This window comes from Pagrus major, chromosome 17 (genome assembly GCF_040436345.1).
Source record: "Pagrus major chromosome 17, Pma_NU_1.0".
Taxonomy (NCBI): domain Eukaryota; kingdom Metazoa; phylum Chordata; class Actinopteri; order Spariformes; family Sparidae; genus Pagrus; species Pagrus major.
The window spans coordinates 7,756,129-7,867,996 of record NC_133231.1 but is presented as its reverse complement, the minus strand read 5'-3'; the positions used below and the strand labels follow the sequence as shown (position 1 = coordinate 7,867,996).

General features: G+C 42.0%; 1 protein-coding gene across 1 annotated transcript; it reads right to left on the bottom strand.

The window, feature by feature from the left end:
• Nucleotides 1-12,627: 12,627 nt before the first annotated feature.
• On the bottom strand, nucleotides 12,628-80,434 carry LOC141012044 (plectin-like). The gene is made up of 34 exons (XM_073485423.1): nucleotides 76,306-80,434; nucleotides 50,248-50,309; nucleotides 46,289-46,378; nucleotides 44,592-44,669; nucleotides 44,384-44,488; nucleotides 42,856-43,022; nucleotides 39,756-39,871; nucleotides 39,501-39,604; nucleotides 38,319-38,438; nucleotides 37,438-37,533; nucleotides 37,216-37,343; nucleotides 36,041-36,134; nucleotides 35,474-35,628; nucleotides 35,038-35,356; nucleotides 34,859-34,936; nucleotides 34,575-34,736; nucleotides 34,363-34,467; nucleotides 34,173-34,268; nucleotides 33,965-34,090; nucleotides 33,613-33,765; nucleotides 33,340-33,494; nucleotides 32,830-32,956; nucleotides 32,120-32,303; nucleotides 31,242-31,399; nucleotides 30,157-30,335; nucleotides 29,916-30,054; nucleotides 29,294-29,650; nucleotides 29,121-29,204; nucleotides 28,915-29,019; nucleotides 28,685-28,783; nucleotides 23,488-26,841; nucleotides 13,942-21,031; nucleotides 13,642-13,758; nucleotides 12,628-13,471 (listed from the first exon to the last, which is right to left on the bottom strand). Exons 1-32 carry the CDS (start codon nucleotides 80,432-80,434, stop codon nucleotides 14,864-14,866), a joined length of 17,592 nt encoding a protein of 5,863 aa, XP_073341524.1. The 3' UTR covers nucleotides 12,628-13,471; nucleotides 13,642-13,758; nucleotides 13,942-14,863.
• Between the last annotated feature and the right edge of the window lie 31,434 nt (nucleotides 80,435-111,868).

Here is a 111,868-nt window from a genome sequence, read left to right as displayed (position 1 = left end):
CGCATGTGTGGTTGTTTGCTAAATTACACGGTTGCCTCTACAGTGAGCTCACAGCAATGTATGTGAGGATATGCTGAGTAGTGTCATTAGAGAGCACATGGTGCACTACCAGGGAGATGCTATTAAACATAAATATGCAAATATATGGTTTTATTATGTCTGCTAGACTGGTCCACTCAGACGCTGATGTACAACACATTTTTTTAAGGCGATCAAATTATTTCATAGGCAGCTTTCAGCCCTCACGTGAGAGATTATAACAACACTATGACCTACATTTTTCTACTATCAAAGCAAACCGGGAAACTCCTCTCAAAATGCTTCAAGCCTGTGCACAACCTCTCACTCTCTAGTATAATGATACTAGAGAGAGAACCAGAGAACCACTCCACCATTTGACTCATACTGCCGATGACCTAACCATCCCATCACTTAACCTATTTTGAAATGGCCCTTAATTCAGCCCAACCCTTTCTCTGCTCTCAACGGTGATTTATGATACATGACCGCAGTCCATTTCCTGATGAATTCGATTACAACCATAGTATGGGGGCTTACCAGTTGTATGGCGAAAGAAATATTAAAAATAAATCCTCATATTACTGTTTGGAAGAAAACAATTTGACATTTTTATATCCAATTCATATTTAAGATCTCAATATGGCAGACACGTGTGTGGGTGTATTCCAGTATTTTGAGCAACACCTCGAATATCAAAACGCGATACAAAAATGTGATGTTACTATTGTGAATTGCATCAATATTAACCCATTTATATGTCTTAAGAAGGAGTGTATGGGTGGGTTTGTAATTAGTAGCAGAACAATAATCATCAATCACAACAGTAGAGAGCCATAATGTTGTGTCACTGCTGCCTGTCTGCCTCTGTTCAGGGAGGTCCTGAAGTAGTAATCATGGTAGTGGTCCCTAATCAAGGATGGCAGCTGTGCATTCACCCATGAGACTCATAACATTTTAGGGTGGATATTGTACAAGGTCATACGTTCAGCTCAAAGACAGTCCTCTAAACATGCAGCGCAAAGCTACTGAATAGAATTAAATGTCAGCAAGGCTTTAGCTAAATGAATAGTTAACTTAAAAAGGCCATGCCTGCTGAGGTTTGTTAAAATTTTGATCAGAATTCATGAAATCCAAGCAGCTAATAAGCTGTTTGAGAGGAAGAAATAAAATATACTCACATCAGAATGATCCATTCACACTGATGGGATATCTCAATGCCTGCTGCACTTGTGTTTTCCATTTAAGTAAAGAAAATCCTCCAGTCACAACTCATTTATTGTCACATGGCTTCCTCAATGACTGACCAGCAAAGTCCAAAACCAAACTCTCCCTGAGCCAATCCTGAGCTAGTGGCAGTTTTGGCGGTTTGAAGCTTACGTGAACCACACTTACCCTGAAGCACAGTTGAGCCAAACAGCATGAGTAAAGGAATCCAGCCGCTCCTCAATCACCATTCAAAAAGGAGAGAAAGAGGGGGGGCAAAAAATCCAGCTTTGTTTGAGCATCCTTTGAACGGCCTCCCAGCTCCAACATCCCAAACTGAAGCCTCCTCACACACACAAACACACATGCTCCCTCCAACGCACACTCAATCACGTCCACTCATTCCCACATGCCCACATACAAACACACTTTCTGAACACACTCGCACATGCCCTGATAACTCATGCTTTTCCGTTGCCCACAGTCACAGGCAAACAATGTCCTCCTCTCCCCTCACAGTGCACCCCTCCCCTCCCCTCCGCTCACTTCACTTCTCCTCCCACCAGCTCTGCTCCTCTCCCTTTCTTCTTTGTTGTGGGAGCTGTGATAGAGGAATTCCTTCCTTGTTAACGCCGCCGATGGGATAGTGCGCCCAGATGGAGACAATGTATTCCAACGGCTCAGTTGAACTCCCACAGTTCCCAGCCAAGAGCAGTTTTCACGTGGAGGTCAGATTGTGCCAGTTCCGTATAACGACGAGGCGGTGGCATTCTCACTGCTGCTGCTGCTGCTGCTGCTGCTGCTCAGGTTGCTCCTGTACCAGGCAGCTAGGCGGCAAAGTGCCCCCTTTACCTTCCCCAGGCTTATTTCTCTCACTCTCTCCCCCTTCTCATCCAACAAAGCCCCTCCTCTGGCTCTGACTGTGGCTCAGAAAACTCCATGCTGCTTCTGCTTGAAAAATGGGATGAGTGGGGGGGCTAGAAAAGGAGAGTTTTCTAAAGACCCCTGGGCCGCCCTCGGAACATTCACATGTTAAGTGACAGCTGCCTCAGCCCATTCCCTCTCTCGATGGTGAGGGAGAGAAGTGCACGCTACAAAAGAAGGGACCCACACCCACCCTGCTACCCACCCACTCACACATTCAACCCCAACCCCCTTGCAGTCCCCTCTTCCCCATTCAGAGTCAGTGCAGCAGTCTCCACAGCAGCAACAAAGATGACTAATTACTGTAAAACATCTCAGATTACTTTTCAACTCACTTCCAGCCATTGCAACCCCGGCTCATAAACAAAGAGGCTGGAAGAAAACACACACACACACAAATAGACAGCAATGGGGAGATAATTCTGGGCAGTCTTTTCTCTGTTTTTGGCATGGGAAAGTAAAGGAAGGACCCCTGTGAGGAAATTCTATCATTCCCCATTTCAATAAGTCACAATATTTGCCTTAGAAATGCAGAACACCAAGCCTACTGTATGCAAACACCATCACAGCAACATTTACTCAGATTTCCTGGTGTTTTCACTCAACAATGAACTTTTTTCTGTTCTCTACATATAAGCTATGGGATTGCTTTTAACACACCAGAAGTGTCTCTGTGGGAATGACGTCATGCGCAGGTGCACTAAAGCCCAACGGAAGCGTGCACACAGGCGCCCGTCAGAGCGTTCACGCCCCAAATCCTGCCTTCTTTATTCCTTTCCGCCTGTCTTTCTCCAGCCAAGCAAATAACCAACCAGTCGACTGATGCACCGAATGTGTGCATGTACGTACAGCGCAACACACCCACACACTCTCTCTCCCACTGTCTCGCCAATAAACACACATACACACACACGTGCGCAAATGCTGATACCCGCCACTCAGCCGCCTCCTTGATCCTCAAGGTCACTGAGTGTTAGGATGAGTTCAAGGAGAATACATCTGAAGGAGGTTAAACTATTGACTCTTTCCAATAGAATTTTAATGTCATAGTCATTTACCTAAAATATATAATTTGCCTGCATTTTATCAATCAGCCAGTGCAGCCAGGAATGATCATATCATCTATGAGAAGGAATGAATGTTCATGTGCTTCTCTGCTCGCATTGCCACAGTGCAAGTACATACATCACCTCATGATATCATATTATCAATACCACTCGCTCCAGTGTAAAGTGCCTTCTGTGTTACATGTAAGTGGGAATAACTTGAACCTGTCAATGCAAACGTGGTTTATTCTGCATGAGATGTGTGCAGAGTCCTGATTTATTCCGTTTAGGCCACAGGATCATGATGTAACGCCATTAACAAAGAGTCACATATATTATGTGGCAGCTTCATGCAGGGTTTCCCTTCAAAATTAAAGCTGCTGTAAGTGTTGTTGTCATTCATATCCTTCCAGTCCCCTCCCTCCTCTCTACACCACCACACTTGCACGGCACCTTTCTTTTTTCGATGCAGCTCTCTTTGCCTCTTTCTTTTGCCGGCGTAGGTACCAGAAGAGGAGGATCCTGCTCTTTGCGTGTTCCCCAAGCAGACAGGACCGCCTCTTTATTGAGTTCTGTGTCCTGATTGGATAAAGTGGGCAGGGGCACCAGAAAATGTCTTTTCGGGGGGGGTAGAGTAATGGGTTACTGACCAAACACTCTAACAGTGATTACTGTTGGAATACTATGGAGCTATTTAACACTCATTTAAAAATTTCTGTTGTAGCGTTACTTTAAGACAGCACATATTCATGAAAATATTTCCTAGTGTACTTCTCGTCTTGTAAAACAGTCTATAATGTTGTCATATTGTCCACATTGCTATTCATTTAATAGCATTATAAACCTCAGTGAATGAAGACTAAAGCTGCCGCTGGTGGTAAAAATAGGCTGTTAATTCAGCTTTAAAGCTGCTTCAGGTTTTCACTACGTTACTGCCCCATTTATGACCCCCCCACCCATCCTCCTTCAGCCTTAATTTATGCAAATGATGCTAAAAAACAAAGGCAGCGGAAAAAAGAAAACTGAAAATGCCTGTCACAGTGGCCGATGAGAGGGAGAGTGAACTGAATAGAATGACCCCTGTAGGGTCAAGTTATTTAACCCCTGAGTACTCCAGTGCTGGAAGCAACAGCTCCCAGTTCCTACCACAAGGCATGCCCTGTATCTCATTATCTTGTAATGTACAGTAATGCAAATCATGCACTAGAAACACCTTTTGCTGAAAAAGCTGTAAAATAAAAGCACTAACTCACTGATAGCTGTTTTCTTTGGGTCACTCGAAAGCTAATGTCTTTAGCTGTTTAATGAGCAAGTAAGGCCCACATTCCCCGTCCCCCCCTTTCTCTATTTGAAAGGAGCTGGCAGTGATGAGGCACCACTTTGCCAGGAAGACATTGTTGTAAAACCATGACACCTGATCCCAGCTTTCAGCATCTCGCAGCCCCCTCTGTACTAATTAAAGGATTTTGCCAAAATTCTCTCCTCTCCATTTCACAGTAGGTGCACACAGAGACCTGCACAGTTGTTCATAAAAAGACGGGAGCTGATGTGGTTGAAGAGCAGCTATGCAGATGCAATAAGCTGCAGCTGAAAGAGGAAAAGAAACACTCGTCCTTCCATCATCAGAAGTCCCCATTATCCGTCCAAAATGCACCCGATAATGGAGTGGACACAGGTTGGGGGACAGAATGAAGTGAGTTTCCAAATTAATGCGATACCAAACGGGAGCCTAAATTTGATTACAGGTCACATGTGCCAAAGGACCTGAGCAAAAACATCAATTTTACGGGCTTGTTCTCCCCCTCCTCTCCTATCTCGAACTCTCTGCTGCCTTCAAATTAAATAAGACCTCAATGGCTCCTCTACAGAACATGGTAATTAGCCCTCTTCATGAGACATGAAAAAAAGAGGGGGTCTTTTTTTCAGGGTCAGACCAGAAGCACCATTCAGCATGCACACTGTCATTTATCACCAACAGAGGTTGCTTCCAAGAAAAGTGGATGAAAGACCGATGCGCTTCCCCACTGGGATGGATGCTGGAAATCACATTCACGGGTGAGAGGAGGATTTAGCAACTCGGGGGACAGGGGAGTTCAACTCCATCATCGGCTCCGTGTTTGATTCAACCGCTCCCAGAAAGAGAGGATTTACAGCCATAAGTCCACATCTTCCATTGAGCACAGGAAGGAACGGGCACTAAAGGAAGAGGCCCCTCATTGCCATTAACCCTGATGAAGTGTGTGAATTAAAAAATCTCTTATGGGAGAGATTAAGTAAAGTGCTATAAGATGAAAATCAATTTGACACACCAAGCAACAGAAAAACAGCTCGGATGTAACATTCAGTCCCAACTTGAGAAAAAACAAGTTTACTTTACCGCCATCCAAGCATCCGTCGTCATTCGTTTGTCTTGTAGGTGGTTCGCTGCAATGAAAACAAGCCCCCTTTTCTCCCCACTAAAGGTTATGACAGCGTCAGAGAGCAGAGATGCTGTTTGCTGGCTGTCAGAAACAGAGAGGAGAGGATAATAAGCCGTGATCTCTCACCCCTCTTCCTGGCCTGTTTGTAAGTTGTGTGTACAAGGCTTATTTGCGAGGCAGCATCTGCCACCGGCCCAGAAAAACCAGAGACCCCGAAGACACAGAGAGCCTTTATCCAGAAGAGCCTCATCAGCAGGGGGGGGAGCAGAGAGGAGAACTTCTGACCTCAACATCACTGTCAAAGTGAAGAGATGTCATGTTGACTTGTCAGTGACATGGTGTTAAGACACAGTGTTAAAAGAATTAGATTAGATTTATCTGGAGCTTATATCGATGCCCCAAAAAGTCAGAGTTCCTAAAGTTTTTTGCCCTCTCGGCTACGGGCCAGTGTCGGGGCGTTTGGTGAGCTTATGTAGTTTTTGTGGTAAGTCCCAAACAGTTGGCACCAGTCGACCCTTGTTGGCCCTTGTTGATGGGTTTTCGGCCAGTTGAATCGGCAGCAGAGCCCATTGGTGAGAGAAATAACTCTGACTGTTCAGCTAAGTGAATCAGTGCACAAGAGGATGAACAGAAAAGAGAAAGGAAAAGCCCCTTGAGTCTGTCGCTGTAGTCTCCAGGATTTCACCCACAGTTTCCATCTCTTTGCCTGTTTCATTTGCAAATGTTTTTATCAGACATGTACTACTTTAGAAATGGCTATATTAGCGAGAGTGGTGTGAAAATTATAGGCAAAAGCTGCTTTATCATAATAACGGTTTGTTTATTAGCGGTTTCCCTTTTAGAATTACGGATACAGACTACTGCTACTACTTGGTGGTATGAAGAGGTGTTTTATTGTACGCTCTCGTACAATGTACAACCTAGTTGGCCCTCGGTGTGTTCAAGTGCAGCTCTATGAAAGTGACACAGGCGATGTGAGGCAACAGTGTCAGCCTTTGTTGCCACCAAATTACAGTTTGTCAGCCATTAAGTATTTAAGTATCTGGTTATTTTATCTGTACATGCTGAGGTTTAAAGTTCTTGTTCGGCCACGAAAACAGCAGTAGACAAAATATTACCACTATTTACATGGTCCATTCAGTAGCATGTGGAGCTTCTGATTGTATGACACGAAACAAATCCTTAAAGTGCTGAGAGGATTTGACAGGAAATATGTACAATTCCATGACATCTGGGCGACTCCATCTGCTGAGGAGGATCATGTGATACGATCGAAAAGCTCCAGAGCAGCTACTTAATGGACTTTGTGGAATCCCTACTGTGATATCAAATCAAATATCATTTCATATTCATGCTTTTCCTTGTCCATAAGGTATGAATTCACAAATTGAATGCTATTTACATCCGAGATGCTAATTATAGGCCTATTCGTGCTTGACAGTGTCCAATTTGAGGCTCGTGTGCATGTTGGTGTTCATGGGAAAAACAGTTTAAGATGTGCCGGTGCATGCCTTGTGTTAAGGAGCAGGTGTGTGGCTCTCTCCTGTGTATTGTAGAAGGGTCTGCACATGGGGGGCTGCTGAGGGATGCCCCTCATTCATGCTGCTAACTAACGAGTCCCTCAGGCCCAGACTGAAACCAGCAGTGCAGCAGACTAACAGCATTACCATGACAAAGGTCTGTGGTCGGATGCAGTATGATAAAGGCACGGTAGAGATAAAAAGACACCCCCTTATTTCACACACTCTGACTGGGGGTCAGACTAAAGCTCTCCAAAGCGTTGACGCGACAAGACATGCCTGTGCACCTTACATGTCAGTCCCCAGGGAGACGGAGACAAAATGCAGAACATGTTGAAAGAATTTTTGAACTGAGACGACGTCTTCTGTTGAAGGGTGTTTTTGTAAAAACTCTCCCTGAGATGGTAATCAATGAGTTTCGCCTAAAGGTCAAACGGGTTCAAGCACAGATCGTATTTTGTCCCTCGGCCCTTTTTATCCATAAAATCAATTAATGGCTTAAACATTCAGTCAGGACAATGGAACACATTTAATTCAATGGGCCATGTAAGTAAATCAACCAAAACCATTTTTTCTATCACAATAAAAACATCAAACACACTGGAACCTTTTGTTCAACTGATTCACAGCTCATTGAAGAAGCTGCAGTCACCCTTCACTGAGGATAATCAAATAAATTATAACCTCCCCATCTTGCTGCACCACAGAGCTGCTTCATGTTAATGTTTTGTGCTGGAGCAGCTTTCAATCGGTGCTGCACAAATGATTAAGCTCAGTGGAAACGTTCCTTATCTAAGAGCTGAATTCATTCAGTCAGTGTCAATGCACAATCCCAACACGAGATAAGACATAATGTTACCGTCTTGTTGTTCCATTGTATGAATTAGCTATATTAGCTATATAATTGCTTTGATCTGAATGGTTGAGTCAGACCTGATGGGAGGAACCTAAGCAGAACAGGTTTAGACTAATAGGGAACAGAGAAAAGGTAGTTAATGTAAGCAATACTAGTGCTAAAGTTAGCTTCTCAGCAAACCAGCTGACAAGCCGTGACCACACATGCATAAATATTTGATCAAAGTTCTTTCTTTGCCATTCATGCTTGTCATTTAATAATAATGGCTGCAGTCTTGACTGACAAGCCTTTGTGCAAATATTGGTAAAATGAAGTTGTATGACAAAATCTACAGTTGGTGTTCAATAAATGCCTCAATAGTCAGATCAGAGCGCTCTTACCGTAAAGATCCTGCCTTTCTCTTTTTCCTGCCCCCTTGCCTCTTCCTCCCATCTGAGTCTAATGTCTTTTCAGTGTGTGCGCTCATGTGTGCAGAGGGCCTCCAATGCCAAGCACTTCTCTAGCCTGGCTGTCCACACCAGGCACAATGGGGCCTGATTCCCCAGCCCCTCTGTCCCCCTGTGGACTAAAGAAGTCTCCCTGCAGGAGTGGAGGAGGACCACCTCAGAATCTGTCTGAGTATGTGGGGCTGTGAAAAACCTCAACAACCCCTTTCCTTTTTCTCGTAATGCTCAATTAGCTACCCTGACCAGCAGCATGACTCACGGGTTCATTTTACTTCTCTTTCTTGTTTTTCTTTGCTCTTTTACCAACGTTTTCTCAAGTATTCTGTACAGGTACACAAGTGTTGCAATAGGTAATGCAATATACTCCCCCATGGGGAAAAAATTGAATGGAATCAGACAATACTCTCTTGACATATAAGGGGCCATTGAAACTCTTCTGGCAATGTTACTCTAGGGATGGTGATGTAGGGGAGATGTTCATGGTCCCCAGAGGATGAATTAAGTAAACACCTGGCTTTTCAAAAAGCCACCATATGCCATCTTCAAATAAAAATCCAATATGTTTGCTTAATGATAAAATGCATATTAAACTAATGACACTCCCATTAGCTTCAGGTGTACTTGTGTTTGATGCTAATCAGCAAATGTTTAGCTTGCTGATATGCTCAGCTAAGATAGTGAATATAGTAAATGTAACACCTGCTTAGCATGTTAGCATTGTCATTGTCATATTACAACAAGGAAGGCTTCAGGCGGTGAGACAGACATTGCTAAAAAAGCAGGAAGTGAAATCCTTCTGTACAAATCTATGATCAGTGTGATAGGTACCGCAAAAATAACCGTTCCAAAGTGCAACAGACTGAGCTGAACTGAACCAAACCAGACTGCTCGGTGGAAACGAGGCTACTGTGAACATGTGAGCATGTTAGCATTAGCATTCGGCTTAGCTGTCTACAGAGCCACTTGCTCTTCTGTAGAGTCCTGTTAATTGATGATAATGCGACGTTGTTGCAATGTTTCCCAGTGTGATGAGAACGCAGGGCCCCACAAGAATCTTTGTAGCCTTCAGAACGACTGCAGTTGTTGGACACAGACAATGAGGGAGAGACAGAAAGAGCAGCGACATGACGGATGGACTTTTTGCATATAGACTATCTCGGCAAGAGGCACAGCGTGTAAAACCCCCTTTGTATGAGAAGTTTAACTTTTATGTACCAATAAAGACAATACATTTAAATTAAGCCTATATAATAAAACACAGCTTTTTATATCAAACTCTGTTGTTTTTGGATTGAAGTACAAAATGCGTGATAACATTCGGTTACTTGAAATTTGACCAAGTAGGAAAAAAAACAAAAACAGATTTATGCCACCACATATAATGGTGCTTTTCTGATGACTTTAACATGGGATATGGTGAAACAGATTCAGAAGAATGGAAGATAGAAAGACAGCATAATTCAGACGGACAGTAAACCCCACTGACCCTGGGGTCCAGAGGAGGCAGCCTCATTTCCATGCTCGTCAGCCACTGTCTCAGTGCTCTGATCTGACCCCTAAACTCACACTGCCATTGACTCAAGTCCTCCTCGTCTCTCCTACAAACACAAAGGAACAACACAAAGTGTAAGAAGTTATATTGATTATATTTTACAATCAAATATCTTATAAGACATATAATCAGGGAAATGGGGCACATGCACTAAAGAGGATCATCTTAATCAAGTCAAACAAATGTTAATAATCACCTTATCATTCATTTAAATAGAGATATTTTTGCACGGTCTCAAGCTCTTGGTTTCTTTTGTCATATCATGACCAGCATAAAGCAATGAGTATTGTGGAATAGCTGTAGTACTTTGAATGAAAATGTTTACTTTGGTGTTATTTTGTATTTCAATCTAATTGAATTTGAATGCTCTCTGACTGTATTGACAGGAAGTAGAAAATTGGGAGAGCAGACACAAGTCATGACCTGACAGACAACAGGAAGAGGTAAGACAAAGCCTTCAGGAATTATTATTCTTATCAAAGGATAATATAACCAGTGCTCCGAAAAATATCTCATTAGGGAGGCATCTGCTCTCTCTGCTGGGCTGGAACCTCAGGCTTCTTGTTTCAGTATGTTTCAATTAGATCCTTTACACTGTGTGCTCACTACACAGTGCACAGTGTCTTTGTGTGGTTGTAAATACAGACTCACCGGTCTAGAAAGCGGATACAATTGAGCAACTGTCGTCACGGGCTGAGAGTTGTTTTTTTTTAATCAGACTGTTGGTGGCCACTTTCAATCAAGCCGCTCTCACTTGGACTACTGTATTTGCTTCAAATATAAAATGAGTTAAATTCTAAACTATCTACACATGTGATGAAACATTAGTGCTTATACTGGACATGATCTGAAACACCTCATTTGGTATATTTTATAGGCTGAATATTTATAGTTATAATTTGCTTATCAAGGGTGCTAGTTACCCTACCACAATACCAGAATAGCTACAAAGATACCCAAAGAATAAATGTCTTTTATATATAAGCATACCCATATCTCTGATCCTGTGATGTGGGTGTTGGAGATCCAAACAAAGCACTTCCTTTATCCTGCAAGAGACAATTGGGGAAGAATATATACAACATGATCCTCGCACCTGCTATTGTATTTTGCATTTTGCATTTTCAGCTTCATTTCTGCGTACAGGATATGCTGACGTGAGTGTTTTACACTCTCCTCTGTGATCTTACCTCCCTACCTCCAGCATCTGGGAGGGAAAGGGTCAGATCAGAGTAGTCAAGGGAGCTGAGTGAAGAATTCTGGGAGGTGAAAGCCCCGTTTCTCCTGTTGGCAGGCTCCTCCATCAAACTCAGTGGCTGATGTTGGCACATACAGTAGAGCAAAATATGTTTACATCTGGTATGAAGGAACTGGGTCTAAATCCACATGCACACCAGTAATATCCAGTGATGACCTAAATGCTGTTTCAGGGTCTTAAACACCCTGATCAGAACACATTTGGTGGGGAGCTTAAACAGGTATTATGTAGGTATTGTATAATCATCAGCTTTTAAAAACCTCATCAGACCCTCTTGACAAACACCTTGTCATGACAGTAAACATGGACCTCAGTGGGTTCATAACATGATCGAAGTAGCTGTGTTTCACCTTATTGGGGATGAGTGTAGGTCAGTATAACACTGCCCTCATGTGGTCAACTATTGCGCTTTCCAGAGGGAAGATTCAGATCACTGGGAAGCTAATACAGTAGGTGTATTACAATTAAAAGAGACCTTGCAGATAATTTTAATGAAAATTATTCTCCTCGTATACTGTAACTACTGGTTATCAAGTTAATAAGAGCAAATCCACTTTCAGGGCAGTGGTCAAGAAGGTAAACATTGGGAAATCATGGTAATACCAATGGGTAGTACCTTGTCACTGCAACATGTTTACAATATTCACATTCTCTTCATATATATTATGTGCATGACATAAAGTTATTACTTTTCTATATATATTTCCCAAATATTAAAGGAGACATATTTCACTCAATTTCAGGTTGCATCAATGCATCAGTTGTCTCATACTGTCCGGTGCTGCAGCACTGTATCCCCCCCTCTGTCTGAATGCTGTTTTAGCTCCTGTCTCGCCCTTCCTCCTGAATACCCAGTCACCTGTGATTGGTCATCTTACACACGCCTGATCCAGCACTGCTACCAACAACAGAGCAACTTCACTAAGTTACTTCTTATGTGCCAAACTAGCTGCTGGGCATAAATTATGCAAATGTGTGACACAGTGATGGAGTATGATTTCACAAAGGCGCGGAACTAAAGGTAGGGCAACTGACGAGGTGTTCAAGAAGCAGTTTTTTCTGTGGGAGAGAGGAGCTTCAGTTGGTGCAGACTTTGACCTTTTTAACTTTCAAGATCATTTTATGTGCACAGGAACCTTTATAAAACACTGAATGAAGAGGATAAATGAAAAATCATAATAGGTCTCCTTAACTTTTAGAACTAGCTGCTCTACAACTATACATTCCTGTTGTGCTTTATAGATCGATGGAGCCATTATGTTTGATTTTCTATCGTGCCATTAGCCTTCCAATGTAACTTAAGGCTGCAGCACTGAAAAACATGCTCTACTTAAAAAATAACCTCAGATGCTTTTGTAATGATGTATGAATGACAAGAGGGTGCCTCTTCAGAGCATATTTATTTACAACATAGTGTTATGTTCAGCACATACAACAGAATCCACTCACCATATCATTCTAAGCAAAATCTGCCCCATAAGCAAAAATGAACCAGTTAGTTTGTGGATTTATATAATGCTATAATTATCAGCAGGTACATCTGCAGTTGTCTTTATTTTACACTAACATTTTTCCCAAATATCCTTTGTAAAGTTAGTAAAACATGCAAGGCAAATCCATAATATATCAAAAAAACTTGATGAAAACAAAATAAAAGGATTTACAGAGGTAAAACACTTGAGATACATAACAAAAACGCTTGCTGTGGAAAAATAACTATAAGCAAAATAAAGCTTCAAGCTGTTTGTTTGTCTGTTTGTTTTTCAGTTTGCATATGAAATCTGTGGCAAAACATCAACTGAGAGTTAATTTGATATAATACATACATTCATGCAATGTGTTGCTGTATCAAATATGTCAATTCTCCAAATGTATCTTATTAGCACTTTGGTGGGACTGAATTTACACAGAGGTACAGTAATACGAAAATACACTCTTAAGAACAGCTAAATGAAGATGTGCCGTTCTGTGACTACAGTGAATCCCAATTTAAATGAAAAAATGAAGACGCAGATGTGTCTTTACTTTGGGATTGTTCTCTAAAAAAAATTCAGGATATGACAAGATAAATAGCACTATTAGCATTTAAGTAATAAATATATGAAAAACATCATGAATGAAGAGTGTTCCTAGAAATGCATCCCAAGATGGTGTCAGGTTGACTCAGCCTCAGCTTTCTTCAAATGCGATGTGCAATGGAAGAAAGGACATACTCAATGGCAGATCTAGAAACAAAAGAAAATAACTATGAATTGAAATCAAAATGAACCATGCAGTGAGAAAAGGTAGAAAATAAATAAAAATTGCAAAACAAATCTCGATGAAATGATAGCTTCATCTTTTGCAAATGAAATGAAAATGATATCATGTTTTCAAAACCATTTATTTCCTTTACCTGTGTAACTGCGTGAGGATGACAGGGACTCACAAACCCATCCAAGTGGAGGGGATCGCATCCTCTGGCCAACTGAGTATCTGTGCTCTTATGTTGCATTCTGGGAGACTGAGGCACCTGTCAAAAACAACAGGACAAAAAAAGCAGTAATGAGAATTTTGAATAGAAACAGTTCACTAATATGGGATAGGGGAAAAATGAAAGAAATAGATGGCATAATAATTTGTGATGTGATCAAAATCAACTGTAAAACAGAAAACAAAACAAACAAAAGGAAAACAAAAAAAACTTTCAACTTACAAGAACCAAAATAACAGGAGGCAGGTCTGTATGGGAGAGCAGGATGAAGTCTGACATCATCTTGGGATTTACCAGGAACACTTGAATGATGGTGAATATAAAGAATCCAAAACTTGGAGTGTATAAAACAATGGTGTAATGTAGTTAAAGGATGCAAAAGTACACTGACTAAAAGTTGGCCTAAGTACAAGGTAATGTCATGTGAAAATGGTTTCGGAGCAGTCTGCATAATTTTAATTCTGGCACTTCTTATCAGTCTTGTATTCCTACTGTGTCTCATTTGGTAGTGTCTCACAGGTGTATTCTTACTGGGTATACGTTTAAGTTAGGCAACATTTAACATTAAAACATTAACACAAATCTCTATACAAACATTCAGAGATTTGAAGGCATCTATGTATTTTAGAGTCTGTTTGAAACATTCAAACTAAATTGACATACAGTATTGCATTAAGTAGTACTGTCAAAAAGATAAAAAATAGACAAATATTCTTGAATTTTTAAGGAAACAAGGAATACTGGAAAAATATTTCTGTTTGACATACTTACAGTATATATTAGTTTCAGAAAGCACAAGTATACATTTTTTTTTAACAAATGAAAACTATAGTCACTTAAAAAAGCAGTAATTCTATTTTTTGCTTTAAAAAATATAAAGTGACTTTAAAAAGAAAATGAATATCTTATATATCTAGCAATGCTTGGTTATGTCTCTATATATGAGGCACAGGTTTAGACATCTGTTCTATTTGAAAAAATGTATTGCCAAGGCAATTCTTGATGTGATCATATTCAGGGCAGAATAAATAAATTATATTTTCTTTGTTACTGTAACTCTTTTTTTCCTGTGTGAAATGCAACTATAAAGTGCATTAGTATTGTTGGTTCTAAGTCAAAAGTTGTTAGGAACAGAACTAGCTAATCAGAATCTGCGGCTGTAGCCAGTTGAAGAGGATGTGAAGGAGGACGATGAGAAGTTCATGCTGAAGCCAGATCCAGCATCAATGCTGCCTCTCCTGGAGCCTGTTCGGGATCCGGTCCTTGAGCCAGTCCGAGAGCCATAGGCAGATCCGGGATTACTGGCATTGTAAGGACTGTAGAGGCCTTTGCTGGACTGTGAGGAGGCCTCCAGAAGCCTTAGGCTAGAGCCTTCCTCGACCATGCTTTTGTCCATGGCATCTTTGAAGGAGATTTTCAGTTTGGTTTTGGGGTCAGTCAGATATTTAGAATAAGCATTGACATCTCTCAGTTTCTGGGCAGTGCGGGCATCGATCGTGCCCTTCCTGATTGATTCGTCCAGAGACACTCTGCCTTCAACATCAGGCTCAATAAGTCCTCCAGTCAGGTATTGGATCTCAAGGAAACGCTGCCCAGCCTCGTAATACAACCAGCCCTTCTTTAGAGCCTGAGAAGCAGACATCTTAACTTTAGTTCTGGGGTCTTCAAATCCATTGAATGCTTTTTGAGCCAGATTGAGGCGATCAACCATGACTTTATCTACAAGGCCTTTTTCTGTAGCATCAGTGACTGTGAATCTCTCCCCGGTTGTGGGGTCAATTATTCCTCCTGTGCAGGCTTGGGCCTCCAACAATCTTTGGCCTGAGATGTTGTCTACCAGGTTTCTGTGTATGGCCTCCGTGATTGACACCTTCTCCAGTGTGTCTACGTCTAAGATTCCAGCAATGGGGCCTGTCTCCTCTGCTGGATCATTCCATATGACTGCAGGTGCTTTAATTGAGGGTATGGGGCTCATGGGAGAGGAGTAGGTGGAACCAGTGGTGGAACCGAAGGAGGATGAGCGAGAGCGGAAGCCTCCCATGTTTCCAGAAAGCATGTCAGCAAATTCTGTGATGGCCAGGTTTCCAGATCGGTACGTATCAAGAGCATTCTGGTCAATGAGGCCACGTGCAAGAGCATCATCAACATCATACTGTCTCCCTGACCTCCTGTCAATGATAATGGACTTGACAGTACCATCAGAGGAGGTCATTGTGATCTCTTCCCATTCACACTCCTGCTCAGCAAGCTCTAGGTAGGTTTGGTGGTCAATGAGTCCCTTCCTGTAGGCCTCATACACAGTCATTTCTTTGCCTGTCTCTGGGTCTACGATGACAACTCTGCGTTTACGAACAGAGGATTTGGAGGAGGTCTTCCTTTCTCGCTTCTTTTCTTTCAGTAGCAGAAGCACCAGGCCAGTGTCGGGATCAGTGATGCACCTTTCCATGAGCCCGAGGTAGGTAAGGTTTTCCTCAGTGTTGGGATCAAAGAAGCCTTTGGTGTCATCAGATGGATCTGTCAGGATCTCATTCATTTCCTCATCAAAGAAGCCACGTTTGTAGGCCACCTCAACTGGCACACGGTGACTTTCCTCTGGGTCAATGATTCCACCAGTGGCAATCTGGGCTTCTAGGAGACGGATACCGTGATCTTTCAGGATTAGACCCTTTTTCATGGCCTGAAACAGGGAGATAGTTTTGCCTGAATAAGGATCTCTGTATCCTGTCACTGCACGCTCAGCAGAGAGGAGCTTGTCTTTGAATTCGGGTCCTACAATTCCCATTCTCACTGCTTCACTGACTGTCAGTTTGAGGTTTTTGATTGGATCAATGACATAGCCTGTGGCTGCCTGGGCCTCAAGGAGTTCAAATGCAGTGCCTGGCCTAATCATGTTCTTCTTCATGGCCTGGTAAATTGATAGACGCTCCTTTGAAGTCTCCAAAAATACACCAGCAATGCAGCTTGTGCCCTCGAGGTACCTTGATAGTTTACTGCTGACCTCCTCCACTGAAATGAGACCCTCATTCAGTTCAGTGACTGTCTGCTGGTCAATAATTTTTGAGCGGATCAGCTCCTCCATTGTGATCTGTTTCCTCAGACCCTTGAACATCAGCCTCTTGTCTCCCAGGGAGAGTAGGCGTAACCCACCATCTAACTTGCATCTCTTGAGCAGCTCTGCATATGACAGGTTCTCTTCAGTGACAGGGTCAACAAATCCTTTAACATTGTCAGTCAGCTTTTCATTGGTTTCCTTATTGATATAACCTCTTTGCATGGCAACGTCTGCTGGCAAGTGGAACTGGAATTCAGGATCAATAATGCCACCAGTGGCAGTTTGTGCCTCCAACATTTTCAGAGCATAATCTTCTGGGACAAGGTCCTTCTTCATGGCCTGGAAAAGAGAGATAATTTTCCCACTGTATGGATCTTTGTATCCTGTGACTGCTCTCTCAGCTGAAAGAAGTTTATCATGGATCTCAGGGCCAACAACACCCTTACGGACAGCTTCATCAACTGTGAGTGTTTCATTTTTAACTGGATCGACAATGAAACCTGTTGCAGCCTGTGCTTCTAGGAGACTGAGGGCTACTTCTGGTTTAATGAAACCTCTCTTCATTCCTTGGTATATGCTCATCTTGGAGCTTGAGTCAGTTGCGACCCCAGCCACACAGCCTGTGCCATAGAGATACTGTTTCACACTGGTCATCTCCATTATGTCACGGATGTCTCTCTTGCCCTGTTTAAGGAGGTTGTATGTCTCCAAGTCAATGATCCGGGCATTGTAGAGCTCCTCAATAGTTATCCTTCTCCTTATAGTCTGATATGACAGTGGACTATCATTTCTGATGATCTCTCTCTGCTCCATGATCTCAATGATAATGATGATCATACGCTCTTTAGTGAGTTTACCAGAGCGATATTCATCCATGAGCCTCTGCCTCTCCGAATCTGGAAGCAAATTTGAGTTCATGATATCCCAGAGGTTCATTGGTTTATCAGCAAGGCCCTCAATTGGAATGTCAATTTGGGTGCTGGTCAGATCACTCTGTGTTTGTTCCTCTGTGTAGAGGTACGTCTTTTCCACAACAGTAGGAGACTGAGGTTTGGAGAGTGGGAGGATGTATAGGCCTGTCTCTGGATCTTTCTGGCACTTGTCTTTAAGCTGCCTGTAGGTGACATTCTCATCGGTTTCTGGATCTGAGAAAACCTTGTTCTCATCAGATGGTTCGGACAGGTTCTTGGCAGTTTTTTGGTTGAAAATGTTCTTCTGATATGCAACATCAATTGGGACACGGTGGCTGTTTACAGGGTCGATGATTCCTCCACTAACCATCTGTGCTTCTAACATTGGCATTGCATGTTCTTTCAAGATGAGATCTTTTTGCATTGCTTCAAAGAGGGAGACTTTGTTGCCTGTGAATGGATCTTTATAGCCAGTGACAGCTTTTTCTGCAGAGAGGAGTTTTTCATGTAGCTCTGGACCAACAAGGCCTGACTTCACTGCCTCATCTACTGACAGACACTGGTTTTTCACTGGATCCACCATGAACCCAGTGGCAGCCTGGGCCTCAAGAAGTGAAAGACCTGTGTTGTGTCTGAGGAGCTTTTTCTTCATTGCCTCATAAATGCTTATTGTGTCTTTTGTCGGGCCCAGGTAAATGCCAGCAATGCTATCAGAGCCCTGGAGGTACTTATTGACATCAGGATTCTTGCTGACCTCTTTGGGTGTTGTTTTTTCTTGTTTAAGGAGGTCAAAGGTTGGCTTGTCAATAATTTTGGAATCATACAGAGAGTCTGCTGGGACAGGGGCTCTGAGTCCCTTGAAGCTGGACTTTTCTTGTTTCTGGACCTCTTTCTCATTTACAACTGTGATCATAATCTTGATAATCTTTTCAATTGTAATCTTTCCTGACCTAAACTGTCTGAGCAAGTCAAGCCTTTGTTCCTCAGTGAGATATTCAGAGTTGAGAATTTCCCAGATGGTCATCTTCCTGCCCTTGAATGGTCCATAGTCAAGCTCCACAGTTGCCTGTGTCATAGCCTCTTTTGTCTGGGCTTCAGTGTATGCTAGCTCCTCCTTTGCATTGATGGCTTCGTCAGAAAGAGGCAGAAGCTGGAGGCCAGTTTTCTTGTCAGTGACACATCTCTTGAAGAGCTCTGGGTATGTGACGTTTTCTTTTGTGTTGGGGTCAAAGAAGCATTTAGTTTCATCAGTGGGGCTGCTGAGGTTTTGTTTCATTTCATCATCGAAATAATTTCTCTTGCAGGCCACATCGTGAGGAATGTGATGGCTATTTACTGGATCAATAATGCCACCGGTGGCCATTTGGGCATCAAGCAGTCGGATTCCTTGTTCTTTGGGTATGAGGTCTTTTTTCATTGCCTGGAACAGAGATACAGTCTTCCCAGTGTAAGGATCTTTGTAGCCGGTCACAGCTCGCTCTGCAGACAGGAGTTTTTCATGCAGCTCAGGACCAACAACACCTGCTTTTACAGCTTCATCAACAGTGTACTTCTTATTATCAACAGGGTCAACCACATAACCGGTTCCTGCTTGGGCTTCAAGCATTTTCAAGGCAGGCCCTGGCCTCATCATGTCTTTCTTCATAGCTTGATAAAAGGACATTGTCTCCTTGGATGGTTCAATAAATACACCTGCGATGCAGTCTGTACCCTTCAGTGCTTTGTGGACAGGCTCCATTTCAGACACCTCTTTGACTGTCTTCTTGCCCTTGTGCAATTTGTTGTACAGGTCTTTATCAATGATTTTGGATTCCAGGAGCTCAGTGGCAGGGACAGGTGCTCTCAGGCCATCAAAGGTAATTTCATTCTTCTTCTCTTTCTCCTCTGCCACAGTGATCACAATCTTGATGATTTTTTCAATTGTGATTTTGCCTGTTTTGTATTGACGGAGAAGGTCCTTCTTCTGATCTTCTGTGAAGTACTCAGAATTGATTATTTCCCAAATGGTAACAGTCTTTCCCTTGAATCTTCCAAATGGCACTGACACAGTTGTTTTGCTGAACACATCCTTGGTCTCCTCCTCTGTGTAGATACTTGAGCACTGAGCAGCTTTATCTGTGATTGGCAGGAGTAGCATGCCTGTGTCTGGGTCAGTGGTGCATCTTTCCATCAGCTCAGAATATGTCAAAGGTTCCTGAGTGCTGGGGTCAAAGTACCCCTTTGTGTCATCTGAAGGGTTTTCCATAATCTTGTTCATTTCTTGATCATATTGTCCCTGTTTATAGGCTATTTCATTGGGTACACGGTGACTGTTGATGGGGTCAATGATGCCACCAGTTGCACGTTGAGCTTCAAGGACTCTGATGGCATGATCATGTTCTAGCAGACCCTTCTTCATTGCTTCAAAGACAGAGATCTTCCCACCAGTGTATGGATCTTTGTAGCCAACAACTGCCCTCTCAGCTGAAAGCATTTTGTTGTGCAGTTCAGGGCCAATGACGCCTTCCTTGACAGCTTCATTAACAGAAAGTTTCTGGTTCTTAATTGGGTCTAAAATGGAACCAGTAGCTGCCTGGGCTTCAAGAAGGATTATGCCTGTGCCTGGAGTGATCTTCTTCTCTTGTGATGCTTGATAGATTGACATTTTTTGATTAGATGGTGTCAACACACCAGCAATGCCATTCTTTCCTTTAAGAATCCTTTTTAGATTTTCCTTCTGGCCGAGCTCTTGCACAGTGGTTTTGCCATTTTTCAGCTTGTCAAACTCCTTCTTGGGTAAAAGACCGAGGTCATGAAGTCTGCTTGCAGGTACCTTTTCACGGATGCCATCGAAAGCCAAGGGATCTGGTTTCTTCTCTGCACTGTCTACCACATCAACGACATTTTGGCCATTGTAAACGTTCTTTGTTGTCTCAACCATTGTTACATGGATGACCTCTTTGTCTGTGGGTTGGTCTTTCTGTGCATCCTCAAGCTGCTGCAGCTTCTCGCGCAGTTTCTGGTTCTCTTCTGCAAGAATCCTTTCCTGCTCTAGTCTTTTCCTCTCCAGTTCCTTCATTTCATTTTGCTTGTTATGCATCTCTTTCTCAGCCTCTTTTTGTTTGTTGAGGGCAGCATCCATGGTAGCCTGGAGTTTCTTCTTCTCATCCTCCATCTGCTGTCTCTGGCGTTCCTGTTCGTCTTTGAGAGCTTTGGCCTTTTTGACTTCTTCTTCAAACTGACTCTCCAGCCTCTTTTTCTCTTCTTCAATGAGCTTCTCCTTCTTCAACAGCATCTCCTTTTCTGACAGGAATGTCTGCTGGAGAACTGTCTTCTCATGTTCGATTTGTTTCTGCTGTGCATCAGCCATCTGATAGAGGACAAAATAGAAAATATAAGTCACAACATGTATATAGGTAATGCACATGTATTCTTTGAATATTTTGTTTATGAAACAATATTATGTTTTATATTGACAATTTTTACTTTGTATATTTAATCTGCAATTGATATAATTTTACAATGCACTCTGCTTATGCATACTGTATAGAGATAACAATCCTCTAGTGAAACTGGCCAACTCTTGGCATCTTTGTTTGAAGATTCAGGTAAAAATACATTAATATATAAATATATATATATAAACATACATATATATATATTGTTTTAGTGTAATTTTTTAGTATTTACGCCAATATTATAAAGTCCAGAACAACTATGAAAATCTGCAATTTCCATAATACTATTTTGCTAGCTCAGACTACTTTAGGATAGCACAGTTTTTGTGTTATTTCATGTGTTGTAACTTTGTTGCATAAGAAATTAGTGCTCACTATTGGATGCCAGTAATTGCATTGCTACACCTAATATATTTCCTATTATAAATGTCAAGCATGGAATATACACACAATGTACAATACTTTGTTGCAGAGGGATAATACCCTCAGAACTGTATGATAAACACTTTGCATGGACTCACTCAACTTCACTTCTGTGTATTCTAATGGTAAGAATAATGTTTTTACCAACAATGCTGCACAATCAGTGCATGGGATATACTATAGCAAACCTAGGGGTGGGGGTTGTGGATGAAGTCAACATATAAACATAACACAAAAAGTAGGGAAATTTGTGTTTGGTAGATTATTTCTTTGTTGTAACAATGCTTTTTGGCAATAAATCTTATACTGTCAGAAAGCCTGTTTATTTCCCTTTTAAATGGTGCCACATTTGTAAGGAACATGCGCCCCTGAAAAAAATGCCAAATCTTCTCTGCCAGCTTATTCTGCTATTGACTCTTTATTTTTTACTCTTATTGAAGTCTGAAGAAATAAGACATACTGGCAATTTAACAATTTATTAATTTAACAAGCAGGAGCCTCAGTAGCGTGTGGAAGAACCATACACCAGCCTGGTCACACACTGCTGTGGGATGGCATCCCATTTTTCAACCAGCATTTGTCGCAAGTCAGCCAACATGGTTGTGTTGGTCACTCTGGCATGAACAGCACGCCCAAGCTGATCCCACAAGTGTTCAATGAGGTCGAGGTCAGGACTTCTGGCGGCCATTCCATCCTCTCCACTTCCAAATTCTGGAGGTAGTCTCTGAGAAACCCTGCTCTGTGTGTGACCAGGCTGGTGATGCATGGTGGCATGAGGAGGAGGTGCCAGGCTGTTGTGGCTGTGTATGGTTCCTACACACACTACTGAGGCTCCTGTTTGTTAAATTAATAAATTGTTAAATTGCCAATATGTCTTGTTTCTTCAGACTTCAATCATCCAATCCACCAAACAACACCAAACAAGAGTCAATAGCAGAATAAGCTGTTTGGCAGGGAAGATTTGGCAAATTTTTCATGGGCGAAACCCACATACTCAGCTCTGCTGCTCATCCCACAAATGCATGTTCCTTACAAATGTGGCACCATTTAAAAGGGAAATAAACAGGCTTTCCAACGGTATAAGATTTATTGCCAAGAAGCATTGTTACAACAAAGAAATAATCTACCAAACACAAATTTCCTTACTTTTTGTGCTATGTTTATTTGTCAGCAAGGCAGTGTGAATGCCTTTTGTGTAAACTGACTCAGAAGGATAGCGGACAGCTCCATAGGTATGGTGATATCTCTGCTAAGTTGCTCTGCTATGTTTTAGCATGTAAACATTGGTGGCAAAGTCTCTTAATACAGCATTCACAGTGAATACTGGGCATTGTAAAAAATGGGAGCTTGACTATAGATGACAAATATCATTTTCTTGGCAGCTAATAGTTGTGTTTGAATGTTCTTTTCATCCTGCAAATACAGGCAGCAAACAATATTTGGCGACCATCCATAATAAATGCAATGGTGCATTCTTTTAAAACTCACTGAGCATTGTTATAAAGGTTATAGGTTCCAGTAAATCTGCCGGTGAATGAACTTTAATACTAGTCTATCTCTCTAATTGTTGATCCACACTGATCTTTTTTTTTTACTTAATTGCTGATGTTTTATTATATTTCATGAAATGTAATCAGACTTCAAATGATGCAGTCAATTTTGGAGCTGAGGTAGGACTGAGTTTCAAAGCTGAAAGAAATATGAAGCATGTTTTCAAAATGAAGAGACATTCCAGGATGTGGGGGGACATTCAAGAAATGATCTGCATGAGCAAAGTGCACTGTAAAAAAATCAAAATGAAAATCATATTTGAAATTAAAGATATGGTTTCATGATTAGTGATCAAAGAAAGGGATAGAGGAAATTTAAGAAAGAAGTGTGTTAGTGTTCAGATATAGTTAACAATGACATAAGCTGCTATGTTATGCCATTTTTGACACAATACCTCTTTAGACTTATTGTGAAGGTCTTCAGCCTCTTTTTTCAGACTAGACTTCTCCTTTTCTAGGTCTGCAATAGCTTTGCGTAAATCCTCAGCCTCTTTGCTGGAACTTAGTCTCGCAACTTCCAGTTTTTCCACTACAGTCATTTTTTCTTTGGTGGCTATTTCAGTCTCATGAAGGCGGGATGCAATCGTATCAGCTTGTTTCTTGAATTTTTTAGCCTCCTCCTGGGCTTTAGCCTGGGCTTCGCTGAGCTGAGAAACCTGAAGTTTGAGTTTTTCGGATTCAGCTATGATCTCCAGCTGCCTTCTCCTTTCTGCTTCAAGTGACTTCTGGTACTCTTCTGTTTCCTCGTCCAGACGCTGTTGCATTAGTTGTTTGTCCTCCAGCAGCTTTTGTGCCTGCTCCTGAGCCAAGTCCTTCTGCTTTTGGAGCATCTCTGCCTCAGCTCTAAGTCTAGATGCCTCTTGTATGGCCTGCATTTTCTCTTTGAGCATTTTCTCTGCAAGAGCTCGTTGTTGACTGAGGTCATCTTCTGCAATCAGTCTCAAGCGTGCAGCCTCCTGGGCCTCTACACTCAGTCTAGCAGCATCCTCTGCCAGTTTTTTCATATTGTCAGCCTCCTTGGCAAGGAATTTTTGTGTGTTATCTTTGTCTTTCTTGATGAGGCGTTGATTTTCCTCCTCAATCCTGAGTTTCAATTTGAGTAGTTCCTCCATCTGCACCTTGACTTTGAACAGCTCCTCCTCCACCTGGGCCCTTTGTTTGACAGCATCATCAACCTCATCCTTCAAGCGCTGCAGCTCTTCATCGAGGACGGATTTCTGCTTATCAGTGTCATCCAGCTTAAGTTTAACCTTTGTGAGCTCTTGCTCCACTTGGAACTTCTGTTTTAATGTTTGCTCTGCCAGTTTTTTGTGCTTCGCCATTTCAGCATCAGCTTGTTGCTTCTGCTTGAGTGCTGCGTTTTCTGCTTGTGCTCGTTTAGCAGCTTCGAATTCAGCCTCCTTCCTCAACCTCTCAGCATCCTCCTGAGCTTTGGCTTGGTTTGCAGCTTCTTGTTCAGCTGCTGCCTTTTGTCGCTCTGCTTCCTCTGCTTGTTGACGAAGGAGAGCTGCCTCCCTTTCGGCCTTCTCCTTGGCAGCCTCTGCCTGTTTGGCAAGCTTCTTGGCTTTCTCGTACTCTTCTTTAAGCTTCTTCTGTGTGATGGTATCTTCCTTCTGTTGAGCAAGGACACTTTGGACTTGTTGCTCAGCTGCATTGCATTTCTGGGCTGCTTGTTGGGCCATTAAGATCTGTTTCTCTGCTTCTTTGTCAGCATCGTCTTTCTGCTTTCTGGCTTCCTCTGCTTTCTTCTTCAGACGATCGAGCTCATCTTGGGCTGCCTTGCGTTGTCTGGCTGCCTCCTCCTCTGCAGCAGCAATCTTCTTAACCTTTTCCTCTGCTTCCCTCCTCCTGTTCTCCTCCTCAAGGGCAAGCTTCCTTAGTTTTTCTGCCTCCTCCTCTGCTCGGAGTTTGCTTTGCTGAGTTTCCTCTGCAATGTTTTTCAGTTTGTTCAGCTCTAGCTCCAGATCGAGTTTTCCAGATGAAGCCTTTTCAAAGTTGAGTTTAAGAATTCGGATCTCTTCTTCGACGACCCGCCTCTGTTTGAGCGTGTCATCCACAATTGCCTTTTGTCTTTCCATTTCAGCCTCAGATGATTTTTTGAGTAGTATTATCTTTTCTTCAATATCTTGCTTGTGCTGGTTGGCCTGGTCCTCGAGAGCTTTCCTCTGGTAAGCCTCATCCTCAGCTTGCCGTCGGAGTCTGTCGTTTTCTGCCTCCTTCTCTTTCAGGGCGATTTCAGCCTCTGTTTTTAAACGAGTTGCATCGCCGATTGCAGCCAGTTTCTCTTTGAGAATCCTTTCAGCCTCTGCTCTCTGGCGAGCTGCCTCTTCCTCAGCAACTTGACGCTGATGCTTGGCCTCCTCTGCAATGGCTCTAAGCTTGCTCGCTTCCTCAGCCAGGTCCCTCATCTTGGCGGCTTCAGCCTCAAGAAGCTGTTTGCTCTTCTCTGAGTTGGACATGGTCTCCTTTTCTGCCTTGGACTTAAGCTCACTGAGTACATCCATTTCACTCCTCACTTTGGCCAGTTCATCCTCCAGCTGTTTCCTTTGTTGCTCAGCAGCAATGACTTCATTCTTCAGGCGGTAAAGTTCATCTTCAAGGAGGGATCTCTGCTGTTCTGCATTGTCAAAGTCTGCCCTAAGTCGAATCAGCTCCTGTTCTGCAGTGAGTTTCTGCTGGGCTGTGCTCTCAGCTACCTTCCTCTGCCTCTCGAGTTCTTTCTCAGCCATTTCTTTCTGCTTCAGGGCTGAATCTTCAGCTTTGGATCTCTTTTTAGCCTCACGCTCAGCCTCCTCCTTTTGTTTTTCAGCATCTTCTTGAGCGAGGCTCTTTTTGTGGGCTTCTTCCTCAGCCTGGAGTCTTAGACGGAGCGCCTCGTTGGCTTTTTGCCTCCATTTCTCAAGCTCTTTTTCTGCTTCTCCTCTGGCCCTTTCTGCATCCTCCTGTTGTTTCTTGAGAGCTGCTGCTTCATGTTGCAGCTGAAGGACAGCACCATGCTCTTGTTTGAGTGATTCTTCCAACTTTGAGGTCTTCTCCACGAAGGACATGTGTTTGCTCTGGAGCTCAGCCGCAGCACTTTTTTGGGCTGCCACGTGAGCAACCTGGATTTGTCTCTCCTTTTCAACCTCTGCTTGCTTCACTTGCCTTTCTGCCTCCTCGGCCTGCCTCTTGAGGTTTTCTAGGTCTTCCAGAGCTTTCTGCTTTTGCTTAGCAGCTTCCTTCTCTGCCTCGGCTTTGCGTTTGAGTTCCTCTTCTGCCATGCGCTTTTTCTGGGTCTCTTCATTGACTTGTTTGCGGAGCTTCTCAGCTTCTTCCTGGGCGGCCTTTCGGAGTTTCTCAGCCTCAGCTGCTCGGTCACGAAGTTGCTTGAGCTCAGATTCTGCAGTGGATTTTTGTTTTACGGTTGTCTCAAGTTGGAGTCTGATGATGCGGATTTCCTCCTCGATCTTGACTCTGCTTTGAAGAGCGTCATCCACCAGTTTACTTTTGTCCATGATTTGCTGCTCCGAGAGGTTTTTGAGCTCATGCAGTTCCAGCTGGATGTTGTGCTTTTGCTTTTCTGCATCTACAGCAGCAACTTCTCTCCTGCTTACTTCTTCCTGCATTCTGAGCTTCAGCTCTTGAGCCTCTTTCTCAGCTTTGGCAATGGCCTTTGCGTGAACTTCAGCTAACTGCTTCTGTTTGTCTAACTCGGCCTGCATCTTGGCCATTTTTTTCTGCTCTTCCGCTTTGAGTTTCTCTGCAGCTTTCTGCATTAGTGGAAGCAAATGGTAAAGAAAGGATTATAATCAAGCATGACATGTTAAAGGGTAACACTTTACATTAACCAGCTCATTACAGTGTGGAGTTAAATTGTAATTACTGTCGTAATCACAGCCTAATCCAACTGGAATAAGAGCAACGTAATGTAATGTATTAGCCAGGGATTGTTAATGTTAAAGTTAGCTTAAAGATCAAGTCAAACAACAATCACTAGATGCAAATTAGATGCACATTCATTAAGGTGATGTTAAATTCACGATGCAATTAACATAATTCACGACAAGACAATTCAGGAAAAAACATGGATGATGGGAATGTATGAATTAATGTATGGAAACAAAATGTCACTTCACAACACAGCAAGAAAATCATATGGCATGCGACTGTAGCTGTAACTCAAAAACTGCAATATAAATAAATATTTAATTCATTAATTAAAAAGTCTAATTCGGTGGCAGAAATATTCTTATTTTCGTGCAATTAATAGTGTCTCCCACACATCTTTGTTTTATAATCACTATTCAAATATTGATATGTTTAATTAAATAAGTTCAATAGTTAGTTGTTTAAGGTAGTTTTCTGTTGAACTGTTAAAAATGTTTTCAGTCTATTTTAATGTGGATAGTGTGGGAACATTTGTAGACATAATTCTTTTTTTTTCTAAATACAAAATACTTCTTGTTAGAGTATTATTCACACCATTCACTTTTGGTTTTTATCTCATCCCATGCGTTGGGGGTTCTTTGAATCACTATTTGCCACAAAATGGAATGGAAAAGAAAGGCAAAGTCAAGATAAGAGGTTCAGATGTGTAAGTTAGAAAACAAGTTCATGACTCCAGGAAATGTAAGAAGCACAAAAAAAAAGTGCAAGTAAGGACGACAGTGACTCTTAAGACAGTGGGGATAGTTACTGTAATACTACAAAAGGCTGCAGTGAAAGCAAGAAAAAAAAAACATGGAAAAGCCAAAATGCAGTTTGACAGAGACACAGATGTTAGGACGACAGAGGGAATATAGATTACACAGCACAGTAGGTACTTGAAACACTGTGAATAATTTACCTCTTTATGCTCAAACAAGTTACAGCATTCATCATGGCAAAGCACTGGCAAGCAGTTAAGAGAGGCAAAGAAACAAACAAAACATTAGGGTTAGAAAGTAACGTAAAACTTTAAACTTGTGTTAATTTGAAAAAAGGAGAGCTGAAGACCGAGGCTGAACCATTAAGTCTTAACCTCAGGGGTGAGGGGGTTGGGTGAGGGGAGGAGTGGCCAGAGGGAAAAGAAAGGAAAGGAAAATTGTAGTGAAAGAAAGAACCCCTCAGTCTAAACCTACAGTGGCACAATACACACAATGGATGGAGATGGAGTAGCTAATACAAACACACAGTGTCCTGTATTAATCCAGTCTGGTTTTGAACCAACACTGACAAATAATCTATTTAAAGACTGTATTCACTTGAATGCAAACACAATCACACCCCATGCATCAAACGTTTGCAAATATTATATTATTACTTTGTCACTACGTAGAGCATACACAGCAATATGCTGCAACAAATCTGCGTTTTTCTAGCTAATACTGTAGATCAGCTACAGCATGCCAATGTTTCATGCGTAACCAGTGCAAAGTAACAATTTGTCACCCGTACATTAATGTAATGTGTGTGTGCAGGTGTGTGTGTCTGTATGTGTGTATGCGGCACACAGTGAAAAGTGGGTGCATGCATTCGGCGGGTTGTGTCGTTTGTTGGTTGGTTGATTATTTGGTTGGTTAGGTTAATGTTAGAATTTAGTTTGTTTGGGATCCTCAGCCAGTTGTCACGCACCTCCTCGTCCTCCAAGCGGCGTTGCGAGTCAGTGATGAACTTGATGTACTGACTCGTCAGAGTCATCAGCTCACTGTACTTGGTCCTCAGTGTTACATACTAATACAGGGAGAAACAAACAGCACTTACAAATGCATCATTTTCAGCGTCATGCATGTGTTTCACTGTGAAACGGTTAAGTTGTCCTTTAACAAAATATTCTCTTTTTTCCCAAAACTGTAGAGCCAGACCTCCTGAATGATGTTGTCAGAAGCAGAATCCAGTTTGGTTTTCTTCAAGGGAGAAGTAAGAGGCTCCACCTGAGCTTTGTAGGCCACCAGCTGGAGTTCGTAGTCCTATTTGAAAAAAACAGAAATCAGTTACTCAACAAATACTTTCTCTACATTCTTAAAATATTAACAATAATCAATGAAGACGCGTGTTATTTAATGCTTACCTTAATGGTATCAATGTATGCTTTGGCATATTTTTGACACTCATCAACTTTGTCTTTGTTGCCCTCAACCTCCTCCAGCAGTTTCTGAGAAAGAGAAAAAAGAGTTGAGCACACTCGTTTTATGTTAAGTACATAAAAAGAATGGTGGTCATATAAAATGGCACACAGCATACCTTCTCCTGAGCCAGCTGTTCTTTCAGAGTCTTGCTGTCAGTGATGGGCACAGCCTGGATCTTCTCCTGCCTTTCCTTGGCGTCGTTGATCCAGCGGATCAGCCAGTCGTAGCTCTCGCGATAGTAGCCCAGCTGGCGGCCGAGCTGCTCTAGCTCTCTCTGGCGAAGGTCTACCTGTGAGAACACGGCCTTCCAGCGGTCCTGGAGGCTGGACAGGAGCTGGCGGTAGTGGTCCAGCTCGGCATCACGCTCGCTGTGCACGCGGGACATCTTGTCGCTCACTGCATTGGCCTTCTTCAGCTCTTCTTCCAGAGAATCAAACACCGGCTGTTCACCCTCGGCCTCGGCCCGCATTTTCTGCAGATTTCATAGAGAAATAAAGGCTATTCAGCAGAGAGCACCCAAGGTAAAAATCAGTATAAACTAGGCTGAACTATTTAACTGTAGCTGTTCTCAACCAGCAGAGGATGATTTGTTTCTTTGTGTATGCATGTATTTTCCTCTAACAGATGTCGTATTTCTCAACCCACACACCTACTAAATTCTTCATCTATTGTGAACCCCAGCGTAAAATGCAGTAAAATAATCAGCAGTAAAAGTAAAAGAATCATCTGCTGTGTACCTTGAGCTTTGCTCTGTAAGCCTCTACTTCCTTTACATCACTGGGGACGGTGTGAACCTCACGCAGGCAGTCCTCATACTGCTTGAGAACTCCCTCAGCGCCCTGTGTGTTACGGATGACCATTTCCACAGTCTTCAGCCTGGAGCAAGAAAAGAGGAGTTAATAAATTAGCATGGCAAAGGTTCAGCACAATACAGTTCATTTTCTCTTTACTCTCAAGAGTAAGTGACACGGGACTCACTTCTCAAGATAAACAGAGGAGAGCATGTGGGCGTGATCCATCTTCTGCACGGTGAGGTCGAGCTCTGAGCGCAGGACAGGAGCGGAGGCAGTCTGCTGGGGGGAGGCCAAGACCTCTTTTGTCTTTACTGACACCTTGTTAAGGTCCTTCTTCAGACCTTCAAGCTGCACCTGGACTTTCTACACAACAGAAGAAGACAACAACATGCAATGAATTTAAAACTTGACTAAGGACACTGAATCATTGTTTCCTCTTTGCAAGGATTGGCCAGAGGAACAGCACAAATTCTGAGGTCACGAGGGACCCGAGCAGCTGTAGTAGGAAGTTAAACAGCAGGCCTGAGAAACCCTGCAACTCCCTCAGAACTGCATACAAACTCGCAATTCTCTGCTGTATTTTCACACTTCAAAGCAACACTGATTGCAGCCCTCACTCCACACTCCCTTTAGGAGAGGGAGCATGAAGTTTCATTCCTCTTTCTTCATTACACCAATTTACCAGATTTTTGAAGTTTTGCCTATATTGCCTTGGCGTATCTGAGAACAAGGCGAGGTCATGATATGTTCAAAATGGCATCAGGGTAATTAAATGCAAATGCTCCAGACACATAGACAAAGAACACATTACATAATGGCTATAAGGCCAGCATTTTGTATCTCTAAATAAAAGGTGGAGTCAGCGATTCTGGAGAAAGGTATTTCATTGTGAAATTTACTTCCCAGGTCATCAAGTACTGACACTTGCTCGGACCGAGCCACCAACCCAAATGGCCGATATTTGACGATCTGCGAATTAAACTCAACAATGCTATCTTTCCTCAGAATTGTCAATGCATAGGATTTTTATTACTCATATTTTCTTCATCCTAATCAGTACGCTAACAGCAAAACACGAAGAGCTGAACTAGCCCCTGTGATAATCCTTCAGGCAGTTCGACTGATTCAACACAGAGGCCGGTAGTTGCCGTCTCCTAATGGTCTGTCAATGTATAATTAATATGGTAATTTGATGTAACTGATGTGATGATGATCTATTGACGTCATATGCTATTTCAACACGTTACAGACTTCATTTGAGTACAATACCTTCTGCTCTGTTGTCTTCTGAACACACTCTTTCAGAGGTTCCTTCTCCACAGGTCTGCGTATGCGGGCCACAGTCCCGGCCTCGCAGTCCTCGATACGCAGACGCAGGTCCTTGATCTCAGAGAGGTAGCTCTTACACAGAGTCTCATCCTGTTGACCTGTGGAGCAGGATTTGCATTAGTTTAGTACAGCAGGATCAAATAAACAATTTAAGAAGCCAAATAACTAGGTTGGGGGAAAATTGATTTTTGATCCATTGAGAATGTAGAAATACTGAATAGATTATTCCATGTTTATGTTTCATGTCCACATCTTTCTAAACATTTTTCACATTCTCAGATCACCCTTTTCCCACCGTCTACAACATATTTACAGTGCATTTAAGCACGATCACATGCAGCTCTTCACGTGTTGTGGCCGAACACACACAGTTCTACATCTATTAAAATCACAGCATCCGGTTTATACAGTCGCAAGTATTGTCTACCTAGTAGTAGTGATCACTCTATTAGGTGATGTGCAAAAAGCGCAACATTCTGTAGATTAACCTACAAAATTTGGCTTCTACTTTGTGCAGAGCTGCAAAAAAAAAAGCAACTTATGGTAGGAACCAAACCAACATGCAGTCAGAACTCTAAACTAACAGTGCTGGTTATTTTTGAACATCTCATCCAAGGCTTATAAGCGTGTCCACACACTAGCTTGGTGGGCTGCAGCTTTGCCTGTCTCGACATGACTCACCTTTGAGCCTAACAACCATTACTCCTGAAAGGTGAATGACAATTACATACTGTAAAGTATCTATACACTTATATCCCAGTCATATATAACCATAGATAATCAAAAGCTAATTTGTCGTTTAGAGAAACGAATGGTACCTTTCTCCATGGAGCGAATGAGGCTGTCGAAATGCTGGGTGGACTTGGTGTAGTCCTCCTCGATCTGCATGCGGTCATCGGGGCCAAAGAGCTGCGAGTCCTGGCTGTCTCGCATGTAGTCCTGGTAGTGGAGCTCCAGGTTCCTCATCACCAGCCGATATTCCTCTGATTTCATGGTCTTTAACTGAGCAGGATGGAAAAGAGAGGGAAGAGGGATTAGGAGGCAGGACTTCAGTGGAATTCAACTTTATAATCCAGAATTGATGCTGTCTGATGTTGTAATTTGATTTTAATGATGGATTTTAGGAGTCATGTTGATTTCATGGACTGAAATGTACATAATGATTAGAGAACAGAGAAATCCTCAATGGTTTCCCTGTTAGCTTTATCAAGGCTGATGCAGTCTTTCCACCGCCTGCACTAATTTAATTTGATTCCAAATTGCATTCCCCTGCATAGTCTGCTCTTAAAATAACAGAATTTAGGGGAATCTTTTATTCCTCTCAAACTTACTATTCAATTATTTAGCTTCTATTAGCTGTAAATAGCTAATAGAAGCTAAATAAGTTAATTATTATCTGTTGGCTTGATCTTATTTTCTACAGTCAGCTGAGGTAAAGATGGTATGTAGTTTAATACAAATAAGTTTTGCTTGTGATCAAAAGTTTACACCAGTCCCGATACAACGTCTCTTAAAGGCTCACGCTCACCATGGTGATGTTCCAGGAGCGTATCTGTGTGTAGTCTCTCATCAGGTACTGCCATGACAGCAAGCTCTTCATGTCTACATGGAGCCTCTGCCACATAGAGACCATCTGCTGATGACCTGAATCCAGACTGGAGTAAGACAGGGACACACATAGTGCAAGAATTAGGAAACAGACACTAATTAAGAGATTCTACTTTGCCAATTACAGAGTACTAAACGCATTATATACCAGTCGAGAGACGCGGAACAAAAAATAATGATGCATGTGAGGATCTCAGAGAGCAGCAGGGGCAATAAAAAAATGGTTAAATAAATTAAAGCAAGGCCTCTCTGGGCTTTCTAAGTAATCAATAAAATCTCAAAATCAATTCTAAAAGCAGCAGGTATCCAGTGTTAAGAAGCCAGATATGGTGTGAGTTTTGGATGAGTTGCAGGCAGGAGAGGGATGTTGTACTGAAGCCAGAGAGCAAGGAATTACATGAAACCTCGTTCTGTTTTACTGTGCTCTCACCTGGCCACGCCGTCCATTGCCTCCTTGTTGACTGGAGGCACCATGAAGCAGACGGAGGGCACCACCGCCTCGTGTCCAGAGCGGTTCAGGACCTTCCACTTGAAGGGCTGAGAGTTGTTGAGGAGCGCACACTCATCGCCTTTGTGAACAGTGATCTGAAACACAATCCATGATGGATAAATATACACATTAGAGAGGGCGTGCTGAGATTCTGCGACAACCACTCTGGGAATTATAACACATCACTATGGACTGTAAGCAGGCAGCTCTAACCTCCTGCTGCTTGAAGTCGCAGACAGCCTGGATGGGCAGTTTGCCTTTGACGGAGACGGTGGGGTTTCGTGGTTTCAGCTGGATGATGGACTTGGCTCTCTTGTTCAGGCCGGTTGCAAGGGTCTTGAATTCATTCAGCTGTTCTCTCTCCTCCTGGTAGACACGATTAATAAAAACAAACAAAATTAGAATAAAATCATCCCTAGCTTTCTAATATAACACATTTGCTTTTGCTTTTGAATCAAAATCATCGTATATTTTCTTATTCCGTCAACATTTTCTTAGGAAGTTAATTTGGTATGATCCTGTGCATGTCCATCTAGATATAACTGTGTAAGGAGCCATCACTCACCACAGCGTCCTGCAGCAGGTCCTCCAGCCGTGTGGCGGTGGTGGAGCGATCACAACTGTATTTCTTTTTCATGTTCTCCTGCATTTTCTTCATCTTGTCCTGAGCCTCTTTAACATCGGCGAAGAACTGCAAAGAGAGGGCATCATGACTCTTTGCTCTATGAATAGAGCTGGATGTTTATAGTAGAGTTATTGGGATTAGTAGGTACCTGGTAGTAGGCTGTGTTTTCTTTGAGATGAGCCTCGATACAGCAGCACAGCTGCAGGATCCAGCTCCACTGAGTCTGCAGGGCAGCTGTGAAGGACTGCAGGAGAGAGAGAAGAGCGTAGGTTTCACTCAATAGCTCCTATATTGCATGTGGATTTTTATTGTTCAGCTGGGTTAAGCTGAATAATTACCTCAACTGTCTTCTTGCCAGGATGTCCATCCCTGACTAGTTTATCTCCCGTGGCCTGGATGTCATTGACCTTCTTCTCCCTCAGCTCCAGCTCTCGCATCAGACCCTAAACAATCCAAATGAAACAGTTAATGACAATCCTAGGGGTAAAATCATGACTTTTTATGAAAACACAAGGATGTGTTGAGGTCTTGTTCTATTTCTAAAACGCACCGAGTAGTTGTCTTTCTTGGCCGTCATGTTGGAGTTCCTGTCACTCCAGTCGAAGTTGACCTCCTCCTCTTCTTTGTCATTTAACCACATCAGTTCCTTGGTGGCAGCGCTGACGAAGCCGTGGAGGGAATCCAAGTTCCTCAGGCGGGACTTGGAAGAGTTCTGAAAGAATAAAAATAATCACTTAAATACCTTCAATCTAGATCGTTTACATTCTTTACAGAGAATGTAAAATTATACAAATATTAGCCACAGAAAAATGTTTGAAATATGAAAATATTTACCAGTAGTTTGCCATACTGAAGGTCCAGTTTACCCAGGTATTCTCTGTACGCGCCCTTGCTGACAGGAGATAGCTGGGTCTGGAGAATACAACAAAATACAACAGAGATTACTTTTAAAATCAACAGCACAACGTCAGACAGTATGTAATATTTTCTAGTGGTTCTGATTAAAGTCCTACCTCATCAGCCCGGGCACGTTCGATCTTGGATCGGAAGTCCTCCACAGTCTGGTGCAGGCCTCTGTGGCTGCCCAGCTGGGACTCCACAGAGGGAAGATCAGAGCCCCACTGGGCTTCATCAATGCGATGCTGGTTTTCCTCCACCCAGGCCAAGAGGTCTTTGATGTAGCGAAGGGTCACATCGTCCAGCTCAGGCCGCACCTTCATGGTCTGCTGGGAGCTCTGCTGCATGGGAGCCTTGATGGTGGTCACAGTAGTCTTCAGACGGAGGTTGTAATCGCTGCGCAAGTTCACCAGGCGCTCATGGAGGCGGTAAACCCTGAGGAGATGAGAAACACAGTCCTTTATACTTTATACTCGAGCTTTTTTTTATTCAGTTCTGTGCCTTTGAACAGTTTTGTTTCAGGGTGTATTATGTCACAGTGTGAGCACCCACCTGCGGTACATCTGTTCAGCCTGAGGGTGGCGCCCATCCTTGAGTACCTGCACGTCATTGAAGAGCAGGCGGATCATGTTGTCTGCCTTGTCCAGCTCCCTCTCCACTTCTGCTGTGTGCTGAGCTGGCTTCCCTGCGCTCAGCAGACGAATGTCCTGAAGGGATGAAAGCAATATTAATTTTCTTCTTTTCAAATGTCACACAAATTATAAAGAAAAATAAAGGCTTAAGACAGTGATTGACAGCTTTACATATTTAGCAGATAGATAACATTCGGAGAGATTAAGAGGCTGTATTTTAGATTGAATGAAATTAAATGACTGTTATGTATGTTGATGCCAGCAGCAAGACTGCTGCCACTGAACAGCTGGATTCTTTTTAAAGGTTAATTTAGCATTTAAAAAGTGGTTCTGAAAAACTTAAAATCCAAACCTTGTGATCCTCGGTCACAATGAAATTAAAAGAAGCCACATGGCCTAACAAGTGATGTATGATCACCTTCATGATTCTTTGGATTCTTTGTTCTTTGTGAACACAGATCAAAGCATTTCTAAAGTTAGGCCTCACCGTCTGCAGCAGGGTCTCCAGGTGACTGAGTTGGTCATCACACACCCCCGACTCCATCTGGACTTTACTGACAATCCTCTGGAGCCTCTCGAGTCTGGATAATTAATGAAAAAATTAAGATCAATAAAACAGACACAAGTGATAATCCTTGTCTCACAGAATCATCTCTCTCCTTGACATTACTAGGACTAAAAACCTGTGTTAGACAACCAAATAGCAGTAATACCACCAGAAGCTAAAGCTCACTACTTACGGCCACCTGCGTCGCAGCAAATACTCCAATTTATGAGGGTCACTCACAAATGCCATCCCTCAGCACTTTCATAAAGATTACAGTCCCAGCTAGTCAGTTCCTCTCACAGTCGCATTTTGTCCTAGGAAAACACTCTGCTGCCATGTAGCAGCGCAGAGTGAGACACAAATGTCGCCGTTTTCTGACAAAGGCATCCAGTCTGCTTATTCAGTCATTCCACTTCTAAGAAACAAACAAGGCTAACAGGCTGCAAGCTGACCGGGCAATCTCATGACATGAAGACATCCATTTTCCAGACATGACGCAGCACTACTCTAAATACATAAACCCCATTGGTCAAAACTTAATTATATCTATTTATGTGGTCAGATAGGGACACAAATGTATGGCATTGTGATACATGCTAACACACAAAATGACAAGAAATACACCTTTCACCAGAATGTTTAGGCTGTATCTGGCTAGATTCTGCCAAAACAGGACAATTATACATCTATGATAGTAAAATACCAAGTTGTTTTATAAAGAACCAACTGTGGTCGGAGACAGAAACAAACGTAACTGACATTTTTTATTATACCTTCATGAGTATAGCTTTAGTGATGTTGGAGCGTTAGCAGGCCATCTAACTCAACAACTTTGAGGCTAAAGCTAGGCTACTAGCTCGTTTTGGCTACTTTAGGCTACTAGCCTAAAGCTAGATGGCATGTTTCAGGAAGCAAGAGCAATTAATAATAGTGATATCAATAAAAAAAAAAAATATATATATATATATATATATATATATAATTATATATTATATAAACATTTTATATGTGTATGTATGTATATATATAATTATATTATATTAAAAATGTATATTATATTATTATGTATTATATAAAAATTATATATGTATGTATATAACTGCCAGTGTCCTAACCTCTCAAACTCTATCCTGAGCAGACGTTCTCTTTCCAGAATGGCAACATGAAGTCGACCCCATTCTTTCTCCACATCAATGGGATGGTAGCCTGGAGGGACCTTCACCTGACCAGCGTGCACAGCACTCTGTGGGCAGGAGGGAGCAGAATACATAAATACTTCACTCAATAGAACAGAGTACAATAAAATACAAAGGAATAGAAAATTAGCGTTAGCTTGCCTCAAAGGACTGGTAGATGTGTTTGGACCGGTTCTTGTCCGTCTCCTTCACTGGCAGCTCGGTCTCTTTGAACTTCAAGAACTGGCGCCAAAGAAGCTAACGAAAAAAAACAGATACATATAAGTTAACTTTTATTTTTGTCCAAGACATCTGTAAAAAAACAGCATCAGCCTTCACGGAACACACGGTGACAACCTTGGCTTTACTAAGGGAAATGTTTTGCACTTGGATAAGTTAAATGAATTTAAAACCCTAATTTCCTGAATAGGATAAGTACATTAAGGTAACACATCACACTACAGTCCTAATAGTGCATATACAGTAGGGTGCTCAACTGTGTTATTCCCTCATTCCTGTAACTAGTTGCAAACTGAGTTGAAATTACAATGAGTTAGATAACTTCACTGCCTATATTACTGATGAAAATGTTCTTCGCTCTCTAGCCGGACTGTTTCAAAGAAGCATGTCCGAACCTCTGCTTTTGACTTGCCTTCAAAGTGAATAAAGAAGAATACCAAAGTCACGCTATGCTTTTGTTCTGCAGCGCTGACAGGGAGTGGCACAGTGGAGATTCTCCTGAGGATTAAGTTTAGCATGATTTGCCTTTTGGCTGCGTTTTCTCAGCGCTGCCCCACCTACAGTGCAACAATGGCTGGCAGTACAGTCGCCTCTGTCTAGCTAGACACTATGTAAGCACCTTCTTTGATCTAACAGTAGTCGGCTGCCAGAACCTCTTTTTCTCAATACTTATGTTATTAAGATACACACAGTGTTTTAAGTAATTTTATTTTAATTACATAAAGAGAACTTTTTCTTGAAGAGCAACTGCAAAAATACCCATAACATAAAAAAAGAGGCATAAGATCAGGATATCATCTCACCTCTATCTCCTCATAGCTGGCGGGGAACTTCCTCTCTTCGAAGATGGTGACATGGTGGCGGATCCACTGGAGCAGAAGTGTCACCAGCTCGTAGTACTCCTGCCAGCGCAGCTCCAGCTCCTGCAGCCAACACAGCAGAAAAGATAACTGGAGGTTTAACAACAGCAGACAGGAGGGCTCTTTTTCTCCTGCGTCTCCATGTTCGATAACACACACCACACTAAACTCAATTTGGTACCAACAATCCAGGTCTTGTGTGAGCTGAGTCGGGCTTGTTGAAGGGGGGAGAAGACGGTGGGAGAAGGAAGACAATGGTGGGACACAGACAGAAGCTTATTTCTGTCATTCTTTCAGATTGAGTGTGTGTGGTTTTACTTGCGTTCATATGGACGAAGATGTGAGATCAGTATTCACCTTTATGTTAATTGTTAACTGTTTCAGCATAGCATTAGTCCAAAGATTAGGTTGGTATAAACTATTATACAGTATGTTTTATGTGACGCAGATGATGTGTGACTATACATTTGAGCCCAATCCCTTCAGCTTGTGCATTGTAAACAACATAGGCTGCTAATTTCCTGCAACTTGGTTTCACAAGACTCCTATTTCTCTTTTAACTTGTGGAAGCTTTAGAAAACACTGGTAACAAAAGCTCACTTATAAGCAGTCACAAGCCTGTTCACTTATGATTAAATCTGATCAAGCATTAAACCAGATCCAATTAGAGCTAACATTTGTGTTACCCTCAAGCACATGTATTTATAGAATTTACAAAAATCCCCTCCAGTTATGTATTAAGGCCAGACATTTCTCCTAATGTGTTTCTTCCAGAAAAAAAAGTATAATTACACATTAAAATCCTTAAAATGGCACCTACTCCTTCTCCCTCATTAAGAAATACAGAATATATGAATATATTTATATTTATTATATATTTTTCAGTTCACAAGTTTGACTGTATTGAACCAGGATTGGCTTCCGAACTATTTGTGATGTCACATGCCGTTCTCTTAGGCCTGCCTCTTGAAATCAGATTTTCAGTGAGCACACAGCAAATTTACAATACATACAATACATAATACATGCTCAAAAGTTCAACTGTAGGAACAAGAAGAAAAAACACATTTTTAAGAGGAAGGCGACTTCAACTAAGATTCATGATAGAAAACAAGTTCTGCTCACGCTTGATCTGACGCCATCATGAGCGTCAACCCGTGGCATGGCATCGTACAGGGATGATACGTAAGTGATGATGGACTTCTCGTCAGGGTGTTGGACATCGACGTCTGAAACCATGAGGGAAAATCACATTATATGCAATCTCATTATTTCATGTTGCAAATTAATATTTACAGCCAGTAACTTGTGCAGACTTATTGAATAAAACTATCATCAGTGTCAATAAACAGGTCCTTTGTTTCTTCAGGACTGTCTTACCCTCGGGGTCCAGGAGGCGTGTCACTCCCAGGTCTCTCTCCGCCACACCGAAGGCATGTTCCAGGTTCTCCAGGTTGGTCTGGCGGTACACTTTGCCCATGTCGATGAGTCTGGGACTGGGGGAACACAGAAATGGACAATTAATCACTAACAGGGTCCAGATGAGAGGGGTCAGTTATCTTCAGTGGTGGTATGTATACTATATACATACTCCAACCCAGCTGCGAAGAACTGTAGCTGCCGTTAGCTCGTATGCTCAATTAACCATGTAGCAAGCAGCCATCTTAGTTGACTCTCTCTGACTGGAAGCTCAGAGCACAGGGGGAGTGTTGGTGTTGTTTACAAACAGACTATCCCCTCGTAGTGGCTAGAGAGGCTAGCTGGTTAGCATGCTAACTTCAATAGATTTTTTTGTTGATACTTTAAGTAATTTTTCAAATGCTACTTTGGTGGCTAAGTGGCTACTTTCTGCATATGTTGCGTTATATTCCTTGTATTTTGAGCCTCAGAAATCAAAATCAAAACTTCGGAAAAGGGAACAAAAATGGCATTTACTTTAAAAAATGTGTTTGCTTTTCAAAGATCTTCTGCCAATGGCTCTAGGCTCTTCACTTTCTGCCAACCCTGTACAAGCACCTGCCTTTCTGCCCTCTGGACGTTTGACTCTCTCTGGCAAATGTCAGAGCATCTATAGGTGGAATGTAATTTATCGAGCGGCTTATGTCAACAAAGCTGACAGATTTTGAGTTGGCAGCCGCTTGCACCTTGACACCCAGAACAGGCAAAAGTTCATGTCTTCAGAGTGCAGAACATGAGTGAATGCATCACTGAAGCTCATCTATCAAGTAATCATACTCGACTATTAGGCTACAAAACTCAATAGTGTCAAAATATTGTTCATTAATGTAATTCAATAAACTAAGTTAGCTCAAAGCATGGAAAGTTTTTGTTTTGGTTCCCTTGAAAAGTTGGTCAATGTCACTTACGCCCCTCTGGTTCTCACTTCTCAATGTCATAACTGAAGCTGTTTCAAATGCATTACAAAATCCAGAAATTCAAAATGTGCAACGCATATCCCTGCAGCACTGACTATGATACTAAACAAATGAAGTATGTGCACAAAGCAACAGTAGAGGCAGATTCATACAGATCTCTGACACGTAGAGTTGAATGGCCCGCACTCTGTCCATAAACAGGAGAAGACTCCACATGGCGGACTTCCCGAACAGAGTACTGCTTCGTTGGCCTAGAGGGGCTCGTCACGCGCCTTCCCTCTGTTCCATGAAAGCTCTGGGTCCTCCATCCTTTGCCCAGTTCGTCACTGCTCGAGCGGGCCCCTGAGCTATTGGAACCTCTGCCTGAGTCCCAGGAGGATCCCTCTGATGGGATATCCTCGCACAACATCACCACCCGGTCGTCCAGATCACTGGCAGATCCTGACGTGCGTCCAATGAAGCCTAGGCTTCGTTTCTTCTGCTTGAACTTCTTCTTGACACCGAGCATCTTAAAATGTGCCAGAAGCTCCTTGTCCAGTGGCAAAAAAAGTTTACACTTAAGCGGATGGCTTTAAAGCTTCAGTCATTCATGCTGACATATCCTTCGATGGTTGAATGTAAATCCACCCTGCAGATTGTCTCAGGTGTCCATCATGTGAAGATCCTTTTAATCCTTCTAGCTGTGATGATAATGCCTCCTAGCAGTACAGCCGAGTCACTGCTCCTTCATCAAGCTTTTCAACATGAAACCTAAATTCAACTGCAGCTCATAAAATACAATTTCTTAACTCTGAACAATCATAAATTCTCCGGATGAACACATCTTCTGAAGTAGGATGCCCTGAATTATGCCGAGGCAAGAAATAACGCCACAGTTTAGTGCTACAGTTACGCCCATACACCACACCCCTCATCTTTGTGAAAGGCAGAACAAATCTAGCCTCAGGTGACTCAAAAAAAGAAAAAGAAAAAAAAAAGTTGCAGGTATTTGCAAAGTTTAAGGTAACTTGTCCCTGCAGGCACCTGTTTTTTCAGCACCTAATGGTTGTAAGGAGCTGCGTCTCGCTCAGCATTCGACTTTCTCTCATCTAATACCAGTTTTTCTTCTGTTTGCTCTCTGGACTCCGCATGAATCCTTTTGTTCAAACATCTAAAAGGGAAAGCAACCAATGGCAAACTCCTTTGACAAATCTTCCTGAGAAATAAATGCACATTCATTTCCCAGGATGCGACTACACAAAGCGATCGTTTACTGCTAATTCTACCCTAAAGACACACAACAACATCGGGGGAGTTTTGCATATTTAGTGTTCAACAGCAAGGAGTTCAGATTTTACTCTGAAACACTAGGTTTCCCAAAAAGTTAATCATATTTAATTGAGGAATTATCATCTTAAGGTAATAAAGTATTACTCATGGCCAACGCCTGCCTGCTGTATTCCTAGCCCAGAGGCGTGAAGTGTTCATGTTCAGATTTTATTAGAGCACTGTGACACCAGGTAGAGTCAATACAAAATGGGTCAACAGAGGACATTTTTATGGGCAAAGTAAAGCAGAAATATCAGGTTTCAAAACCTGATGAAACAGCCTAAATTCATTTGAAACCATATGAAGCTCTGCACTATTACGTCCATGTCACACAGCTAATTATCTTTCAGACAAAATAAATCAGATGTAATCCCATAAAAAGGTCATGCCACGGCTATCATGTCTAAAATGATTTCAGGAATGGATCTATCTTCTCAGTACTGGAGGTAAGATTTAATTACACAGCGGGTTTAAACTAGCATTATGAAGTGTAATTTGACATTTGAATGCGTGCCAAGGCCCCGCTGCTGCTCTGATGCACTCCATATTGAATGAAAGTCATGGATGGTGATGTGTCACGACAAGATCCAGCATCTCAGGTCGTATCAGAAGCAAATATAAACCCCTGTGTTTTTCACTACTGTTTACATCTGAGCTGATATATTTAGTAGTCTTGATATTTTGAGATAGCAGGCACATAAAACAGTGTGATATTTGTCTTTATGCACTCTGCTCGCCGTATGATTCTATATGAGAGGTTTGGGCGCAAGTAATCGGGGAAAAAGTTCACTACTCACTAGTGTTTGTGTATGACAGCGTTGAAAAGCTTGCCGTCCCTCCAGCTGGTGGTGAAGTTGTCGCAGCGGATGCCCTGGTAGCCGTCCGTCATCCTCTGGGACCAGAGCAGCAGCTTCTCCTTGGCCGTCATGTCTTCTGACTGGCCATTGATCTGAATGTCTGAGATCTGATACAATATAAAACATATAGAAAATGTTAAGAAGGCGGCTGATGTGTAGAATATGTTAATAATCCATACTGAGGAAACATGAAGGGAATTAGACATTAGTGGAAACCAAAAGATGATAATTATACAGAATTACTGGACACCCATGATGAGTTTTCAAGTAAACGTTCATATCGTCACACCCAAGATCGATCAACACCTTTATCATTCCTTGATTTTTTCATTTCTGGTTAAGTGGTCTCTCAGTATATTAATTGTATCAGTAGAGTGACGTGTTGATGCTTCTGACTTGGATCACAGCAGGTTTTCTGTCTGCTCTGGTCTGTTAAACACCACTGTGGCTGCGGCATCTAGATAAGTTTTCATTTGGGGAATTTGGAGATGGGAGAGATGAGTCATAGGGATCGGGTTTTTCATTAGTGTGTGTACTCGTGTCTGTGCACCGTTCCAATCCTCATGTAGCTCTGCCGCAAACATTTTAAACGAGGAACCATATTTTAAAAAATCTTTCAGTGAACAAAGATGAGAGTCATTTCTTTCCTTTTTGCAGACGTTACACATACATTATGGATGTTTTGATTATATGAGTGCTAGAGTCACTATTTAAAAATCCAGATGGACTTTAGAGCTTACAACATCTAATCTTCTCTGTCATTGTGATTAACTGTTTTTTAGCACGAACACTACGTTACATGAAAAAAGGGGATTTTACTCTCACCTTTCATCTCTGTGACTCACCAGCAACCACAACCCAGCTATTTTCCCTCTCTATTCTATAAAGTATAAAGACTAATTGTATCCACGGGGCACAATGGCACCTTCACTAGATCACCTCAACAAAAAAAGACTCTCGGCACCAGTGTCTCCTTTATTTCCCGTGCTGAGCTTCAGCCTTTTACGACCCGAACCTGGATCATCGGCTATTAAAGGGTGTGGCCCTGTCTATTACTGAGGGATTTCATGCCAGGCAGCTCTTGGCATACACAAGAATAGTAGGGAAAGTTCTGGATGGATGGGTTGTGGTTGGGAGTGTCGCATGACAACAAGTTGTACACTCTGCCTGGCACACCCTCCCCTTGGGAGTCAGGGAGAGAGTGACTCATACTTACACACCCTGATGGAGTTTTAATCCTTTATACTGTTCAGAAATCAGCTACTGCACACTAAATACTTGACGGCAGCGTTAGTGTGTTATAACAGCTGTGATTGCTCCCAGAAATCTTGTTTTGATTAGAAAATGTCTTTTGTGAAGAGCAGAATCCCCTCTGATTGGTCCCAGGGAGATGGGAAACAGCAGCTGATAAGTGCAGATCCCAGAGACAGAGGTAGAGAGCGATAATATAATGAAACACAACACTGACAGAGGAGGAGACCTGGAAGTGAAGGATGATGGTCCATATTAACCCCAGGGTCAGCTTGGGGTTCCCATCTGCTATGTCATCGTTTCTGATGTTGACCAGCTTGACCTGAGAAAACAAAGCAAAAGTAGTATTAGATCATGAAAACACAAACACAACGAGGTATCCTGTGACAGGGCAATGCCATTTCTTTTGTTTTCAGAGGTCATACCTGTCGGTGTTTGAGGAAGTCCAGTGCTATCTGTACATTCTGCAGTTTGTGGAATCGCATGCGGCCTTTCTCTCTGGGCTGAGGAGGAGGGAAAAGAGATAAAGATGCTGTTAAGTACCACGACCAACACCTAACTGTCATAGATCCTTTTGGTATGCTCATGGTGAAGGAGAACGAAAACAAATCAGTCAAAACGAAGATGTGAATGGGAAGGAATACTGAAAATCAGATGGAGAGGCATTTAACCAAAAGAATAAATGGAAATAACTTGAATTTTTTGACTAGAAACTAATTCTGATTGGTAAAAATGTATTTACAGTGTGTGTGTAGAGATACCGTGTTAAATTTTTGATCCAAAGTGTTATTGCTTTCTTTGGCTCGGTCCTGTTATTCACCACTGCCCCACACATAGTGAAAAAAGGGAATATGGTGGAAGCAAATAAGCCTTTAGAAAACTAATTACAGTGGGATTGTGCATTGGCTGAGCCACTAACAGGGTTTTGTACAGTGTAACTGAAGTCATCAGACAGCAAGCTGAGATAAGCTCATGTTGCATCATGATTCATTTTGAATGTAAAATGTGCAGTACTTAAACAAATGAAGCTGAATCAGGGAAAAATGATGAATCAAAAGCTCATCCTGCAAAACAAAGCATGGCTTGTGCCAAAAACGTGCCGAGGTAATCAACGGGTCCTGCAAGCGTCAGCAGCACCTATTGATAACTCAAAGCTTAAAGCAAGCCTGTCAATGAGAGAAACGGGAAAAAAAGCAACAAAAGAACTTGAATCGCTGTGTAGGTATGAATTCCATGCACAGCCAAATCACTGGGAAAGCGCACATGAATAATATTTTTAAATAAAAACGTAAAAAAAAAAAGGATGTCTACTGTAATTTATCAACCCACTCACCAACCGAACGCTCCTGACCACGTCTCTCTCCCTCGGCTAGCAAGAGCAGTGCAAAGAGAGGAGGCAAAGGCCAGACGGCAAAGATCAGCACGCACAGAGGAAAGTTAAAGGAAGGCAAACAGGAGACGACGGAGAGGAGGAGGAGAAGGAGGAGGAAGAGGAGGAGGAGGAGGAGGAGGAGGAGGAGGTGGAGGAGGAGGAGAGGAGAACCATAGATCAGATAGGAGAATAGTTCACACACACAGGCCAAAGTCAATGTGTTAATGCTATGGAGGCATTCAGAAGATGAGCAGAGCTGGAGCTGGTGGAGTTAGCAATGAGCTACAGCAGCCGAGAAGCTTCGGTACAGATCTGAACACCAGGGTATGAACATACAGTACCCTGCTGCTAGCTTTGAAATGAGTCTGGTGTGTAACATTTTAGTTAAAGACATAGAAAGACTGAAGGGCAAATGAAAAGTCACATTGGAATAAAATAAGATCTAACAAAAAAAAAGATAGCTAGTCAGATAATTGAGATATACTCAAGAGCTGCCAAAGTCAGTGACTGAGTCTTTGTTAATCAAAGTTCAGCTCAGGTTAAGCCTCTGACTGACATCTTGGCTGCGATTGGTTACAATTTGTTCCTGAAGGGATGATAGAGCAGGTTGACTAAAGATAAACACAATTAGTCTAGATATGGGTTCGGTTTGGAGGATGGATAAGGTAAAAGATGCGGAGCTTAGCCATATTTATTGCTCGACGCCAAGGTTAATATTAAAAAAAAATCAGACATCATGGCCGTACTCACCAGTGTTTCCCCAGAGAGGACCTCCAACAGCGAGATCAGGTTATGTCCATCTCGGAGGTCTTCGTACAGGTCTGTCACGTGACGCTGTGACTGCAAGGACGAAGGAAAGAATATGTTACAACTATGATTCAAGATGCAGTAAGAAGGAATTACACCGACAACCCAGCTTTGATGGGGAGAAATGGAAACGTTTAACCATTATACAGGGTTTTAGTTTTGACTGAAGAGGAAGAGAACAACAATCATCAGTATTTGACTCGCTTCCATCTAATCACCAAACCGGTTCTTTTACTGTACGAAAATTGTTGCTGATGGCCACAATTAGTCAAAATGTCTCAGAGGTATATTGCTAAAAATAAATGGCACAGCACAAAGTTCAGTTTTTGCGATTTTGCACTAAAATTACAAACTCTGGTGACTCTTTAAATGTTAAATATGATAGGAGAGATTATGAGTTAAAAGATTCTCAGCTGCACTTTATACTCGTTCTTAAGCCGTGTTATATGAGTTCTCTACAGCTCTACAATTCTACACAGGTCAGGAATGCATAGCCGTGAGCAGCCAAGCCCGACTCTGAATGCCAAATGGCAGCTGTCATCCCTTAGTAGTGATAGATGGAGGTAAAAATCAGATCAGTGAGGTAAAAAGGTGCACTGGTGACCATAAAACCAACTAAAACGCAAAATAGACAAGGCTGTTTCATTCATCTTTTGGAATTTGAATCAATCAACAGTCAAAACTGACATGTGGTTTAACTGCAACCAGACAGTGAAGCAGGTGAGATGTTGTGACGGTGCCAGAAAACAGGAGGAGGTTGGATAGGAGGAGAAAACTGGAAAAACCAATTAAGGAAGGGGACCGTCTCCATGCCCAGACACACATTTAGTACAGTCGGGGCTTCAACGTGCTGGTACCTACCTCTGCCGCCCTCCGATGCTGGTTTAAAGGGATATAAGATGGAGGAATGCGATCAGATGGATGAGAAATGGACAAACAGAAAGGATGGAAACAAGGGAGAGAGAGGAGGGTAGGAGAAGAAATCAGTGCACATGAAATGAAGAGCATGAAATGGATGATTTGACAATGAACATGAGGGTCAGAGATATGAAACAAAGTAGATTAAACGAGTCATTTCTTTAGTTCTATCACAGATTCAGTTCATGCATTTGTCATCTGTTTGATGGGTGAAGGAGGTTCAGGAGGCCTCGGCCCTGAAATGGAATGAAAGCAAATTTCCTTTGCAAGTTACAACAGTGGCTGATTTATGTTGGCAAGAATTTCAACACAGCTTTCCAACCTTAGATATGCTCCTCCCTGCCTGTGGAGATGAGAATACAGTGTGGATCTGAGTGTGGCGGAGGTAACCAACACTTCCACCACTAGGGCTCACTGTCTACACACAGATAAACTTCTTAAGATGGGATATATAGCGGAGTGTCTTGCACAGTGTGCAGTATTTGAGGAGTATCTGTGCCCTTGAGTTGCACAAAATCATAAAACTTAAAACATCCTAATCACAGATATGACATCTGATCATTCATTTCCTTTCTCCAAACGATCAGTTTGTGATTATCTAAACACTCCTCAATGTCCTTAGTGTGAACTGAAGAGCCATCTGTCACCACCCCTCAATTACTTTGTTCTGAAGAGGCTGTGGTCTGCTCAGCCACGGCGTGTCTGCTGAAAGGTGGGTGTGACGCTACAAATTGCCCCCTCGCAGTCAGAAAGAGTCGCTCCATAAACTTTTCAAGGTGAAAACCATTAGCACACATGTCTGACAGCCCCTCGCCCCAGTTTCGCTCTCTGCATGACTGCGATACACTGTTTGGAGACAAAACACTTATCATGCCTCTGCTTTTTACACAATGTTTGCATCATCTTGTGCAATTCCTCAGAGCTCTCAAGGCTAAACAGCAAGGCGTAATCAGAACCCAATCTGCAACAATTGTAGCTTTTAAGCTAATCAAGTGTAGCTTGTAGGAATCAGCTAGAAAACAGATTTGGGTTTTGCAGCCGCTCTGACGTACCACTCTGTCTTACACAGTAGAAAAAAAGATTTACTGAGCACAGGAAACCACTCGACGGCCCTTTACAGCTTTTCATGGCTGCACCCAACCTATAGTCTGCTCCTGTCAAGCCAACCATTAAGCCATTAAATCAGTTTAGCATCACTTTAACCTTAGAGGAACACACTGAGCCACAGAGTTAACACTTTCCCGACCAAACATGTCCTTTTCTTGTTCCTTGATGCTGTATATATAAATTTTACATGGTTCCTAATCAAATGGAAACTGGATTACAGCTATTAAAAAAAGATATCAATCAAGCTTAATCTAAAAATTGGGGGACTTTAAAGCCTTTTATTTTGATATGACAGCTTAGAGAGTATCAGAAAATGAGAGTGGGGAAAGACAGGCAGCAAAGAGGCATGGGTCGGATTCAAAACCTGGACCGCTGCCGTGGACTCCAGCTCTACCAGGTGAGCTATCAGGTTGCCCAAATTTCAATCTTTTGAGAAAAAAATATCCTTATATAATGTAATGATAACAACATCGTTGTGTGTGCAACTTCACTCACATCAGTTTAGGTCGGGCATGAACGAAGGTAGCCACCCAGACCCAGGAGTCTGCGCGGCATATGTGCTACCGTCGGGCCTTAACCACCGCGGGCTCCGGGCCGAGACCAGAACTCGCCTTTTCAGAAGGAGCTAAGTGAGTCCAGATGTGTGTGACTCACCCTCCGAAACTCACAGTGAACACTTAAGAGAAACAAGAGGGAGTAACTGTGTTACTCTGCACTTTGGTAGCAGAATGCGTTAGCACTGCACACTCATGGAAAGGAAAACACTCTCTTTGTGCTTATTTTTTCCCTCTTGTTCCATTTATAAAAAAAAATAAAAAATGAATGGGCCTGTGTGTGTGGAGTGAATATACAAATAATGTGGAAGCGCGTAATGTCAGAAGGCTGTAAATGTATCGTAGCCAACGGGAGTTTCCTGGAAGAAAAGCGGCACAAGCAGGAGTATTTTTACTGCTCTGTGGGAGGGGGATTGTGTTACGGGGGGCTAATTTGTCACTCCTGATGAGGAACTTCAGAGTGAGGAGTGCGGCCCCGTCCTGACCTGTTTACCTCCCTGAATGTGTGATGCATTGGAGGGCTTTACGGGCTGTTGTTTGAGGATGGAGAGTGAGGTAGGTGAGAGTGGATGAGCGCTGATGGAAGGTTTACACAGTCTCCCAGCTGATGACAGACTGGACTTCTGGTGAGCCTCCGCATTACGGCGCGTTGTTAGAGAGTACGAGACAATAATTGACCCACTAATGTGTGTTCATTGCCGCGGCTTGCATGCTTTGAAACAGTACTGTTGTGTTTGAGGCCTCTAATATTTACACTGACAATATCTCATACAACCTCCTGCCAACCAAAACATTATCCTCCTTTTGTAGACTTTATCCCCCATGATTATTGTTTTGACTTCATTATGCAGTGTCAGACATTAACACTACAAAAATTCTTGCCAACACAAACATAAACCAACTTTTTTCCCCCCCTTAATTCTACAAATGGAGGTCGATAACCTCTTAACATCTGAGTTGCAACATTTATTAAACATCCAAAACAGCATCCTGTGGCTGTAGACCAGTAGGTATGATGATTTGCTGAGAGAACATCCACTGGTATTAATTAGTCCTGGACCACAGGCATAGAGATTAACCCTTTAATAGCCACCGTGGTTGTTATGTAAGATAGCAGTGAACCACAGGTTCAGAGAGAGTATAATTTGCAATTATTTTTTGGTGTCGTTCCATTTTTTTTTTTTTTTTTTGCACAACTACACCTTGTTTGTGTGAAAATTAATATGGAACATGACGTGTTAGGCGTGTGTGGGCAGGAATGTGAGCATTTATGTGCCTTCACAAGGCCGACATGATAAGAATGAAAGTGGAGGACGCTCTTACCTTTATCAAGTGCTTGTTCACCCATTTTGTGAAGGTCTTTTTCTGTACTCGATCTCGTTCATCTGCGAGACAGAAAAAAAACCTGTTAGACATCAAAATCTGGAAACGTTAAACGTTTAACAACATGTGCTACACACTCAAAATAATTAGCCTTGAGTGGTATTTTAATTACATGTACATATTACATAAGTTTAATGTAAAGGGTCGTTTTTTTCTATAATGTTTAGTCAATGTGAATAAATTACATAGTTAGATGTGTAATTTATTACAGGAGACAGAATAACCAATTTGAGTTGCATAAGTTTTATGTCTAATACTTTAGAAAAACAGATTAGGTTTTATGTGTAATAACTGAATAAAAACATTAGGTTTGTATCCCAACTTTGACACTTTAGATTTAACTTTTGTAATTAAATGAAAGGGAAGATTGACAAAAAATTTAAATACTTATAATAACTGTTTTAGGCTAATTATTTCTTTTAATGTGTAGCTTAGCTGCAAGTTGAAAATTACAGCATGGACACAGAAGTTGGAAGTTTCATGCTTTTGTTCATGAAAGCAGTAAACAAAAGAGGGAATCCCAGAGGTTTCAGACTTGTTTGAATTGTGTAGGACAAACAGATTCATCACTGGGTGGAAAAACGCCACCTGGTTGTGCCGGCCTGCATCTGAGTCAGACCGCCATCAGAGCACAGTCATAGTCGGCAGATGCACCCCTATTGTGTAAGAAACATTGTATATGCAAGGTCATGCCTCACACCACTGCCAGCTGTGCTCTTGGGCAGAAACATCCATAAAAAATAATTCCATCACAAAGCCCCAGATGTTCTTGAAGTGTGAAGATTCTCTGCATGATTACCAGGAAACATGGTTTTACTATTAGAGTGCAATCTTCCAACAAGAAACAACAAGAAGCTGGCAAGGAACACACCCCACTAAGACAACAAACCAGCACACACCCTCCCAGTGTTATGTTTCTACTGGAGATCAGGCAAAAAACCACAAGGTGTGTCGCTGCAACATTTATTATGGACACAGAGGAGGGATCGGCGTGTTTCCAGCGCTCTGGTGTGAGCCCATTTGCTCAAAAGGCTGTGGTTCACTGAACGGTTTGGATTTCACCTGAAGACGTGTTGATAAGGGAAGGCACAAATCAGCCAGCTCGGGGAGTTTCTTCACTCCATGCCACTTCATGTCTTCTCACTGAGGAACCCACCTTCAGTGACTCACACAGCAACCATTTCCATTCACGTTATGCCAGAATGAACTCTGGACATCACACAATGTCCTCTGTGTTATCAGCTTTAATGGAGCGATCTGACTGTCTGCTGTGCGGTGACACACCCAGCAACGAAAAGCAAGGGGCTGTGATTCAGTGCTGAAACAAAATAGACGCCCAGAGGCTACGATCAGCGGCGACTTCTGCAAATGTGCTGTGGAAGTACGTTTCCATGGAAACCTCATATAGACACCATGGCCCTTTAACCTCCTCATTTATCATTCAAACCAACAAGGGACTAAGCTTTACTATGTGACCTCTGTGGTTCTACTTGCTGCCAAGAAGGCCAAATGTCACCCAGAGTGGAAGTTTGATGATTGGTGACACACACGAGAGGAAAGAGGTTTCCCAGAGGAGTTGCACCTTGACCTGTTAGGTCTCTGTTCACACCGCGTTACTTAATCCTGTTTCAAGCACAACAACTCTTTGTGGACTCATTGCTCTTCATAAGTGACACGTACATGAGTGGATGCGGGCTGAGTGAACTTCAGGTATCAAATGTCAGCAGACACAAACAGTATTCAGTGAAGTTTATCACCCAAAACAGCATGGAAGTCAACAGTACTGTAACTAAGTACAGTTACATCAGTACTGTGCTCAAGTAGGGCTTAAGGTACTTGAGTATTTCTTAATTCTACATTATAGTTTTTTTGCCTCAATTTCAAGGAGAAATAATGTCTTTTTACTCCACCACATTATCGTGACCACTATAGTTACTGGTTACTTTGAAGATTAAGATTTTATACAAAAACCTATGATAACCTTATATAATATGGCCCAGTCTTATAGATGAAATGATGACCGGTCTATTTAAAATTAGCCCCCCCTCAGCCAGATACTTAACACATTAATACGTTACTAATAATGATCTAATAGTATAATTTAATAATATAACATGATTATGGTCATTTGTCCTGCCTGATGAGGACTTCTACTTTGTCTGATACTACAAGTTCAGAGCTAATAGGGAGATTTTGAGTGCAGGACTTTTGCTTTTTAGTTATTTTTTACATAGTAAAAAAAAAAAACACAATCACAATGGATGATTCAAAGTGTGCTGATAAAATCGACCCCTGTAAATCACTGCATGGTGAAACCAGAATCAATTTGTGTAATAGGCATATTAGACCTTTAGAAATGTCCTAAAACGCCCTAAATGTCCGAAAACAGGAACAAGCTGATCGGGAGAAAAAGGAAGGAGATGTCACACATCATTCATCCTGTCTACAGCACAACTTCAGCCAAACAGACTGTAGCTACAGTGACTCATTCACCCGCAAACACATGCATGCTGCACAATAAAAATAGTGAATGGGCCTTGCTGACCAATACAAAGTGAGGAAGCTGCTGATGCATTAGAAAAGGGGAGTTCCCTCCTTAGAGTCAGAGTGTGGAGAAACACTGGACGCTACAGTCCAATCAGAAAAACTGAATGTCACACATTTAAATACAATGTTACAGTAGAGTGCTGGAGATCAGACACCACCATCTTCCTTTGGAGGATCTTACTGCTGTCCAAAATCATGGATTACACAACAAGCTACCCAATCAAGCCTCAACACATAAAGCTCTGAGAGAAAGAAAAAACTACAACTTGAACACCGTCCAGTTCCATTAAATACTTCTTTTACTTCTCCATGCCCAGCGGCGTCTCACACATATGGGAACAAATAAATCAAGATCAAGGCTTGCAATTAAGCTATTTTCCATTAACTGCCACCATGCTGGTACCTTTCCTGCCGTCCATCGCCTTCAGCATCCCCTGGTAATAGCCTTCATCTGAGGGCACCCTCTCTCTGCCCATGCTGTCAGAGGAGAAATTCCTGTACTTCTGCTGCGGAGAGGTCATTGTCACCGTTTGTCAGCTCACAGAATAATAATCCTAAGTATGAAATATCCTTGGCGATTTTCCCCTTGATGGCAACTTCTGCTTCCCTCGCTTCTATCTGTCCCTCTGGCCCTCGGTTGGTCCCAGAGTATGCAGTCCCGTGGCCACAATCCACTCAGCACTTCACAAACCTATGATTTCTCTTCCCTTCTTTCCTCTCAAACTCCTCACTCCCTTATTGAGTTCGGCTCTGCCCTTCTCCTGTTTTTTTTTTTGTTTTTTTCTCCTCCTTTTCCCTTTTCCTCCGCTCACTTTCTTCCTTTCATAGCAAGTGGTGCCTGTGGGCTATGAAGTCTGGGCCTGTCCTTGTGAGTGATGTGCGAGTGTGTGTTTAGTGGAGGACATAGTGGGCAGGGCTCTGAACACACCCCTTCCTCCTGCAGGGTGCCGTGTTTCGCCAAAGCAAGGAAGGGAGGAGGAGAGGTGGGGAAGGACGAGGTGTGGTAACCTGCATGTGCTATCAGCTAATCGCATCGTTTGCGCAAGCCAACGCACACACAGGCTGAGTCACTAGGGATAATAAAAAGTCATAAAAGTCCGTGTGCTGATCATTTCTTTTACCTCATATTGCACTAAACTTTAATGAACATTTTACAATGTACACCCACATGTCAAACAGATAGATATCCAACAAGAGCCTAAAATGGTAAAGAGTCTCAGACATACACACACACACACACACGCACGCGCACACGCACGGTTAATCATTACTTACTCACAGCATTCCTCCGAAATTTCACACTATGAGTAACTCACTGTGACCCAAACGGAGAAGAGATGGGGGATAAGATAGTTTTGGGAAGGGCTGTTACAGATTCCAGACTGTAATGATTGACCACACCCTGAACATCACTGACTTACTGAGAAAAAAAGCAGCTCTTAACTTTACAGAAATGAACACATGTGGAAAACACAGTTGTTTGTTTTGATTTCTGCAAAGATCCTCGCTTTATTTCTCATTGTTGCAATGTAATTTCTCCCTCCTTAATTCAATTAAAGATCCAGATCTGTAAGATCTTTTGCTTATTACTTGATGAAGTTGGTGAATTTGAGTCACTCTCGCTGGACTAAGGTTGTCAAAAGCATTGATACTGCAATACTTTTTCCGCTTCCGCGTGTTTAAAACGATACGATATCTGCATTCTACATATCGAAAGACCTGATGCTGTACTGAAAGTATTCTACAATCAGATTTTCGACACAAGGCTGCACAGATTTTAACATAATTACAAATGTGTTGGTATGTGTTCAGTGACATTTTATGTATCAACGTTGTCTGTATATTGTTAATTAAAAAAGGAAAAACAATATTCTTTTTAGTATCTTTTTTTTATATATACTAGTGTCATACTTTTTTGGTATCATGATAGCCTTGTGCCAGAGTTCCTTTCTTTGTCACATGATGTATTCCACCATTGTTTTTCAGCCTAACTACTCATTTCCTGCTCAGCGGCATTTAGTCCAAACAAATTAAAGAACATCAAATGCATCACTTCCTGTTAACCAGAGGATTTTGCCAGGGAGGTGCAGTGTAATGACAAAAGCATGACTGGAACAATGTTTATGGGTTCTCCTAATGGAAGATTCTGAGCAACACACCTTGGATATAAAGTATTATTCCATGACAGGTTCATTTTCAGAAAGAGTAAAACAAGAATGCACCTTGGACCATTCAGACAATCATCAAATCCAAATGACTGGGGATGAGGAATTTTTGGCAGTTTCATCGGCCAAATTTCTGTTCAAGCGATCCCATGTACCTTTTGCTTAACAGTGGCACCTGCGGCAACAAGTTACAATGACTGGATAATGATTAATGCTAAACCTGCAGTAGCACAAGTAAAAAGGAGTCATTCAGTCAGTAAAGTGACTCAGTACTTTCAAGATACACAACAATATCTTAGCTGAAATCAGCCACCATGCGCAGCAAAACCACCAAGTGTATTAAACTGAGCAACTGTGCATTTTATTGCTTATTAATTTGACTTTTCCTTGTAAAGGGATGATTGTGTTATATCTTAAGTTGCATATTCTTGCTTGCAAGTTTTTCTCCATCTGATTTGTCCTCATGTCAAAAGAGACCGGGTCTTATTTCCATAGATTTCCTCCATACTGGTCCCCTATATGGCTACAGCATGTGCTGACAGATAAACTGGAGGATAGGGTGTGTCCTACCTCTGCTAAATCCTGCCTCTCAGGCCCTAAGTTGGGTATATATCTCATTTCCCCCACCCTGACTGACATCACTTCACCAGCCACCTAGAACCACTCTTTCTTGCAGAGAGCAGGATATTGAACACGACCTGCATGAACATGAAGGTACTTAATGTGTCAGTGTAAGTTTGTCTCTGCGGGCGTGTGTGAGTGTGTGGATCCTTGCGTTGACTCATTTGGAGCCACGTTAGCAAATTTGGAGACACACCTTTGTAGCTCCATACAATGTCTAGGCAAGCAGAGGAATTAAGGAGTGGTATGTGGGCAGGTAATTAAATGAGGGAAAGGGAAGGAATCATAGCAAATACTGTGAAGGACAGAGTGGATTTCTTTTAAAAAATGCTTTTGTGTCCACAGCCAAATTCAAATAGTTGTAACATATCAGGCTTGAATGAATGACAAGAGCAAAATGTCTATAAAGATACTTCATTAATGACATACAGTGTTGAATAGAGCCTAATTGAATGAAACACAATACAAATGGTTTTCCAGGTTATCTGAGATGCAGAAGCAACAGTAGATGGTAGCTGAGAGCTTGGTGACATTCTGGCAGTGGAGCACGCACTCACACCCAAACAGTATAAGCTGGAGGTCTAAACCTCACGGGAAACACCAGCAGGGGACCCAGATGGGAGCGGGCAGGCGAGGGTGCAGAAAGTGTGGAACATCTTAGTCATGAGATCTTTCCACCAAAAGGGAGACATATCATTAAGGTCTCAACATGCCTATTACACTGCTCCCTCATCTGGCCTCATCAAAACCAGATGGAACACTTGAGCTTTTTATACGAGCAGAGAGAGCGCCTGGTGAAAATAGGAGGAGAAAGTATTTTCTCTCTAAATGCCAAGTTTGAGGTTTGATCCTTTCTGTGATAGAAGTGACAGGGAAGTTGGTCTTCCTCTTTCCACGCTGATTTTGCATTGCAGAGCAGGCGTTCTGAGAGCTGACTGCTAGCTGGGAGAGGAAAGTCGAGTTCTGGTGATCTTAATTTGTCTGATACTTTGGTTTTTATGCCTCTAAAGCTGAAGACACTCCTATCAGCTGCAGTTGTACTTTGTGTTTACTGTTTACTAGCAAATATTAGCATGCTATGATGGTGTAGCATAGACTGTTTAAAGAAGTGGAGGTAGCTTTCAGGTCTTAAAAGTAAAGCCAATGCGTAAGAACTTTAAACCTGCATGCTTTCCAATAGCCAGCGGGGGCAGCTAAATTGGTTGCAAAAAGTTTAAAATGTATGGCAGTCTATGAGAAAATGACCCAACTTTTCACTTGTTTTTTTTACCTGAGTAAACTGTTGCCTAATAAGTTTATGGTCTCAATTGCTAGTTCTATTCCTACTCAATACAGCATGATGTCCTATTGAGAGTGCAATAGGTGATAAAGCATGGTATGCTTGAGGGCATGGTTACCTTGTGACTGTTTCTATCACATTGACCTGCATGGTGTCCTGGGGTTTCTCAGCTAGATCCACCTATTACCTCTCTCCTTCTCCAGCTTCTCATCTAAATATGGTCACTTCTGGCTTCAAAAACCAAGATGGCGACCCCCATAATGCCATAATGCGAGACTTCAAAAAGGTATTCCACAAATGAGTCGGTGATGGCACAGTGGCTACATCCATTTCTGTATACAGTCTATGTGATGAACATGGTTTACATAAAACCTGCTTAACATCAGCATGTCGGCATTGCCTTTGTGAGTATGTTAACTTGCTGACTGATGATAGCATTTAGCTAAGCACAGCCTTACTGAGCTGCTATCATGGCCACAGACTCTGAGCCTAGTTACCGAAGAATAAACTGTATCATTGTGAAAACTGTTTGCTATAATTACCATAAACAGATCTGACCACTGACATCATGGCTTGGTTCTATCCCACACCAGTGCTTATGGTTCCGAAAAGCCACATTTCCCACAAACCCTTCTGCAGTCCCCATTTTTTTCGGTTTCATGCCAAAAAGAAATCAATGTCATAAAAGTCTCAAATCTGTTTATAAAGTACATGCCCTGATGAATACTGACAAACACATGGTTGAGCTTGCAACCATTTGGGGCTAGAACAACCTGCATTTATGCACTTGGGACTCAAACAAAAGCCAACACATTAGATGACAAAGGAATCCGAAGAATGTGTCATTATGGTTTCTGAAAGAGCTGAACGGCCGAGCAGATTCAAAGGTTTAGACAGAGAGAGGCGGAACAACACCTTCCATTGTAGAGGATGAAAAAGCCGCAGAAATGATTTACTCCCCCTGGCGAGTTCAACCCCTCTCCCTAACTGCCTCCCTTTAACCCTCTTGTCCTCCTATGGTCAATTCAGGTGAAAGTGTAAGCATTTACGGCAATATCTGCCCACCACACCCCACATGAAAAGGAATGCTGATAAAACTAGGAGCAGCCTTAACACACCCAGGATTATCACCTCATTTGTTCTGTAAAGAGGAGAAGGAGGAGTAAGGAGAGGAGGGAGAGGGAGAGGAGGCATTGCCGGGTAGCTGCCACCTACAGCAGATCGTATTTCTGCTGTTCTTATTATACAAAACAAAAAACCAACAACCCCATGCCATGTAGAGAGAGAGCTTTGGCACCATGACTGTCCTTTTGAAGATGAAGATGATGAAGATCAAAAGCAGTATAAACCACACTGTGATCATCATGCACTCTGACATGTGTCCCACCAAATATGAAACATTTCACTGATTCCATTGAAAATCCACTTAAATACTAAAACAGAAGAAAACCCGAAGAAACAAAACACAGACTCGGTGGAAAACTGCTGTCAGGGGCAGCTTGTGTTTCAGACAGGCAAAGCTAATGAGAGCACTGAGGCTATGTTATTAAATATAATTGTGTTAAATTAGCCGTTAACTGTGTTTAATAAATCAGGTAAGATTTATTTATATCTAATCCTGTTCTGTAATAAGAAAACGGAAAAAAAACCCAAAAACTAAGACTTCTAGTGACTTTATATTTGACATTTTGACACTTTTAGGATCTTTAAATGTGTAAATTTATACAGATACACACTCAAGACATTCAATCCAACTGCAGGGGCGGGTCATAACTGTGCCATGATGCACTGTCCGGTTATTACCCGCACGTATCTCCGACCTGTCAGCAGACTTCAGATAATGTTGTCAGAATTAGATCCAACGATGAGGCTGCAAACCCAATTTAACTCAGACTGAACAAGCCTCTGGATTAGCCACGGCAGCTGAGTTTTAAAATAGCTCACTGCTGAGCCTCAGAAGCCTTAAAGGACTCTGTGGAAAGCCCCACATCTGGGATTGTGTCAGTTGCTAATGCTTAAAAATTGATGCATTCCAGTGAAACAGGGCAGTTGGGAAAGATTGCTGAGGTAGCTGCAGTTTGACTGGAACAGAGGAGAACACTTAAAACAGCATGTGCCTCCCTCTGCAGGTGAGAGCAACGAAATGTTAAGGTGCTGCTGTGGCCGGAAACGTAGACAGAGGGGTCAGTTTAAGCTTCATTCTATGCAGGATTTGCTGTTTGCTGTTTGTAAATGCTTGATTCAAAGGTGCAGCAAGTGATTCAGGAGAAAAGTAGTTGATTGTAACCCACAGTTTCAGTTGGTGGCTTGTCAGTATTTACAGTTACAACCTAGGAATGAGATCCAGCAATCAAGTAGCTTCCTCGAGAAAAATGCTGGCGCACAGAAATGCTCCGGGGGTCTGTTTGAGAGAGAGGGTTTGACGAACTCTGAATTTAAACCTGAACTCTGGGCTGACTAATCCCCAAGATGGGAAACCCGCTTTCTAAATCAGGGCCAGAACACAGCAAGATCATCACGAAATACAAGTAGAGGGCAGAGCACACTTCTTCTGGGTCCTAAGAGATGATTGAGAGAGATTACTTATGTATGAGTCAATAAACTCCTGCAAATTATAACATTAATTTGCCAAATGTAAGTTAAATCAGTGTCATATTAAAAGAGTATATTGAGTTTATTTTGTCTTTGTGTTCAGGGGGAAGTTGCAACTTTTTTTTTCCTCAGCTGTTTACAGATTTGGTGCCTAAATAAAGTGCAAGTTAGCACATATTTAGAGCTGTGTCGGTGGTGTTTCTGACCACTTCACTGTGTCTTTAATTATCATACTCAAAGGGCACTTGCGGGGTCATAAATCTGAAAAAGGCTGTGACTGTGGGCTGGGATGAGATAATGACCACCAACTGTTCCTTGCCATGTTTCCTTCGCTGCATGGTGAAATACTGTGGACTTTGCCGAGGTCCCACAGCTGTTTGCTGTGCTGTTTGCATACTGCTGCTCAACCATCACAGCTCTTCTTCTCCTGTTCCAAACAAACTCGGGGTACAAAACATATCAATTTCTTCCTGGAAAAGCCTTATCAGGGGTTATCAGAAGTTAAATAGAAAAGCTTCACTGAACTGAATTAGCAACAAACAATTTTTAATTAGTGATTGTTGATCAATGCCTTGATTAGCCAATTTATTATTCACTCTATGGAATGGCAGTCAATGGCCATCCTAAATGTTTCATCTGACAGTTCAAAAGAAAGAGATATTCACTTCATTGTTATATAAATCAAAGCACATCCTGACAATTGACAAGCTGCACCAATAATGTTTTTGCTTGAAAAATGACGATTATTCTCTAAACAAAATAGCTGCCGATTAGTTTTTGGTGTTTGTCTTTTTTTGTAATTTGACTTATTCAATAATCAACTAAACGTTTCAGCTCTAAGTGCAGCGAAATGGATTTTCTCAATGGGAATATTGTGGATTATTATTTCATTAAATCTAATTGAATTAATTTTAAAATCAAATTGTTTTTCTTTTGTGCTACTCAATTTCTGGCAAATGATTTGTTGCTTCTAATCTTTATAGCTGCACAGAGATAACTCGTACTCGTATAAGAAGGTAGAAGAAATATCAGCCGTTATTACTAAACTGAACGTAAATATTGCGGGTTCCTTTGTCTCTTGTGTTCTATTAATCCATTATTACTACATGTGGTATTTCCATACGCTATGGTCCCCTTGGCAGTTTCCAAACGCCAAAATAAACGTGGAAAAGGGGGAACTTGAGCGACGTTTCTATGCCAACAGCTATAAACATACAGAACCATGTGCATTGGGAGCTATGACTGACGTTTACTCACGGCTGTATTTTTAGGCACAGACACGAAGGAGTCTCCGATTGAATGACTGATCTGACGTGGAAAGGAAAACACCACCCTCCACCCACACAGCACTGCTCTCTCACACTGGAGCTGCTCTCTCTCACCACCAGATAGCACCAGAGCACAACCACACCCAACTTCTTCTGGGTGTGGATCCTGCAACTATGAAGCTGTGAACTATGAAAGAAGAACTCCAGAAAGGAATATGACAAGCTTTCTGTTTTTTAATGTTTAACAAAAGATTTGAAGATTGAATAGGAGATTAATAGTTTTCTCTCAATCAAAATACAGTACTTTTCTGAAGAGATTTAATGGGAATACTACAATGAAAATAAGCCCAATATGTATGAAAATAGGAATGTTAGAATAAAATGAAATACCTAAGTAAGAAGTACCTAAACAAAACCCTGGTACATGGAAAACCTTTGAAGCGATCAGATACTGACACTATTACACTGTAAAAAAAAGTCGTAGTCGTAGTAGTTATTAACACATTGATGTGATGTCACTCACAATAGTAACATGCTGGTAAAAAATATAGATTATGCAATGTAAGTTATCAATCATACTTGACTGTAGATAAAGCCTGACAGTATCAGTGTGAGCATGCTACTTTGAAACTAATTAGTAGAGATAATGCTGCCCTGAACAGACCCTAACGACCACTTCATTATCTGTTGTAGTTACTCATTTACAACAACACTATTCTATGAGGATTTGCTCTAAGCTACAACAAACCATTACCACAACCTCTAGTCAATCAAAAGGCCTGAGCTTCCTTCATCTGACACCATGCTGACTTTTTAATGTCGTCAGACACATGTTACCACACCTCAGTGCTCGACTTTTCAGACAGACAGTTCCCATACTGTAGGTGTGGTGCCTTATCCCATCATGACACAGGCATGCCAAAGGGCTTGTCTGTGATCGTAATGTATGTATTGCGTGAGATTCTTCTTCACTCATGTTCGAATTTACTGTGAGATTTATTGCAGCTGCGGACGCCGGAGGCAAAACTCTGTGAGTCTCATTATAAGAACATCATCCAAGGAGAGAGGTTTCCCCTTCAGACAAGAGTATTCTTCTCTATTCACTGAACCATTTTCATAACTGTGTATGTTCAGAAAACTGATTTCAACCACTGCTATAACTTTGTGCACTGAGAAGCCAGTCTCACCTCTTCATGGCTCACCCTGTGCTGTGTAATGCAGTGGGAGAGCTCCCCCCTCAGGACTGAAATAACGTATGCAGACGCTGCTCTTAGAGTTGAAGTCCTGCCCTCACATCCAGGTTATCTTTTGTCCTGGAACAGGAGGTTTAACTGCATGTGGGGCAGGACTTCAGTTCTCAGAGCCAACCCAGCACTCTGTCTTTCTTCCCACTTGTTCAATGTGGATTGACTGAAGTTCTCAATTTAAACTTCTGTTCTTAACTGTGTGTTTTCTTACCATTGGCAGTAAATTGTTTAATTCTGTTGTCTGAATTTCACTCAGGTCATGAATGAATTCACCGCAGTAGAGATGAAATACAAATGAATCACAAGATATACCAGATCATAATAATACTTGATTATTAATATGAGCTCACATCAGTGTGCTTTATGAGCAGCATCATCTGCATCGTGGATTTGTTTTGGGTTTGGGTTTCACACCTCAGGCTACATACAAGCTGCTCTAACCTTTTAAGTGTGTGTCTAAAACCGACGACACACTAACTCTGGGCAGGTTAAGAGTCTGTGTCATGCACTAGATAAACAACAGAAATAGCACACTCACAACAGTGAGCCAGCTGTCTCACACCCATGTTTGACTGTAATGTTGATATACAGTATTCTCGAAATCTAAAATTAAAGGGACCATGTGGAGTTTTTTGTAAACAAACAAGTTGTGTTTGAATTCAGTGCTTCTGATCCAAACGCTATAATTACATTGCTGAAGTGCATGTGTAAATACCAGCTAAAATATTTATGATTCTACCATCAAAAGCTTGCAGTTTTCTTCTTCACTGCCGTTTTTGACCTATTACTGCCACCGACTGTCGATTAGTGGAATAGCGCCCATGTGATTCCTTTTTTTCTCACTGATTTGTAGTGTTAATAATAAAAATTATAATACTACTACTACTACTACTACTACTACTAATAATAATAATAATAATAATAATACATGTACAGAAATCTGTGGAGCATTTATAATTCTTTTGTAAAACAACAAATATGAAAAAATAATCTCCATGTTGTTCTCAATAATAGTAATATAAATGCAGTTACTCACTTTATAATCCATTTACTGAAACTACATTAAAATAAAGTACATTTAACTGAAAACTTTTACCTTCTGTCCAGCCTATCTGTGAATGGCTCTACAGTAACAACCATGTGGTTTCACCATGCTGACAACAATGCGGTACAATAAAGTAACTCCTCCCCACACAGTCACAGGTCTCTCCACTCACCTGTACAACACATCTTACTGTACAAATATCTGCTGCTTTCTTCATATGAGCTCATCGCTAGATGACTCCCTCGATTCAGATTCCATAATGAAGCCATTATAAACCTGAGACAAGATCCCCCGGTAGCCCTCTGTGTCCCGAGCACACTGTGCCAGCTGGTGTGAAGAGACTTAAAGAAGAAACAGGAACAGCTTTCTAAGAGATGAAAGCCGGTAGTTGGCCCTGCCCCCCTGATTCATGAGCTGAGCAGGTAAGTCAACATTATTTTATGTCATCTTTTCTTACGTTGATCAATACATTTACTGTAAAATGTATTGTGTACGATTGCTTATTCATTCTTAATTATCCAATTAATTAATGTCAATCCAGTGATGCATACTTGGTTAAGATTAACTATCACACAATCTAAACTGAACTCTTTTGTTGAACTTTTTTGTGTAATAGCTTCAACAGAAAAATATTTTTCCCTTATATAATCTATTTATCAATCTACTGCACCTGTGTCTGACATTTGTCCAGGATCAATGTTACTTTTTCAGTTTTTGCCCACACAAGCAGTATAAATGGGAGGTGTTTGAGAGCCTCGGGGTGTGTTGGTGTACGTGACTACTCATGTCATTTTTCTTGGCAGTTTTAATGCAAAAAACATGACATGTTTCTAGGCAGTTCTTAATGCAGCCCTGAAGCCAAACGACTCTGAGTACACTAGTGCAGGAGACACTAGAAGTTCTTTTTCTTTAGGATTTTCCAGGCCCAGCTCTTATGATAATATAATAACTAATTTTTAAATCTCTGGGCTTTCTAGAACCAAGCGGAAAATCTACAAGCATGATGTAATCAGCTCCACAAATTGATATGTTTGAAAACCAGCATTACTAAACCCTGACTGTCTTAAGATCGCCAAGTCATGATTTTATGTCTTGTCAAAGGAGCAGTCTGTTCCAGCTGACACACGCACCTACTGTCGCCAGTCAACTGCAGGATGTGACAATTTATGACAGGGCACAGCTGAGCTGCTCCTAGGTCAGATTTAAAAGGGAAAGTGACGTAAATATGCCGTGCTCTCTTCTTCTAGGACTTCTGCGGCCTTTAACCCAGGACCTACAGGATGCTCTTTGATCTTCTCACATGTTGCACTGACTACAATCACTCACAGAGCAGCATTTTTCAGTGACGTGCTAAGAGGGACTCTTTTTTTGACCTGCTCAGTTAACATGAGCTTGTTGTTGAAAACAAGTTGTTTGTCCAATATCTAATGTAATTTGATTCAAGAATGCCAAATTTACTGCCAGACTGTATTAATAGTACCTGGAATTTAATTGAATTTAATTGGCAGCATATGCTCACAAATTCAAAGTGGACAGAGTGTAATACATGAAAGTGAAGGCGAATACTGTGCCATAACTGTGTAAATGTTTTTGGAAAATCAACTGAAAAGCTGAGGAAAAAGAATGACAACAGGACAGCACTTCTAGTATGTTCTGAGAGGCAGAAAGACTGATTATAAAATGAGAGAAATGCCCTCATCCTTGATAAAAATCAAGTACAATCATAAACAACCAATTTATAGCAAACCGCCCAAACTAACGTTGTACAACTCAAAGAGATAGCTACATTAAAACCCTACAAAAATCTGTGATAGTTAACAAATATATAATATCTGAAGGTACAGCATGAATCATCATACTGCCCACCATCTGTAAAGCTCAATATCTTAGCATGTTATATCTGGTTTGTTTAATCCATTGTCTAAAACTGACAATTCATTTTTTTCTACAGTGGGTAACATACAGGGCTACATCTCCCTTCACAGAGTCTTTTCGATGGATGCAACCTCATGGTGACAACAGCACTAAAGAAAATCCCTGTGTCCAGCCAAGATTTTCTTCCCACCGGACAAAACCAGGCTAGTGTTACCATGTGTCCAGGCTTTGTGCTTAGCTAAGCTAACTGGCTGTAGCATCATACTGAACAGAAAGATCTCAAACTCTCATCGAAAGAGGGAATAAACACATTTGCCAAAATGTAGATGCCAAAATGTTTTGTACTTTGACTTTTTTTTACTTTTAAAGTCAGACTTCTGGTTTTGTGACGCCACTAACGGATCAGAACTGACGGTCTACAAGAGAAAGACAACTGGATTGGCGGAAAGCCTGAAAAAAGCCTCGAGAAACTTTTAACATGTCACTAAAATCACATTTTGTTTATTTGACTAAGGTCTGAGGTTTTCTGCAGTACATTAATAACTATAGCTGCATACAATGACCACCGCAAGATACATTAGCATCCTTAGGTAAACTACTGATGTCACTGTTTACTATATGGACCATGGAGTGCAGAGAAATTCCTAATGGAGGTCACGAGGGGTTTAAATAAACTCCCAGTACATTACCGGATGTGTTTCCACAGTCCCAGTGCTGCTCATAAATAAAATCAGCTCTAAATGTATGTGTCCCATGTGTCTCTCTGTCTCATCAGGGTTCCTTTACTGTTCCCAGAGGGCATAAGAACTGTATCCAAAGCCCGTTTGGGTTTTCCCTGAGACACAAGTTCACTGTTTATGTTATGACTCATGCCTACTGGTTCACCAGCACCAGTCACAGTGGCGTGGGCCATCTAGCCTGTTTTATATACACTCATGAGCCCTGGAAAAACTGCACATGCACACACACACACACACACTGGTGCACAGTAAGTGGTAGCTGGATTGCTCCAGAGTGGGAGTTGTGGCTGTTTCCAGGAAGAATGCTGGCTTTTCCACAAACCAGGCCAAAGCCAGATCCAGAGCTCAGCCACCACGGCCCACACAGCTCGGCGTGTGTCTGACATTCATCTCTAACAGAGCGTTTGTTTGGCAGTGCGTGTGATTAAATGGCATTCGGGCTCTTAGCGTGTCAAGCAGGACGTTATACTTTACCAGTGTTGTAAAAAATGACTTGACACATTCTCAACTCTCAGCTCCTGTATAAGAGAGATGGAGTGTGGGCTTAATTTAGCTCAGAGCCACCTGTTCAACCTGTTGTGCCTGAGAAAATTCTTTACCGGCCTCTTGTGTTAAGCGATATAATGTCCGATTAACAGCCTGGGGAAAACCCAGTGTTATAAAACTTCCCTCACACAATATGAATGTTAAGTGACACATGATGTCGCCATAACACCTGAATTGACAAGTTTGGGTTTGTATTTAAGAAAAATCTGCTTCGGTACATCCTCCTGGGCCCCTGGGGAGACATGCCACTTTTGGCAGTGTAAGAAAGGGAAAACAAACACGGATGAGAAGTCAAAGTTCAGCGAGAAAATGTCGACTGATGCACCTTGTGTCTGACACGGATTATTTACAGTCTTACTCAGCCACGCCCCCTTCCTCGCGACCTTTCAGCTGACCTCATTCCAACATGGTCGCAGGAGCATGTTAATATCCATGTTCCCACCTCCGCACACGCAGAGCTGTTGTAGTGCATCTGACTGGAAGCTGAACAACTCAGGGCGGGGGTAAGCGATAGCTCAAGCTGAGGGGCTAGTGAGTGGATAGAGGACGGAGCTGTCATCGTGCAGAACGGACGCCAGCGAAAAGTGGACAGCTAAGACCTGAAAGCCCCTGGACTGAAGAGCACAGATCAGCAGGGGCAGCAGCTGCATTTAACTCTTCAGCATCTCAGAAGCATAAGATAGAACATTATAATGTTGGAGTCAGATAAACAACGGTAAATTAGCTAATGTCACCACAGATTAGAGTGATGTATCGTTGTGTATCAAGGCAATACTATTTCCTTTTCATGTGACTGAAAATATATCCGTCTACTCCAGTAGATATCACGCGCCAAAGGGTATAGTCTTCCTGTTTGACCGACATTTAGATCACATGCCTATATTAAGCTTAAATCCGAAGATACTTAATATTGGTGTCATTTAAAAACTATTCAAGTGTAAAAAATATCATAGATGCGCTCCCAGTCATAGACAAAAATGTGAAGAAGAATGTTTTTACCGGTCTGGTTTTCTCAGAGTAAGAGGATTGAACAGTTATTTCAAGGGTATAGGGTTTATCTCCTCATTCCTCTGCCATTTTGTCTCATAGTGCCATATCTTACAATGACGGAGAGATACAAGGACAGTAATTATATTGGATTTTGAACAAAGCATTGATGGTCCGCCAACTGGTGGTTGGGAGATGGTAATCATCCACAGTCATTAATGATCAAATTATTGCCTTTACTATTAGCCAGCCAAATTATACTATTTACTCATCACAAAAGGGCTTGTTGGGAGCTGTTAGCCCTCAGCTAAGTAAGGTTTCTGACAATCCCCACTTAAGTTTTGGGCTTGATGGCTCCGCTTCCATGCAGGTTTAGCTGTGCGTTTGCGGGGTTATCCCTAGCAAATTAAGTAAACACAAGCCTAAAAGGTGAAAGTGTGAAATGGGACTAAAGTAAACAGAGTAGAATGTAAACAGTAGCCATGTGTTCCATCGGACATTTACCCCGGGGCTAGCAGAAATGCAGTGTGAACCGTCACCAATTTGTGTGTGCGAATGGGCTAAGTTAACTTAACAGGTTGAAGAATGTGCAGTTTGAAAAGCCCTGAATAACATTTGCTTTTGTTACCACCACATCTCAAAACAGCATGGAAGCCAAGTTACACATTAACTTGCCCATATCTCAGCCCAGTTTCCTCATAGCCCCTTATCACTGTTGCCTTCCTTTCAATTACAGCCATCTTAGATCAGATAAGACTATACCAACACTTTCTCTGGGGGGATGTTCCTGCACTTTTGATTTGTGAGACTGTACTCAGGCCCAAGCGAAACATTTTGCATTGCGATTTTTTGCATGTATGATGCTAAGCACATCCGGCATGTTCAGTTTAATGTTTTAGCCTGCTATCATTTATAAATTAGCACTAAACAAACAGCTGTGGCTAAGTCAGTTTAGCAATTTTGATCATGCTAGAGATGAAGTCAAGGCATCGACAAAGTCAGTTGGCTTCAATGTGTGAGAGATGAATGTCTGTAAAAGATTTCATGGAAATCTATCTAATATTTGTTGAGGTGTTTCAGTCAAGACCGAGGCAGTGGACTGACCGACAGATAAAACCCTTTCCTGGTCTTGCCACGAGCATGGCTCAAAACGAGTGATTGTGTATGCCACTGAGTAATATACCAAACTAATGTGCAGTCATTGGATCAAACAGCTTATTATTTATCTGCTGTGTTAGAGGGAACTATCTGGTGGGAGCATACAAATCTTGTTTCTCCGGGGGAAATCCAAGATAAAGCCATCAAAGCAGTTGCCACTGAAGAGACAGAAGGGTTTCACGTCTTTTGTAAGACTGTCTGTTGGTTCAAAGGCTGGCAGCTGGTTTGGGGACTGGCAGTAGCTCCAACCTGGCAGGTGGATTAAACCAGGGCTAAGAAAGAGCGATTCATCTGATTGAAGCATCACTAGAACACACATACACACACAACTAAGCCTTTGATACATAGCCAAACTTGACTAGACAGGTTTGAGAGGGACCTGGAAGCATTGTTACAACAGCACTCATTAGTTGTTGTGCAGTAGAAAATATGCTCAGTTCAGCTCGGTTCAGCCTGGACTGGTTTGAGTATATGCACTGTGACATTATGGACTGTCAGTCTTGGGGACACTGCAACGTGAGCCAAATTGAAGGCCTCCCACGTTGTCTGAGCGTAATGAGGGCTAATCCCTTTGCAGCTGCATCTAAGAACAGACACTTTGTGAAAGTGGCACAGAAAGTCCCGGCGGCACCTTCGCCAGGGCACAGTTGACAACGGCTGACAGGTTTCAAGGTTACACATGAACATGACTAATGCACAGGGTAAACATACCACACGTGAAGCTTGTTTTGGAGCTCTTAGGGTTAGTTACATGACCTGCATTGATCAAAGTATCAAGGCTAATGAACATCATCATCAGTAAAGTGATAAATATGCAAAAAATATCCTGCATAATTAGAACTGCCAACGTAGTATTAGCACCAAAATCAACATTTTAGCGAGTCAGTTTTAGAGAGAGGAAGCAATAAAGCACACAATCCTCTAGCATCCAGCTACTTTGAGACTTTGACGCTCCTCCCATTCCTTTTTTTTAACCTTTACAAACACCACTATTTCAGCATCCTGCAACATTCATCTCTCTTACCGTGCCTCTTGTGTTTTCTCAGGTGCCAAAATACAATGAGGGTGACTAAGTGCCCCAAAACCACCAGGGCGGGGAGAGTGGGTCCTGGGGGGCTTGGAGGCATTTGTTGGGAAAGATAGAGATAAGACAGAGGGGATGAGGGGACAAGCCTGGGCTGGGGTGACAGGTGGGGCCTTCAGTGGGAGAGGGGGGAGAGAGGGGAGTGTGGGTGTGGCAGGGACATTTAAAAAAGGAGTCCGGAGAAGGAATTCCTGCTGTTTTACCCACCCTGAGGCTATTACTGACAGTCTTCTTCTGGTCTGCCTCTTAGTGATTGTTCAGCTGTTTTCATACACCGGCCTATTCTGGACAAAGTTTTACTGTATGTTCTAAGTTAAAATGTGTTTGCCTTAACTAAATATTTTCTTCATCCATGTTAATCTGTGTTACGGATATCTTTATTATTTTTGGCATCTTTCTGTATCAGCTGCCGCAGGATGAAAAATAACACGATATTGTGTGTATTAGTTCCTTATCTGATGCACCTCTGCCACACATTCCATCTAACTACGACAACCACTTCATGTTATCTTGCAGGATGACCTTGCTATCTGCATTCTTGTCTAATAACTCATTTCTGGAGAACAGGGTCAGACTCAATGAAGCAATAACAGGCAGTAATATCCTTAAGGGAGTCCAGCTCTCTGAAAGGGCAATGTGATTATTAGAAACTACCTTACCGTAGTACACAAGCATAATAAACACAACCAGATAGTTGGCATGGTGATAAAAATGAATGAAAATGACAAATTTTAAAAGCCCCCTCTATATTTTTGACACGGCAACAATAACAAACACACTTCAGCAGATGCACTGGGATTGTACGGTGCCATGGCAGGTGGTCGTGTTTTACGGCAATCTGAAATAGCCCAGACAGCAGGCACACGCAGCCGTCTCTCGCACACGCCGACAAACAAAGGTTTTGAATTAAAAAAAATCTCTTTATATCAGCCCTGTTTGTTTACAGATGTCAGATTGAGGGGAAAAACACCTCCTAAAGGGGGGCGGGGGAGGGTGTAGGGGGGGTGACATGTCCCACCTCAACACCTGCCCACTCACCCACTTGTATCTACGTACCACAAAATAAAGGAAAATATAGAAGGCAGCCAACCTCACTCATAACTCACGTCGGTCACATTGTGGACAGGTTTAAATATGGAACACAATCTGCGTGGCGGTAGCTGAAGGCTGTGCTGTTCAATGTGAATGTGCGTGTCTCTGTTGTGTGAGTATGAGCACCGATCGGGAACACAACAAGGTTTCACACAGTGCCTTTGCCAAAAAACTCAACAGCAGGCAGCAGCCAGACAGACGGACGCAGTTAGACACACACAGACACGCCACAGCAACCCCACTCTGTGGACCTACCAGGTATGATCTTCATCTAACAGACGGTACAGAGAGGAAGAGGATGACGAGGAAGAAGAAGAGAAGAGCTGGACAGAGGGGGAATGAAGAGGACAGGAGAGGCTCCCGTTTGTTTGCTCTGAACGGGCTTGTTGTGTTGAATTTTGACAGGCTGTGCCTTCTGCTAGGATCCGTCAGCCTGCTCTCCCGTGGACAGGGGAGGAGGGACGACACAACAAGCTCGGGGAAGGGGGCAGGCGAGGGGTGAGGGGGCGAGGGGCTCTGAGGGATGAGGGGGGTGGGTGGGCAGGGGGAGAGGGCAGGAGCTGACTGAGGGTTATAAATATCCACCAGAGCCAGATGATCACTGTGTCACAGTTAGAAACTGATGGAAGAGCTCTGGCGGGACACTTGGCTATACTCGCCCCCTAGAGACACCCCCCACAAACACAAGCACCCCACACTCTCTTCCTACTTCGCTCTTTGATCACGATGGTGGCAGGTTTATTCTGTGATATTAAGTCACAGCACTCAGCAAGAAAAACAGATCTCATGTTTGAGCCCCCTGGTGTCTTATGTGCTAGAGTCATCATTTGGACGTAATATTGTCAGCACGTACAAAATGGACTCATCACTACCATACCACAAGGACTTGGGCAATGGTTTACTCAATGATGATAAAACAAAATGCAGTAAAACTTCTGATGTCGAGATTTTAGCTTATTCTTCTGTTTCCCTCATGATGCATGAGGTCAGTTAAACTGGATATGTTCAGTGTCGAAATGGGGAAAAGCCCTGGCAGTAACGTAAGTGCACAGAAATAGCAACAAAGCCAATAAGAATGAAACTGGGAGCTCCAGTAAGACTGCTGGTATATTTACTAAACCTGCCTCACGCAGAGTTTAGTGATGGACAGACTTTAGCGTGGCCGGAGCTCTCAATGTTCATCCCCTATTGCTTTTGGGATCACAGCTATGCACAACATTCTCTAAATATAGTCATTTCTAATATATGCATATGGCTTTGTCAGTTGTGCTGCTGACAACTGGCTCCATTTCTACATAATGCTGAAAGCAATTCCAACCAGTGTCTGGAGAGCAGAGCCGGGGTTGTCTTCCCTCATGAAACATGGACACTATAGATGGAAGTCCTGTGTGAAATGAAGGCAGCTATACTGAGAATCCATGCGGGGGATTTACAGAGGATCGCAGGGAATTCCTCATGATGAACATCTTCATGTGCCTTCACGAACTCCTGAACTCCTGAACAGCCTCATGCACATATCATTCATGTTAAGGCGCATAGCCGTGAGGTATTCTAAGCTTTTGTCCTGGGGGGAATGCCTCCTGCCTCGGTCTACAACCATATAGCCCCATTTTGTAAACATTGCTCTCCTCTACTTAACAGTTAATGACTGAGCAGCTGGTGAGGTCTCTCTTGAGAAAAATAATGCTTAAAGTAAAAGTCAAAACTTAAAGGTCAAATTTAAAATAAGACCTAGTCCTACAGAATACTAAACATGTGCACACTTTACAGAGAGACTCACAAACTATCGTCACAAAACTGAAGTTGAGTCAGTCAGCCCAACGTGTACCCTGGGAAATGACTAATGTCATAACCATCTTGGCCAAGCTCTCAGTAAATCCCACATGTTATTGATCTCTCTGTTTCCGGGGTTTGGTCGACAGTGAATTAACTGCTTTACTGCTCCAACAGATTTCTGATTCAGTGTTACTGTCTAGCCTCTAGTCATTATATTGCAACAGACTGCGATTAAATTTGATATCAAACGCTGTGCCCGCCAAACATTCTCAAACTGGCAACTAAAACTCCTGTATTGGACGATCACTCAACTGGGACCTGGGGGAGAAGGTTGCCCATTACACCGTGTACTTAGCGTAGCTTCGCAAATGCGTATTAGTCTGATATTAGAAACCTCTAAGTTCATTCTCGATTTCCAAGGGCTCTTAACAACGGACGAAGACCAGAACTTCTGTGGATGCTAATGGATAGACCGACAACCAATGAGAACAACAAAACCTGTGACATAGCCCTGAGCAACACATGCAAGTTGGGGCGAATGCTTGGTCGTTTTCAAGGAGGTAAAAAATGTATGGCCTGGTCAAATTACAGCCGAACAATACACGTAAATGTGTTTCTGAAAACATAGACAGGTAAAAGGCGAAAGAGTAAGAGTACTCCTTTGATTTTTTTTTTTATTGGCCTGTCAGAAGCCAAGTGGCAGGGAAACTTGTCTGAATGGGAGGGTGGCCAGATGTATCGGCCAGAGAAAATGAAAGATAAGCTTTCACTTTCATCTAGTTTCAAGGCCACTGAGTAGTCATTTGCACGCACATTATTTGCGTGCCCCTGCCTACTGAACATTTCACAGTTGAAATTATATCACAGAGGTATTGGTTTCTGATTCTTGCTTTTTATTTAGATCATGATTTTATTTTTATTTATTTTTTTAAGAAATAATGCAGCAGCTTTGGAGCACTTAAGTCATCTTCTCCAGTTTCATTCGGACTCTGTATTTCCAGCCCTGGCACACACTGTTCATCATCTATTCATTGTTAAAATGTTTGCTTGGCGTGCTTATGTCTCAATTAAAGAAAGGTAGGCAATATGTTCCGACACTTATGATGAGTCCAATAAAGAAGTGTTTTCACAGGAGGAGTCAGCAGTAAAAGATAGGTCACAGCAGCTAAGGTCATATACTTTGTTTTGAGGAAAACATCACTGGTGGCCAACAGCAGAAACAGAAGCAGCTAGTTAAACTGCCAGCTCACAGCACAGGCTATTGATAGATAGCATGAGATTAAACATTCATTATATCCTCCATTCTATTCTTTTTTTCCTCGAAAAGGTCACGCTCATAACTCAAGCTCTCAGATTTGAGAATGTTGCGGGTGAGTCACGACATCAAAATGAAGTGCCACCATAATGAAAGGCACAGAGCTGCAGCATGCTGAAGCTCCTCATTTAACCAATCACACAAGTATGCACCGGGCATGATTTCAGAGATGGAGGACCTCGGTGACATGTCTGGGATACGATTTAGCCTAATTGCCCCTGGTGCCACGAGTGGGACTTTAAACTGCCTCTCAGGCATGTTCATTTCACACAAAAGTGCTCACTGCACAGCTTTTGTTCAAGCACACACACAGCACCCTCCATTCAACACAAATCAAAAGTGCATCACGCAATGTGCTCCCTTGAAATCAAAACCAAGCTAGAGGAGCTCTTGTTTTGAAAGCAACATTTTTGTGGCATAAGTCAGTTTTTTTCAAATATTTTCCCTCTTCCTGGTTTTCACATCACTGACGCAATGAGAGGGAAACAGACATTGCAGCAGGACAAACGTCGACATACCTAACTGCAGCTAAATCCCAGGATGTAACAGAGTCTGCTGCTGACAGCTATTTAATTAGTTGGCATACCAAGAATGCCACACTCAGAGGGATCACGGCACTAAAAAAAAATGCATCTCTGCAAAACCACTGCCTTATCTAACACTATTCATTATATCTGAGGTAAACTCTAGGTAAGCTGCTTTGGCAACAGTACACAATCTGGGTAATGCTAAGCTTGATAAAATGAAAACAAGGTGTGTCCACTGCTTGCTAAAATGTGTTGCTAAAGCTTTTATCAAAACACCTCTGACTACAGTTGAAGCATGTGGTCTGTGTGGCAGATGACAATGGTTGTTTACGGACAGCAGATGTCAGCAGTGGGTCACCAAACACAGTGGTCATCTGATGACCATATCTGATTCTGTCACACATCAGAAAAACCTCCACGATTAAAAGTAGCACTGGAACCTTTTTTTAACGTTCACAATTCCAGTTATCGGTGCCAAGCAGAGTTCAAGATATTTCCATATGTTGAAGTGCACTGCAGCTAATTAAGTTCCGTTTATGATGAATTGCATATGGTGTTTGCTGTAGATGTGAGTCATAAATCCAGTTTTATCAAACTGCAAAGGGGACTTTTATTTTCCTGATGAGTACCACAGATTGAATAAAACAACCAGCCTGCTAATTGAATCCAGACCTGCTGTCACGTGTGGAACCAAACAAACACACCCATGGAGCTGTGAGCAAGCTATTCCAACTTCCTGACTCTTTGTCCGTTGCTCACACCCACAACAGACAACGCCCATGTGAAGCCACTGCTATACATCCTCACAGGGCCACTAAAATACACACATTAGTCACACTAAAATATTATTTAACTTCAGAAAGTTGTGAAATATTAGACATCATGCCAAATCTGGAGTCATGTGAATATGCCTCACCATCATGAGTTAAGACTGCTAGTTTCACTTCAGCAGCACCAACCACAGCATGAGATGGCACCTTTTTTTCTGGACTTTCTAGAGCTGTTATTTTCCAGATCTGGCAAAAGAGGCCCCCTGTACCCCCTGTTATCACACTGTCTACATAACTCCCTTGTCCTACGCATACCATTTCATAATGGCATGCAAGGGGCACGCTTATCTTCTTTAAAAGACAGGCGGAAAGAGAACTGAGAAAACAACCACAGACACAGAACAGTGCCAAGAACATCGTCTTACTGGAGTAAGGAGGAGAAATCCTCCCAAGTGCACCACACCTCCCTCTCTTAGTCAGCCTGGCTGTAACTCACAACTATCTCTTCAGGGAACAGGCGAGGCTGGATCTCAGCAAACTGCCCCACCTTGTTGGAATGAGTGCAGGTCTGCATAATCTCATTTGGCAAACACTCAGAGATGGCTCCAGAGATTATTGTTTCCACCGACACATGTGCAGAACGCAAAGTATGACAAAACAGCACTGGAATTCCCCACCCAAAAAATGTGTGATTTTTGGGTTGAATTTATTATATAATAAAATAGACTGATAACTGCCACTGCCACATGCTCTACATGTAAACACTGGGGTAATTTACAGATACAAATGTACTTGATACTGAATGCAAAAGTTTTATATAAAGTTTTTATGTATAACTTTCACCTGTGATTATGTGTGAAGGAGGAGCCTGTGTCATGATGCCTGTGTGAAATCTGACAGTGCTTTGAACACACTCCAGAATGCCATGACAGTGTTACTGATACTTCATCTATTTTAACACACACATAATTAAATCACAGCCACATCTCACTTGACTCTTCTCACCAGCTCACTGAAGCTTTTCCTAAAGAGAGACTGTCTCAAGTCCACATCATAAAGAACAGTCTGGGCTCTGTAATATGTAACTTAAAGCCATAAACTGTAATCAAACCAGCCAAAACAATACTTTGGAAGAGACGGCACCGACAGACAATTGCAGTATGAGGATATTCCTCAGAATATGAAATACTTTTAAGCACATGACACTGTGCAAGAGCAACAATAGAGCTGTCATCAAATACCCTACCTAAGACCTCCCACATTTCAGAGAAAGGTGGAAACATTGATGCAAGAGTAAGTACACCACATGCACAGAGTGTAGGATAAGATAGGGAGTAGGCCAGTTGGCACATATTCAAACAAACCTTCAACGAAGTTTGGCCACGTCTTCTCCTCTGGCTCCTCCAGTGAGTGGTCCCAGTCTTCATCAGGTGAGGCTCCTTGCACCTTGACCCCCGCTGCCCCTGACAAAAGTGCCCGCTCTATGGCAATTGCTTCCAGAACATCCAGGTCCAGTTCCTCTCCTTCCGCCTCATGTTGCACAGGTGGAGGAGGTGACTGCTCCCCAGTTGCCTGAGGACTAATAACTTGTTTCACCTCAACTATTTCTTCCACTACTACAATCTTCCTCTTCATAGCGGCCTCGTCTGTGTCAGGGTTTACAGAGTCACAGGTGTCCCCCAGGTGAGGCTGGTCAGGCTGGGCAGCTGCGGGTGTGGCAGTGGCAGAGGGTGTGTCCTTCTCCAAGTCCCTCTTCTTCTCTTCCTCCTGCTCTGAGGCCTTGGAAACAGAGAGCCTTTTCTCTGTGCTGCGCTCTGCTGCCTGACTGGCCGAATGTTGTGCAACTTTGGGAGGCTCCTCTTGCTTGGCGAGGGGGCTGGCCTGTGCCTGAGCTACAGCTGCCTCTGCTGTTACCACTGGTGCTGCTGACGCTAATTCTCCGGCTGCGTGTGCTTCCCTCACAGTGGAGGATGTTTTTGGTTTCGGAACCTCCCGCTTGATTTTTTTTGCACAGAGCGGTGCTGGCTCCACCTCCCCTTTGTCTGCTGGGGCCTCAGAGAGCACAGCTGCTGCCTGCCCAGTTTCCTCAATGCACATTCTTTCAGGAGTCATCTTTGGAGAAACACTCAGTTCAGAGGCCGTGACAGGGCTGTCCCTGGGTAATGATGTAATGTTAGTGGACGGCAATGTTTCTGCCTCAGGCATAAAGACAGGCTTTGTGTTTATAGTGTCTGAGGCTGGTGTCTGAACCTGCTTTTTCCCTTTCCCTTTCTTCCGACCCTTTGAAGGTTCCTCTGCAGTTTTCTCTGTGATTATTGGGGATTTAGTCTCGACAGTGAGTTTCTCAGATTCTGTCAAAGGTGCAGGGATTTTCTCTTCAGGTCTAGGGCTTGCTTGTTTAAGTTCCACTTGAGTTATTTTCTGCACCATTACTGTTTCCACTTTAGTGACAGTGATTTCCTCAGATTTCAATGGCTCCACGTGGGGCAATTTAGCCTGTAACTGGTCCTTTGAGCCTAATGGTCCCTGTGTTTTTTTGCTGACTGTGCTATCCTCAACCTTCTCTTTTACTTGTGCATTGTTCGGAAGCTCCACCGGGGGCAGTGGTGGGATTTGATCCAAAGGTAGTGATGCTACTTCAGTAATACTCTGTTTGACAGTTTGGTCAAGGACTTCCATTACTGGCTTCCCATCCATTTGTTGAGGGACTTCCTTTATTTTCCCCCCATCAACATCTTTTTCAACTCGAGTCTTACTTTCCACCACAGGTGACGCCCCATTACTGTCTTTGCTGGTGCAGACGGTCAACAGCTCTGAGGTAATCACTGGTGCAGGTTGGAGGGTATTTTCAGCCTCCTCCTTAGGGAGCTTGTCCGTTGAGATTTTTTCCTCCTCCAACTTTGAGTCAGGTTGTTCCTCAGCTTTGATACTCTTGGACATCTCACTTGGAGATTTCTTTTTCTTCCTCTTTGATTTAGATCTTCCCTCAACCAATTCTTTGGTTTCAGTAATCACCTCTGTGGCCCCATTTTGACTCAGCTGAGGTGTCTCACCTGGCACTAGTTTTTCATCTTTCTCCACAGGAGGGAGCACCTTCACATCCGTCTTATCTTGTTTTGTAATCATCTCCATCTCAGGAGCTTTCCCCTGGGCGGGTTTTGTGTATTCAGCACTGGCAATAGGTGCTGAGAGAGTTGTTGTACTAAGAGAAGTTTTAACTTCAAGTACTGAGGACTCAGCCAGCATAGCAGTTTTCTGGGGTGCTACATCATTTTTGGGCTTTGCTGAGAGATTCACTGAGGTCACTTTAGCATCCATGGCCTCCTCAGTCACTATAACTTTAGAGATCTCCTTTACTGCAGCAGTGGGCAACACAGGCTCGCTGGTGGTACTGTCAGGTGGGGGTTTGGTGGTGTCCTGAGTGGCAGCTACTTTGGCAGTTTTCTTGGCTGGGCCAGGATCTATTTTAGATTCAACTGGGGTCTTAACTTCTGCAGGTTTAACTGATTCTTCATTAACCTTTGTTTTCTTCAGCTTCTCTTCCTTGACATCTTTTTTGACGGGTGTTGTGATGACAGGGGTGGCGGTGACAGTGTCAGTATGGGGTTTGGAGGAATCCAGAGCAGCCATTGTGATAACCGCCTGGGCCTTCACTTTTTCAGCTGCTGCTTCTGGTTTAGCATTGACCTCTGCAGATTCAACTGGAACCTTGATCACCTTTTCTGTCTTCTCTTTCTTGACATCTTTTTTGACAGGTGTTGTGATGACAGGGGTGGCAGTGACAGTGTCAGTATGGGGTTTGGAGGTTTCCTGAGCAGCCATTGTGATAACCGCCTGGGCCTTCACTTTTTCAGCTGCTGCTTCTGGTTTAGCCTTGACCTCTGCAGATTTAACTGGATCCTTGATCACCCTTTCTGTCTTCTCTTCCTTGACATCTTTATTGACAGGTGTTGTGATGACAGGGGCAGTAGTGACAGTGTCAGTAAGGAGTTTAGCGGTTTCCTGAGCAGCAGCCACTGCAATAACTGCTTGGGGCTTTACTTTATCAAGTGCTGCTTCCGGTTTAGCCTTGACCACTGCATGTTTAACTGGATCCATGATCACCTTTTCTGCTTTCCCTCCCTTGACATCTTTATTGACAGGTGTTGTGTTGACAGGGGAAGCAGTAACAGTGCCAGTGAGGGGTTTGGAGATTTCCTGAGCAGCAGCCATTGTAATTACTGCTTGGGGCTTTACTTCATCAGTTGTTGTTTCAGATGCAGCCTTGATCTCTGCAGGTTTAACCGGATCCACAGTCACTTTTTTTGTCTTCCCTTCCTTGACATCTTTATTTAAAGATGTTGTGAGGACAGCGGCCTCAGTGACAGTGTCACTCAGGGGTTTGGAGGTTACCTGAGCAGCAGTAGTTGTAATAAGTGTTTGGGTTACCATTTCAGATGTGGCTTTGACCTTTGCAGATTTAATTGGATCCACGATTGCTTTTGTTGCCTTCTCCTCTTTGACCTTTTTCTCAGGAAGTGTTGTGATTTCTAAATGGCTTGATACCATTCTACCAGACTTAATGGAAGTTGTTTCATCGGTGATAAGCTTCTCTTTATTTGTTTTGGAAGTAAAGGGTTCAGCTGGAACCTTTGATCTTGCAGCACCTGCAGCTTCAGCAGCCACAGTTAATGGTAGGGCTTTTTCGGATGACAATGATATCAGAGTGGTCTGCGAGACATCCTGTTTCAAAGTTGCTCTCTGAACCTGGACAGATGGGGCCTTTTCCTTTTGGACTTCGTACACTTTTCTCTCCTGTGATGTTGTTACTGGCCTCTCACTTCTCACATCACGCTGCTGAGGAGAGATTGTTTTCACCCTGCCCTCCTCCATCACAGCTGCTTCACTTCTGAAGCTGTTCCCCTTTCTAAACAGAGGCTGAGGCTGGTCCTCCACTTCCCATGATGCTTTTGGCCTGACTGGTTCTGCAGCCAGTGGACGACCCCTAAACCTGGGGGTCCTATCAGAGTAGGTTTCCCTTTCTCTTTCTCGGGTACCCATCATCTTATGGCGGTAACCTTGACGCTCGGCCACAGCCTCTTGGCTTTCTGCTTCACCCCTGCGTCCTGGCTTAGGAACATATGATGTAGGACCTTCCACAGATTGGACCCGTGCAGCCCGATGGGCAATGGCCAGGGTGGCAGTTGGCTTCCTAACCCTCTGAAGGGAGGCAGGAACAATTTCAGCAGGAAGGTGGAGGTAGTCACGCAGGTAAACAATGCCCTCGTTGGTCAGGTACCAGTAGAAATGTCTCCAGGCAAATGTCTCCTTAACAAAGCCCCTGGATTTAAGAGACCCCATGGCACGGATTACTTGAAGGTTGCTCACACTTTCTACCTCAGGGTGCTTGGTCTGAGGCCTCTTGTCCTTCTTGGCCACTATGACACCATCTCGAAACAGGACCTCATAGATGGCCCTTAGGTCCCGCAAGGGCATCAGCATTCCAGCAACCATTGTGCTTTTTGTCAGTAAACTTTCTCAAAGCAAAACTGAAAATAACAACATGAAAGGAAGATAAATAAGATAACCTCACGCCTCGTTGTGTGAGAATCCAGTGGCACAGAACCAGCTGTCACGTGCTTCTTAATTCAATCAGAAAGAGTACAAGAAGAAATCCATGTAATCTTTTTTTCTTACTTTTCTTTCCTCTTGTTCTTGCCGATCCGTTGGGTATCGTGAAGAAAAAGAATACTCCTCTGTGAAATCGGACTTAAACAAAGTTAAAAGTGTGCTGTCCCCCTGCATTCAGCGTGTCTGGGAATGAACAGTCTCCGTTCTGCCGAAATGGCAATGACAGAATGGAAGAGAGGGAGTGTGTGTGTGAGAGAGTGTGTGAGAGAGAGGGAGTGAGGCACACGTCTCAGCCGGGCTCCTCCTACCTTGTCTCTCTATTGCTTAGAAAAAAAATGGCATGGAAAAAAGTTCTCACTAAAGTAAATAGTACAGCAGGAAGAGGGAAGAAAAGTGTCTGCAATAAACTGATTGAAATAGTAACGAGGGAAGTCTAATCAATGGAGCAACAGAGCTCTGTAGTGTGTTTGAGCACATGTTCTGGAGCACTGTGACTTTTACGGAGACACCCACCCACACACGAAATCACACACCTCCTATATAATACACACACACACACCTCTAAACACACACTACGACTGGCTGACACACACCCTGTGGCATGTCACACACACCGGCAGAGATTAGTTTAGAAGAACGAGAGTCGACCAGTTGGCATCCATCTATCCTGCCTGGGAGCAACTCGCTGGGCATCAATGTAGGTTACCGAGTGTAAGGTGTCTAGTTTTACACATTTCCCTGATCAGGTATCACTGAGGAGCTTTTACACCATACACAAGGTGTGGTTCTCAGTTCTCTTGTCACAGTCTTCGAATGTGTAAACTACAGGCTGGTGACATTTTATAAAGATTTTATTGACTGGTAGTTTGATATGACTCGTGGTCTGGCAGAGTTATTATTAAATTCAATTCTATTCATATCTGTGTTTGTTTGGCAGGTCACTAAGTCGCCAAGTGAAGGAAACTACATAGACTAATCAGTATTTCCCATAGTGGCTCATTAGAGTGATGCAACATACTGTAAAGCAGCATGAAACTGTGCTGCTACTTTAGACGGCTAACATTAGTGCTCCATGCCTTGAATTAGCCGAGAACCAAGGATCTGTCTTGCAAGACTATATAAAGAACTGCGCATTATAGCTAACCTTTTCAGCACTCCCAGGAACATGATATCGGGTTTCTTTGCCTAGATCACTGCTCTCTTCTGTACATCTGTCTCCCGTCCGTCTCTCTGTGTCAGTGAGAGTGTCCTGTCATTGCAAGTGTCCAGTGAAAACTGAACTGGAAGAGCAGGAGAACATGTTCACTCATCCCACTGAGTAGTAAAGGACTCACTGAGGAGTAGAGTAAGCAGACGGTACCGCGCTGGAACAGAGTGATCTAGTTGCGAAATTATAGCAGCGGTGAAATGATGCATTTTCCCCCGCTGCTTGAAACCACACACGCATTACACATCCAAACACTGGCGGGAAAACTGTTTTCATTTGCTTTGCCATGGCAACAGGCAAATGAAGTGAGCCAGTTCTGAGTAAGCCAAATATCCGCTTTCAGGGCCACAGAGGAGCAGCAGGCCATAAATCTGTTGTCCTGGACAGCTGGACTACAGTGTCATTTGTCAGACCACTGTGAGCAAAGACACTGATGGGATCTGAGGCAAACTGTTAGCACATTGTCAAGCTCTCGTTAGCAATCAAGAAAATTGTCTGAGGGCAAATTTACAGTCTTGCATACAGCACGTGCTAAAAGCCACAGACAAACATTAAATGTGAACACATTAAGAACAATGCATAAATATTCAATTAAATAAGTCAGTGTCAGTGACAGCAGACATAGTCTGTGGCAATAGTGTAATGAGGAAGCTAATGAAAATAAGTCCTGGCACACAACAGTTCTTAGAGATCTATCTAGTCAGACTACTCTACAGATGTTGATGCCTCAGGCCATGACCGTACTCCACCTGCAGCAGATAAGCTCTCAATCATCCCTTATGATTTTACTTTGTCTTTTGTGGTGCATGTAAAGTTAATGATTCATTCTGAAGGCTGGGTGGGGTTTTCACTGGAGTGTCAAATGAATTCTCAGGTTCATTGTACAAGAAAGGCATTCCTTTGTCTTACGAAACAAATGTTTTATCACTGACATGCCGCGGTTTGCCCGACATGTAAGGAGAGGGGGTGGTGGCGGCAGCAAGCTTGTATGTGTGTAAATCTGCAAGCTTTGGCTTAAGTGTGTTAAAGTCACATGAAGTTGTTTCTGAAGCTTTTTATTACTTAGCCCATGTTTTATGGTGCACTGGCTGGCAGTTCAGAGGTCATGCATAACAACACATAAGGAACAAACTCAAGCAGAAAATAACATTAATTTCCAAACCATACGAATCAACTGCAAAGACACGCCAGGCAACTATGTGTTAAACATCAAGCCTAGAGCTCTCTCATTTGGGGTAATCTGCATCACCATGCATGGTGCCATGCTCTCTTGGCCGCATATCAGTGTGATTTCATGCACTGTTTATGCACAAAGTGTTCAGTGAACTTCAAACTTCCCACACTGACCCTTTATATGGCTTGAGGCCCAGTCCCCTCAGCCATCCAAATATCAAATATGCCAGCTTCAGCAGAAATAATGTATCACCAGGCATGATAAACCCTGTCAGTGGTGTGCTGCTGCTGCTGCTGCTGCTGCTGCTGCTGGTTTTCGTAGTGACTTGGTGTTACAATAGCTGTGTGAATGTTTGAGGTGGTATTAGCACTTAATAAATGATCACAAATAGACTCTCTAAAGGGAACGGGGCTTAATTTCACTCTTGTATTAATGGCATCTAATTTTATTCAGTCTATAAACAGATATCGCAGCAGCAGACAGACGCAAATGGAGGCATGATGTGATTGATTGAAGCAGATAAAGGAATAATAAGACTCTGAGGTAGAGTGCCTGAATAGTTTCCTGGTTAGGAGTCAATGTTTCAGACCTCCACAAGTTCTCAGAATAGACTTGTCACCACCAATTCATGGTGGCTGGCGATTGGCCCACTGTCAAGGCCTGCTGCTCCGCGCTGTTGGGCCTGCACACGTGCCCTCCATTCTGATATAAGATCCCAGCCACTTCAACCACTTCCTGGGAAGGCAAAGGTCAGCAGAGCCTCCTTACCCGCTAATGCAAGTTCTTACATTTCAAGAAGTTAGGGTGATGTTGAAACATAAAGGCAAATGTCTGAACATGTTAGAAGGATGGGTCCTCTTTGTATCAAGGAGCTTACTGCATGATTATCAAGCTATTAGATTAATAGTGAGGTTGAATTTAGCAGGAGGGGCAAATACAATAAGTCTCTTCCATCTGTCAGCTGCATAATCGTTTTAAGCACTGACTGTGAAAGACAATGAGGTGAATAAAACAGACACAAAATGGGATTTTAAAAGGTTTGGCCATCAGTCTACACTAAATTTGACTTGCAGTTTTACAGTTATGACAAATCATGCTGCAATGTCAGAGGGCTCCCTTCTTATCTGGACAATAAGCCTATTTTCATTTAAGGAGTCTGACTCCTGGCAGGGTACAGTAAGGCTAGTGACCCCTCTGTCAGGGACAGCTGTGGGCCCCTACAGAGCTGACGCATGTTAGAGCACAAACACCTCCGACCCAGGAATCTGCTAAAGTTAGAGATCGTTGTGAGAAGCTCTATATGGGGGCAGGGGTTGTCACCGCAGTAATTATAGGCTTTCCTGGTAGTCAGTTTGAATTGGTTAATGAGTTGATGCTTTAACAATTCATAAAATGATTAATTAAACTCATGCAGACAACATGAATACAAATATTTATTTAAAGAAAGGCTTCAAAGAGGATTCACATTTTGTGTTGTTGCTTTTCAATTACAAAAATCATAATCATACAAATTGTTAGTGATACTACAAATTTGCAGGTATCGGTCCAGAGGAGTAAAGACAACAGTAAAGGCACACACTGTGACACCTTTGTGGAGATGATAAGTGATAAGTCAAGAAAACATACTTGTCATACTTGAACCAAAGTCCCTGTTGACAGTTCATCTTAACTGCAGTGGGAAAACACATCTATGCTTTTTCAGCCATGCTAGCAACATGCTAGGTTGACACTCTGTTTGGTCGACAACTGGTCGACAAGGCAGATCACTTTATCTGGCCTATTAGGTCCGACAAAGTCAGACGGGATCTGTTTTTCCTGAAACCTCCATTTCTCCTCAACCATATCGCATTTTTTTCATGGCGACTTCTGCGGTAAACTGCCGAGTTGGTAACTTTAGCCAGCAGCACTAGCGTTGATGATAGAACAAGCAGTCGGTAGCTTCCTACAAGTTGTCATTCCTAACATCATGGACCGCACAAATGTGGGTGCAGTTTTAAAGGGTCAGATACAAAAGATCTTTCACATTCCTCTCATATTTGAACATTATTTTCACATGTTATCAAACTTAAAGTTGTCCAGGGCCTAAAGATATACAATCGTCCAGTGAAAAGCCTCTGGAACAGGTTTGTGATTTGTGGCTATATATAAACTTGACTTGTTGACTTGACAATTGTAACATGCTGGCAGACTGCATGTGAGGCCTTAATCCTGCCCTCAATCCTACCCTCACCTCATCCTACCCCTTCGGCAACCTTGTGTGATATTTGCGTGTGACAGCATGAACAACAGTGTCAGTTAGCGCTTCCACAGCTGGAGAAAGTAGACTTTGAAATGCAAGAAGGATGAAGCTGCAAGGATTAACCCCTGGCACTGGTCACTCTGGGTGTAAATAGGTTTGAAGGGAAGTGTGTGTCGCATGTGTAGCCACATGCACAAGAGAGAGTTTAGGGGACTGGCCAATAGAAAAGTACTCTACTGTATATACAGTCTAACCAAACATAAACCCCCAGAAGTATGTTGAACCACAGATTGGCTTCAGACAAAGAGGCACTGTGTGTTAGGAGCTGGTGAGCATGGAAGCAGACTGAGAGGTGTCTTTGGCATTCCTCACACTGCTGCAAAAATAAATAATCAACTGTTCTTGGACAGCTGAGGTAAAAACAAGACGCAAATTACGGTTCAAGGAGAGAAATTCTTTGTTCTGTTCAGAGCCGAGGGGGAAGAACAATAGACAAAGTAATGTTCTGAAATCAATCAGGACACTATAGAAACTGTTCTTGTTGCTTTGCCAAACCAAACTTTTCTTGCCCCATAAATATCTTTGGAGTTACACAAGGCTTGTTAAAAGCAACTGGGGAGTAGGACCACTTTGTTTCACAAATTAAAGTGTGTGTAACTGTGTGAAAGTGAAAGAAAATTTCAGCAAGGAGTACATTTTCTGGGAAAGCTTAAGCTGAGCAATATAAAACTGCACTGACATCGCAAGTAGAATAGCCTACTGTGTGAGCAAAGGAAAAAATGCTCTTGGCTTTTGTTTCTCCAATATACACATAAATGCACATGGAAAGTCCATAAACTGATGTGTGATTGAGGTAAAAACTGACGGGCCCTGCTTATGTTCTCCGCTCCACGAGTCACAGATCACACTGACTTCTCCTTTTCCAGAGTGGAAAGAAATGAAGTCACAGATTATGCCTCCCTTCACCCTCCTAACTGTCCAAAAATAAGCAGGAGCACCCAAAAAGACTGCCAAGTCCCTTTCATTCTGACTAACTCTCTCTCCAACAAGCTGTCTGTCATGTCTCAGTGGCGGGGGTCTCCATGTGTCCAACCTTACGACGCCCCCTGCAGCCTCTCCGACTTGGACAGGAGCCCACCCACAAGGGGGTAAACGAGGGCTGACTGAAAGCAGGAGCGATAATGTGACAGATTTACCATGTCATGGATAATGGTGGACAATTTTCCCTTTGAGTGATGCAGAGAACGCCAAAGTATACCTCACTCCCACGTTTTACATCTATTATCCAGCACTTTAGGAAAGGGGTACATATCATATATATTCCTCCTGCAGTCAAAAAAGCCGAATATGTTTCCTGCCTCTCTGACTAGAGTAATATAAATCAGGCCTTGGTGGTAAGTTCTGAAAACATCCAGAGACTACAAAAACGCTTTGTGTTGTAAACAAGTTCCAGCAGTGAGATCCGGACAGAAAATTTGAACCAGCCCTCGACTCTCTTGCTCTCTCTCTCCTGTGGGAGCTGTATGCCAGCTCAACTAAACAGCAGCCAGGGATCAGAATCAGCATGCAAGTGTTACACCATTTGGTTGCAAGAAAAGGCTTAACTATTGCTGCGTGAGACGGATCCATGATGCGCTCAACTGCCAAGTCAACTCTGCAGATTCCATAATGTGAAAATTGAGTTGTTGACTGTATGTGGCCACACCTCTTCATGACACAAAATTTCATCCGACCAATGCTGACAACCATTCCCTCACTGTGTTCTGCCTCCTTTTCGGGTTTTGCTCTATAATCAATCACTTACCTTTCTTCGGGCTGAGCCAGAACCGATCACCAAGAGGATCTCCTCCGTCCATGCTGCTCTGAACTGACATATCATACAAAAGGCCTTGGTGGCTCCAACAAAACCCAAAACCTTCTTACTGCCTTCACCACCCAGTCAAAACCACACTGCTACTCCTTCTTTTTACCCCAGTGAGACCCACTGCCCATCCAGCAGAACAACATGGCAAGCAAAATGGGTCTAAAAGAGAGAAGGAACGGGAGGGGAGGGTGTTTGTGAGAAAAGAACAAGGGAATCTTTTCATCTCTGGCCCATAAACGCAGAGGAACATCTACACCATAAATCTGAGGGCCTTGCCAGGCTGGACACATCCTCTCTGCTGCCCTGGATACCCTGTCCCATGTCGCATACATCTGACAGCGCCCACGCTTTATTTCAGTAACGACTAGCTCTGAATGACACACTGGGTGCCTTGTTCGAGAAACCCTGCAAATTTCAACCCCAGAGATTAAGAAGAGTGGACACAGAAACACAAAATACAGTAGAGAAAGACAGAAAAGGAACTATGAGCCAATCTGCAAAAGGAACCACCAAGGCATCCAAAGAAAACCAAAACGACTCTGGCTTTTTCTCTTGCATACTTATTCCTTGGTTTATGGGGAGCAATTAAGCTTTTCGTAAGTCGTTAAAGAATAGCAAGTTAATCTTAGAACTGGAGGCATGTATCAGCGAGCCAAAACTGTCCCACAAAGTAGAGCTCCAATGCAAATTTCTTTTCAATGTGCAACCTGTGTGACCATATTTCGAAAGCTGTGAGATCTCAGGTAACAGCTAAGACTGTTGAGTTTCTTATCAGTTCTGGCTTATCTCCAGTGCAGTTGACCCTGAAGGGTAAAACAAAGAGATCAAGTTAGAACTCAGCTGAAGCACGTTGTTCAGACTAATATCTGGGGTGTTGAACCTGTCAAAATATAATCCTCCTTTCAATCAGTGTTGATGGTTATGTCAAAATTACAGTGTGGCCCCTCCCTTGATCCTGGGCTAAAGGAGTGTTGACATACATGACAAGATAATCAGGTAAGGATTTTCACCATACAATCCTTAGTTCACACACGCCAGTGTCTTAAAGGATAGGTTTGCATTTTTTAGCTGTGACTGGCAGCTCTATAGGTCACTGTGTCGGTTAGTCGGTCAATGAAAGTTTCCCCTCCATTTGGCTGTCAGTATCCACCCTGCGGAGCTGAAATTTGGCAGGCCAGGTTTGTGTGTGAAGGTGTGTTTTTCTGTTCATGTCAACTGGCTAAAAGAGGAGGATGGCATCAGGAAGGGCCCATCGCAAGAACGTGCATAACTGGCAAATGGATTTACAGACTTGATTGTGAAAGGTTGATCATGAGTCATGGGACAGCTGATTAACCGTTTATGCAAATTGACTAAAAGGGGTTGTGGCAACGGGAGTGACATGTAACAAAAAGGTTCTTAACTCCTAAACAAATTCATAAACATGAACTAACTTTGTAGAAAGACATACACACACACACACCATTTTGCCAAGTCCTCTTTTATTACTCATGAACCGGTTTCATGGACATTTGTGGGAGCCGTCATTAGACTAAGCTCATCATTAAACTAACCACAACTTTCTGTCTTTGAGGCTGAAATTTGCCATGAGCTCAAGTGTGGTTTTGTGCATCTGAGTGCACAACCGCATGGATTCCTGCACATACCTGGTTGCAGCTATTGCAAATTTGTCCTTGTTTCTAACTCTTTCCTTGTAAAAGAAAACTTGCATTACCACATGTCTGTGTTCTAAATTCCCTCTTTGTGTCTCTCCACCAAGGCACATAAAAAAAGTCTGTCCAGGAAATATTAATCAACATTTTGTACTAAAAGACTGTAACTTTGGATCTCAACTTAAGGTAGCCAACTCAGACACATATAAGCCTCAGTTTAGAGATAAGAGGATATAACAACTTACTGTATGTCCAATGTCCAATATTGGGAATAATGATGAATTGGGACAATCGTGTATATCTTCACATGAATGACTTGAAAAAGCTGTTTAGCTCGACTATGTAAAGTCCTATATTGATTTCCTCATTTATATTTACTTGCATAAAGGGGGAGCCTGCATCTTTCCAGTCATTCCAAAATCCCAAGCCTGTCACCTTAGCTCATCTTGCCTTTTGTATCCCCTCCAAAAATAAAAGTTGAATCTGATGTGTCGAACTATGGATTTCAAACTAAAGAATGATAGGAACAAGCCCACTATTTCTTCATACAGTACTTTATTTATGCGCGGGGACCTTAAGATTTATGATAATTTTAATCATTATTTAGGATAGTTTGATTGTTTTTCACTATAAAAGATGCTCACTTAAAAAAATATGTGTCCTATCTGTGATGCAATAAAATGTGTTTCTTAACAAAATGTAAGGCAAAGGGTTAACAGTATGTTTTAGTGCCATGTGTAACGTTTTAAGCATATGTAAATGATTGTTGGGATGATATCATAAATCCCAATCATTTTAGTCAGGACAATCGTGACATGAGATTTTTATATCGTCCCATGCACACTTCGCTTGGAGGGCGTCTTATTTTCATGTCCAGGAATAATTACAGAGACAAAAAAAAACTCTTTCACTGTACATACAGGGAGTGTGTATCATATTAAAAAATTGTGAGCCCTTTAAGTGCGAGTGAAATTAAATCATGCTTAAATATAAGTTGACCCTCACAAAATGGAGCTGCAGTCTGGTTGGTGAGGAGGGTATAAAATGGCTGTAGGGAGCACCAGGCCAGGCAGTGCCAACAGAGACCAGCCTGTTTGCACCACACAGAGACACTGACTAATGCTATGAGTGGGCAAGCTCATTCATTCCCTCTTTTAAACTAAGTTTGTATGAAAAAAACAGCTGAGTGAACAAGAAACAATGCCCCAAACAAAATTACAAAGTCACATTTAAGGAATAAAAGAAAAAAAAAGAGAAACGTTGAATATTTGCATGATGAGTCAGCGTCTGCAAACCACACATGGGTGTGGCCATGCTGGGCTTTGTTGCTGTAGCAACACAACCCACAGGTTAGGCAAATACCATGTGCCGTCCACAGTTGAGGTCCGGGGAACGTGGGATCGCCGCTGCTGCTTCTGCTGCCATGGGCAACCAGCTATCAAACAGCAAAACCTGACACAGGATCCGGACTCCTTCCTGCCTTCCTGACTGGCTGCCACAATGTGCGGATTTGCATTGTAACCTGAAGAGGCTCAGCTTTATTTTTAGATAGGCATCCTGACAATCAACCTTTAATAAAATGCAAAACACATAAAGGTGTGTCCTCACGCAAGCACACAAACTGGTACAAACGCACACAGACACACAGAAAGGTGATTTATTGTCCTCACTCCCATAAAACCCCTCCATCTGGAGGGAATGAATCAGTTGCATTCTTTCTTTCCTCAGAACAGAGAGAAAAAATGACTGCAGGAGCAGCTTGGTTCACAAAAGAAAGACTTGCAGTAAACGTACTCAGTGTGTTAGTAGAGTAAAAAGGCCTATTCTCCCACAGATTTGGAGTCCTGTTTCAGACAGCGGTGACTCATCATCATTATCATCTCTGTAACTTTCATAGACCGACTTTCACTGAGCCGAACCACCCACAAGAGGGCTCTTGTAACTCTATCATGTAGGAAAGAATGACAACAGCCACGGCAGTAAGGAACAATGTGACATTTTGAAGTTGCTCTTTTGAATGTAATCCTGAAACATAATATATTGTCTTTGCAAGAGAGTATCGAGATTCTGCCTCAAAAACTCCCATGTGGAGTCAAAAGGGTGTTCAGATGCGGGAGAGCAAGGTTGTATTTCACTTCCTGAAATCCTGTCATTCCATTGCCAAGGGGCAAGGACAGAGAACAACGCCCCAGCAGCATAAACGACAGGTACGTTGACAATCAGATCTAAAGAGCCTCCATGCAAACTGTCTGCAGAAGTAACACTTGATATCTGAAGTTTTTTTCCCCTGCTCTCTCTTGCAGTTGTGCCCCTCATGAACTTCAGGAATGCTCTGGTAGTTTGAATCACAGCCTCTGCAGTAGAGTATAATTATTGGGGGGGGGGGGGGGAATGCTACAAAATATACCAAACATGTTCTTTCATGCAGTGTAGTGACAGAGATATGCAACTCAGAGCCTGGCAGCCATGTCACAGAAATAAATTATAGGCTGTGTTTCTGACTAAACCATAAAACAACAAGATATAATTTATTGTGCAGGTACAGAGCTTCACCCAACAGGTGGAGTGAGACAGGGAAAGTGATAACTTGTTATCTTATTGAGCTCTAATTATGCCAGTAGGGTTGTTTATTGTTCTAACGAAGCATTGTCTGTGAGGCTACGACTCGAATGTTGAAAAATAATAGCCTCCACCACACCCAGAGCTACACAGCTGCCCAATTAATAAAATATCAGGTGTTAACTGTCAAGGTGCACGCTCAAAGTACAATACACTGGAAGCTATAATAAACACCTACACCAAGCCACACGATAAGTTTCCCTGTAACTTACCTTGTCTTATACTACTCAGCTAATCTCATTTAACAAGTGCTATTCACAGGGCCAAGTCACAACCCCACCCATGATTTAAGTGTCCTCACTGCTGCAGGAGATGACATTTTGCTTTCCTCTTTGCTTGTTCTGATCAACATGGCTGCATTGGCTCCACATCCTGTTTTCCATTGTGACACCTACAACTAAAAGTCCTGCCTCAAAGAGAGAATAACAGTACAAACAATGGGCAGCTTCCCTTTCCAAGCTGTAATAAAAACCAGCGAGCAGGAGCAGCTCCAACACTGAACAATACAGCGGAGTCATTTACCACCGACTGCCACAGAAACAGCCTGAAAGGACTCTTAAATGAAAGCCCACAGAAGTAACAGTCAGTAGTAACAGTTTGTCCTTGAGGGCGTGTGGCCCCTGTGGGGACAAAACAGCAGAGTGACTCCAGCCAACAGCCTATCAGGTTACTTTCCTGACAGCTCGGAGAATTGCTTTGTTGTTTTGGCAACATATGTAAATCACATGCAAAACTTATGTGGTCATTTTCATTCACAAATTAAGAAGCCAATCACTTGTGAAAATATCCAACTGCATGTGAAAATGTGTGATCATCTGACATTCAAATGTGAAGAAGCAAATACCACGGGATTTCTTGCACAAATTTAACATGTGGAAAATTTTTTGTGATAAAAAACAACTACTTATTGTTATATTTTCCCTTTATATACTTACATTTTAGACCACATATGAAAATAGCCAGTGTGAAAATATGGAATTCACATTTGAAGAAGCAAATTTCACATCATTGCATGTGTCACGTTTCTATATGTGCAAATTCTAATCAACATGTGAAGACGAGCCAATTACTTGTGAAAATATCCAGTTCACGAAACACATTATATTCTTGTGAAAGTCGCCAATATGTGACTTCATGGACCATATTTCATTTCCAAATGTAACAAAATGCAAATCCCATATGAACATATGTAATTCACATGTGAAAATGTAGATTTCACATGTGAAAAAAGCCACTCATGAAAATGTCCAGTTCACATTTGACATAATTTTCTTCCAGATGTTAAAATATTAGTTTACATCTGAAAATAGCCCATCAAATGCAAAAAATATTCAATTCATGTGTGAATATTGTGATTTTAAAATGTAAATAGGCAGATTTCATGTGACATTTTCATAAGGGAATCCACCCGTGAATGCACTGATAAAAAGGTGTGGTGCCAGTTGTGCTGCTGGCACACATAGACCATTGCACAGCAGAAAAGTGTATGAACAGTACACTCTTGTGGCAAACCTGAACCTTGCCAGTGAATACTGCCTCCCTGAAACCCATGCACTGCTGGGGGATTAGATATAATAGAGTATCAAATGGATTTAATAGCGGCGTGTCCTTTGAAGGGAAAGGCACACCAGTTGGATCACCTTTAATGACCTCGCTTTGTAGAGCTGCCAGAGCGACCGTGTGAGGTGTGTCCAGGTCGTAGCAAGAGTAATTACTCACCCCAAGGTGACGAAATGTGAACCAGTGTTCACTGGAGCTCACACAAGAGATAGTGCAGAGAGATAGCTGTACCCTCACACGACACCCCTTATTCAAACACCTCCAGGAAGAAGCTCTGATGTGTGGAAACACAATTTTTTGGCCGACTACACACACGCGTTCTTGGCATTTTTGTTTTATGAGTAAAGTTCAGAGTAACTGAACTAGCATTGTTTGCCCCCACCCCACCCTTTTTAATCACACACCCATACACTCACTTGAGCAACACTCCTCTTATCAACCAGTTTTGCAATTACTGAACAGCAGATATCAACATTAGCAGACCACCAACAGTGTCTCGATGACTCCCAAAGCATTGCAAGAGAACATAGTGATACTTTCATATGTTCACTACATGAGCCAGCCACTGGCCATCCTCTCCGACACACCTTGAGTGGGTGAAGCAAAGCAGTGAAGTGACCTGCTCTGTTATGGGGGTCAGGCTAGACCCAGGTGTTACAGCCCCTCCTCTGGTTTATCATACTGGGAGTAAAACATTCCAGATGTACTTTAGAGGAGAGTTACGGCCTGTGAGGGCAGGTCTCGACCCCACCCCTTCTGAATGTTTGACTCTTTGAAGAATGACTTGAAGCATGTTGAGTCGGACTTCTCATGTGTAATATCTATATCTATCTCTCAATCTATCTATCTATCTATCTATCTATCTATCTATCTATCTATCTATCTATCTATCTATCTATCTATCTATCTATCTATTTAGAAGCATGTGGCAGTGTCTGTGTCTGCAGAGACCCTCCCCTCTGCCTGGACTTTCTTATTTTCTCAGTGTTTTTGGTGTGTTCAGGATGAGTCAGCAATTCTAGAGAAAGATTCCAGGTTGTCAAATACCCACACTGTGGTTTAGCGGCTCTCCAGCAGAAAGTGTTGCAAACCCAGTGGGTTGGTAGCTCGCCAACCAAAAGTGAGACTTAACAATCAACTAATGTCCTCCAGAATCACTTACTCGATTTCAAGCTCAAACACTGACTGCATGTTAATCAGCACAGTTGCAGGTCCGTTCATTGACTCTCTACTGACCCCATAAGAAATAAATGCTTTCATTAAAACATTAGGCAAACTGCATCATTGAGTCAGCCAAGGCACAAACATAACAAGTATCTTCCTACTGGTCTTCCACAACATATCCATTAATCAGAGTACTTATTGGTTCAGATGCTCTGGATCATCCTCAGACAGCAGTGACATGACAGAAGAAGGGGCACTCACCTGAAACACAAAGACAGAGAGACAAAGTGTTAGTATAATCAGAGCGTCAGTGTGCGTAAGTGTATTGCATTAGAGCTCAGGATGAATATGGCCTCTGACACTTCAGCCAAAAGACTTCAGCCAAATTGGCGCATTTTTTCTCCACATGCTGAAACACTCTGGTTTTAATAGCTCGCTGACAAAGAGTCGAGCTACAAATTCATTATTTACTTTGAACCTTCAGGTTAAGTTTATATACGCTTGAGTGACTTTTGCAGAAAAGAAAGAGAAGATCCTGATCTTGTAAATCCTGTTGCACGGAGGATTAAGCAGAAAAATCCCTGCACATGAATCACACTTCCAGAGAGCAAACTCAAGTTAACTGGCTAGTGTTGCCATCTACTGGACAAGAAGGATGATAGCAGTTTAGCTTCCACAGTAATATAAGGTATGTACTATGATTTATGTGGACATAAGGACATCATAGTTATTAGGTTAGTGTGATAATTCATCATGCACAGGACAGCTACATGTGTAAAGAGAGCATCGGTCCTGAATATTCACATCTGTTCTGACATGTCTTTGCTTCTTTTTAGCAAAATATCGATGGGATACACATTTTAAACGATACTCAATAAGAAATTAACAAAAAATATAACAAGAAATTTTAACAACAAAAAACAAAAAAATAATATAAGAAGACTTGAAGCTATAGAAAAGTAGGCTATTGGCTTGGAAATGTTCCAAATCCTCATCAGTGAGACGACCTTTCTCAGTCAACTTTACAGCTGTCCTTTACACCGGGGTCATTCCACTCTGCCCCTGACATTTACCACCCACATCGCCCCGCTACTGTGTAGGACATACCCCACACGAGCACCAGTACAGTCTCTGTGCATTTAACTTACATATAAATACCAGCTACCAACCATCAGCTCTGCTAGTGTTTCTTAGGTGTAACCAACCCTGTGTTAAATCATCACCTCATGACATTGACGATCCGGTAAATATCCCGCTCTAAAAAAGGACCGGTCCAACATTTGGTATCATTTTCAACAGCTGACTGTCTCTGCTAAAGTGTTTATTGTAAATGTTTCACATAACATGAATTATTAGGTTATGGTGAGGATGATAACCTTTAGAGGGCAGGTTTTAAAATGTTATGCATTTACGTTATTTTTGTCCCAGACTGACAAATGTTTCACATTCTGCGTCTGATTTTAAATGGTTATGTCTTCTCTCCAGGGCTTTACACCACAATAAACACTAATACAACTACCTTACTGCTTTATTACATGCGTACTGCATCACCAATAAGAGAAAAAAAGAAATACTACTACATTTTTCTGTTGAAATCACAACAGATGATGAAGTCTTGGGCTGTAACTAACAATAATTTTATTTTCTTGATTTATCAATCAAATTGGTCTAAAATGTGTCAAAAGATTGTAAAAATTTCCATCACAGATCCCAAGGTGACATCTTCAGATTGTTTGTTGACCAACACTAACAACTTGGATGCTTTCCTGCCATTTGATGCGTCGCTTTAATGAAAACTGACGTGTGACAACAACTGCTGACAGAATCAAATCAGTCATGTTTTCATCAAATACATTTAAAAGACAGAACAACAGGATGTGAGAGGGACATCCAATGGTCACATTTCCAGGATGGACAGTCTGCTGCTGGAAAGTGACGTATTAAAAATATGTTATTCAGGGACAACATCATGGGCCAACGGAGCATTATTTTTTTTCACAAAAAGACTGTTTGCTCACCTTATATTTGTCATGGAATGGCATCTAGCCAGTGTCAAAGGGAAAATGGCGAAATCATTCATAGAAGTAAAAAAAAAAATTATTTTCAGGCCACCTTTCACTTTTCAGACAAGAGTAAATCTGAACCTGCTGTAGGAAATCAAAGATTTACTACTGCTCCCCAAACCAGTCTATATCTACCCAAACAATTCAGTTCCAGTGATGAAAACACACGTGATTTGTTGTTGCTGAATATATAAAATCATTATTATAATAACATGATTTGGCTGTAGTTTCTATCCATTATGGGGGGATCGCTACTTCTTGTTCCTTAAACAGGAAAAAACCTAGAGTACACAAAACTATGGTAAGTACACAAAACTATGGTCAGTACACAAAACTATGGTCAGTACAGTCGGTCAAAGTTTAAACAGGTCTTGTGATGGATGTTTACAACTTGCAGTTTGGATAATAACTGTAATGTCTGTCTTTGTTTGGTTTGTCTAACCTGGGGGATTGACTTAATCCTGTATGATATGATTGTCTGACTGCTTGTATATATTACCCTCTTGGACCTTTGTTTAGAGATGTGATCCTGTTCCCACATCTCAATGATTAACTTGATGAGTACAATGTAATCACACTCAGAATAATGACCTGCAATTGTACAAAACCAAGACCTGAGTTGAGCATAAAAATTCCTCTTGACCTTGCACCGAGGTCCACTTACTTATTCACAGTCCTTCTGAGCAGAGAGAGTTTGATCAGTGTGTTTGTTCAGCGAGCATGCTCAATCTGCTAATAACGGTGACATGTGGTTAAAAGCTGAGGAGAAAAGCTTGGGAGTGGACCTGCTCCTGCAATTTAGTGCTGCACTGCACAAGTATCGGAAGACTAGCAGGAGCTGGATTTAAAAAGAGGGAGAGAGAATTATTCAAGTCAAACACGCAGAGGCAGATATCCTTGACTTTTAGTCCCTAGAGTCAAGCTTTAAAAACGGTGGATCCTACGAGTCCCATAATGCAACTCAAGAGAGTCTGTCAATAGATATTCCCTCGTGGTACCCCAAATTTAACACTCAGGGTTTATGATAAATGTTTTGTTGAAGTTTCATGCCTGAATCAAGATAACCCCGATGACATCAACAGGAAAAATAGACTTGATGAGGTAATTTTAGGTACATTTTCAAAAGCTTCTCAGCTTCTCAATTATGCACTGTTTTCACAGACTGAAAAAAACTATGACAAGTACAAAGACCTGTATGTGTAAAATCTTTGAAGTGCCACTTTAAAATTATTTTTGAATCAAGTGTTGACACTGACATTCATGACCAGCGTGAAATCAATGAACAGATTAGTCAGTTTGTCATTTTTAGTCATTATAGTGAGATTACCCAGTGATGGGGACCGTTGGGGGTCCATGGCTCATGTTTTGGTAACACTGCAGTATAGTCTTTGGTAGCCCACTAGGGGGTGGGGACTGTAGTCTACCCCTGTCCAACAACAACAACAACCACAACCTAAACCACATTTCCACCAGTGAGCCTCAGAAATCTGCTTTCAGCTTTTCCTTTCTGTTCTGCCGAAGCTACGGGAACACTGGTCACTGCCAGACAGACGGACCTCCACCAGCCAAACACTCAGAGAAACAGACAGTGCACCACTTCTTCTCACTCCGTGGGAGGTCTCTGAATCGTGCTGCGGCCTGATGGAAAGCTCAGTGGGAACTTTTCCTCGGTAATCCCAGCGAGCGTGACAGCAAAAAGGCCTTTGAGTGAGAGAAAAACCTCCTCTCTGTGGGCTCTGGAGAGTCAGCAGCACGGACCCATCACACTCAGCAGAGGGTGATAAACGGCTCGGACTGCTGAAACAGCAGCATAAACTGGCAAATTAGGGAGCCGCAAGTGAGGAGCAGACAGTAAATCTCTGTAGGACTACAGTATGGCCACAGTCAGCATTCATTCACCTCGAAAAGGTTTAATCTGTCTTTGATGCAGCATTATGAGAGCAGAGGTTAGTGCTGGACCTCTGCCAGTATAACGCTGAAACGAAAACTGGCAGTGCATCATTTACAAGTGGTTATGTCTGTGATGTTTTAGCGCTGTGCTTAAACGGTCCCTTATCAGTAAGACAGTAAATTCAGGTAATTTTGGTCGTGATTTTTGATTTTCTCTCCTCATACAGTCACAATGTAATCATAATATTTGTTTAACAAAGCTGTACGGCTGGCAAACATGTCAACAGGTAACTGTATATGACTCGGTGTGAAAATAACAACGCATTCATGAGTGAAAACATGTGTTCATACACTTTACAACGGGCCTTTGTTGACAACTGATATATATAATATTCATAAGAAAACATAAAGCAGATTATTCCTTCCTGCAAAAGTTCCCGCAAGATGTCGCTTCTCCTCCAGAAGAATACAAACAAACAAACCCCTGTCTGTTCTAGGAAAATAACATGCTTTGTGGATCGGTATGAGAACAATAAACCTGTAGTCCTCTATACTATGGTACAAACAATCATTACCAGCTTTAAAACATGTTGTCCTGTGTTCACTGCAAGCACAGACAAGAAAAGCAAATAGGCTGCTAAATATGGATGACACACTGATCCAGGGACAAACAGAGAACACAGAGAAGAAAATGTTTTTCAGGCACAATGGAGAAAAGCCGTATTGTTTCAGAAGGCCCGCTGGTTTCAGCCTCAGAAGACCCTTCCTCATTATAGAGGATACTTAGAAGGATTACTCCTGTTCCGTTGTTAGATTTTTTTTATATGCCTGCATCATGTACTCCCTCAAACCTATTACCTAGAAACCCCGAGACATTCTACTCAACGGTACTTTAAACTCAGTGTGTCATTTCTAGGGATCACTCAGTCAAAATAATAAAAACAAAAGAAATAGTTTGATGTTGTTGTAAAGAAGCGCAGGATCATGGGAGCTGTTGTCTTCACTGTTAAACCACCATTTCCAATAAACATCTATCTGACATGACTGAGGCAGAAATGTTCAGGGACGAGGTAACGCAATGTAAACTTTAATCCAAGTCATGTCTCGTCTTGTTCTCCGACTTCCTTCCTCACTCTCTGTCGTGTCATCCGATCTTTCCTCTGAAGTTACAGCGACAGGCTACCAAATGAGACGCACCATCACCTTGAGTAAAATGATGGATTTCTTTTTGAACATTGGATATAATGTGAGTTCACATCTCAACAGAATATACAGAAGAGGTCCAGTGATTTCTACACATTTTAATGTGGGAATATCAACATATCTTTTAATAAACTCTGACATCTCAGAGTAGTTTAGCATAACTGCATTAGCTGCTTCTAATGTAATTTTTTAGTAACCAACTTTATTTTTATTCAGTAGATTATTATTTGATCAACTGATATTTAATTATTAATTGTGTCTCCAAAATATGTAGTTATCAGAGGACAGCATAATGTTATCACATTTGAGAAGCTTGAACCAGGAAATACTTTGAATTGTTTTTCTATATAAATGATTTAAACAATGACAATAATGACAATATCGATATATTTGACGATAACCAATAAATTGCTACAGGTCAGATTATACTCAAATGTAACAATTCTCTTTTTGTCACTGTATTACCAGACAGAGCAGCCGAACACTCGTTTCCATCCCCTCAGGCTGTGCACACACTCAGCTGTACTAATGCAGTCACTGTTGCATAGCTGCATAATGTCAGAGCTGCTGGATGATCTACTGTAACTCCTGATTTCCATCATACTCTCAACTACTGATCATATAATGTATGCTTACTTATCATACTCCTCGTGTTCTGACAAAGTTACATTTGCAAAATGAAAAATCGTCATTCCCACACACACACTATTTACTATTTTTAATTGGAATTGATTTTTTTGGGAGGTGGGGGTTTGATTCCTTGCAGCACACAAAAGCAAGTGGTGTGCGTGTTCACTCAAAATTACATTTGCAACCATGTGAATCCCCATCTGACAGAACAAATATCAACGATGACGGGGTCATGTTATAGTGTAAACGAAGATTTTGTACATTTTCTGCAAATTCAATTAAGAAACAATGCACGCATAAAGTACTTGGGATAGGTCTTTTTCAGGCTTATTAAGTACTACAGTATAAACGCCTGAGAAATCAAGTTACGGTAGCACATTAATGCTTAAAATTCTATAAATGAACTGCTGACGTGAAACAGTCTACCTCATTGATTTACAACATTACCTGGTTCAATACAACCAGAGGCACTTGAGAGAGAGCTACCCTTCAGTGGTATGCAAAATCTGACAATTGATAAAAGTCTATGTTCTCACGGTGTACTGCACATGGCAATAATAAATACAGACAGACACATGTTATGCGTTTGCTGCTGCTTTATAGTCCGACCCATGTGCGGTCCCACCCACAGCCCAGAAATTCTCTCTCTCCGTCTGCTCTCCACCTGTATCACTTTACCTCCTGGCTTCGTTACCTGTCTCCTTTCTCTCCTTTCAGCCGCACTCACAGTACACACAACAGCGTGGCTTACCTTTGCTCGAGTAGAAAGCCTCCATGCTCAACATTTTCAGTTAAGTCCAAAGAACTTTGGAACCCCAAGAGTTACTGCAGCGACTTTCCCCCGACAGCCCTTCAACACAGCTGACTCCCTCTCTCCGTTTTTGATCTCAGTGTGTCACGCCGGATCTTTGACTTTCTCTCACTATCTCTGCTCTCGCCTTCAAACACGTCACGCTGTGTAGATCAACAGAATGGGAGTCCCCCCCACCACCACCACACCCTCCCTCCTCCTTTACAGGTCAGAGCCGCCCTTCATAATAATACCTCTGTTTGTGTGTGAGAGAGAGTGTGTGTACAGCCCTGAAGTGTTTGAAAAAGAGCTAAAATTTCAGAGCAGCGACAAAGGCAAACAAGGGCGTAAAGCTGACAGGGAACAAAGAACATGAGCGAGAGGATCAGATTAAGTCTGTTATTAAGCACCCAAGTGTTCCTGCTAGACAGATGACATATTTAATTCAATAATTAGTGTCACATTAGGTTATTCATGAGGCTAAATGTAGGGTTTCCATGCCGCTTTGTGTGGGACAAAAGTCGTTTTCACCATCTATTGCATCGTGATAGCATGTCAGAAGACTCTGTGTGACAACCAGACGGAGACAGAAGTCTTTTCTGAGAAAGGAGACAACAGCATTACAGATTGCACAGAAACAGTGGGCTGCAGCATCTAAATGCACTTGGACCAGTGCCACATAGTCCAAGTGACATGGCTTCAAGCCAACACTTGTGTATGCGCATTGTGTAATATACTGTAAAGAGAGGGTGTGTGTGTCAGTGGGGTGAAAGAGTGTCAAAGTTATATATAGTATATGTGTCCAATCAGGCCATTTAACTAGGTCTGCTAAAATTAATCTGGCCTCCGATGTTAGAACTGGTGCTTTTGGGTGCAACACAGCCACTAAATGTCCGTCATACACAATGAATTATATCCTGCATTTAGTGCTAACAGCAGCTGGAGCCGTAGTTAAGTCGAGCAGGTGTTTACTGAATGTGCTCTGTGCAAAGGGTTAATGATTAACACTTATTCTTGAATTGCAGCATAGCACCACACACATTAACCCAACCTGGGGATATCAAGTGGACCCAGAGGAGAGACGTGTGAATCAAAGCCAAGGATAAGGCTTCAGTTACTGACAAATGACTTCTGTATCCATTATTCTATTATAGATGATGAATGGATGGATGGATGTTTGTTTTGGATATCAATGAGGCAAGTATTCCCTCACTATTCAGACAGAAGCTTTTTCAGCAGTAGCTCTATGTCAGCTGGACATGAAAGTTTAGTTGTAAGATGATTAAGCCTATCCTTGTTCTGCGAGTTCTCTCTGAGTCTGATCAGTCCACTAATCCTCCCTTGAGAGCCAGAAGCTCATTTGCTCAACTTTGAGTTCTGTTCCTGGAGGAAAATCCACAGTGCAGCACACCTGAAGCATTAAAAGGCCAATATTTTCTAATGCAGTCCCTTTAAAAGCCAGTCATGTATGTTTCTTTTGACTTTTTCTTTGTATCTGTATCTTGTATGTGTTTATATCCCTAGGCCTGTCAGCTGCTCTGCAAAGATAGAACTAGAGATTCACCATCCTAGAGTCTATGCCATCATCAACCAACAAATAGTCATCTTTATCCAAGTATATACATATTTTTCAGAGGGTCTTGAGGTATAAAGAGCTCTGATGGTGCTCAGATAATATCAACAATATAGATATTACAGATAATATCACATAAAACTACTGACTAAAACAAGTGCCACAATTGTATGTCTTATGTTTCTTCAGGTATTACAAGGTTACAAGGTTCATTTATTAATCATTTAACAACACCAGGGTTGTGCTCTCATTTGCATTGGCATACTTGTGTGAACCATAATTCGGGTTAACTGTGATCATGTGCTGACACAGACAGCTAACACATTTCATTGATACCTTTTTTCTGATTTATCATTAACACTACATCATTAAGCCTCTGTGTTATCTCAAGGATTGCTCCAACTTAAATCTGGAAAACAAGTGGAAATACATTTTGGAATATCATTTTTGAACAGTTTTCTCTGCAGCCAGTAAGTCATTGAACGGTTCCTGTGCTGACTGTAATATTGTTGCCTCACATAAAGATTACATGTTCATATCAAGTGGCAGAACTCTGCTCCTTTAATCATTAAAAAAGCTTTTATCAGAAATGCACAGAAAATTAGATAATACAAATAAATGCAACTAATACTACTTACACCATATACATGTGGCAGTTATACATTATATAAATAATATAATACGTTATATACACGGTTTGCTACTAATGTCGGTGATGTGCTGCACCCAAGTGGCCAAATAAATCAATTATTACAGATTTTAGAAATGTCTTTTATATGAAACTCTATAGCATTACACCTCCTCAGCAAGCTCTTCAGTAAGATTCTGTGCTTTAAACCGTAATTCACATAAACAATTACCCAAAACACCCACTCTAATAGCATCACCCACTTAGGAACCAGGAACCAAATCTATAAGCTCCCACACAGACAGCTTTTACCTCTACAGAGAAAGTCATTAACACGAGAAAGTGAGCGGTGCATTCAGACTGTTAATGATGATGAGGGAAACACTAAGTGAAATTACAGCAGTGGAGATGCATACAGTATCAGCCTAACTTTACTATGAGGTCTTTCCCCTGGGTCTCACTATCACCAAAAATAGCTCAATAACAGAGAGGGGAAACCACCCATGATGCATTTCCTGACAGGGATGCAGGGATAACCATGTCAGAGGAATGTCCTGAATTGTGTGTAAATTGCTTCAGGGAAACCAGATGCATAGAGAGCCTGCAACAAACAGCACTGATGTTTCAGGTTACATAAGTGAGAATAGCAATGTGTATGTACAGATATGTACTGTGTACTGCTTTGTAGGAGAGATCAAGGATACAACGCTGTTGTAGCACAGCTGTAACATGCTGGAGAAAACCTGACACACAATAAGCAGCTGAGGAATTTGATGTTAATTCCCATGAGGCATATCAGAAAGGATAAATAGGAGGAAAGGATGGAAGAGTTATTCCACAAGTCAACAATAACAAGAGTCACACAATCCATTGTCCTGTCCTGTCTTCTAAAATAGACCACACAGTACAGACCACACAGAAGCTGACCTCCACAGTTTGATAATAATAATTAGGCTCTCCTCCCCTGCCTGCTCTGAATGTTGTATTTTCACTAAAGACTTGTAAATATCTACGAGGTCTGACCTTTTGTTCAGCTCAGAGTGGACAAGATGAATTGCTTTTTTTATCAAAGGCAACAGGACGGAGGAGTTAATCCCTCAGTCCGTCAGCTCATCTTCATTACTGTGACTTGGATTGAGTATTGGGTGGGGTTGGAGATGATGAAGAGGTTCATTTGTTGATGATGATGATGATGACTGATGAATCCTACTTTATCTTACTCTAATCCCCAACTTCGAACAATCACTTTTTGGGTACTAATTGGATTTCCGTTAAAATATCTGATTTAGGAGTCTGGATGTCACAATTGATTAGAAGACGCTCTACTTTCAGATGTTAATGTACAAGTTTTCATTTATTTTTGTCAATATGACTAAAATAAATATATTTCTAGAATTATAATGGATAACAAATGTGACTGGAGTAGCAAAACCATAGATCAGTTCCTCTCAGGTCTTACCGTATAGCGTCTTTCAGCTCATTGTTTTGGTTTCCCAGACCACAACTTCACTGTTTGTTTGATTCTAGCTCAGTGAATAAGCTTTAAAACATGTACCCTAGCTGAACACCAAATTACAGACAGGTAAAGTTAGCAACTAGCAGCTAAAGAGCCAGGATATTTCCATCAGGAGTCGGTAGAGACCAAAAACAGAGCAAAAAGAGGAGTGACTATTAGCCGCAAACATGGCTTTACATAAATGCTAATGTTGATCTGTGTCTGTTGGACGTGTAAACATGTAGACGACTGTTTGCTTGCTTAAATCAACTAAAAACATTATAACACTTCTTTGGAACAGTTGCTCTCCACTTAAGAGCCAGAGCAAGCTAAATTATGTAGGAATGTGTCCTGCCCAAACAAATGTTTTGCTTCTCGGCCGGACTGCTGTCAATCATTTAATACAAGGAAAATGTGAGAGCAAAATGAATGACTGCCAATATATACATTCTATGCATCATTGCAACGTATCCGCACCAGCGTTTTCAGCTGGGTCTGACATGCTACATCACACAATTCAATACTAGCTGTAAATCCACCAAGGCAAACAAACATTTCAAGGTAACGTTCCATTTTGACAGCACTCAAAATTCGATTTGTCATCAAAACGTTCAGAGTTCAACAGATTTATGTTAGTCACCTTTAAATTTAGCTGTTGGCCCTCGAGCGTTTGTCAGAGCAGCAGCACTGTTAAAGCGAGAAGATCTTCATCAAAGTAAAGGATGAAATCATAAGATAATTATCACCATGACAAAAACCAAGAATGCAATGTTTATGGTCTTTCCTTTGTTTGTTTTCTCCTCTGGTGTTCTTTTGGCCTCCGTTACAGGTTTGACAAAATACTTAACAGTTTACTTGCCAGCTGGCTTAACTCCTAGCTGAGTGTCTGTATGATCCTGGGAAGTTTTTCACACACTGAGGAAGACTAATAAGGACATTCAACTTTGCATTCTTGGATCTGATAATCAGTAAGTTTACTTGTAAGGAGCTAACAATCAGTGTGCACTCTTAACGTATGAGTCACTCGCTTGTGGTCTGAAATGTAGCCGGAATTGGATTTGTTGATCATGCATCCTTTTTGATAAAGAAATTAAAGCAATTAAACAAACAGAGACGTCCATGTAACTGCTCCTGTGGGTCAGTGAGTCACTTCCCGTCCAAACTAACATCTAACTTAAGAAGCTGCTGTTTAGATCTCAATCTGTTCTACCAGTAAAGCCTGGGAAAATCAAACACTGGCATGGATGCAGATTGGAGAAAAACACACGCCCGAGCTGTATAATGACTTATCTTCACACTTCAGGTTCAAGAGGCCAGCTGACAATCATCCCTTAAGGTTCAGAGTCCAAAAGCAGTAAATCTTTGCCAAACTGTAAAAAAAAAATCATGAACCATCCTCCCAAATTCTTTTTTCATTCTCATCCGAGCCTTAATCAACCCACGTCTCATTCCATTCCTCTGACTCACAGCTTTTGTCAAACAGTTTATTGCCTTTTTTGGCATTATTGGCAGCTGGCTGTCTCCGATCAAAGACTCAAAGCCAAAGGTAATATCATCATGTTTTCTTTAGAACTGCAGCCAAGTTGGATTGTTTTGATTTTATCCAGGCTACTGTAATACTGAACACGCACACATATCCATTTCAACACAAATGAGCAGTGGTGGAAAGGAACAAAGTGTATTTACAAAGAGAATTGAAGCGTTTTCCTCAAGTTTAACTTTGAGGTAATTGCACTTCTTCGTTCTTCGTTCTTCTACTACACTACATTTCAAGAGGAAAAATTGTACTTTTACTCTACTACATGTATTTCAAAAGCTTTAGTCATTAGTTACTTTGAAAATTCACATTATACATACACAATATGAATAAAAAAATACATTATGATGTATCATTATAGATTAAATTACCAGACAGTGTATAAAGTACTTAAAATGTGTCTTACTTTTACCAGCTGCAATGCTAACAGTGTAATATAATATATATACATTTGAACTTAATTTTGAATCTAGCACTTTTACTTACAACAGATTATTTTTACATGTAGTATTTCTACTTATACGGAGTACTACTTCCACCACTTCAAATGGATTATGGCTGCGCAGTAGCACAGCAGTGGCTGGGTGAGTAACACGTTTTCATATCATATCAACAGTCCCCATTAAAGCAAGCTACAACTTCCTGAGTCTTCAAAAGCCTCTGAGAACTTTTCCTTCCTCTCTTTGTGCTCTCTGTTTCTTCAGTCCTATCAGCAACATCCAAGACATCGATCCAATATAGCAGCACTTACAAGAAACAATTGCTGCTAAAGAGAGTGAGCTAGTAGAACTCACAACATTATCTAGGACTGTTTTGCTGCTAGAGACTCCTGGCTGCAGAACTGACAAATCTTTTAATTAATCATTGAATCATCATTGCATTCATTCAGACACACACATTTACCGTAAATATACAAAAACATTTGTGAGCCAGTTGGTTTCTGCATCTGCAGTCCTCTACCCTGCAGCTTTGTGTTACCAGATCAATTTCAGCAAATTGCTGTACAGCACAAAACAAGAAGAGGACACTCCTCTGCACAACACAATTAAGGCTAAATGACAGTTAATGATATGGAACATAGCGTTAGTCCAGGCAAAACATTTAAATGACGCATGCATAAACTGATTAACATCAGCTGCCTCATTCATGCCTCACCAGCTGCCTGGCTACCAGCTGGCTAGCAGGCTAATGTCCAAATCATAATCATGCAGGTGTACAGCGTGGCCATTCAGATCTGTTCTACCAACAGGATGCATGGAGCTGCCCGGATGTTTTGAAAGCTCCCCCAAAGAGTGAAGCGTTTTCTACCGCATTGAACTGTGTAACTGTTTGAGACACTCAAATGTCTCAGTATTCTGGTCCAGGCAGAAGGTGAAAGGCCTAAAGACTGAAGGCAAAATGTCCAAATGTGGCCTCAATGTTACAAGCTTGGCAATAACTTTACATGCAGTTACATGTAGGCTGAGATATTAAAACGTTTTTGGACAGAAAATTAATGTATCATATAAATTATCCGGTTATAATGTGAACTATACTTTATATTATTCTAGTTGATATTTGGTGACCGACTGACTTTCCCTCTCGCGCTACTATTAGGTTCATATTGTAGCTTTGAGTGAAACGTCTCAACGACTAATGGATGGCAATACAATTTGGTACAGACATCTCACCCTCAGGATAAACTGTATTAACTTTGTTGACGCCTTTACTTACTTCTTCATCTAGCGCCACCATCAGGTCAAAAAACTTCGATTTGTCCAATACTTTCGTGTCGGATGAAACACTAGACATGGCGATTACAGTCAAATCAGCCTCAGTTGTACTCCATCTCGTGAAGAGATCATGGCATGGGTGAAATGCTGACAGTGAAGACCTATGTTGGTTGCAGTGCGCTGGTGATTTCAAAGACATATTTGCATGTAAAATGAAAGCAACTGTGCCTTGGATTGTTTTTTAAGGAGACATGAATTTAATATTTTTTATGAAGACTATATTTCAGCCATGCAATGACCCTTCACAAGATGGAATAAGCAGAATACATTGGAAGAGCACCTGTACGTGATCACTATATGGACCCAGCAGCACTTCCACTCTGCTGTCTTCATGTTAGCCTGAGTGTTTAGTGCTAATTTCGTAAATTAATTTAGTGAACATATTAAATATCAGACCATCTTTACATTAACATGTTAGCAATATCATACAGTAGTTAGCATGTTAGCATGCTGATGTTTACATTTAGATCAAGGTGCTGTCTTGCTACAGCCTCCCAGAGCTGGTCTTGCTGATTCTTGATCAAAGTAATCAAAACTTGAAGGTTTCACTTTGAGTGATCAATCAATCAGGTATAAAAAGGTTGTGTGAGGGCTCTGTGATAGTGAAAAGATCATCAGTTGCAATCCTATGGAATCTGAACCTAAAGATGGCTACTCCGTGTGTTCCCATGAGGTAAGAGCAGGAGCATGACTTTATGATGACTGGATGGAAAATACCACTGCAGGGTTAGAAAATCTAAGGGTATACACACTGATGCACAGACAGGCGTGCACATCATACATTGTACACACATAAACACACACCGATCACGCCACTATAAAGCACCACAGTGCGTGGTAACACACACACACAGTGGATGCACTGCCTCTCACTGTGTTGTAAAATGAGCATGCATTCATCATTATCCCACACCGTGGCGCCTCCTCACGTCTGACCGCAAACACGGGCCTGAATGCGAACAGTGTTCTCTGTAATCAGCAAACTGGTGATAATGTGAGCGGCCAGTTTGTTACTGGCACTGCTCATCCTTCACATGAATGCACCATGACAGCAGCACAGAGAGGCACTTCAAAAAGAGTGTTCACACAGACCTGTAAACGCTGACACTACAACATGTGATTATGGGAGAATCATGTCCTGAAAGACCACTGATAACACCTTGTGAGCTGCGTTCCTGACTGATTTTCATGCATCATTTCTTGTGGGGGCGTAAAATCAAAAGAAACAATTTCAGGGTGATGAGACAAATCCAGAAGTTATTTTTCCAGAGTTTTCAGGTTAACAACTAGAGGAAGGCCACCAGGAGAGCTCTTCTTCTCAGCCTCAAGTCCTGCACTACCTACTGTATCTACCCTCTGTTTACCTTACTTTACATCAGACAAGATAAACAGTACAGAACGCCACCTTTGCCACAGATTGTTCTGGTCAGGAAACAGAGGTGCAGTAGAGTAAGACAGAAGGAAACAAAGTCTACGTGAGTGCTCTCTACAGGTCAGAAATGTGGAAGTGCTCCATCAGTGGCTGAAATTCTTGGGCCTTGGCACAAAAACATGGGAAAAGAGACAGGAAGTCAGGGGTCCGTGTGAGAGGTGTCTCCCTGAATGCCAACAAACAGGTCAGGGAATTCCCTCAGACTATGATTAGTGTGTGTACAGTGGAAAGAATGATGATTACGCACGGCGTGTTTATGTGCAGTGTACGTGACTGAGCATAGCCACTAAAACAGCGAGACTGATGCAGATACTGTAAAGACAATATTGCCTTTAATTATTGATAAAAGAGGGGATGGGGATCTTTGTAGTCCCTCCGAGTGCTCATGATTTTCTGTCACTTAAAATAAATATTTCATCTCATAACAAATGTTGCATTGCAGTGTTTTAGCAAGCTGGTATACAAGTGTTCAAATACAAATCTGACTTTGTTTCCCTAAATATGCTGAAATGTAACACAAAAACATTGACAAAAAACATTTCCTGCATAATAAAAGTTATTTCCTTCAGACAATAGTGGAGAAAGGTCGACTGCATGTAAGGGCCTCACCCTGTTCCTCACTTCACAGTGTTGCACCTCTCTAAGGACTAATAGAGTCATAAAACCTGGAAATAAGTTAGCATTTTTGCACTTCTGGTTCCCTTGTCTTGAGGTCAATGGTTTTTTTGAACGGGTTTTGAACATGGTTATAAGGTGAGAGGTTAAGATAAAGCTTACTGTGTTTCACATTTTGTTTTATGACATAAATACATCAGTAAATACCTCACCTTTGGACTTTAAAGCATTAACGTGCTGAATGAGACTCCAGAAGTTGTCAGGGACATTCAACATCATCACGCCAAACACAGAGACTCATCAACTCACTCGTCACTGTAGTTTGCAAACTATTCTAACTCAAACTTTTCAGCTTATAGAATGATCATTTATAGTAAATTGTGTATAGTATAGCGTGTATATAAAGTGTCGAGTAGGAAGCTCAGTGCTGGTGACGTTGAAGTCATGTGAGCAAAATGTTGGCTTTTTTTACTTCTGGAGATTGCATCATAAAAGTTGTGTTGGTTTGTGCAGATTATTTTGCTGAACAAAACTTTTATCATGACCTTGTGTTTGCCACAGAGCTTATTATCTGTAAAAAGTATTTTGTCAAGGGAACCAGAGCCATGCCACTCTCACGCATAACTGAACAAAATGTTACTATTTGTGACTGACTGAGTATAGTGGGTTTTTATTTTTGTTGTTTCACTTTTGTTCATGTTTTTTTTTTATTCAAGTTTGTATTTTTCTCCAACTAAAACAATAGGAATTCAGCCTACTTCTCACATCCGTCTTTGAGAAGCACAATGTATATCACCTTTCTGTAAGTAATATGATGTATATATGAAGTTTTATTAGTATAAATATCTATTATTATTATCATTATTACATTTCTTTTGAAGTTTGTGCATTTACTAATTTATTGCCTGAAGTGTGGTACTGATTAACACCTGAAGCAAAGTGTTAGCCAGTGTCGAAGTGGATACCTACAGCATAGGTTTTGATTTAGTGGATTTTACCTTGCAGTAACACCACAGCAACACAAGACACTTATATCGTACACGATCAGGCCACAGTGTACTTTACAGTGGGCTATGCAGGTAGTTACAACTGGTGTTACATGGGGTAACTTCTACTCTATCAGGCGTTACTGAAGAAAGTAGTATAATAAAGAAAAGAATGAAAATCAACAAAATTCTGTCCACGTTGATAGACACAATGTCTAAGTGCTCATTCAGCTCACAGTTTGCATTAAACTTTAGAGGTTACACAATCACATGCATTATGAAATTCACTCAATCATCCATCCTTGCAATCAGATCCTTACCAAAACAAATTATCAATCAACTCCACACCCCTGACAGGACAGACAGAGCAGAGATGAATACAGAAAGGCTGCATTATTTCCTCCCCGCTGCATAAACCAGCTGTTAAACTCTATCTGCCATAGATCGGGCGCAGGTTGACAGCAGGATGCTATGAGTCCAATCCGAATGCACAGTAGCTGTCTGTGGATATCTGTCATGAGATAAAACAGGGAAAGGCCTGGGGGATTTTACATGTCTGCAGATCTCCACTCAGGAAGTGCAACTGAGACGGAAATCGATCCGAGGATGAGACACAGAGTCAGAGAGACAGACTACTGGAGAGATCACATTAATTACAGACGCTGCACATGTGGCAGCTTCCTGGAATCGTACCCTCTTTTTGCACTCGGTGCATTATCTAACCATACTCCACATGAAGACGCCTGGTTTTCTTTATCACACCAGATCACACCTACAGATTAAAAGATGTGATGTATGAGCATCAGACACCGAGGTGCTTCTCTACATACGTCACGCACATTAGGTCCTTGTCCAACTTTTGCACTGTGGTGAGATCCAATAAAAAGTTTCCCATTAGTGTGACTGTGTGAGGACTCGCACACACCGTCTACAGACAGAACAGAGGTGTCAGACAGTGACACAGCTGTAATTACACAAAGATTTATTCTGAGACGCTGATGAACCTGAGACCTGAGAAGCTCTCTTAATGCAGTCATCTGATGTTTTCATCATAAGTGCCGTCTGGCTTCTTCTGCTGTCGGCTAATGAATTTGTTCTGTGATTCAGTATCAGAAGCATGCTTGAGCACACATCCTAGGAAAAACAAGTAGGGGGGTGATGGCTGTGGTCTGTGTGTTAAGTCAGCACGGTGGTCATTTATCAGCAGGAAATCAATATCACCAC

What these genes read in the sequence shown, in the direction of transcription:
- LOC141012044 (XM_073485423.1), bottom strand. Translation starts at nt 80,434, where the DNA reads ATGGTTGCTGGAATGCTGATGCCCTTGCGGGACCTAAGGGCCATCTAT. An exon ending in TGAACAAGCACTTGATAAAG is followed by an intron (nt 46,379 to 50,247) that starts GTAAGAGCGTCC and finishes TCGTCCTTGCAG; the next exon opens with TCACAGCGTCACGTGACAGA. An exon ending in GCTCCTGGAACATCACCATG is followed by an intron (nt 32,304 to 32,829) that starts GTGAGCGTGAGC and finishes CATCCTGCTCAG; the next exon opens with TTAAAGACCATGAAATCAGA.